Below are 144,179 nucleotides of genomic sequence, written 5' to 3' on the forward strand. Positions count from 1 at the left end.
AATTCCCTGTACAGGTAATATATTTTTTTATTAAAGTTTAGAATTACTTTGAGAATCAAGTATACTCTGGTTATCTAAATCAGTGGTTACAAGGTAGATCTTACTGCTTAGCTGAATGTATTCAAATATAGACCATCTTTCAGTGGTGGGTGTAGGGGTCATCTGCCAAAAATCAGTGCCAGCCCTGTCTGCCCATCTTCCAATTTCCTCACCTCCCTTGGAGTTGGGGGAATCAATTTAGTCCCTTTTAAGGAGACTTGATGAAGTCTACTTTTATAAACGTGATCTGCGGGCCAGCCATCACAGGATTGCTACCATCACATCTTCGGAGAGCCCATACTCTTCAGCTTAGGCCTTCCAAAACTCATGTCACGCCCAGGACTGCCATGTAGAGCACAGCAGTCCAGAGTACGAAAGAACATACAATGAACTGCAAACACTTATAACATTTACAGTAAATCAGGAACATATATTTTTTGTTGATCAAAAACCAACTCTCACTTTGATAGTTTGGCTTGCACTGTCCTGGTGAAAGTATTTTCTGCATAAAATCATCACTTGTATAAATGCAGTGAGCGGGTTGCTTTTGAGGCTGGCAGAGATGCGGTCTCCTTCAACCTAGTGGCATGCAGCCCACTGCATTATAGAGTCAGCAATAATTTAATGAAGAACGGAGCTATCCATCTTATGAATTGTGCTCTAATGCTAATGCGCTGAAACCAAAGGTTTTCCATGTTAAACTAGTTAGCGATTGGCCTGATGCAATTGATGACATGCTACTTTAGAAGCCTAGAGTCAAGCTCCATTGACCATGTGATATGATTTGTGTGCACTGTCATAGCCCTTTACTGTCCATTGGTTTCAGCTAGTTGCTTAACCTTCCAGTAAGAAATGGGGTAGATGCCATAGAAAATACACCAATTAGACCATACTATCTCTCAGTTAGGCTTATTAGAAGGTAGTGTTAAGCATTTGTTGTTCTCACAGAGCCAATAAATGAGACACACACTCAAGAATCAATCCAAGACTAATATGTAAAAATATTATAGATTTTTATATAATTTTTAACACCATTTAAACAGATCTAGAGTAAGTACTTTCAGAGATACGATTTTGCAAAATTTGATAAATATATCACAATTGCAATTACGCACCATAGAAAACAATGGGGAAAACGCAGTAAAATGCATAGAAATTCAGGCAATGCTTTCAAGAAATTCACCTACTTGATGTTGGTCGATGTCAGGACCAGGTCCAAAGTTCCAGCAGGAGAAGTTTGGGAGCGTCCTCGATCTGCTGGGAACAGACGTGCTAAAGTCTTGGAATCTGGTGCGTCAAGACGAAGTAGCCACTTGCAAAAGCACTCCACAGAGGGGCATACAGGTAAGTCCTGTGGGTCTCTTTAGAAGGAGGCGGTTGCAAGGGCCTGGGGACCACAGGAGCAGGGCTGGTTAGTTGGTGCTTGGGCTGCTAAGGCTTGGTGCGGAGTGAAAAGGTCAGCTGGGCGTCATACATCTTGAGTTACTCGCAGTGAGGATCAGGCAGCTTGGATAGGCATTCTCGGGACAGCTGGGCCATCCAGGAAATGGGTCTTGAGTATCTGGACGTCCCTTGATGGGTGCCCGCTTCTCGTGGTTAGGGAGCCCATCATGCCTCTTCTTTTTAGTGTTTTCTGTTGGGGGTCAGGTACCACTGGTATTGGTACACTGTGGCTCCAGTGCCACCAAACTTGGTGAGGAGGCAGATCTGACCCTCTGGAGCAGTCACACTTTTTCTCGCTTTGGTGCTGCGTCAAGGTCGTCAGAGAGCAGCATGTCAACAAACCAGACTTCACAGGATCGGTGCCTGTAGTGTGTAGGGGAGTGATACCTTCACTTCAAGGGAGTTTATTGGTGATTTTTCAAAGGCTGGAGGTGATCTGAGGTACTTGGAGTCCTTTCAGGTTTCAGGACAATGCAGCAGCATCAATTGTCAAGTCCTGGGACCAGCAGGTAGGGTTTGGCACCTTTTTCTCTTGTTATCCACTTGACCACATTGTATGATCCTGGGAAATTATTTATTTTCACAGTACCTTCTTTTTCTTTATAGTCACATGAAAGCACCTTGAAACAGCTCAGGTTGTGCACTGCACAAAAATAAAAGACAATATAGACGAGCAACATTATAAAACACCTTAGGCTACATATAGAGGGCAAAAGGCTACCGACTTTCCTTTTGGTTAACTATTAGCATCTTTGTCAGGGCAGTGGGGGAATTTATGTTTTTAGGTTCAGGATTAGAATCATTTCTAACAATTGTCACTCAATGAAATTATATAATGTAATATACTAAACTGAAATGTGTTGCACCAGTTGTATTATAAAGAAATACAATGTTTTGAATTTTGAAGGTTCATCATATATGTTCTTGACGCTCTGAATCAAGCAACAGCAGACCCCTCACCCCGTACCCTAAAGCGCTGATGGCAGCCCTTTTCGTGACCCCCCTGTAGGTGGCAGAAACTAACCAATTGCAAAAAAAATGGTTTTGATATGAGTGTAGTTTGACCGACGCCCTTTACACCATTGGTTTTGCATTGCAATTTGTAAAGGCCCCAAGCGGTGCAGGAAGGAAACGTGGGTAGCCCAGCTCCCAGCAATACAAGCATTTTCAATGCAATAGGTCTCGCATTTATGCAAGTGTGAGCTATTTGCATTGTAAATGATAATACCGCAAGCTGTTCCTTGATGTCCCTAGGGAGCAAGGCACCAGCACTGCTGGTTTAGGTGCAGCACAATAAGCTGCTCCTAGAGGTCCCTAGTGAGCATCATAAACTTTGAAGATATGGTAAGTCCACCCTGCCCATAATGCATTGCATGCAAGATAGTACCACAAGTACATTCAAATAGCTATGTCCATATATACCATTAGTAGCTTTGAACTATGCCAAAAGAATTATATGAATTCTGGATTAGGTTAGGTTGTACTCTATGTAGAGCTGATGAAGGGAAATTTAAAGAAGGTCTAATATAAATGTGAGAAGTGGTAGGTGCAGTACCGCAAGCTGCTCCTAGAGATCCCAAGTGAGCAAGACACCAGCCCTGCCAGAATCGCAAGCTGCTCCTAGAGGTCCCTAGTAGGCAAGGCACCAGCACTGCTAGTACTACAAGCTGCTCCTAGAGGTACCTAGTGAACATAATAAACATTTGGTCACAAATGGTATTCCCATATGCATAGCATGCAAGACAGTACTAAGAGTACATTCAAATAGCTATGTCCATATATACATTTAGTAGCTTTGAAATGTGAAAAAAGAATTATATTATTAATTCTGAATTAATTTGTACTCTATGTGGATCAGAAGAAGAGAAATTTATAGAAAGTCTAATATAAATGTGAGATGTGGAAGGTGCAGTACCGCAAGCTGCTCCTAGAGGTCCCTAGAGAGCAAGACACCAGCACTGCTAGTACCGCAAGCTGCTTTCAGAGGTTCTAAGTGAGCAAGGCACCAGCACTACTTGTCTAGTTGCAGTACCACAAGCTGCTCCTAGAGGTTTCTGGTGAGCAAAGCACTGCATGTCTAGATGCTGTACCACAAGCTGCTCCTAGAGGTCCCCAGTGAGCATCAAACTTTGGTCACATACGGAACTCCCATAATGCTTTGCATGTAAGACAGTACCGCAAGTACATTCAAATAGTTATGTACATATATACAATTAGTAGCTTTGAAATGTGACAAAACACTTATATTAACCCCTTGTGTGCCACGCCCTTTCCCCGCCCTGTGCCGGGCGTTGCATTAGCGGGCGGGGTTCATGACGAGCTGGACTCGTCATGGGCACAGCGCAACCGCGGCCCATGACGAGTCCAGCTCGTCATGGGCACAGAAGGGGTTAATTATGGATTAGGTTGTACTCTATGCGGAGCTGATGAAGGGAATTTTCTAGAAGGTCTAATATAAATGTGAGATGTAGTAGGTGCAGTATGGCAAGCTGCTCCTAGAGGATAACCAGAGACACCAAGACCCAGAGCCAGACGTAGGAGCCGAGGACTTAGGAGAAGGAGAGGAGAAAGCCCAAGCGAAGGCAAAGGAGAAAAAAACAAGAACAACAAGTCCCAGCCAGATGACAGCAGCAGCGATGAAAACGAGGGGTGGCAGAAAGTCATATTGCAGAGGCTGTGGAACAAGGGAAGGAAGGAAGAGAAGGAGAAGAAAAGGAGACAGATCAGGTCCAGAGGGAAGACAGGGACCGCACCACCACCTGCGGACATCAAAGCCGACCCGACAACAACAAGGGAGGAAACAGAGCCCAGCCCCCTCCCAAGACCTACAGGAAGGCCTAGGAAGGATGACTTCTACACCCGGGAGAAGAACATCAAAGATCATAACACAGGAACACAGAGGACAACTACTTCACAGTGGATTCCAGGACGGAGGAAAACGTAGAAGATGTCCCAGAGGACCTGCAGAAGCTGCACCAGATGGTCAGTGAAACCAAGGAGACTGGAGCAGAAAAGAAGGAGGAGGACAACATCGTGTGGATAGAAGACGCAGAAGCCACCGTGGAGATCTCCACAGAGAACTCAGTGGAGACAGCACCGGTGACAAAGGGTCTGCAGACGGTTCAGTACAAAGCGGTTTAACAGCCCTCCTCACAGAAAGGTTCAGGAACCAGACACTGACTGCATGAGCTGAGACAATGGCAATATCATTGTTCACCCTAAACATCAGAAGTGTAAAGGATCAGGTTAGGCGGGTCAGCATGTTACGCTTCCTGGCCGCTCACAACCGAGATATCTGTTTTCCTGCAGGAATGCGGGATTCCATATGCCAAGTCGTAAAGCCAGCTCGAACGGCAGTGGATGCACGGGCCATCTTTTTGGTCTGGAGGTAACAATTGCAAATCATCCAGAGTGGCCATTCTAATCAAGGGGAGGCATTTTACCGTGGACAAGGTCACCGACAGGTCAACAGCAGAGTGCAGGTCGTGGCCGGCTCATGGACCAGTGAGCCCGTTAGGCTCATCGATGTCTATGCCCCCTTAGAGAAGAATGAGCAACTTGAGATGTTCAGGGTTCTCAGGATGCAACTAGTGACCTCCAGAACCATTGTGATGGGTGGTGATTTCAACTGCATACTAGAGTTGGATGGACGCACTGGGTCAGGCTCTGCAGGGATGGATGTGACATTCAGGCTGTTGGTGGAGATGATTGGTGAGGCGTCCCTCCAGGATGTCATTGGGAGCATGGGGCCGAATGCTAGGAATTTTTCCTGGAGTAGGCCGGACGGATCTGTGCGTTCACGGATCGACTTCCTATTCACCTCCCCAACAGTGAAGCTTGGGCGAAGCTCCATGGTCGCCGTCCACTTCTCTGACCACAGAGCAGTCAGGTTTGAGGGGAAGCTTACAGGGAAGTTCCCTGTTGGCCCAGGATCGTGGAAGCTGAACTGCTCGTTGTTGGAAAACAAGGAGTTAGTGGCAAACCTCCGAACTGTGTTTGTAGAGTGGAAGGACATGAAGAACCTCTTTCACTCCACCAGCGAGTGGTGAGAATGGGTGAAGGACAGGTTCCGGAGGTTCTTCCAGGATGCAAGCAGAGCTGCTGTACGGGAAAGGAAGAGGTCGTTCAGGAAGCTGCAGAGCAAATTGCAGCAACTGAACTAATTTGAGCTTTAAACATCAGAAGTGTGAATTCCTGAGGAGGATAAGAAGCAGACCCTGGATACCAATGTTGATTTGGGCCTGCCTGTAAAAAGGGCCAACAACTAGCCAGCAGTTATAGTTGTTCCCAGAGCAGGGAGCAGTGTCTCATCAAGGAACGTGTCCCCAGAGCAGCTAGAGGACAAGAAACTGCAGAGGAAATTAAAACTGAAGTTTTCCAAGTTAGAGAAGGAGTAGACTCTGGAGGAAAAAAAGCCTGGCCATGGAGAAGAGGAGGATGGCCCATGAGCTCATCTTGAGAAAACTGTTCATAAGAACCCTACAAGTGGGGTCCAGCAACAGCAGTAATGGTGGCAGCATACATGTAGTGTCCTCACAGGAGCCTAGTTTTCATAGTCCCAAAAATGTGATGCCCAGTTAAAATGTTGGGGATGTTGTAGATAAATGTCTGGCAGTCTATAAAGTGGCTTGAAAAGTGCATAGGGTCCCCAGGAAGTAGTTCGGGGAGGGTGGTTTTTGGCAGTACACACCCACAGTGGGGAGGACACACTCCTTACACATGCCTTATATTAGAGGTGGGGAACCAGACCAACGTTGCTGCCATGAAGGCCATTTTAGTCAGAAAGTTTGGTGTGACACCTGAGGATTACAGGCAATGGTTCAGGCCCCATCACAAGTTCTCTAATTAAACAAAGGGTGGATTTCCTGGACTACTCTGGTAAGGCACTAAAGGGCTGGGTGAGGGGTATCAAAGTTAAGGATTTTGTAGGTTATAGAACTTGTTTTAGAAGGAGCACATTATTGAGAATTGTTTTCCAGAGCTGCACCAACACACCTGGTGGATAGCAAGCTGATTGACCTGAGGACGCTTCTTCAGGAGGTGGACATCTGGGTCAACACCAGAGTGTTTAAGAAGGTACCTGGGGGTGACTCCCAAAAGGGTGGTCAGGGCTTCTAATGGAAGAAAGATGTGGGAGTTCAAAAGAGTTCTCTAAAGGTCCCCAAAATGACCTACAGGTTAGAGGGTCTGGTTCTCATTCCCAATCTGCCCACCAGAAACAAAACTCCACTGACAATAGTCAGCAGTCTAAAATTCCCAATTGCTATCAGTGCTGTGAGTATAGAAACTAAAAAGAGGATCCCAAGTGTCCAAAAAAAGCCCATCCTTCCACTGGAGGTAAGAGCCCGGGGGAAGCTAGCATAGTCCTGGAGGGGGGGAGTTTGTCCCAGTTAACGAAGGGGAGTTTAGTGGGGTTAATTAACATAGCGTTCCTGGGTGACAGCGAGATGGTTCCTTAGATACATGTGCCATCAAATACTACAGAGTATAGGCAATAAATCACCATTAATGGGCAAGGTATTGAGGCTCTGGGGGACACAGGTGCCAGCATGACTACGTGAGGAGTCAGCTGGTGTCCCCAGAGCAGGTGATTCCCTATGCATTCCACCAAGTTATGGTGGCTAGCAACAGGGAGGGTCACTATTCCGTGGCCCTGGTTCCATTTGAGTTGGGGGGTTTACAGGTCTTCTAAAAGTTATTGTGAGCCGTACCATGCCTGTGGACTGTGTTCGGTAATGACCTTGAGCACACTATCTGAAAAGAAGTGAAGCTCAAGGCTCATGTGGAGATGTTGGTGTTACCTGAGTGGATCTTTGCTGCGACAAGGCCCATGGCTGCCTGGAAAAGGATTAAAAAGGGGCTGGATCCTGGAATAATGGTCCATCCACCTGCTGGAAAGGGGAAAGGCAGAGGTCTTGGGAAACCAGCCCCTGAATGTACCCCCGTGAGATGGATGGGGCACCTGCGTTGTCCACCCTGGAGTCCACTGAGAAGAACATTGATCCCCTTGGAGACCAGCATACACCTGCTGATGGGCATGTAGAGGAGGACCCACCAGGAGGAGTTCTGTAGGACACAGAGGGAGTGCCCAACCCTTGGGGCATGAGGCGCCAGGCCAAAGCCAAAGAAGCAGGTGATGTCTTTGGGAGCTATCACATTTACTGGTAGGACAACCTCCTTTACAGTGACCCTAAGATCCCGGTGCATGTGGCATGAAGATCCCTGGTGGTCCCCGAGTGCTACAGCTCCTTCCTACTGAAGCTGGCTCACGAAATACCTCCTGGCAGGACAATTGAGATAAGACAAAACCTTTGCTAGGCTTGCCCCACATTTCTATTGCCTAAGATCAGGACTTCTTCAGATTGCGTGGTAAAGGCGAGCGTTGTAAAAGCTAATGCGTTCTAAAAAATGCGTGGTGAAGGCATGCAGAGTATTTTCTTGCGTTGCTCCGTCATACAACCCTCTGATGAGGTGTCAAGGGGCCTGCATAGAGACAAAGGACATCTGGTCGGAGGAGATCTGCACCCTGAAGAGCAAAATGGAGGAAGGGTGCTGGGTTGCCAAACTAGTCATCAAAGAGGGAATAACAGTTAGGACAGGACTCAGGCTTACCCCCACTTTCTGCACCTTCAACCAAACAGGAGCCCCAGTAATTTAATTAGCTGAGGGGCTGGAAGGGGAGTGTTAGGTAAACTTAGTCACTCCACTAGTAGTACATATTTTATTTCAGCTATCAAGCCATAAAAACCTCACAAACATACAATTCAATATCAATAAATATCATACAAACTTCCTTTTCACAATGTATTAAAAACCAATAACAGGTTAAAATGGATGTTAATTAATTGATTACTTTTGCAAAGTCATCCTGTGCCCTGTGCACCCCCAACTTTTTGCTGAATAGAACCGGTGGTAACTGACTCTGACTAACCCTCAGCTTTGCCTAACCAGGCCTAGGGCCAGTGCTATGCTGAAAACACCTAGAATACAGTGAAAACACCTACATACACTAGGGTATACTATGGGTTGGGGTACCCATGTGATTGACATGACTTACCCTATAAACCCCTAGTACATAATAGGGCAGGGGGATTATCTACCTATCAGTCCCTAGTACATAGTAGGGCATGGCGGTTTAGAGGCCAGCTTCCTTTTCTGCACTTGCCTGTGTGCACTGCTGAAGCCTGAGGTCAGTTTAAAAGCAACCCTGGGTTCCATGACTGCCTTTAAAAAGTAAAGTGTGCCCAAAGTCAACTTTGGAGCACTTAAAAATGGATAACCTAAAATGCTTTGGTATATTAGGAACCCCCAGGGTCTCCCTAGGTGTCCCAGGGGGTGGGTGAACAGGTATTTATAAGGTGGACCATTATAAAATGAGTTTTATGTGCCCTGGGTTAATTGAAATTTCACATTTCACTCCCCACATTGTGATAAAGTGCTGACCAAATTCGACTTTGATGCTAGGAGCACTGTGGAGGGAGGATCTGCAATATTTCTACATATTCAGAGACCCTAAAGTTTCCCCTAGTTGTCCCATGGGGTGGGGGTCCTGTAGATATAAGCAAAATACTTATAAAATATGTTTTTGTAAGTCCTGGTGCTGGAAAAATGGCCCAAGTCATTTTTCCCATTGCAAATCCCATCCCTTTCCATGCACTTCCTTTCACTCTCCGCAGTATTCGCAACTTCTACTTGTTTAAGAAAAACCTGAAAACTTATCTGTTTGTATAATTCACCACGTTTTCTCCCCTCGTTGGCTCGTGCCGGGACACTCCTTGGAGTAGCTGTGCGTGTTATAAAATTATCTAACATAACATAAACAGAAGAAAGGGATAGCTTGGACACTCCCATAACTAGGGAAGAAGACTGCTCAGGCCCCAGGTGGGGCCAAGCAGTCAGCCAAAATGTATCAACACAGGACAGGAAAGATGCAGATCAATTACTGGAGGCATTTAGGAGGGAGCTGCTTCCGGCCTCTATGAGGTAGGTGCTCATTGTTGCCCAAACCTGACAAAGATGTTTCAGAGGTGATGTCCTATCGCCCCCTGTCAATGCTAAATCTCAATGTAAAAATCCTCAGTAAAATACTGACATCTCTTCTACTGAAGTTTATGCCACAGTTGGTCCACGAGGACCAATGTGGACTTATACTGTGCAGGGACACCTCTTGCAACTTGAGAAGGCTTTCATAGGCTATGCATGCCCCTTAATGGACGAGGACGAATATGCACTAGTGCTGGAGCGGGTTGTGCAAAATTTTGTATACCCACCCCATTTTGCATGTTGTTTTATTAATTAGATTAATTAATTAATTATAATCGAACTAATGGATTGGAGTGATGTGGAAAATATTTATCAACCTTACTAATGTATGAATTACACGTGGGATTTGCATCTGCATGGCTTAATTAATACGTGAACTAAATTTAGTACGCACACTAATGATAGACAATTAGAATATTGCATGATATATGTCGCTTTTGTGATGTATTTGTGATTCGTGCTTTATTTAGTAAGTATAAACCGCATCGAGTGTTGCCTACATATGGGTATTAGTGAGGGAATAACATTTAATTAGTCATTTTTATGTATTAATTATGTATTTGCTTAAGTTGACCATTTTGGCCTATCGAAAGATGGCTGCCTTTGGTGCCTAAACCCGACTGCCGACGCTGAACAAGGCTTGGGTGAAGTGTGCCTGCGCTGACAACAGATACACAGTGGCCTCGTCCTGACCCCAGATGAACATGTACCCTTCAAGGTTGCTCTGGGACGCAAGCCAGCTTTTCTGAATGAACAATAATGTGCTACTAAAAACCGGATAATTCAAGTACAATGACATCAGAGACTTTATTTTGATGAGAATCCTGTCAGACGATTTCCATGGACCAATCAGAACATTTGAAGACCCTTTTTCGATAAAAATTGTCAATGATTTTTACTATAAATTATGGTAGAACAGAGAGGTGGGAGCGGGTTCGTTTCTGGCCTTTCTCGATTTCCTGACGTTATGCTGACGGAGAGGACGGTGACACTGCAGGACAGCTTTTAGCCTGAATCTTTGACGGACTGAATTATTGCCCAAACTCCTGATGAACTGAACCTACTAAATTGATGGGCATAGATTTGCGAGACTGCCAGATTCGACATAGAGGACGACATTTAGACAGAATAGGTAAATATGAATGGCAACTTGATCAAATGAATGATTTAATTTACAAAATTAATATAAAATTGAATTTGAATATCTACGGAAATGAGTTGGGTTGTTTATTCATTGAAATGTGTTAATGAAAAGGTTAATTAGAGAATTAGAGGTTAAGCTAAACCTGCAACTAACTGATCCATCCCGATTTATGAAAGGAATACCAAAGGTGAAGTGATATTTCCTACTCATTTCCAGCGCTTGGAAGAATAATCGCCTCCCACACGGACTAATGGTGAGTGAATGTTGGTGTTATGGGCCCCACCAGCAAATGTATGGATAGTGTGTGTATGTGAGATCTTTGGTCCGTGACGGAAGGAGGGATTTTGCACTCCGCGCTGGAACAGGTTTTCTGGTAGCATGATGATGGTTGTTATTGTTTTGGTTTAGTGATTATTGCTTGTACATTGCTTATTGATTGATATTGATTTATGTACTAACACTCTATGTTGAGTTACGTTGAGTTATCCGTTGTTTGCACGGCTTCTGGGATGTAGGAAGTCGGAAGTTTGTAACGGTTCCGTCGTAGAGCAGAGGTAAGCGCTGCTCTCGGGAAAGACGGAATTGTTGTTGCCCTGTAGGCACACAGGGGAAACGTGTGACAATTGAAGTTGCATGGCGCATTGTCTGGGTTCGATTCGGTAGCATCTTCGTGTGTTGCCATTAGAGACATTTACAGTGTGAGAGAAGTGTGTATGATAGCGAAGGTTACCTGTGAAATTCTGGTCTCAGGTACCAGGGATCCAACTGGCATTCCGATAACGCTTATCACTGGAAAGGTAATAGGTACTCTCTGAGCTTGTTAGAAGGACAAAGGAGAGGTAAGCGCTGCTTTGTTAACGTATGACATCATTCTGTAGTAGGACAGACTGTTCGCTTTTCTTGGGAAAGACAGGATTCTGTGTGAATGTACTACATTTTTCTTGTGTGAACGAGTGTGAATGTAAAGGCATTTGGGTTGATTGCGAAGCTCTAGGTTTATTTCTCAGGAGCATTGGTTCTCCAACTATGTGTCTTAAAGAAACAATTAGCTAATGCTTGTTAGAAGAGTGAAGTAGAGGGATGTGCTACTTTATCAACGGAAGTAATGATTCCGTAGTAGGGCGGAGGTAAGCGCTGCTTCCGGGAAAGACGGAATTCTCGTGAGAAAAGTAATTTGCTGTTCTTTGGTTAGAGAAGCGGACAATGGAGATGTTTCTATGTTGTTACTAGCAGAAGTGTAGAAATTGAAACAAAAACTTACTGAGCAGATTTGTAAAGGAGGGGTAGACAGAAGCAGAAGCAGGAGCAGGAGCTGCCGCAGCGGCTGCTGACGTCAGAATGACCGCGCTGGGATTGGACAGTTGGTCAGAACAGTGAAACGCCCCGGATTGGTGCGTTAGTGTACGCCCCGCTAGGATTGGAGGAAAACAGGGTGACGTAGACGCTCCTTATTGGTGCGTTAGTGTGAGTCACGCTGGGATTTGAGGACTGTGACAGTGACGTAGACGCTCTGAATTGGTGCGTTAGTGTGAGTCCTGCTGTGATTGGATAGACTAGTGGTACAGTTGTAAAGAGGGACTAGCGATACACGAAAGACAAGAAAATGTATTACGATCCACCAGAAAAGGCAAAGAAAACATGGTTAGGGAGAATCAAGAAGTGGTTTAGGAAGGACAAACCAGTTAAGCCTAGGGAAGGACAGTTACTTCCTCCACCAAAGACCCCAGCATCCTTTATGATTGTGAAATATGGGTATCATACTTGTATTTGGTTGTAAAACTGGGTGAGATATACAAAGGATGACGGAGTATTAGCTTTTCCAGAGCATGGTTCATTTAATTTGGCTGTTTTGCGAAATTTGAGAGAAAAGATGATGAATTTAGAACCAAGACCTAGACCGACGCAGTTTGAGGCTTTGACTGGATTGGGAAGACGAAATGCATGAACGAGAGAGACAAAGAAGTGGTAGAGGATATAGGTACTGGTTTGGAAGACCATACGGACATGAAACACATAGTGATCGAATGAAAAGATGGCGAGATGCAAGTATGACTGAGGGTGTGTTCCCTGTAAGAACTGTAGAAGAGAATGAAGGACGAAAGTGTGTAGAAAAGAGGCACAATGTGGAGTCGAGAGGGTATGGAGCGAATGAGTCTGAGGATGATGTTCTTGATGATATGTTCTATAAAAATCCACCACCGTGTCGACCAGAAGCAGAAATATTAACTCCAAGTGCCCCAATGAGAGAAACGATGCGAATTATAAAATCGGAACCAGAATCCCTAAGTTTGAATAAAAATAGTGCTACTAGGGAGGTAGAAAAGAGATCGGATGGAAGAACAAATGGAGAAAATTCTGCAGAATTAGCGAAAACAACCCTGGAATTAACTGAGAAAATAAGAGAATTGACTAAGAATCTAGAAGCGGTAACTGTTCCAGTAACGATAGGTCCAGTAATGCCTATTTTTGACAAACAGAAGGACAGTGAACATTGAATGACAGTCCCTTATAGAAGTAATAAACCAGTAGAACAACCAAGAGTGAGTCAGAATTAGAATCCATGGAGACAGACTATGAGTGTAATGGAACCGAATTTTACAAATAATCCATTTATAGATCAGAATTGTGCAGAGAGACGTATGATAATGATAGAGACAGTGTCAGAAACCCGAAAAGATTTTGGACACGAAAGTATAGAAAAACCAGTAGGACCATCAACAGACGAGTTAAGTGAATGGTTAAGAAGTTTGCAGAGGAAAGACAAGGAATCCCAATCAATTGATGTGGCCAAGTTACGAATGGTATTGGAAGAATTAATCGTGGGGACTATCCCGACAGAAAAATTGAAAACCTATCAGGATGAAGAACTATTATTTTTGTGCAAAAGTGTGACCTGGGGAGCGAAAAACTTGCATGAAAGGTTAGAAGAAGTAGCAAATGAAATGGGTATTGATATTGAAAAGGTAAAAGCCTTACAGAAACCATATCGAGTAGAATTCACTGAAAAGGACATTGAGAATATGAACACCACAGGACGAATAGGTCAAATTAAGGACACAATCATTTTGCTAAGAAAATGGGGAGACGTGGATAAATGGAGAAGCAGGTGGTATAGAAAACGCGATGATGCCTCAGATAAGACATTTTTAGCCTTTCCTGTAAGAGAAAAGGTGAAGGTAGTGACAGAATGCCCTATGAGAGAGATTCCAGGAGGAGGATATGTGCATGTCCCATGGATGAGACAGGATATTTTGTCTTTTACGAATGATTTCCCTCGACTACGTGAAAAGCCAGTCGAGTGGTACAGGCAGGTAGACAGATTTGTGAAGTTGTCTAAAGTATGATGGATTGATTTGAATAGTCTGTTTGACATAATCGTACCAGCAGATCTATGGTCAGAGTGTAAATTAATGATAAATTGGCCAACCAAGGAATATCCTAGGGATCCTAAAACAGGAGCTCCGGACCCCGAGGTAATGAAAAAATATGAGCAGGTTATGGTATTTCTGAAAAATAAAGTGCCCCCTAAAGAGACAGACTGGGTAAAAATTGATCGAACACACCAGGAAAGTAAAGAGTCAGTACATGCATATTACGAGAGGCTAATACAAGCTTTTAAGCAGTTTAGCGGAGATTAGAATCTGAGTGAAAAGGATTTGAGCCATTTTGTATACAGATTTGTATATGGTTTACGTCCAGAAATTGGTGAGATGATTAAACAGCATACGGTAGATTGGCAAAATAAGAAAATAGATGAAGTATTGAGACATGCTAAATACTTCAGTGATGAAATTGAAGCAAAACAGCGGAAGTTAAAAAAGAAAGCAATGTGGGCACAGGTAAAGGTGGCGGAGAGACAGGAAGCACAGTTGGTGGAACAAGCAGGGGCAAAGCCTAAATTTAATAATGGAAAGTATAAAGGGAATATCGAAGAAGCTAAAAAGAAATTCCTGTGTCATAATTGCGGCAGGATAGGGCATTGGAAATCTGAGTGTAAGTTTCCCCCGAGTACTAACAATGAAAATCCATCATTGAACCCACAGGTGCAGCATGAGGTGAGTGGTCAACTGCAGCAACAGCAGCAAGTTGTTCCCCCACAGAATTAGGTACCAAAACCGCCTTTTCCACAGAGCAGAAACACAGAAGTATAGTAGTGAATCGGGATCCTACAATGAAGAACAGGTAAATAAGCTGCCACGCGCTACCGCTGTCTCGCAGTATTGGCTGCAACGCGATGAGAGTGACACAGAAGAGAGCTATTGACGGTGCCGAAGGGAGGAAGAAGAGTGCGTGCTTGGCACAACTCTAGAAGTAGACCAGACAGGACCTTTTGTAGATGGGAGGGTTAATGATGAAAATATTACTTTCCTAGTGGATACTGGTGCTACTCGATCAACTGTTAGATCAGCTGATGTTAAGAATCTTCCTCTCTCGGATGAAACGATCCAAGTAGTTGGTGTGTCCAACAGACAGATTAAAACATATCTTACTGACCCCGTGAGAGTTAGCATAGGGAAATTCTCAGAAATGCACCGCTTTGTGGTGTGTGACACCAGTCCTGTAAGTTTATTAGGTAGGGACCTGTTGTGCAAAATGAAGTGCACTATATTTTGTACTCCGGATGGAATAGCTTTTGAAACACCAGATGATGATGTATTGTACAAGATGACCATAGCTAACAGAGAAAATGAAGTTACTGAAATATATGCTGTATTCAACCCTGATGAATTACCTAAAGAATTGAGACAATCTGTAAAGGCAGAAGTTTGGGATTTCACTGGAGAAGATGTAGGACTAATGAGAAATGTAGATCTAGTCAAAATAACTGTAAAGGAAGGAGTAACATATCCAAATGTTCCGCAGTACAAACTGACACCTGAAATAATTGAAGGTGTAACTCCTGTAATAGAGAAAATGATCAGGCAAGGAATTTTGAGAGAAATAATGAGTAGTCCATGTAATTTGCCTATAATGGGACTGAAAAAGCCTAATGGGAAATTCAGGATAGTGCAAGATCTGAGAAAAGTGAACAAAATCGTGATATCATGTTGTCCTATTGTACCAAATCCATCAGTGATTTTATATCAGATTCCCCATGGTGCAGAATGGTATACAGTGATTGATTTGTGTCATGCTTTCTTTTCCATCCCATTGCATCACGACAGTCTGCAAATTTTTGCATTTTATTTTGGTGAGCGTATTTTGGCATGGTGCCGAATCCCACAGGGGTATACAGAAAGCCCCTCAATATTCAATCAGTTATTAAAGAAGTCTTTGGAGAAATGCCAAAAGGTTCTGTATTGGTCCAATATATTGACAACCTTTTAGTAGCGTCAAAAACACGTGAAGCTTGTGAGGTAGATACAATAGCCTTGCTGAATCATTTGGCAGATGGAGGACTTAAAGTGTCACCAACGAAACTACAGTTTTGCAAGAAGGAAGTGCAGTATTTGGGACATAACATTGAGAAAGGACTAAGGAAAATAACCATAGACAGAATCAGAATAATAAAAGGAATGAGAGCTCCCATGACTCAAAGAGAAGTGAGAATGTTTTTGGGAATGGTTGGATACTGTCGTCAGTGGATAGGCAACTTTTCCTTGATCGCAAAACCTTTGGTGCGATTAACGAGAAGTGATGTGAAAGATTCCCTTGAATTAAACAAGGAAGAATTGGCAGCATTTAGACAATTGAGAGATGGTTTGTGTGAAGCACCTGCCTTAGGTATGCCTGACTATGAGAAAGAATTCGAGTTGTATTGCAGGGAGAGAAATGGATGTGCACTTTCTGTGTTGACCAGAAGCATGGAAAAATGAGAAGACCAATTGCATATTTTTCGTCAATGCTAGATCCAGTAGCTGTAGGTTTACCTGGATGTTTGAAAGCGGTGGCTGCAACATGTCGAAGTTTGGAGCAGAGTGAAGAAATTGTGATGGGATATCCATTGAAAGTGTTTGTACCCCATGATGTAGCAATTCTGTTGACAAGGAGTCGTACTCGGTATATGACACATAGTCGGCTGACTAAGTATGAAAAGGTCATATTGGGTGCCACTAATGTGAGTCCTGCAAGATGTGTGAATGTGAATCCTGCAACTTTGTTGCCTGATGCTGAGATTGTGGAAGTAAGAGATGAAGTTGATCATGATTGTCTGGATGTACTTGATTTTTGTACAAAACCACGACCAGACATAACGATAGGTCCAGTAATGCCTATTTTTGACAAACAGAAGGACAGTGAACATTGAATGACAGTCCCTTATAGAAGTAATAAACCAGTAGAACAACCAAGAGTGAGTCAGAATGAGAATCCATGGAGACAGACTATGAGTGTAATGGAACCGAATTTTACAAATAATCCATTTATAGATCAGAATTGTGTAGAGAGACGTATGATAATGATAGAGACAGTGTCAGAAACCCGAAAATATTTTGGACACGAAAGTATAGAAAAACCAGTAGGACCATCAACAGACGAGTTAAGTGAATGGTTAAGAAGTTTGCAGAGGAAAGACAAGGAATCCCAATCAATTGATGTGGCCAAGTTACGAACGGTATTGGAAGAATTAATTGTGGGGACTATCCCGACAGAAAAATTGAAAACCTATCAGGATGAAGAACTATAATTTTTGTGCAAAAGGGTGACCTGGGGAGCGAAAAACTTGCATGAAAGGTTAGAAGAAGTAGCAAATGAAATGGGTATTGATATTGAAAAGGTAAAAGCCTTACAGAAACCATATCGAGTAGAATTCACTGAAAAGGACATTGAGAATATGAACACCACAGGACGAATAGGTCAAATTAAGGACACAATCATTTTGCTAAGAAAATGGGGAGACGTGGATAAATGGAGAAGCAGGTGGTATAGAAAACGCGATGATGCCTCAGATAAGACATTTTTAGCCTTTCCTGTAAGAGAAAAGGTGAAGGTAGTGTCAGAATGCCCTATGAGAGAGATTCCAGGAGGAGGATATGTGCATGTCCCATGGATGAGACAGGATATTTTGTCTTTTACGAATGATTTCCCTCGACTACGTGAAAAGCCAGTCGAGTGGTACAGGCAGGTAGACAGATTTGTGAAGTTGTCTAAAGTATGATGGATTGATTTGAATAGTCTGTTTGACATAATCGTACCAGCAGATCTATGGTCAGAGTGTAAATTGATGATAAATTGGCCAACCAAGGAATATCCTAGGGATCCTAAAACAGGAGCTCCGGACCCCGAGGTAATGAAAAAATATGAGCAGGTTATGGTATTTCTGAAAAATAAAGTGCCCCCTAAAGAGACAAACTGGGTAAAAATTGATCGAACACACCAGGAAAGTAAAGAGTCAGTACATGCATATTACGAGAGGCTAATACAAGCTTTTAAGCAGTTTAGCGGAGATTAGAATCTGAGTGAAAAGGATTTGAGCCATTTTGTATACAGATTTGTATATGGTTTACGTCCAGAAATTGGTGAGATGATTAAACAGCATACGGTAGATTGGCAAAATAAGAAAATAGATGAAGTATTGAGACATGCTAAATACTTCAGTGATGAAATTGAAGCAAAACAGCGGAAGTTAAAAAAGAAGGCAATGTGGGCACAGGTAAAGGTGGTGGAGAGACAGGAAGCACAGTTGGTGGAACAAGCAGGGGCAAAGCCTAAATTTAATAATGGAAAGTATGAAGGGAATATCGAAGAAGCTAAAAAGAAATTCCTGTGTCATAATTGCGGCAGGATAGGGCATTGGAAATCTGAGTGTACGTTTCCCCCGAGTACTAACAATGAAAATCCATCATTGAACCCACAGGTACAGCATGAGGTGAGTGGTCAACTGCAGCAACAGCAGCAAGTTGTTCAATAAAATAAGGAAATTGAGATATCGACTGACACGAGTGAATTCACCGAGAGCTGAACAGGTGAATGAAGTGATAAGTCAAGAGAAATCAAAAGAAGATGAATTAACTGGAGACAAAGAGAGTAGAAGAACAAGGAAACCTAACCAGAAGTATAAGCCACCAGAATGGACGTATGTGGCTCTGTCTGAAAAGGGAGAAGAGGCAGATAGTCAAGGAAATCCAGAGGAGGCTGTACTGAAAGAGGTTGAGGATGAAATAGAATCGTAAATCCTGAGAGTTCTCTTGTCCGACATTGGAGAAGAAGAAACGGAAGTTCAGGAAAATCCGTATTTGGATGACGAGAGGAGAGTGAAGAATGCTGAGATGCCAAACTAAATAAATTAAGAAAACTATTGATGAAGAAAACAAAATATTGAATCAAAAGATAGAGACTGGTAGAACCAAATAGGTGTTAGAACCTTAGGTTAGGAAAACTAGTTGTGAAGTAAAAGAGGCTAAGTCAAAAGACACGGTCCATTTTAACAAAGATGGCTAACATAGAAAGTAGTAAAGGTAGATGTACATTCATGAGAAGATGGTGTAAAATGTGTTGTTGTTGTACAAGATTATTAATGCTTTTATGGAGCATCCTTGCTTTTGATATTTCTTTTAAGGCCACTATAGATACATTAGAAGGAAATAGTGAGGACAAAACTAATATAGGGAAAATTCCAAAGGTAGTTCCAACTAGAATAGATAATAATTATTTGCATAAAGACAGGTCAATAACAGATTTTTCTAATAATGTGTTTTCAAAATTATTGTATGAGTATGTAAAGACAATGGATGTACGGGACTGCTACGTATGTATGCAGTTACCTGCATCTGTTTCTGAGGGAGGGACATATCATCACCTTCCGGCAACGTATGGAATAACATGTAGTGTAATAGCTAGTTTATTTTATGAGACAGGGAAATTAGAATAATATTTTTCAGATGTAGATAACATTTTTGCGCAAGTGCCTTCTTATAATAAATTAAACAAAGTAAAACCTGCCAAGGTATTAGGTGAATTCTTCTTAGAAACTAAGGAACTAACATTAGAGTATATTTTTAGAAACAATCTGACATACAGTTTGAAGAAGGAGGAGAAGACATTCCTAGACATGGTTGAGGAAAGAAGATTGAAAATGCAAAGTAAGGCAGCAGAAGGAAAAGTGGAGAAAACAGTTTGGGATATAGAGAAAGAAAAACATTTGAAAGGAGAATCTAGTCCAACTATAGCTTTAGATTGGCCTCAGAAAGGGAAATTTTGCATTCGAAGGAATCAAACTGTGTATGATAATTATTTTCTAGGTAATAGTGAGTGCCATGATACATATCAAATCATGGGAGGATGGGGATTCAAAGGTGGTAGAGATCCAGTCTTTCCTGGATTATATTTTATTTGTGGGAACAGGGCATATTATCGTTTGCCAGACCATTGGTATGGCACATGTTACGTAGGCCTGGTCTTTCCGAAAACAATTCATATGGATAGAGGGGAAGATGGTGTACATAGCTTAAGTAATCATTTAGCCAGGACCAAGAGAGAATCTTGGGCATAAATTGTAGGCAATATTTTTCTGGCATTGATACCGGCAGTGGGAATAACTCTGAATGCAAACAAAATTAGAAAATTATCAACAGTAGTGGATCGCTTGTCAACAAGCACCGCTGGAGGATTTTTATTGGTTAACACTGAAATGGTTGCCATGCGTGCTATGGTAATGCAAAATCGACTTGCCCTTGATATATTATTGGCAAAAGAGGGTGGAGTCTGTGGAATGCTGAAAGTTCAACATTGTTGTACTTACATTCCTGACGAATGCAAAGATCTGAAAACTTATATTAATATTACTGAAATGCATGATGAACTTGCACCACTGGAGGTTGAAGGTGTTTGGGAAAGAATTGGAAAGAAAATAGCTGCTATTAAGAATTTCTTAGTAAAGCTTGGTAGTACATTTGTAGGCAAAATATTGTTTCCATTAACATGTGTAATTTTCATATTATTAGTAATTAGATTAGGTTGTATGTGCTGTCAAAATAAGAAAAATAAGAAAAGAATAAAAAGAGAAAAATTAAAAAGAAAAGACAAGGATCAAGATAGAGATTTGGAAGAGATAACATTAGAGGAATGGAAGGAGAGTATGTATAAAACTGCAAAAATAGAAGAAATGGGTGAAACTGAATTATGTTTAAAAGCAAGAAAACATGTTAAAGATTCCGTAAGACAGAACAAAAATTTTGGGTGGTGTGGTGATAAAATCACCAAAGGGGGGATTGCTGGAGCGGGTTATGCAAAATTTTGTATACCCACCCCATTTTGCATGTTGTTTTATTAAGTAGATTAATTAATTAATTATAATCGAACTAATGGATTGGAGTGATGTGGAAAATATTTATCAACCTTACTAATGTATGAATTACACGTGGGATTTGCATCTGCATGGCTTAATTAATACGTGAACTAAATTTCGTACGCACACTAATGATAGACAATTAGAATATTGCATGATATGTGTCGCTTTTGTGATGTATTTGTGATTCGTGCTTTATTTAGTAAGTATAAACCGCATTGAGTGTTGCTTTTGGCTAGATAAATACAAACACATATGGGAATTAGTGAGGGAATAACATTTAATTAGTCATTTTTATGTATTAATTATGTTTTTGTGTTTCTTTGCTTAAGTTGACCATTTTGGCCTATTGAAAGATGGCTGCCTTTGGTGCCTAAACCCGACTGCCAACGCTGACAAGGCTTGGGTGAAGTGCACCTGCGCTGACAACAGATACACAGTGGCCTCGTCCTGACCCCAGATGAACATGTACGCTTCAAGGTTGCTTAGGGATGCAAGCCAGCTTTTCTGAATGAACAATAATGTGCTACTAAAAACCGGATAATTCAAGTACAATGACATCGACTTTATTTTGATGAGAATCCTGTCAGACGATTTCCATGGACCAATCAGAACATTTGAAGACCCTTTTTCAATACAAATTGTCAATGATTTTTACTATAAATTATGGTAGAACAGAGAGGTGGGAGCAGGTTCGTTTCTGGCCTTTCTCGATTTCCTGACGTTATGCTGACGGAGAGGACGGTGACACTGCAGGACAGCTGTTAGCCTGAATCTTTGATGGACTGAATTAATGCCCAAACTCCTGATGAACTGAACCTACTAAATTGATGGGCATAGATTTGAGAGACTGCCAGATTTGACATAGAGGACGACATTTAGCCAGAATAGGTAAATATGAATGGCAACTTGATCAAATCAATGATTTAATTTACAAAATTAATATAACATTGAATTTGAATATCTACGGAAATGAGTTGGGTTGTTTATTCATTGAAATGTGTTGAATGAAAAGGTTAATTAGAGAATTAGAGGTTAAGCTAAACCTGCAACTAACTGATCCATCCCGATTTATGAAAGGAATACTAAAGGTGAAGTTTAGGGCCTAATGGGCTACAGAAGGTGGTGTAGATTTGTCTCTCATTAGGGTAGAAGTGATATTTCCTACTCATTTCCAGCGCTTGGAAGAATAATCGCCTCCCACACGGACTAATGGTGAGTGAATGTTGGTGTTATGGGCCCCACCAGCGAATGTATGGATAGTGTGTATGTGAGATCTTTGGTCCGTGACGGAGGGAGGGATTTTGCACTCCGCGCTGGAGCACTAGCACTTCTTGATTTCGAACAAGCATTTGATTTGCTACTGTGTGAGTTCTTGTGGAGAGTTCTGCAGAAGGTACCAATAGGTGAGTGTTCTCTAAAATGAGTGGAATTGTTGGACAACCACCCGACGGCAAGAGTGAGAGTGAGAGGGATGGTATCAGGGTAATTATCCTTTCACCGAGAAACCAGACAGGGCTGCCCTCTATCGCCCTTGCAATTTGCACTAGCGATTGAGTCATTTGCTTACCCGCTCTGGAATATACTGCAGGGCTGGGGAATACAGTTTGGGGAAACACACATGGGGTCTCCCTCTACCCTGACAAGGCTTCACTCTATTTACACCAGCCTATATTCTCAGTCCCCTTTATGCTAGCTGTACTCGTTGTGTGTGTAGAGGTATCCAGGTTGCACATTCACTGCTCTAAATCCAAACTGTTACCGATGGGGGAATTGGCCGGCGTGTGGGAGGAGGACCTTCCTCAGTTAGATCTTCCCATGCAAATGAAAAGTGTCAGGTATTTTAGGATTAAGCTCACACATGGAGTAAAGTAGTTTGAAGCTGCAAATGTAGGTAAGGTGCTGGAAGGGCTGAAACCAACAGTAAAAATTTGGAAATCCCGTTTGCCTATCTTTAATGGGGAAACTGACATTAGTTAAAATGATAATATTGCCCTGATGCCTTTACATTTTTCAAGGGACCGTATTAGAGATTCCTGAAAAATACTTTGTGGAATTGGATAAGCTGATAGTTGAACTTCTGTGGTCTCAGGGAGAAAAAGAGTAAATCTGTCCACTCTTAAGAAACCTTGGAGGCAGGAAGGTCTGGAATTACCAAATGTGCAGCTGTATTATCATGCAACTGAACTGCCACCTGCGCTTCATAGGATGAACGGCCTTTGGAACTGGGAGTGAAGGTTGCTGAGGTGTACTTGTAATGGTATTCCTTTGCCGGAACTACTGATAATGGGTTCAAGGGTTCCGGCCTCTATGCCGTGTACGGTCAGACAGTTCTGCAGAATGTGGGACAGGATGGTCAGGATGCACGGGAAGTGAATATTTGTACACTACGTCCATTTTTGCTTATTGTGCAGTCAATTTTGATATACCAGTTGTGAGAGGGTGGTTGCAATACTCTCCAGGACGTGTATCCAAATAATTGCTTCATCTCTCTAACAGAGCCCATAGAATTGTTTCAATTAGGGACTGGTCAAGTCCTACAATTTGTAAAAATGACAGCAACAGCCCTTGGACTATGGCCATCCTTCCCAGTGCCACCCCCAGGAATCTCAAATATTGGTAACCCTGTAGAATATGGCAGGGGATCAGATGTTGATCTCACACTTCTATAGAGTGTTGAGAGAGGACTTACCTCTGGCAGAACCACCTTTATAAGCCAAGTGGCACGCTGTGTTAGAGGTGCCACTTTCGACCAAGGAATGGGAGGGGATCCATGAAGGGGTGAAGACCACCTCCTCTGATGCGAGGTTAAAGCTTATTCAGTATAATGTGGTGCATCAGGTCTACTTAACCCCTAGTACTTTGCATACAACTTACCCAGCACATCCCTCCTCCCGCTGTACCGTTGGATGTGGATTTCATACCCAAGTTCTGGGGATGCTCTAAATTCTATAATTATTGGGAGAAAATGTTGAAGGTCCGGAACGTAATCACTGGTTCGTCCATTCTTAGAGATATGGGGCAATGTCTGTTAGGATGGATTCCAGTAAAGAATAAAAGGAAACTGAGTAGAAAGTGCCTCTTGATAGGCCTTGTACAGGCCAAACGCAGGATTGCCATTAGATGGATGGCCCGGTAGAACCCATGATTGCAGAATGGATGAGAGATATGGCTGAATAAGCAAATGCTGAGAAATATCACATTTGAAAAACACACAGGGATAATATAATTGCAGACAACTTTCAGGCCTGAGAGGCAATGCTCACCTGATGCCCTACCCCTTGAGCTTGAGCGTATGTCAGAGTTAATACCTCCCTGACTCTGAAGCAGCACACATTTCTATAAATCTATCTAGCAATTCATCCTTAGTTGGATCCTGATTTACCGCCCCCCAGGACGGGTCACTAATTTATATCAAATTTAACTGAATTCACCTCCCATCTAGCCCTGCGTTACAACTAGCTGTTAATACTTAGAGACCTAAATCTGCACTCAGAATTGGTAATCTGTCAGGTTTCCTCTTCTCTGATTAGAGATCTTGGAACTACAGCTATATCAACTAGTTGCCGATCTCACCCATGAAAAAAGACACATGCGTGATCCTATTTTTTCTAATAACTCCTTCATTTAGACCACTGATACTATCAGATTACCCTGGACCTACCACTTTCTGGTCCCTTTTTTTCTCCCTCTAAATAGCTCTCCCTCGACTCCTCCTCTATACTATTAAGGAAATGGGCCAGAGTCACTCCTAATAATTTTACTACTGCACTGCTGGCCAGGGATCCAGATTTTGAAATGCAACATGATCTGAATCTCGCTACGTGCAGCTTTGAATCATGGCTAATCAGGGCTATTGATAATACCGCACCCCTATCTTCTAGATGCAACTTTAGATCCTCTCCTTCCACACCCTGGTATAATGAACAACTAGCAACGACAAGAAAACTCTGTAAGTGCCTTGAACATGAATGGAGGAAAGAATATAACACAACTAGTCACACCCATCTTAAGGAAGCCCTAAAACAATATTGCAAGCTCATCAGAGCAACACGTAAACAATATTATGCTCAGAAAATTGACTCAGCCAGTAATCCCACTAAAGAACTATTTTGTTTATTAAAAACACTTACATTCTCTGAACAAGTCTTTTCCAATGCCACGTCCTCTCCAGAATTTTTTTACAGCATAGATTATTTCTTTACCAACAAAGCTACTAAAATCTATGAAGGCTTTTTTGAGACAGTACAAAAAGCTAATAGCCCATTGATTAGAGAACAACCAGGTGGCCTGATCAAACTTGACATCCCCTCCAAGGAAGAATTGAACTCTCTCTTCTCATCCATCAAATTGGGTTCCCCCATTGACCCCGCTCCAGCTAAAATCCTACGTCTTGGAATGACTGCTATTCTTCCCCATTTATGTGAACTTATTACGAAATCAATTAGCCTATATCCAGTGCCTATGTCATGGAAACATGCTATGGTAATTCCTGTTTGGAAAAATCCCTTTCTGGATCCCTCTATTCAAGAAAATCTCAGACCCATCTCCCTTCTCCCTTTCCGAGTGAAAATACTCAAGAAACATGTTAACAATTGCTTAACTGACAATGGAATCGAAGGAGATATTACATCTCTCTCAATCTGGCTTCAGGGCACAGTACTGTACATAGTCAACCCTCCTCCTATCGGAGGAAGCCCTCAGACAGAACGCTGATAAAGACCAAACCTCTGCCCTCATAATACTTGACCTAAGCGCTGCCTTTGATACAGTATCCCGCAAGATCCTTATTCACAGGCTCCAGGAGTGTGGGATAAAGAGCTCAATTGGCTGACATACTTTCTCCAGGACAGTTCTTTTCAACTCACCTTAAAATCAATCGTTTTGAAAACTTTAGCTCAATCCTGAGCCCTACATTGTTTAATGTTTATATGATATCGCTTACAGATATCATTAAAAAATACAATGTTCAAGCGATGTCATATGCCGACGACACCCAACTTATAGTGAACCTATCTGAACCCAATTCTATCTCGGCCGGACGTAGGCAAATCCTGCCAATCAGATGTCGCTACGTGGATGACGACCAGCTGTCTAAAATTGAATGCTAACAAAACTGAACTTCTGTTAGGAGGCAAAACTCCTTCTATATATGGACGTCCACCTGGTGGCCAGCCGCCTTGGGTGAACCACCTGCAGCGAAACAAAAAGTGAAGAACTTAGGAGTTTGGTTCAACTCGAAAACTCTCTTTCGAAGACCGACTTAGTAAAACGGCTAGGAAGTGCTTTGGCACCATCAAGACCCATGGGAAAATCCTAGATCTTATCCTACTACATCCCGGAAAACCATTTGTCGCGGATTATGGAAATATACTGTCTCTCAGAGCCACTAAGGGAAGTATCAAGTCGCTGCAATGAGTTCAAAGCGCTGCTGCGCGGTTTATACTTAATTTTCCCTAAAATATCTTCAGCATCTGGCACTCTAAACCAGATAGATTGGCTCCCTGTTTCTAAACAAATGGGGTTTAAAGAAGTCTTGTGCTTTTTTTTTTAACAGAGTTTATATAGCGCAAACTTGACCCGGGTTCGGGTATCAGAGCGCTTTACATAGCACCATTTGCGTTACATGAGGACACATTCATATATGTATTTTTTTGTTAGGCACGGGGAGATTAAGTGATTTGCCAAGAAATACAGGATGTTCAGCGTCATTGCCGAGACTCGAACCCGGGTCCCAGAATCGAGGTCGACCACCCTAGCCGTTAGGCCAACTCCTCGCCCGTTGAATACTCAATAAACAAGGCCTTAGCTACTTGAAGCCTATGATTCAAGTATATATCCAAGGTCGAAATCTTAGATCTTCTGAGGCAAAGCTTGCTAGAGTGCCTGAGATCAGGAAAGCCAGAATGGGAACTAGAGCCTTCTCCTATCTGGCATCAAAAATATGGAACTCTCTCCCGTATGCTCTTAGAGAATCTTCCTTGGAAACAGACTTCAGAAGTAAACTTAAAATATGGCTGTTCCACAACTCTATCCAGGTGATCGCTTCTCATCTACATACTGGTCTAGCGCTGGGACACACCGTTGGGGTGTAATTAAGTGCTTTACAAATCGCATTATTATTAGTATTATTATTATTATCACATGATGCTAGCCTGATGTAGGGAATGAGAAGGGTTCCTTGTTACTTTATTTAATGAGGGGCACCTACCATCTTCAGGGGTCCTACACTATACCCGGTTCATTGCATAGTATTTAACACTGCATTAGGGCAATTGACTGAGCCTGAGGTGGTGGGGGGAGGGAGAAGTGCTTTTCAAATAATTTTACATGGATATTTTAAAATTGTTCATACAATATTCCGATATTGTTATGTTTATTGCACAAATGCCAATAAAAACTTACAAAGGTTAAGAAGGAAATAATAATCCTAAGAAAAAATTGAAGGAGAGCAAATGTCCCAAAAGTGATTAAATCTCATTACTATGTATTTCAGACGCCACCAACTCAACAAAAGAACTATTCAAAATTGTAAATTAATTTCAAAATTAGACAGGTCCCTCGACTGTGCCAGTCATGCGCAATAGTTATGCCAACTTGACCAACCTCCTTGATGACTTGCCAACCACAGACTAACTCAGCTAGTGGAAGTCCCTGCACATGCCTCTGGACAGATACTGGACCCAATATTTACTGCATGCAACACAATCACAGTAGAAAAGCCACTCTGATGACCTGGTCTGACCACACCCTCATCAACTTCAGCATTCCCATATCACACCACCGCAGAAGTACCATTATCAAATCTTCGCTAAAGGATTGAAGCAAGATCTCATAAGCATCCTGGTCTTCCAATCTCCTATACCACCAGCCTGGCCACAACAACAATGTCCTGTAATCTATCACCAACTTCAAAGCCTGGATCACCCCTGCACAAATACCCTGGCTCCTTTCAAAGCCAACAAAGCCGTGAAAACCGGACCACAGGCAAGCTATTCCACAGAAGGGCTCAGGCTCACCAAAAGCCACTGCATTCGACTTAAGCACAGATGAGGACACAGTCAGATAGACACAGACAAGAGCATCGACAAATCCGCACTCAGATGCTACCATCAGCAAATCAGTCATTCAATGCTCCATGCTCGCTGAAATCATCATGAAAAGTAGAACCAACGAGCCTAGGAAATCTTAGCCATAGTGAAAGACTTCACCTCTCTTGCACAAGCATAACCCCTGTCAGGACATCTGGACCCAGCTGTCCCTCTTCGCCAGCTACTATGAAACTTCTAGCCCCAACTGGACCCTTCCACCTATGCAACACTTGCATGCCTACTAACACCTGAAAGGTCACTATAACAACCTGCCCACATTCACCACTGAAGAAACACGCTGCAACCATGTAATCCATAAACTCAAGAGCACTGTTAAACCCCCAACCCTCACCAAGTCTTCATCATAGGGCTGGACCCTTTCAGACAGCCCTCATCTATCCTGAATGACTCAATCATCACAGCCACCAATGTAGATGCCTAGAAACATGCCAGAGTACTAACCCCATGTTAGACATATCAGCCTTAGGGTGGTCTTCCCTCAAACTGTTTGCCTTCATCCTGCTGTTTTTATGAATTCATTTTTGCTGGCCCTAAGTATCTGTGCACTTTACCACTGCTAACAAATGCGGAAGGGCTTGTGCTCACTCACCAAAGCGTGATTAAATTGGCTTACACCTGATTGGCATATTTAATGTGCTTATAAGTCTCTAATAAAGTGATGTTTCCTTATGATAGGCACTGAGGGCTTAGAAAACCGTGCACACTGGTGAATCGTGCAGATTTATTTTCTCCAAATCACAGTCCTGTATCAAATAGCGCTCAACTCTCCTAGGTCCCACCGCCACTATAAAGTGGTATATCATATACCCCGGGCTGTAAATTAAGGGCCAAATGTACAAAGCTTTCTTCATTCACAAATGGCCCGATTCACACAATTGAGCTGTTTTTACAAATAAAAATAGGCATTTTCAATGTAAAAAGGCCCAATTTGCTATTTGGTAACCTATTACCGAATCACAAATTGGGTTTGCGATACGGTATTAGGAGGGGCGTGTTTAGGGCGTTCCTTCCTAATTCCGAATCGCAGTGGTATGTGGGAATGTTTTGCGACCGAAATGCGGTTGCAAAACATTCTCATTTTAACACCTACTTCAAGTAGGTGGTAACTCAGTAGCAAATGGGAAGGGCCAAGGGAACTTCTTGTAAAAACATTTTTAAGAGTATCCATTGGCCCTACGGACAACTCCCTACTCTTAAAAATGAAAAGAAAACTTTTCATTTTTCTTTTTGAAATGCATTCAGTTTTCCTTCAAGGAAAACGGGCTACTATGTTGAAAATAAATTGTTTTATTGAAAAGCAATCACAGACATGGTGGTCTGCTGTCCCCAGCAGACCACCATCCCTGGAATTTCTGGAATTTCCAATGGGTCGCAAACCAAGACCTACCTCATGAATATTAATGTGGTAGGTCTATTTGCGACCCACTGAGAATCACAAAATGCATTAAACACACATTTGTGTATTCCTGTTTGTGATTACCAAATAGTGAATTATAAAAATGCATTATTTGTTAATCACAAACACTTACCTTCGTACATCTGGCCCTAAATGATTCTAGTGGAGGGCAGGCCTTATTGGGACACCCACTCAATAGTCCCTTTAAAAATGTATCCCATGTCTGCCATTGCAATTTGAATGCTGATTTTTACTGCCAAATTCGACTTGGTGAAATAACCCCTTACCAAGCAATAAACTCTCATCTTCTTACGTATAAGTCACCTCTGAGGTAGGCCCATGGCTGCCCATAGGGCATGATGCGTTGTAATTAAAAGGTTGACCATGTACTTTTAGGTTTTACATGTCCTGGTAGTGAAAAACGTACAATTCTGTTTTTCTCTACGGTGAGGCCTAACTCTCCCATAGGAAAACACTGTACGGTATTACATTTAATAAGTGCTAATTTTTTTTATTGTGAACAGATAGGAAAGCCATATTTGGTATCCGACAAATTTGTAATTTAGAACCCTCTTTAATGGTAAAGTCAGATTTTAAGTTGCAATTTTGAAAATGCCACTTTTAGAAAGCTGGCATTTTTCTGCCCTAACAATTTGGTGCCTGTAACCTGTCCCGGGGTCTCAAGACTGGGTCTAGTTGTCAGCTGGCCTTTGTATATTACTCCTAGATAGCTACACAATAGAGGAATTAGGCGTGCCTGAATGAATCATTACTGAGACAATGAGGGGGCAGAGCTGGGTACAGCCCCACCTACAAATCAATAGGTTGTGTCCTGCCTTCACACAAAGAACTACACACTACATCATTGTGCCTGAAGTCAGACTGGAGCCAGGGTAGGGATGCAGGAAATTCCAAGCACTTTTAAAGGAAGCTCTAGAAATTTCTTCTATTTCAAGAAAGGCACCAGGTATAAAAATAGGCCCTTCAGACCCACTCTTCAGTTCACTTTCTGGACCTGCGGAAGGACTCTCAGAGGACAGCCTGATGCTGTGGCCTGCTGCTTTAGAAGACTGCTTTGCAGCACCTGTAAGGATTGCTTTGCTGCCTGAAGCCTGCCTTGAACCATCAGAGGTTAGCCCTGCTGCTTCAGCCCAATTCCGCTTCTTGCACCCAGGCCTACCAGAGTGACACCACAGGCTAGTTGGCTGGCCTTCATATCAGAGCCTCAGTTTCCAAAACGGCTCCAACCATCATGAAGTCACCCCTGGACCCAGCCTGAGTGAGTCCTGAACTTCCAAGTGGTGCCTTCCAGTCAATGACCCTTGGAAGCAGTGCTAAAGCTGCACAGATAGCCAAAATGCTAAACTTGTGACAGAAAATGTGTGGCTAACAAGTGCTCTGAAAACCGAGAGGAGACCAGACGATTATGGCTCATCAATCAGCCTAAGATGCCCAAGATGACATTGTTCTGCATTCTCTCCATCAATTGTTCTTTTTGCATTTGTCACCCCGAATGGGATGGGTATGCCCAGACGTGGGTCCTGTGCTCTGCATGCAGTAGGAATCAAGCTATCCTGGCTGATGGGGGGTGAATCCCCGAAACAGGTCCTAGGATGCTTGATTCCAGTCCAGGGAGGACCTGGCCTGGCAGTGTGGGCTGGACTGTTCCCATTGGGTGCAGGGTCAAGACTGATTTGCATATGGCTGGGTTCAAACTGGAATGTCATGGTGAGCAAAAAAATGGATGGATTTAGGCCCAGATCTCTTTACTGGGGTGAATATATGACATTGTTCTGCATTCTGGACATCAGTTGGTCTTTTTGCATTTGTCACCCAAGTGGGACTGGTACGCCCAGACGTGGGTCCCGTGCTCTGCATGCAGCTGGAATAAAGCTATCCTGGCTGATGAGGGGTGAAACCCCGAAACTGGTCCTAGGATGCTTGTTTCCAGTCCAGGGAGGACCTGGCCTGGCAGTTCAAACTGAAATGGCATGGTGAGCAAAAAATCGACGGGTTTAGGCCCAGATCTCTGTACTTGGGTAAGTGTATGACAGTGTTCTGCATTCTGCCCATCAATTATTCTTTTTGCATTTTTCACAGCTGCAAATCGTGTTCAGCTGTCCTTAAAAGATTTTCGACTTAAAAAAAGAGACTAAGGGCCTTATTACAATTGCAGTTGGACGAGCGTCTGACTGCCATTGCTGCTGAATGATAACTGCCCAACTAGTAGTTTGCAGTTTCACCTGAAATATGCTGATGTGACTGCTTGCAGGCAGTCAAAAACAGGCCCTTTTCTATTGCGACTTTTGCTGCGGCCTGGAAAAGGGCCACAGCACAAGCCGCAATAGAAAAGGGCATATTTGCAAACATTCATGCACCGTGTGCCTGGCCCACAGTGCATGGATATTTGGGGGGGCACCACAAGCGTCCCCCAAGGCCCATAGGACCGGGGCCCCCAAAGTCCTGCCTGGCTGCATGGTCATTTCAGCTGGGACTGCCTCGAATGGGCAGTCAAAAAGGGATATCTGTATACCTAAGGCGGTGCCTGCGCAGGCACTGCCCCATTGTAGGCATTAGGAATCTCACCGCTGTCCCGGTAGGCTCCTTGAGCCTGTCAGAGGCTGCAGTCTATCCACCTCCCCAACTCGCACCAACAGCCGTAATCGTAATCCAGCAGTTGGACTGATGGCATCGATGTTGGTTGGGCCGCCCCCCAACCTTGTCAGTGGCGGACCCACCGACATCGGAATGAGGCCCTAAGTCTGAATGTAACAACCTTCACTGCGACTTTGTCCAAAGCCTCCTCTTCTGACACCACCTGCATCCATCACAGACCTTAGTTTATAACTTGAAAATCTTTGGCTAAAAAGGGCTATGAGAACTAAGAGGAGACTGGGACCCACCTGCTTGTTGATCTGCCTTAGGTGCATAACAAGCCAGGCTGACTTTGCAGCAGCTCCTGCTATGTTCTTCTCCACAGCAGTAAATCCTGTTCAGCGGTACTTCGCAGAAGAGGTATCCCACCTTGTGGAGCCCTCGTTGGCTAAGGCTTGCAGCTCCACTCCGCTGGAGATTTTTTACTTCTGAAAAAAAGACGTGGAAAACAAGTTTGTCCAGCTACTCCCCGATGACAACGCCTCCTCTTCGGACACTGCATGCATCCCTGCCCCACTGAACTTTACCTTCTCAGTCATTTTTCCATGAAATTTCTTCTAAGTCTGAAGGTGAAGACCGGCCAGTCCCGATCCACTTCTTGTATCCAACTGGTGCTCCATCACGATCGCCTATATTTTTCAACTTTGACCCGGTCTCGCGTGACTAGATGTCCGTGGTTGGCGCTTGATCTTGTAGGTGCTTGTTTTTACCTTAAATTTTATAAATTCAAAACTCTAGTTCTACTGATTGGATTTTCATTGTTTTGATGTCATATAATTTATTAAAATGTACTCAATACTAAATTGGTGTGAGATTGTTCTTGTGTTGTGTTTTCACATTTTACTGTTTGTTTTCTCCATAAATACATTAAAGATTGCTTCTAAGTTGAGCCTGACTGTTTTTGTGCCACACTACCAGACTGTTAGGCACAGGTTAATTTAGTGACCTTTGTGGTTCACCCTGGCAAGGATTATGGCTGTTGCTTGAGCAGGGTTGACATCCCACACAGCCAGCAATTCAATTCCTAACACCCCTCCTCGGGAAACTGTCAGGAGACCCGAAGATGCCAGCCAATTACTGGCCTATCTCCCTGCTACCCTACTGGGAAAAAGTAACAGAAAAGATGATCAACAAACACCTAGCCAGCCACCACATTGGCAACCTTCTCCTCACCACAACTCAATCTGGATTCCAGTCCAACCACTGTACACAGACCATCCTCACAAGCACCAAGGATGACATCCAAATGGCAAAAGGTGACACCCTTGCCCCTCATCCTAATGGATCTTTTTGCAGCCTTCAACACTGTCCCATGTCCCATCCTTATACAAAGACTGCACAAAGCTGGCATCCAGGTTCCTGCACTTTACGGGATCCTTTCCTTCCAGACATGCCACACACAGTCAGTCAGCCTGACCCCCTTTACTTTGGACCCCCTCAACCTCATCTGCAGAGTTCCTCAAGGTTACTACTACTCTACTGATGAAGGGCTGAACCCAGAAACATGTGTCTCGAAAAAACAGCACAACCTGCACCAACTTTGGTGAAAAACTACAGCAACTTTGAAGTAAGTGTACAGCATTTACCAGAATGCAGTGGGGTGAACTATGCTGGAATGAGAGGCAGTGTGCTCCCTCCCCCCTTGTATTCTGGATGACCTGCATGAGATATCTTAAGAACCCCAAATTTCTTCCTCCTGACCTCCCTGTCAACTGTTCTTCTCCAAAGTGCTCCTAGAGGAAAAACTGATGTGGTAGTTTTCTATAATACACACTTAAAATATGCTTATATCAGATATGTTTTACAAAACAAAATACTGTACTGTGTAACAGGAGGGAAAAATATTTTTTTCAAAAATATTTTTGATTGAGGATGTAACTCTTATGAACCTTCTGTATAACAGGCACGTGTTTCACAGCTTATGACATATACAGTGTTCATATACATTATTGACAAAAAATCTTTACGAGTTAATGGGAATACCAGTGTTATAGCATGTTGTTTTATGACATGTTTGTTAGACTGAGATAGATAAGTCAATTTGACCCTGTTAGATCTGGGGGTCTCTAGTTGGCAGAGGTAGGTGCCACTGTCCAAATAGGGACCCTTACTTCTAGTCAGGGTAAGGGGGATACACTCTTTAGATAACCCCTGCTCACCCCCTTGGTAGCTTGGCACGAGCAGACAGGCTTATCAAAGGCAATGTATAAAGTATTTGTACCAACACTCACAGTAACACAGTGAAAACACCACAAATGGACTCCACACCAGTTTAGGAAAATAAAAGTATTTAATCTAAATAAACAAGACCAAAACGACAAAAATCCAACATACACAGTTCTAGAGTTTGCGTCAAAATAACCCACAGTTGCGTCATGTTTAGCCCAAAGTACCTGTAGATGCGACAAAAGTTCCAAATGGAAGCTGCAGCGTTAAAAAACAAGCGATGCGTCACTCCTGAGACCCTGGGGAGGCGATGCGACAGCCCCGCTGCACACAGCGGGCATGTTGCGCCTAATCTGGTCTGCATGGGGAGGGATGCGATACCTTGTATGGATTCCGGTGGCAGGTTCGGTAGGAAGCTTCTCGCACAAGCACGATGTGACGATCTTCGGGGTGGCGACGATCTCAGGTGCGTTGGCGATGCGCGGCACAGCGTCGATCTTCTCATCTCGCGGCCCCTCGATGCGATGGCTCTGCGACGATGTTCGCAGCGATGTGATGCGGTCCGCAAGCAAGCGGTGCGACGATCTCACCCAGCGACGACGCTCTGCGACGATACTCGCAGCGACAGGAATCTTCCCGCACCGGGGCGATGCGCTCCGCAAGCGAACGATGTGTCGAATCTTGCAGCAGCAACAGGCGCTAAGACGATCTTCGCGGCTGCGGGAATTTTCGCGCACTGTCGACGATGCGCTCCGTAAGCGAGCGATGCATGAAAATTGCAGATCTTCTTCTTTTCTTCTTGTCCAGCTCCCCAAACAGCAGGCACAACTTCCAGAGGCCCCACAATTGGATCAAGCACTCTAGGCAGGGCAGACCTCACTCAGCAGAGTTCAGGGGGGAAGCTGGGGGTGAAGTCCTTTTGTTCCTGGGACTTCTTAACAAGAGGCCAGCTCTCCTCAGGACCTTGGAGATCTCTTCAAGCAAGTGGACAGAGAAACAGCAAAGTCCTTCCCCTCTCCTTGGCAGCAAAGCAACTGCAGGCCAGCCCACCAACACACTTCAGAACAGTCCATCTTCTTCAGTCTTCCAGCTTTCTCCTTGGCAGAGGTTCCTTCTTGATTCCAGGATGATCTAATTTCTTGGGATCAGGGTCCCAATAATTATACCCCAAAATCCTTTGTCCTCTGAGGGCAGAGGGGCCTTTGCCCAGTCCAATCCAGTTCTGGAGCACTCTGTTTACATGACTCCTTCTTTCCTTTCACAGTGCAGGGCAGAAACATCAGACACCCCACATGAGGTGGAGCCAGCATTGTGGAGGAAAAGCACAGCCCTGGAGCACTTTGTTGACATGATTCCTTCTCTCCTTTCACAGTGCAGGGCAGAGACATCAGACGCACCACAGGGGGTGGAGCCAGCACTGTGGGGGGCAGGCACTGTCCTATTCAGGTCCCAGGTGCAACTCCTCCCTCTCATCTAGATGCAGATCTCGCTATTCAGCCCTGTGCTGACTCACCCTGTCTCCGGGAATTCCCCAGCCCCCTGGAATTCCCCAGCCCCTGTCACTCAAAAATCCAGACAAGGAATACACAGCCGAGCAAAGGCAGGTTTGGATGGTTAGGCAAGAAAATACCTACTTTCTAAAAGTGGTATTTTCAAACACAGAATGTTCAAAAGGTGTATTTTATCATTCTGAGTTCAGGCATACTAAACCCGAATTTCTACCATGATCCCTGAGTCAGTTTAGAATTATAAGATGTAATAATAAAACGAAAATGGATGTAATTCACTATTAGGACATGCCACACACATCAGGGCTTGTCCTACCTTATACTTACAATGCACCCTGCCCTTGGGCCTACCATAGGGGTGAATGATATTGAAGCAAAGGGAAGGTTTAGGGACTGGTAAGTGGGTGCACTTACCCAGTCGACATGGCAGTGCGAGACTGCACACAGGCTCTGCAATGGCAGGCCTTAGACACATTTTACAAGGCTGCTTCTGTGGGTGGCACAACTGGTGCTGCAAGCCCACCAGCAGCATTTGGATTTACAAGCCCTGGTCACTCCTGGTGCACTGTACTAGGGTCTGGCAGGTAAACCAAACCAGCCAATCATGGAATCACTAATCCATACATCAATTTATAAGTGGGAGAGCATATGCACTTTAGCACTGTTCAGCAGTGGTAAAGTGCCCAGAGTCATAAAATAGCCAACAACAGGTCAGAAAAAATATAAGAGGAAGGCAAAAAGTTCAGGGATGACCCTGCAAAAAGGGCCATTTCCAACAGACCCCCACAACACCATATTTGCCTAATTGTTTACAACGGAGGTTAAAAAAGTATTTTTTAATTGTTTTAATTTGTTTATTTTGTTTAAGATTTTTTTTATATTTTTATAAAACATTTGTTGTAATGTATAACTAAATATAAAAATACCCTGTTTATTAATTGGTAATTTTCTACTATTTGAATTTTAACAAAATTTGTTTTCAAGTTAACAATTTAATGCTTATATATTTTTTTGTTCTACAGATATTTTTATATTTAGTAACTTAATAAAAATTGTACTTTTTATTTTATATTGCAATAATATTATTTACAAAGAACGATGTGGTTAGGAAGGCCTCCTAACGGCATTTGCTCTGTCTGAATCGGATCGGGAATGTGTCTTTCTGACCGAAATCAGAAAGGTTTCCAACCGACTGATTACAATGCGAGTTAGTTGTTAGGAATGTCCCAATCCGAACCCAACGGCATTTGGAATGTCCGAGCCGTACAGAGCAGAATCGTATGTCTCTACGGGCCGCGTTTCCGAACGACTGATTACGATGCTGGATTCAGACAGCCTTTCCGAATCGTGCCGTCCGACTCAAATCGTCAGTTGATACAGACTTTGGGGGCCAGTAGCGGGCCCTCAGGCACCTGGAGCCTTCCCAATCCAGCCTGTGGGGGTAAACATGGGCCTCCCCTTACCAACCATGCACAGTGTGGCAGGCACCAGGGGCTGCCCACAACAGGGTACCCGATTTTCCCAAGCCACCCCTTTCTTCAATGGGAGCCTATGCATTTGGTCGAAACATAGGCTCCAATTGAAGTCAATGCGAAGTCGACCCTTTCGTATCTGGAAGCATTCAGATACATCGTAATTGGTCGGTCTCCCAATCCTAGTCGGTCGGAAACCATACCCAAACCAAATTGGTGGGAATGCTTTCCTAACGGCATCATAGACAGGCCCAAAGGGGCACATGCATCAAGAAATGCTTTTGCGAGTCTTTAATTGCGATTTTTAAGGAATCCCAATTAGGGACTCTCAAAAGCCTTTGCATGAGAAATCGCTACTAAAATAGCGATTTCTGAACATTCCTTAATTGCGACTCGCAAGTTGCGAGTCTGAATAAAGGAATGGCTTCCCATTTATTCCTATGGGCCTGTGTCAATAGGAAATTGCATGCGCAAATTGCGAGTACCAATTTGTACTCGCAAATTGCGCATGCAATTTCAAGGGTGCAAAGGTGTCAAAAGGACACCCTGTTGCACTCAATAGCGGTCCCAAATAGCGCAATTGCTATTTCAAACTACTTCTAGCATTGTATTTAAGGAAACGCAAATTGCGATTCCTTAAATGCAATCGCAATTTAGGAACTCACAAAAAATTGTGAATTCTTAAATTGCGCTTCCCAAACACTTTCATGCATCGCAAAAGGCCATTTTGCAATCGCAAATGGACGATTTTTGTGAATCGCACCATTTGCGATCACAAAAACCTTTGATACATGTACCTGTAAGTATATATTCTTCCCATTATAATGTCAATATTTTGAACATTTTGTAAGTCAACATGAATGTACTTTATATTACATATATGTAAAGTCTAATTTTCTTTGGTCAATGTTCAGACCAGAGTTTATTTGCACCATAATATTTTTGTGGTCAATATTTTGCCATACAGCTATTTAAGCTCATTGATTTGAATGTCCATTTCCGTTGTGACATTATTAGAATTTATAGAGTGGCAGAGAAAGTCCAGATGGACAACACAATCAACTTTTTGGTAGGCTTACTCCCATGCCTTTTGAGGATTTGGTTTACAAAGCCCCTGGAATTCCAGAGAGCACACAAACTTCACTATGGCCTTCTGCTTCAAAAAAACCTCATTTAAATGATCACTTGTGTCCTGCTCCAACGGGTGAGGGTGACACTGCAAACAGCCAGGAAGAAGAACAGCCCCTTTCTATTTTAATGTCAAACCATTTCTGTCTCTGCAGACTTTTCAATTGAGGCAAACCTTAAGAGGAAAAGGTTATTGGCACTCAGACCATGACTTAAGAAGTGGGAAATAAAATGGGGCCTCTTAGAAGCTGCAACAACGTTTGTTACTTTAGACTGTAAGGACTCGAGTATATAGCCCCATCTGACTGAAAGAACTTCCTCGACTCTCTGGATTCAAACACCATGGATACATCACATTCTAACTGCCAGGATTTTACTGACAATTCCTTTAAATACTACGACCTGCATCACACTGGCTCTTCAGACTGCCCAGTCCATGGCAGACTCGGCAGGAGGCATTCAGACAAGGACGGTTTGAAGAGTTTCATAAAAACAGAGATAAATCCAAATCCCCTCTTTTACGGATATACACCTGATTCTGATGACATCTCAAATTACATTGATGACATCACTGATGCTATCTCAAGTGACATTATCTACAATACCACTTGTCACATTGCTCCAAAAATCCTCACATCATTTAAAAACAAAGAAAGTTGCCAATACAGGGCATATAGTTATATATAGCATAGAACTGCTTTGTACATCTTTGGGTGCATAGTGTGCATAGAATGGTAAAAGTGGGTGCACTGGAGACAGGCGTCATTGTGCATGTTGAAAATTTGGGGTGAAAGTAGTGCTCCATGTTAAACAGGGTAAAGGCTGAATGCAATGACGTGGGTTGAAGAGGTCTGTTTCAAAGTATGTTGTTGCATGAAGCCAAAACCAGTTGCAAAAAATGTGTCAGAAAAGCTAAATTCTTCTGTTGACATTAGAATATTATCCAGTGGATGTCTCTGCACATGCCTATATTAAATAGTAGTAAAGCAGTGCCATAGACAAATTATATGTAACAAAGAAATGTATGAGCTGTGGATGTTTAATTACAGAACTTCACTGATGATTTTGAAGCACCACAGATTGTTGAATAATGTAGAATATGGGGGTGGGCCTCTTAGAGGTGATTTAATAAACACTGGGTTTGTAAACATGGCTTTAAGGTTGTATGCCATTTTGCTCATGTTTGTAGTATATTTAACCAACATATGAAGAGTTTCCATAGGGCCTGACCGAAGATGTTTTATCAGATGCAAACGCATACCAGTTAACTCCTTGACTTAAAATTGTGGGTCAAGAGAAGTCTTTACTAGGGTGATCAGGTTAAGGTGAATAGAGTACAAACTCTTTGAGTTTGTTAAAGGTTTAAAAAGGCAGTGACTCCAATTAAAGTCTATACAGGTGTCTTGTTTGTTAGATGGGTGGATGATGTGGGTAACTTGACAGGTATTCTGTGTGTCCAGCATGTTATCAAAGATTATGCCCATTATCATCTGACTGGTGATAGAAAATTGGCCATAGGTGTATTATGTGTGATTACTTCAAGTCCACAAAACCTTAAGGATGCTGTCATAATGAATAGATGATATCATCAGTAATCTCATCTCATCAATGACGTAATTTACCAGGTCATCTAATAAGTGATCTAATAAGTGAGCTCACAAGCAGTGCATATGAGGGACATAAGTTATAGTTAGGTTGGTAAGGTATAACTGGGGGATTCCAGTTTTTTTGTGTTGTTAAACATTAGTTTTTATCTTATTTCAATACATGGCTACATGTCTACAAAACAACAAAAGAAATTTAGTGAAAGAAAACAAAGTTTAGAAACGTTTTTTTCACTAAATTTATTTTTAGTGTAAACTAAGATCTTATTACCATACCAAAGCATAACATCACTTCGACCTTTTGACCTTTTTCTTTTTCAGTGTATTTCTAGGTTTTTTGCTCATATTCAAACTTGAGCATAGACCAAACCCTCTTGGGTGACCTACAGCGAAGTCCCCCTCTTTGCACCACCTTCAGCCATACGTAGTGGGGGAAGGGTTGGCTGCAGGGCCTGGCTTCCATCCACAGTCCTGCATGGAACCCACCCCAAGCACCCCCTCTGGTGTGGCAACCACTAGCCATGCACAGAGGGGATTAGCTGCCATGCCTGGCCAAGGGCCAGTCAACCCTCTCCACACCAGCTGTGCATGAACTCGGAAAGCTCAACACGCAAGCTTCCACTCCATGGTACCGCAGTACAGTGCAAAGCTTGCTTTCAAAGGACTATGATGTGAAAACTTGTACAGTGGCTCTCTCTGGATTACCATAGTACCTCATAGGAGGACCATGCTGGATTCTGTGGGAGTACAGCAGTATCTGCAGCCCTAATTTTGTTTTTGTATTTTAACCTTCTGTAACAGTGTGCCCCCAAGGGTGTCATAATGCCCCTCTCTTTCTCAAAAATATTGGTAAATAGTAAATTAAACTCATGTATTGTTTTTGTAATGTGCAGCTGTAATATGTCAAAAATATATTATATATATGTTATAGGTGTTTAACTATAATTAGGTCACTATGAGTTCAATCAATGTAGTGAGACAGATTCACAATATCTTGTTCTTGTGAGTATGCCACTGTTGTTTTATTCTGAAATTTTGGAAGGTGTTTTAGAATGGAAACCTTTAAACTTTAAGTGCACATTCCCCCGCAGGGGGCATTATTGACAGCTTAAAGAAGATGTTTTATGTAACCTGTTGGAACATGGCCCTTTTTAGCTAAAGTTCCTTAAACTTTTTGCCTTCCTCCTAGACCTTTTTCTGATATTGTGTTGCCGACTTAGATGCTTTGGGCACTTTGCCACTGCTGATCAGTGTCAAAGTGCAAGTGCTCCCTGTATAAAGTGTTATGGTAATTGGTTGTCCATAATTGGTATGTTTGTCTTACTAGTAAAGTCCCTAGTAAAGTGCACTATGTGTGCAAGGGCTGGTAATGCAAATGCTACTAGTGGGCCTCCATCACTAGTTGTGCCACCCACACAAGTAGCCCTTAAAAGAGATCTCAGGCCTGCCACTGCAGTGCCTGCTTGCAGTTAGTTAACTGCCTTGTTGTCCTGACAAGTGCACCGACTTGCCAGGCCTTACCCTTCCCTTTTTATGTAAATCAGACACCCCTATAGTAGGTCCAACGTACCCCGCTCGGCAGGGTGTAGTGTATGTGAAAGGTAGGACATGTACTGAGGTGTTTATCATGTCCTGAAAGTGAAATACTGCCAACTTCATTTTTCACTGTTGCAAGGCCATCTTGACCATAGTTCAGAATGGGGAATGCTGTGTCACATGTTTTCAGCATATCGTCCCATAGGCATAAGATGGAGAGAGGGAGTTTAGTGTGCCTAAACTCAGAATTTAATAACACATCTTTTTGTGAAGATGGTTTTTAAATTGTGTGTTTAGAAACCACACTTTTAGAAGTGGCTGGTTTCTTGCCCTAATCATCCTGTGTGCCTCTGCCTAGTTGAGTATTGACTGTCTGGGTTTGGATGTGGCAGGGTCTGGGGAGGTGTCCTGACACCAGGGAGGAGTGGGTGACACAGCAACAGGGTGGCCTGCATTTGGTGTGGTGGGAGGAGTAGCCCCTTTGATGCGAAGAGGGCTGTGCTGCTGCCACAAAAGAATGGCTCCACCTCCTGCAGAGTGTCTGAGGCCCAGACCCTCACTATCAAAGAAAGAAGGTGTGCACTGGCAGGAAGACACCCTGCTTGAAAGGACTTTGCTGTGTGCTGTGTCCTGAAGTAACTTGACTCCAAGGGCCCGAGAGGACCTGGCTCCCTGTTGTTGAAACTCAGGAACATCAAAGTTTCCAAGTGTGTCTCAGCGACGCTGTGTGCGAGTGCTTTTTGCAGCCTGAGACCTTCGTGAGATTTGCCCCGTGACCATGTGCCCCAGAGCTGTCTTGCTTTCTGCTTCGATCGACAGCATGACCAGAAGTGCTGTGATCGTTATCGCCATCGGCCCGGACCATTCGTCCCAAGGAGGAGCCGTGAGAAATCACCGACGCCGGCGCGAGCCTGCCTTTGCCAAGTAGAGGCCTGTGAACCTTCACCATTGTGGGTCCTAGGTCCTTTGCCCAAGATCAACGGAGTCGCGCCCGGAGCCAATCAGCTGTGAGGTTGTCGCCTGGTAGCCTGACTCTCACTGCGAGGAGCAGCCGCCGCCAACCCGAAGCCGCACAGTGTGACACCCAAGCCATGAGGAGAGGAGAGAGAGACTGCATCGCCCCCAGGTAACGCTCAGCGAGCGTGCTTGTGTCACCGCCTGGGGCGGAGTGCATGCTATGAGAGACCGCTCTCGGCCTTTCCCAACTTTGCAGTGCGAGCCTTCGCTCAAGTCAGTATCACGGCCCGTACTCGCCGAGGAGTGGCAGTACCGGGGTCGGATTGAGGAGCTGCACTTTGTTTTCTTCATAACCGCATTGGGGGCATAGTTTGGCAGTCGCTGACCCCGAGTCTGCCAAGAGTGGCATAGAGACCTTCACTAGCACCGCGATCGGTGCCGACTCACTTTTGCGATCAGCATTATGAACTGCTTTATACTTGCTTTTACGATCCGCAATAGTACTTGCATTACGAACTGCATTATTACTTGCTTTTACGCACCGCATTAGAACTTGCATTATGGACTGCATTATTACTTGCTTTACCCACCGCATTATTACTTGCATTAAGGACTGTCTTATTTCTACATTACGAATTGCATTATGAACTGCATAGCATTGCATCAAGACAGTATTAGATTATCGTGAACTGCTCATTAATACCGCCAGAACCTACAAGTGATTGTTGGCCTAATAACCGGCCCAGTGAAATATTATGAAGACACATATGCTGGATATTTTTATCGTTTGGTCTCATCGTATTTCTTCTTTATAAAGATACCACTATTTTCCTAAATCAGTGTGGTGTGGTGTGTCCCCACTGTGTTACTGAGAGTGTGGTTGCAAATACTTTACAATTGCCTTGGAGATAAGCCTGGCTGCTCGTGCCAAGCTACCGGAGGGTGAGAAGGGGTTATCTAAGAGTATGTCCCTCCTTAGCCTGACTAGAAGCAAGGGTCCCTATTTGGACTAAGGTACCTACCTCAGCCAACTAGAGACCCCCAGTTCTAACATTATCCAACTAAATGGTACGTATTTTACCAATGTTGTAAGGGCGACAGTACCAAAGTATAGGTGGAGCCAGAAGAAAGGCAGGGAGTACCAAGGGAGATAAGACAAAAGCAATTCACATTCCAGCCTGTCCAAAAAGTGTACTTAGTATAAAGTCCAAATACACTAAGTAGAAGGAGTTTCTCTGAATAAAAGGACATTCATTCCAAAGACAGAATGAGAAAAGACAAAAAAAGGTTTGTGGTATTTGGGGTAGGCTGTGTTCGGGGTACTACTCCAGCAGTTAGGTGGGATGAGCTCTGAGCTTATTCTCTGAAGACTGAAAATAGAACAAAATCACTGGAGGTAGGTACTTTAACATATGTGTTGCATTGAACGCCTCTCCGCGCTGTTCATGTTGTGGACCCCAAGACCTACATAGATCATAAAATGGATGTGCCATTGACCCGTGGTTAAAGTACCAAAGATGAAACCCCAGCTATTATTATTCAATTAACAAGAGGGAGACAAAATGCGTGGTGGAAGGTGAATACCACAATGTGACCCATGGAGAGAACGGCGGAGTGAATGATCGTCGTAAACTACCCTCAATCATCTAATGGCAGTGAGCTGGAGGTGCCCCTTTCAGGAGAGACTTTTACAAATTAGTCTTAAAACCCGAAAGGCAAATTTAACATTTAATCGAAACACGTGGTTGTCATGGCTTTTGCTGCGCTCAGTAACTCTAGAAGTAAGGGGCAGATTTACAAGCCCCTTGCACCACTTTTGCGTCACTTTTCCCATGTTATAAGTGACGCAAAAGTGGCACAAGGGGCTTGTAAATCTGCCCCTAAGTCTCTAGAGATAAGCAGATTAACACCCAAAATACAGAGGGGGTTATTTACAAGCCCCTTGCGCCACCGGTACGTCACTTTTTCCCATTTTAAAAGTGATGCGCTGGCGACACAAGGGGCTTGTGATTAAGCCCCAGAGTTTAGGTGATATGGTGAACTTTGAAGGGTTGCCCACTCTTGCATACCGAGGGGCAGATTTATAACAGACTTGTGGCACTTTTACGCCACCGTTGCGTCACTTTTGTGACGCAGCGGCGGCGTAAACCCTGCGCCATGTTGCGCCCCATTTACAATGTGACGCATCTAGGGAGATGCATCACATTGTAAAGCTTGCGCCACATGTGGGCGTACCTGCACAGGGGGGGGCGTTTCGGCGCAGGAACGCCTCCGAAAAGTGGCTGAGTGAAATCTACAAGATTTCACTCAGTCACTTTTCCGGCCATGCTGCGTCAAAACCCTGCGCCTGCTTGAAGCAGGCGTAAGGATTGACGCAGCATTGTAACAATAGGGCACCCCCGAGCCTTGCTGGATCTGCGTCACGCTTGCGACGCAACTCCAGCAATGCGCCAACCTTCCACCATCAGATGCGTCACGCATCTGTTTATCCTTACGCCACGATGCGCTGCATTGTAAATGCGGCGCATCTATTGTGGCGCAAGGGTAAACTTTTGTGACGCATCTTTCCTGGCGCATCCCTGCTGATTTGCAGGGATGCGCCAGGAAACATAAATCTGCCCCCTATTTGGAAAATGTTACTGGTGTTTTCAGGGTTTTCGCCTACTAAAGTGTCCTTCGTGTTGGAAAACCAATTTCCCCGAAGACAAGTACAAATGCATAAAGGAAAAAGTATCCCAACGCTCCGTGGCTCATTGAAAGCTAACAGTTCAGCTGCATAAAATATGTGACAAAGAAATTTAAATGTAAAACATAAGTAACTCTGCAATTCGTTATCAGCGTTGTTTAATAAGCAATGCAGCAAGCAAATAACAGAGCAGAGGATATTCTCTAAGTTAAGAACTTTGTCACACAACGATTAATTGTTTTCCACTTATTAATCGTGAGATATTGGTCACCCAATCATTATATCCTTTAATTCCATTTACGTTCTTACAGTTAAATAAGCTAAAAATGGTATCACTCCAGAGCACTATTACTTATTGGAGTAGAAGAATTGGAGGTATCAAAACATCGAATTATCACACTGTTTTCCAGTGCACTCATGAAATGGCCCTTCTGCGACACTGCGGGGCACTTGCTGCCAATCCTGAAGTTAGTCAGGGGTTAGTAAGACCTACTTCCAAGGAACACAAGTGCCAAAGGTAAAATGTGTTCCCAAAAAGAGAGGTATTTGCTAATAGCGACAGAGTACAGACTTCAAACCATCCCATAGGCCACTGCCAGATTCGTCCTCGACCTCCTGCGCCGAGCGCACACCACGCCACTCCTCAGAAAGCTCCACTGCCTCCCCATCCAAAAAGCTGCCAGTCCAAACTTCTCACCTACGCATTCAAGCCACTACACAATACAGGACCCACATACCTGAATCATGGCTTCACTTCCACCAACCCACAAGACAACTTCACTCACCATCACTGTAATTCACACATACACTCCGCATCCACAGATCATTCTCCTACCAAGGCACTAGATCTTCAAATGACCTCCCCCAACACATCAGGGTCACCTCTTCACTTCTTGAATTCCACAAGAACCTGAAGTCCTGGCTTTTCAATTCTTCAAGTCTTTTTGTGGGACCATTGGGACTGCCCGTACCCCGGCCCAGCCTCACCACATGCCTACTTTCATATACTCAGTGCATGGATACCCCCTCTGGTGACAAGATGCGCTCTACAAATAAACCTTACATTACATTACAAGGATATTTATCTGGTTGGATTATTTCATAAGATCTGCCACACAAATATTACTGCAAAGTATACAACTATGGTAGGCCACAATGGAGGTATATATAAGTCTTATTATATTTGTAATTAGAGTAATCACATTGTACTGTTCTGTCTGCTCCTGTTGCCTTGTGCTGTGTACTGTTCTGCCCCCTGTTTCGCCGTAGTCTTGCCCTGATTGTACTCTTCTGTTCCTGTTGCCCTAGCGCTTCTGTCCCCGCTGTTGCCCACCCCGCTCCCTGCCGCTGCTCCCCCGTGGCCCCCGCCCCCACTCCTGCTGGTTTCCCTCGACCCTCCCATTCGCCACCCCGCTCCCACCTCCCAGCTGCTCCTCCCTCGCTCCGCCCCCCCTACACTCTCCACTTATGGCAGAGTCCACGCGTGCGCGCAGCGTTCACGCGCAGCATGCGTGCCAAAGGCAAGCCCGTCTATGCCCGTCCACGCCTGGACCGCGCCCAGCGCCAGACACCCTGGCCCCCGCAGATGCCATCCCACCTGCCGGACGTACGACGCAGCCACCCTCAGCGCACTCAACCCCGGCCGCCTCCCCGGATGCCACAGAGGCACCCCAGGAGGCACCCATGGACCCTTCTCCTGCCAACCCTGCAAGTTCTCCTGCATCCGGACCTGCAACGCACCCGCACCCGCCAAGCCGAGCACCAACAGCAACCACCTGAAGTGCATCCTGCTCAACACCCGCTCCGTCCACAGACACGCCGTGGAACTATGGAACCTGCTCGACACCACCTCGCCGGACGTCGCCTTCCTCACGGAGACCTGGATGAACGCCTCCTCAGCACCCGACGTCGCCATAGCCATCCCGGACGGATACAAGATCACCCGGAGGGACCGCGTCAACCAGACTGGAGGAGGCATCGCCATCGTCCACAAGAACACCATCCGCATCACGACCAACTCCGACGACAGCCTCACAGCCGCCGAACATCTTCACTTCCAGTTACACACCGACCCCAAGACCACACTCAGAGGCACCCTCGTCTACAGACCCCCAGGACCCCGCACACAATTCAGCGAAGACATCGCAGACTTCATCAGCCCACACGCCCTCCCCTCCGCTGACTACATCCTCCTAGGGGACCTCAACTTCCACCTAGGAGAACAACAACACCACCACCCTGCTGGGCAACCTCGACAACATCGGACTCAAGCAACTGGTGAACACCCCCACCCACTACGCCGGACACACGTTTGACCCAATCTTCTCCTCCAGCAAGCACATCTCCTTCAGCCACTCCACCGGACTCCACTGGACAGACCACAGCTGCGTCCACTTCAGCTTCAGAAATACCACGACTCGCTACCTCCCGCAACAGGTTCCCCGCAGGAACTGGAACAATATCACCACCGACCAACTCACCACATCACTGAACCAGAACCCTCCCGCCAGATCAACGGACCCCAACCAAGCAGCCCACAACTTCGCACAGTGGATCACCAACTGCGCCGACGACCTTGCACCCCTGAAAACCCAGCCCAGCAGGCCCGGAAGCAAGAAAGCCCCATGGTTCAACGACGACCTCAAGAACTCCAAGAAGAACTGCTGCACCCTCGAGAAAGCCTGGCGAAAGAACCCGACCACAGACAACTTGACCGCCCTCAAGCACGCCACCCGCAAACACCACCAGCTGATCCACACCACCAAGAAGTCAACATTCAAGGAGCGACTAGACAACAACGCACACAACAGCAAGGAGCTCTTCAGCATCGTCAAAGAACTCTCCAACCTCAGCGCCGGAAACAACGACATCACTCCCTCACAAGACCTCTGCGACTCACTCGCCGCGTTCTTCCACAATAAGATCGCAGACATACACAACAGCTTCGGCGAACAGTCCACGCACCCAACCACAGAACCAACGCCCACCACCACCACCCTCCGCGCTTGGACCCCAGTCAACACCGAAGACACCACCCACACGATGAACACCATCCACTCCGGATCACCAACCGACCCATGCCCCCACCACGTCTTCAACAAGGCCGACTCCGTCATCGCACCCCAACTCCGGGACATCATCAACTGCTCCTTCAACACAGCCACCTTCCCGGAGAGCTGGAAGCATGCCGAACTCAGCGCCCTCCTGAAGAAACCATCAGCAGACCCCACCAACCTCAAGAACTACCGCCCCATCTCGCTCCTCCCGTTTCCTGCCAAAGTCATCGAGAAGACAGACAGCTTGCCGCCTTCCTCGAGACGAACGGATCCCTCGACCACTCACAGTCCGGCTTCCGAGCCAACCACAGCACCGAGACCGCCCTCATCGCAGCCACTGACGACATCCAAACCCTGCTCGACAACGGGGAAACAGCGGCCCTCATCCTCCTGGACCTCTCCGCAGCATTCGATAGTGTCTGCCACTGAACCCTAGTACAACGCCTCAGCAACGTCGGAATCCAAGAGAAGGCACTGGAGTGGATCATCTCATTCCTCGCCGGAAGAACCAAGAGTGTCCGCCTCCCCCCGTTCAGATCCGAGGCCACCAAAGTCATCTGCAGCGTACCACAAGGATCATCACTCAGCCCCACCCTCTTCAACGTATACATGAGCCCCCTCGCAGCCATCGCACGCCAACACAGCCTCAACATCATCTCCTACGCCGACGACACCCAGCTGATCCTCTCCCTCACCAACAACCCCGCCACCGCCAGAACCAACCTACACGAAGGGATGAAAGAAGTAGCCGAGTGGATGAAGAACAGCCGCTTGAAACTGAACTCAGACAAGACGGAAGTCCTCATCCTTGGATCATCACCATCTGCCTGGGACGACTCCTGGTGGCCCCCGGCCCTAGGCAGCGCACCCAAACCTACGGACTACGCACGCAACCTGGGTTTCGCCCTGGACTCCTCCCTATCGATGACCAGACAAGTCAACGCCGTCTCGTTATCGTGTTTCAACATCCTACGCATGCTCCGAAAGATCTTCCGATGGATCCCCACCGAAACCAGTAAGACGGTCACCCAGGCACTTGTCACCAGCCGACTGGATTACGGGAACACCCTCTACACCGGAACCACAGCCAAACTGCAGCAAAGAATCCAACGCATCCAGAACGCCTCCTCACGACTCATCCTGGACCTCCCCCGTCACAGCCACATCTCCGGACACCTGAAAGACCTGCACTGGCTCCCCGTCAGCAAAAGAATCACGTTCCGCCTCCTCACCCACGCACACAAAGCCCTCCACGACCTAGGCCCCAGATACCTCAACAACCGCCTGACCTTCTACACACCCACCCGCCAACTACGATCGACCAGCCTCGCCCTCGCCGCCGTTCCGCGCATTCGAAGAGCCACCATGGGAGGAAGATCCTTCTCCTACCTGACAGCCAAGACCTGGAATTTCCTCCCCATCCACCTCCGTCTTACCCAAGACCACCTCTCCTTCAGGAAGCAACTTAAGACCTGGCTGTTCGAGCAGTAGCGCCTTGAGACCCTCCGGGTCTTGATTGATTGATTGATTGATTGATTGATTGTAAATATTTATTTTCCTTGTGCTACTCGAATCTTGATGGCTTTCTATATCCTTGCTGTGCTGTTAGTCATCATTTATCGAGCTCATAGTATCATGAACATTAACTATTAAAAGCAATATAATATTTCAGCATACTACCAGAAGTTCGTTTCCTTGACCATAAATACTCCAGTTATATATTTAGGAACTGCTGTCTAATTTGCACTTCAGCGCCCTCACTGGCACTTAGTTAAACAGGATGTGTGCATTGAAGGATTTGCTGCCTCATGTAAACGGGCTTGCACTGTTGATGCAGACGGTTAATAGAAGGAAAGCTACAGAGAGGCATGATGTAGAGCTGGGAAAGAGAATTAATGACTCATAGGACTTCAAGATACACCGTCTATTTGAGCGTTTCTATCTCTCTATTTATGTCACAATCTGTCCTTGTCGGAACACTCTGTGTAGCGACACTGAAACCATGCAATAACAATTAGTGGCATCAGAACAAGTTAGATTTAATTTTAACTCAGTAATGATGTGTTCATGATGTTGGAAAGAATGAATTACTTTGATGCAAATTATATTTCTTGTAATTTTAGACCTTCAGTAGTTATAACAGACTGAAATAAATTGGATATGTGAACCACATACTTGGGAGAAATAATCATTCCAATAATTCTGCCAAGGTTTTGCTGATATTTGGAGCCATTACTTGTTAATGTTGTTTTTAATAGAACAACCCTTGTGTTGTGTTGTCCCTGCATCACACAAGGTAAAGCGTCGACAACGCAACACTAAATTCAGATTTGAGAAGCAACTCAAGACAGCCTTGTGTGGCCCTGCATGGCTTGTTAAATTTAGAGAACCGCAAGTTGCTACCTTGCATTGTTCTGCTCCGGGAAATCGTTTCCTGGGTGTAGCGTGGGTGCCAACACACATCAACCCATAGATTTTGGCACAGTCCCAGATTTAATATAAGTGGTAGACATGGGAATGCATCTAAATGTTGCGCCTTCCCAAGCGAGGCGTAATAAGGAGAAATATCTTTATTTCTTCACGTTTCTTCCTCTTTCTGTGGGGAGGAAAAAGCCTCAGCGGTTTTTTTTTGTGCAGGAAGTTGCCTCTTCCTGCACAAAAACAATCCTGCCTGCAATGCACCATGAGGCAGGAAGGAAACGAGAGGACAGGAATGTGGCATGTAATGTTAAATATGGTGTTTTCCTTCCCCCCTTTCATGCAGAGCAGCAAGGTAGCGTGCTGCATTGCATGAAATATTGATGAATCTGCCCCACTTTCCCAAAGTGTATGAGGCAAACAAGCTGAGCATGGGGAAAGAGGAGGCCCTAAGGTGTAGTTCATTTTTATTTTCTTTGGAAAAAAATAATCAGATATTAGTTCCTCTTCTACCTCCTTTGCCACTGTACTTAAATTACAGATTTACCCTCGTTCTCGAGGTAGGCAATACCCTGCTCCAACTTTGTACGCAGTTCAAAAGGTGCTATCTCTAATTTTATTGTGATTGTCTCACTTCTTTTGTATACCTAGACGGGATGAAGTCTGTTACAACCTTTGCATCCTTGTTAGCAAACGTTGATGCTGTTTTAAGATGCTGGCGCTTTACACCTAACCGATCCCAAGGTAGAGTATGCCTTCAAAAAGTTCCTTTACCGCTATTAATTTCTTCACATGAATGGGCTCATCCGCAGTTTATGCAGTGCAGACATGGCTGAATGATTTTCAACCTTTGTTTGAGACCATGAAGTAGAAAATGACCTTGATTTCTGGGCATCCTCTGCTTTCAATGGAATAGGCAGACTGCAACAGCTTCAAAGGTAGGCATATTAACAAGGTATTATAGTTGGATGCACATATGGAATTGAGAAGCAGTTGGTTTTTCTTGCAACAAGATGCACTGTATATTTATAGTGCAATTGCATCTCTTTGTCTCAAAATAACCTGAAAAAGTCATTAAGAAGAAATTAAAAAGTGCCCAAAACGTTTTTATGTTTCTATGATACAAGCTGTTTCATTCAGAACTGAAAAAACGTAGTTGGAAAAAATACTATGAGATTTATATCCTCGATTATCAGAACCAAGATCATTTCTCGCCATAAACCAGAGCGATACGTTCTGGTTTTATTGTCAGTGCTTTCAGAAAGTCCAGATTATTTTGTAGAATCCAAGATCATAAGAAGCAAGGTGCCTGCCAACATACATATACATCTTTTCCCAATCCAGGGGCGAACACTGATAAAGGGAAATAATGCAAAGTGCCATTCTCCAGTTACACCAATCTTTGGGAATTTAAAACATTCTTTTCACAGCCTATACAGAATCCAAAGTAATGCTTTAGACAAGCATCACTTTAGGACGTGATTATTTGACACCCTCTATGTTCCAATGGATCCATACAGTTAATTATACCTGTGGCCTTACGCTTTAGTTTCCATGGTTCTTCATGATTGTATAGGCTGCAATCACCAGCTACTTCAATGAAGCACATATGAGTTTCTCAATACTGATATGACTGGCTTGTGTTCACTCTTCCTTAACGGGAGAATCAGATCCAGCTTTAGCTCAACATCCTAAGTTTCTGGGTTAATGACGTATTCTCCCTGTGCCCAAAAAAATAAGTGTGTACTAGTGTTTGGGTCTGTTGTAAAGTGCTTTAAGACCATTGGGTTAGGTTTTTACAATGAAAAACTATGAAAAAGAATTCATAAAGGTACACAAGTCCTCAGTTGCATCATTAATTGTGATTATTGCACCTCTAGCCAATGAAGAAGGTCTCTTCAGGCTCCATCATGAACACCCCAGTTATGATTCTCACTAACATAGCTCTTGGTGCCAATAGCAAAACCTTATCTTGTCTTCCACACTCTCCAGTACCCCCATTGTGCAGTTTACCTTCTCTCAGATGTTCTGGTATTGGTGTTTTCTAAATCCCTCAAAACCAGGATTATGTTGCACTATTTCCTCTGAGCCCAGCGCTTCTGAGACTTTGCTGACCATCTTAGGTGTAGCCGAGTACTTTAGCTGCCCTGAATGAGCAAGTTGCATTTTATTTCAAAAGGAACTGAAGCAAGAGCGGCAACGATGCCAGGACTCAGCTGTTCTCTGTAGTGTGAATATTATGAGAAACATCTGGGCCACCATTTGTTTTCCTATGCTAGCAACTGTAAAGGGAAGAAGCAAAGAGCCTTATTTAGAAACCAGTGGATGGCCCACTGGTGTGCCTGGAGAGATGTGGTCATGACCTCTGCCATTCTGACAGAGGACCATCTGCCTTATTTTGAGATTATCGCCTGCATTGTGGAGATCTCTGTGCACTAAAGGAAGCATCCACCACAGCAGCTCCATCTACAGCACAGTGGGCACCACATTTAAAGCTCTTGCCCAGCATGCGTTTTTGTTTTCTCATTTAAAAAAATGCCCAATGTGCAGGGAGTTTTGTGATGTGTGATGTGATGTGATGGGGTTTTTATAAAGCGCAGGTTGCACTCCAAGGAGCATCTTTGCGCTGTAAAAGAGATTTAAGAATCCTAGTAGATCTGGAAGGAAGGGGGAGGTATCTAGACTAGGTGTTTACATTGATGTTCAGAGAGAGTGAAAAACCAAGTTTTGAGGGCCTTTCTGAAAATTGCTTCTGTAGGGATTTGACGGAGATGAGAGGGAAGAATGTTCCAGGCCTTGGAGCCTAGTACCGCCAGGGAGTTTTCTCCATGTGTTTAAGCATCTTTCCGCATTTTCCCTGTCAGTGTCTGTTATGTCTCTCATGGTGGACATAGACAGGGAAGTGGCAGAGCTGAGGTAGATTGTGCGAGTTCAAGATTAGATGGCCACCACATGGAGGACAATGCAGAAAAGGTACCACCAACAACTAACATTTCCATTTTTTCAGAGTTTAGACTGAGCCAGTTTGATTTATTCATCTGAACTCCAAGCGTCAGGAAAGGCTTGTCCATGCTGAATTGCCACTGAGTCTCAATAGGCTCTGGATGTTATCAGCATAGGAAATGAGTGTGCATCCAAATGAGTAAATAATATTGGCAAGGGCAGAGACAACGATAGTGAACTTAGTGGGGCTTAGTGAAAAACACCAAATCAAAGTGATGTGTGATCTCTGACCAAAATTGGGAAAGGAGAGCACCCTGGGAGAGTAGCATGATAAAAGCCAACAGCCAAGTAAAGCAGAAGCATTGATGCTACATTCAGAGAGGTGAGAAAATAATATGAAAGTTGACACTGTATTTGAAGTCACAAACAAATCCCAAAACATCTGGCAATTTGGCCTTGAACTGATATCATCCTAAGATCATCAGCTACTGAGAGGACAACAGATTTAATGCTATATACAGGTCTTCAACATGACTTAGAGGGTTTAGTCAAAAGGCAAGAGAGTGATGGGGTGGAAACTGCTCACAATAGTTTTTTTACTCGAAGTCCCATATCGGATTTATTTCAAGCATTGGGTTGTGGCAGGAGTAATGGATGAGTTTAAAATGTTGGTCTGTGTGGGATCAATAAACTCAGAATGTGTTGCCCTGAGATATTGACGGAGAGCTGGGCCTTACAATGAAATTTCTTATTCAAGTTGTTGAACATTTTTCCCCATTGGTTGTATGGATCTTTGTAAGCTGACGTAAAGCACTGAAATGGGGGAAACATCAACAATATATTTCTAACTTGTGAGGCTAATGTGACTTCACAATTAGGACCAGGAATCACTTATTATTGCTAATGGACTTCATTTAGAATTTTCAATCAAACCATTATGTACGTAAACCAGAAATTAATTCAGTAAATGCAGCAATACATTAGGTAAGCCAAATTATCTCAGTAAGTTGAGGTTTTATAATGTGACATATTGAATTACGATAATCATAATTGCATTAACACACAATAAAGCAAACAGGTGTTCCATGAAGAAGTTCCCTTCTCTCCTCTAAATATCAATTTTATATAGAGTCATGTATACGGGGGTCTCTAAATCAGAGGCATAGAAGAAGAAGAAGTCAGCATGATCAGACTTCAGTAGAATTCTAAAGAAAAAGAGAAACATGTGTTTAGCATAAAACTTCACACTATATATAGCGAGTAGAGAGGTCTGTATTTCTCAAAGTCTAAAGGGAATCTCTCCTAACCCTGACAGTGAGAACACCAATTCTAAAATAACAGGAGATTCAGAACATATGTATCTCTTTCACACCACCAGGGACCACTCAGGGCATTTGGAACATTACTCCAGGTACACATCGCATCAGCATGAAACTTTAGGTTCTCAGCCTTGAACATCTTGCCATTCTGGTACACAATGAGCAGAAAACCTCTTTCGACCATCGTTTCTCCACTTTTATTACCACGTTTTCCTTCACTTCTCTCTATCAGTGGTCTAATACAGACAATAAGCCTTTGTCTAGCTATTGAGAATCATGATAATAAACCTGCAAAAAGAGAAAACATGTTGGCAAAGCAAAATACATTTCAACTGAGGCCTGTAGTCAGGCTTACGTTGGTTAAGCATTTACTGTGCATTTCAAATTCATGGCAATATATGAATGTGCAACTTTAGAACTAAATGTAAAACGTGAGTAAAAATAGTATATGTTTACATATGCAAACATAATTTTCAAAACAAAACAATAATATTCAATAAACAATAATATAACTAGAAGATTCAGAAGTAAGTTGGGACAAATGAGCAATGTGCTAACTTGAATCTGATAATAGGCAAATACACTGTCGTAAAGCGTGTGCCTTAATGACTGGTGGTTTTTATGGACTTAGGTGCTGCTTTTGACTGTGTTAATTGAACCAAATTATGGCACATGCTGCTGCTCCAGGGTTGGATGCCTCTCTTGTAAATTTCCTTGCATATTTGCATAGAGACATGAGAGCCAGGGTTAGAATAAGTGACAATGGAAATGTGTCCAACGATATTGAGATTGGCAGGGGTGTCTGACAAGGATATGTGCTTGCCCTGCTCTTGTTCATTTTATACATTAATGATCTGTACAATCTCTAGCAAAGATAACTAGAGATGTTCCTTCTGTTCAAGGGATTCTCTTATCCACACTTTTATACTTGGACTACGCTGTGCTAATGGCTCAAACTCCCAAAGCATTGCACCTCCTAGTATATGCATTCACTGATTTTATGGCTAATCGAGACCTTCATACCAAGTTTCAGTTGCAGCTTAAGCTTCTGGGAGAGGTACTGCCATATTATCAAGGGGACACTCAACCACCATGTGGTAGCATGGATCCAGTTGGGGGAGACCACCATCATTAACAGCCAAGTTTGTGACAAGTATTACTTGATGAGGACCACTCCATTGAGGTTCTAGACACATTTTCCGAAAGTGTTTCTTCACCAAGATCCAGTCATTGCCACAAGGGTCATGGCATTGCTCCAGATGCGGTGGGGTGGTAGCAACTCCAACCTGGTGAGACTCAAAATGCACCCCATCAGCTATTCCCTTGCTGTAATCAAGAATCATGTTATCTGTAATGTTCACAAGGGCATTTACAGGTACCTCTTGTAGTCTCATTGCTCGACCCATGATGCTTTCATGGGGAGACAGTCCTGTCCTCCGATCAGGAATGCTGCAAAGACTCAATAAAACAAGGTGCAAAGCATTAGGCTATTCCAGTGACGTGAAAGCACACACTTTGACCAATCTGGATTTTGACTTTCTATTTACCTGCTCAACATTGCCTGAACCCACAGGCCAATAACTGTAGTTTCAGGACCTCACTATTGAAATGAGTCCCTCAGCCTGACTTCAGTGATGTCTGGAAACTGAACCTGGGTATGAGCTCCCTTAACAACAACTTAGCTACGGTGAGTCTATCATTTACTCTGGTCAGTTAAGCTTCGACCCAGTGCCAGAAGATACACAAAATCACCAGGACATATCTCCGCCTGTTGCACATAGGCATCTCAACAAAGTCCAGCTGCATCCTTTTTGAATCGCCCTCCTGATCTTCCTATATGGCTCAGGGATGGTATGGTCCTTTTTCCTACATTCATTTGTTGACACACAACACATCTGTGGCGGATGTATGACGTTACAACGCATGCTTTTACACCGCATGCCGTTACAACGCATTTTTTACACCGCAAGATCTGTTACAACGCAAGCCTTTACAACGCATGCTTTTACAACGACGTACACTAGATGGAGTGCTGACATTAGAAATGTATAATTTACTATTCTAACTCCAGTCCACGTTGCAGTAGGGAAGGTGTTTGGATAGTAAAACTACACTATTTCTAATGTTAGCACGCCATCTAGTGCATTTCGTTGTAATGGCATGCGTTGTAATGGCATGCGTTGTAACAGATTTCGCGTTGTTACAGTTTCGTTGTAATGGTAGTGCGGTGTAAAAGTTGCGTTGTAAACGTTGTATACCATCTGTGGCACAATCCTTCAGCCATCAATCTAAATAGTGGGTTAAACTATGTCTGTCGGAAGAATCTAGCCATTGCATACCTCCCAACATGTGTGGGACCATGGAAATGTCTAGCCATTGAAGACAACAATTATCTGGCAATAAAGGTCTTCCATCTGCTAAAACACAAACGTCATCAGCTCATTTGACACATCCTGCTCTGATCCAACCCTGCTGTTCTGCCTTCAGCACTTCCTCCAGCAACCTTTTCACTTCCTCCCAAGTGTCAGCTGTTGTCAACGGAAGGTTATAAAGGGTCTCATCTTCAGATTCATTGACATATTCACCATTAAATGTCTAGGCTCCATGAGCACAATATTGTGCAACCTCATGCGAATATGGTCCGAACATTCTACAACAGCAAAATTGCAATGCCTCTAACAATCTCATGACATGTGCACCATTCCTGAATAGAGACCCTGACAACATCATGAATCCACTTTGCGACCGAAGTCATGAACACCAAAGCTAGACTGACTAGCAGTGAAAATTGTCACTTTCAGCTGTTCAGAAACACAGCAAGCTCTAGTAAGAGTGATCAATTCAGCCACTTTTGAAAAACCACCTCTTGAAGCCAGGGGCCTTCGACTACCCCTCTGAGCATACAGACTGCATAGGCAGTTCTTAAGATTCCTCCATTATTTCTCAGGCAGGACCCATCAATAAACAGTATGAGATCAGACTCAATCAGTGGCTTAACTTACTTATACATCTGGCCTTAGCTTGGTGCACAGTACAGTGACATTGAGACAGTCATTCATTACTTCATCATCATCTTGACAGAATGAGGTACAAAAACAGTAAGAGGATGACCCATGACAATAGTTTCATACCTTTCTATGGTGACACCTACTGCAGCTACAGCTTTAAGGCATCCGGGCAGTCCTTCGGCTACAGGATCAACGGTAGCAGAAAACACAGGCCTTTGTGCATTTCCATGCATTTGTGTAAGCACTGAGAGAGCACATACTTCCCTCTCACTGCAGAAAAGTGCAAAGGCTTTGTTATAATTTGTAATTTCCAGTGCCGGGGCACAACAGAAACTTTCTCTCAGCTCTAGGAAGGCAATCAAACAATCATCATCCAATAGAACCGGATCCGACACAACCTTGTTTGTCAGCCTCTTAAAGGCTTGGCCACTAGGGAAAATTTGAGGATTGTTAAAAAAAAGGCCCATTCTGCAGGGTTACCCCCAAACCTTTTGCCTTCCTCCTCCCCTTTTTTCTGAATTTGTTTGTGTTGGTTATGCACTTTACCTCTGCTAAACAGTGCTAAAGTGCTTGTGCTCTCTCCCTAAAACATGGTAACATTGGCTCATCCAAAATTGGCATATTTATTGTACTTATAAATCCCTAGTAAAGTGCACTACATGTGCCCAGGGCATGTGAATTAAATGCTACTGGTGGTCCTGCAGCACTGATTGTGCCAACAACTTAAGTAGCCCTTTAAACACGTCTCAGGCCTGCCTGCTGTGTGTGCAGTTTACACTGACATGTCGTCTTGGCATTTAAAACCCTCTGCCAAGCCTTAAACACCCCCTTTACTACATATAAGTCATCCCTAAGGTAGGCCTTAGGTAGCCCATAGAGAAGGGTGCTGTGTAATTAAACGTCAGGACATGTACGCTTTGTTAATTTTACATGTCCTGGTAGGGACAGACTCCCAAAACGTTTTCACTACTAAGAGGCCCACCACTCCCATAGGTTAACATTTGAGGTTCCTGTTACACCTAAAAAGCTGCAGTTCCCAACTGGAAGGAGGTAGAGTTGTCATGTTTAGTACCTATGGACTTGTAATAATACTGGCGAAGTTAAATTTATTATTACAATTTTAAAAATACAACATTTAGAAAGATGGCATTTTTCTGCTCTTAGCCCTGAGTGCCTGCACTCTGTCCCCAAAACACATGTGGGGCAGGTGAGAGCTGGGCTTTGTAAATTCCCTCCCAACAGCCCACACACAAAGGCAGCTGAGGTAGGACTTGATGGACCATCCACATCCTGATGGTCCGTCCTGGGCAGGACAGGAAGGATGAGCTGGACAAAGCCTCACACTTACACCTGAATAGGCTGTGTCCTGTCTCCACAAAAAAGGCTGCTTAACCTCCTGTAATGAGTCTGGATCCAGGTCAGGAAGGGAGGACCTCTGCATACTTTAAAGGCCTTCTTTGAAGCCTCCCCCACTTCAAACGATCCACTAGACATGTGACCCTACCACTTCAGTACATTTCTGGATCTGTGAATACTGTGCCAGAAAGAAGGACTGCTGTGCTGCTTAATGACTGCCATTCTGCTTTACTGCTGCTCTGCAAGAACTGCTATCTTGCTGTGCTGACTTGCGGCCTGCTGCCCTCCTTGCCTGGGGAAGAAGAACTGGAACTATAACCCCATCTTGAACCCAGGACACCAGAGTGACTCAAAGGGCTATTCTAATGGCCTCCTGATCTGAGCCTCAGGGTCATAACAGGCTGCCCACAGCTCTTTCAATTAGCTCCTGACCCCCAAGAGGCGCCTCTCATGTCCTGGGCCCTTGGAAGTGATCTTTCTGCTCTGTAAGTCAAGCTTTTATGCTGTTTGCAAACACGAATGGGCCAGTTCACTCTGGAACCTCGTGGCTTGCACAAAGATACAGCATGAGCAGCCTCAAGTTAATCTCTTTGCACAGCAAGTATGACCGCGAGGCTCCATCCCGTCCGTCCGTGATGCCCTGCGACTCTTTGTGCTTTGCAGACCACTGCCACCGACACTCTCCCTGCAAACTTCTTCTCCACTAACGAGACTCTTGGCACAATTCTTGAGAAGGTAAAACTTTAGCGAGACTTACCTATGACTGTATCTGACCTGCACTTTATTGCAGTTTGCTTGAACTTCTGAATTCGATCCGGTCTAGCATCACCAAATATCGCCGGTTGGCGCTTTAATATTCTAAGCACTACATTTCAGTTTAGTCTTTAAAAAGTCATATATCCAGTTCTACTAATTTAGGTTTGTCATTTTGGTCTTGTTTTGTTCATTAAATTAAGCTCTAATCTTCTAACCAGGTATGTACCTTTTGTGTGGTGTTTTCACTGTTTTACTGTTTGAAGTGTTGCACAAATACTTTACACATTGCTTCTTACGTAAAGCCTGACTGCTCTGTGCCAAGCTACCAGGAGGTGAGCACTGGTTAATTTAGAAGTATATTTGTGGCTTACCCTGACTAGGTTTGTGGTTTGTGCTTGACTGGATGCATACTTCTGCAGCCAGGAACCCAATTTCTAACATGTATCTACTGTTGACAGTAGACCACCATTCCCCAAAACACCCTGATTTCTCTCTGGGTGATTGGCGGATTCATTTTCAGAATCACCGACATTCTGTCTTGCCACACTTTCCTATCTCTCTTCTCAATACGATGTCCAAGATACAGAACTTCTCTCTAACAATACTGCAGCTTACTCAAATAAACTTTGCGTCCATTCTCTGTCAAGTGGTTCAACACTGAAATCATGTCTTGTTAACAAGATTCCTGAATATCTGATGCAACTAGTAAGCCATCTATGTCTTGCAGTAGGACAGAGCTGCAGGGTATCACTAGGGACTCACAGTTATTTTTAAGGATTTGATTAAAGATCAAAGGACTTTCTGTAGAACCCTGTGGGACTCAGCACTATGCAAAAACACAGTTCTGGAACCAGAATGTGAAAAGGTACTGACTGTTCTCATGCAAGGGAATACAGAAAAATCAGTCACAGTAAACCACTCAGCTTCACCTGGAATCTAAAATAGAATCACAGCTGGGTTCAGTACCACAGGACTACAGGGAACAACAATGTTAATAATCTTTCTCAAAGACTGGACTATGTGGTATTTACCGCTAGAGTTTTGTAAGCCCATGATGGTTGAGTTACATGGACTCCCTATTATCTCTTTCAAAATGCCTTGTTGTATCATTGACTCAATCACTGTCTCAGGAGTCAAATTGTACCGTGGCATTCTTGGATATTTAGCATTGGCTTTGACTTTTATACGGACAGGCTCGACTCCTTTTACGAGACGTATTATTTCCTGAGAAGTTCCAGACTTCACGCTTCACTGTCTCTCTAAGATCCAGTGACAAATCATCAGTTGTCATCAAAGGGTATAATTCAGTGTTTGGCCCTTGACTGGAACTCAACATCTTTTGGCATGCAATAGATGGTGCAATTTAACTTGCACAGCAAGTCTCCTCCTAAAAGATTTACGGGACTAGAATCAAACACCATGAACTGGTGGTTCCCTTCAAAGGACCCTATTTGAACAGGCAGTTCTTGTGTTAATGAGTTTATTGACAACACCTACAACTTGTATTCTTTTTCCCGAGAGGGGTTAGTTTGGAACATCCACTGTTGAATGGGTAGCACCAGGATCAATCAGAAATAATACTGGGTGGACATTCACTTCACCTTCTACAAATGGACCACTCTGGTCTACCTCTAAGACTTTGCCAAGCACACAATCTTTCTCCCCTTACAATTTGACAACTCTGAATTGAAACCCTCAAGTGTGTCAAATACAGGATATTTCTGAAACTAATTTTGCTTTTCGAAAGTATTCTGATTAAAATTCCAGACATGAGTAGAATTACATCTATGACCATTTAAAAATTGCTGTGGAATTGATGCTTGAGGAACTTGCATCACTGGAACTTGTTGTACATTAGGATTTTGCATTCTCTGTCACTGCACATGTTCTGCCTACACAGGGTTGTTAACATGTGTCTGTACAAACCCTGAATTTTGCACCTGATTCTCATTTATTACTCTGTTGGGATTAAGACAACATTCCCTCTTCCAATGCCCTATCTTGTTGCAAAAATGAGAAGGATTCAAACTCTTTAATATAGCCACACCAATTCCAGTACTTGGGTCAATCGGGACACCACGTCCTCTATCCTGTTGCAAAGAACCAACGTTCTCTAGATATAGTTGACTTTGACTTCCTCTCTGTGCTGCTTTAATCTGGACCAGCATCAACTTCTCCTTCAACAGCTTCTGTTTCATTTCCAATTAATCACTGGAATATTTTGCGTACCTCAAGATCTCATCAATTTACTTATTCTGACTATAAATTAAATGCTGTTAAATCATCCATCCTGCTAACTTCAGGTGTCAATCCTGTCACAATCCAAGACACAAAACTTCCCATGTCTTTGGATTTGAGATTCTCCATTCCACTGTGCTGTTTAAACACTTGTAAAGATAATGCACAGTCTTTTTAGGTTCCTGAGTTGTTCTATCAATCTTAACACAATCAGTGTCTTTTACCAGTATCTTCCATTTCAAAAAGGTAATCACCTGTTGATATTTTTTCATCACCAAAGGCGATGGAGCATGAGATATCGGATTTCTCTGAGGCTCCTTCTTTGGCCACTGTACAGCTACTTTACATTCTGCCCACAAATCCCTTGGCACCACAATTTCGAAAAGGTGTTCAAACCTATCCACAATACCTGTGAAATCTTCACAAATCAATCAAACTGGGTATATCACTCCACTGGCTTACCTCTCAAATTGGGGAAATCATTTGTGAATGCTGCAAGATCACTCCCACTCCAAAGTACATGAACATAACCTCCACCAGGCACTACTATCAATGGGAAATTTGAAGCACCTTCTCCATCCATCAAATACAGAGGCCATTCTCCCTGCACTTTCTTTGGGTCTTTCTTCTTAACCTATCTGCCTTTCCACTTGTCTAATTCACTCCATTTCCAGTTGCTTCCAATAAATTCCCTAATTTGCATTTCTATTCCTGAAGTTGTCATACTTGTTTTTTCATTTTCTTCAAAACATACTCTGTAACTTTTCTGCAAGGATTTCATCCTAATTAAATCTACATTATACACTCGAGATAATTCAGACAGTTTATCCTGAATGTATAGTAACATCATTGCACGTATATATAAATTCATTCTCTTGATAAGTTTCTAATCTAGAAAGATCAAGATTTTCTGAAATCATCTCCTTCAATTCTAATTTAAATTTGATCACATGGACTGCATTCTCCCTTCTTGGGGACTGGTGTGCTCTACTCGATCCCGAACCCTCAGCTTTGCGTGGGGACGTATTGAAAAACCGAATCAAATCATCCAATTCCTGTAAATAAATACCATTTATGGCTCCAGAGGTATTAAATGTAACTCCTTCCCGGGGACTACTCCTTGTGATACTTTGAGGTGAATTTTCAAATGGACATGTGAGAATTTTGTGACCTCTGAGAGGGTTCCTCTACCGAGGTAAGTCCTGTTTGATTCATCACTGATGATACAAGAGCAACATATGGTGAAGTCCCCATATTCTGAACCAAAGGAATCCGTACCATGCTTCCTATGTCCAGGAGCAACAGGAACAGTAGTTGACGTATTACTCCAGTAGGAACCATCAAAGCATGTGTCATGTTTCCTGACAACTCACGATTATATAATGAAACTGCGGGACCAACGGGGTAACCGGAACAGTTACTGCAACACTGATTGCGCCATCCACTTAAGTAGCCCTTTAACCAAGCCTCAGGCCTGCAACTGCAGAGCCATGTTGGCCTGGCAAAATAAAACTTTTGCCCGGCCCTAACCTTTCCTTTTCATACATATAAGATAGGCCCTGGACAACCCAAAGGGCAGGGTGCTGTGCATTCAAAAGACAGGATATTTACTTTTAACTTTTAGGGACAAAACTCTCAAAGTCATTCTTCAGTACATCAAAGCCTACTGTACTGTAGGATAACACTGGAATTACCTCATTACATTTTATAAGAGTAATTTCCAATTGGGAAGAGTTAAGACTCCCAAGTCCGTTGTCTCTGGAATCCTAATTTAAACTCCTAACTTATGGTGAAGTCAGATTTGAAATTACAATTCTAAAAATTCCACTTTTAGAAAGTTGGCATTTTGTTACTGTAGCCATTTAGTGTCTGCTGCCTGCCTCTGATCACATGTCTGGGGTGGGTGACAGTTGGGCTGTATTCCCATAGACAGCCAAACACAATGGGAGCTTAGATGTGACTTTAAGGGCCATTCTGGTAGGCTGGGAGGGAGGAGCTGTACTCAACCTTACTTACACCTGAATAGGCTGTGTCCTGTCCCCACACAAGGGCTGCATACCCCTCTGTAGGCAGTCTGGAGCCAGCGCCAAAAGGGAAGACCCCTGTGTACTTCAAAGGCATGTCTTTGAAGTCTCCCTCACTTCAAAGAAACCACTGGGCATGAGTACCTGACCTCTGACACCCCCACTTCAGTACACCTCTAGACCTGTGGATACTATGACAGGAAGAAGGACTGCTGTGCTGCTGCAAGGAATGCCACTGCACTGGACTGCCACTCTGAAGGGGCTACTGCCTTGCTGTGCTGACCTGCAGCTTGCTGCCCTCTTGCATGGAGTGGAAGAACTGGACCTGGAACACATCATGAACCCAGTATTCCTGGGAGACTCATTGGGCTAGTCTGCTGGCCTCCTGATCGGAGCCTCAGTGACATAACAGGCTCCCCATCTTCAATGAGTTCCTGACCCCCAAGAGGAACCTCACAGGTTCCTGACCCTTGGTGTGGTTCTCGAACTCTTAAAACCAAGCGTTTAGGCTCTTAATGGATGCCAAGGGGTCCGTTCGCTCCGGAACTGCGCTGCTCACACAAAGAATCAATGCTAGCTACCAAAGGTTCATCTCTTTCCAAAGCAAGCGTGGATCAGCACCACAAGACTCCAGCCGGCCCATCTGTGATGCCCAGCCTGCTGTTCAAGCCATGTCAACCATCGCCATTGACTCTCTCCTTAGTCCCGGTGAATTTCTCCCCTGCAAACAGGAACTTTGGCACAAAATATGAGAAGGTCTGGCCCGGTGCATCACAATCAGAAATCCCCATTTGGCGTTTATGCTTCCAAGCACTATTTTACAGTTTATTTTTAAAAAATTCATATCTCCGGTTCTTCTTTTTGTATTTTCGTCATGCTGGTCTTGTTTTATTCATAAAAATTAAGCCCTATTTTTCTAACCTGGTGTGAAATCTTTTTGTGTGGTGTTGTCATTATTTTACTAATTGAAGTGTTGCACGAATACTTTACACATGGCTTCTAACATTAAGCCTGACTGCTCTGTGCCAAGGAATATAGCATGTTACAATGCATGCTAACAAATCTCGTACTATTACATCGGGGTCGTTACAATGACTGTGTTGTTAGTACGCAATACCTTTACATCGCAAGTCACTACAACGACTTGTTGTAGGGGGCGTGCTGGACTTAGGAATAGTATTATTTACTATTCCTACTCCAGTTTGCGCAACAGAAGGGAAGGTGTTGGATTTTATATCCAATACCTTTGCACCCCGTACAGCAAGTCATTGTAATGACTTGCGATGTAAAGGTATTGCGTACTAACAACGCGGTTGTTGTAACGACTGCGTTGTAATAGCATCTCGTTGTTTTAACAGCGTTATAAAAGCAGTTTCCCGTGCCAAGCTACCAGAGGGTGAGCACAGGTTAATTTAGGGTGTGTTTGTGCCATGCCCTTACTAGGATTGTGGTAACTGCTTGACCAGAGCTTATACCCCAGTCAACCATGAACCCAATTTCTAACACATCTAAAAAGTCATCACTTGAATCACTGTCACTATCTTCGCCTGTTTCCTCTACACTCTCTACTTTATCCTCCTTTTTCTTATTATCTTTCTCCTTCTGGGGTTTCTTACTTGCCAATGCAGAGTATATCTTAGCTCCGTCAATCCTGTCAGCTCTCCATTTTTGTTGTTTCGCATTCCACCTAGCTTCGGCACACACACATACTGCCTTTCTGACTCTACACTTATATTTCTCTTTCTCCTTGGCATGAGCCATATGCTCCAAAGCCATAAGTGCCTTGTGATGTGCGTGTCTAGGATGTGGCTTCATCTCATACAATACCCTTTTTAGGTTTAGGCTCAAATTAAATGTACCAAAGCGTAGAAACCTCAAAGCACCTTCTTTCTCATTGATCTTATGCCATTGATTCAGTCAAATGTACGTGTGGAGACCCACACTTATGGCCATGTCATAACCTGCCATGCCTTCTGCCGGTGCTTATTCTCCTCCTCTGAAGGGACTCTCACATCTCTGCTAATCAGATCTCGTATAGCTTTGAAAAGTTATTTTCCAACAATAAGATCAAGAACCACAAGTAGAATTTTCATTTCAAACCAGCAAATAGTTTCTTTATCCACAGTTCTTGTGCAGTGCAGCACAAGTGGCAAATGGCCAATCTCAGTGCTGCACACTATGAGGTAGTTGTCACTCCTTGCAGCAGCTGACCCTCATTTACAATTTTCAGAAATGCTGTCTTACTCAGCACTAAACATGCCTAAAACAGAACTGCAAAGCGTTTTCAACAAATAACTTGTCTGCTCCCCTAAAGAAATTACAGTACTCAATCACACAAGAAATTGGTCCAGAGCGACACTTTCCGATCTGTTCAGATACACACTTGTGTGACACCTCGACCAGCTGGAATCACCTGGATCAGTGCAGCTACTCCCTTTACCAACAGGATCCACTATGTTAGCCACACCTTACTCTCACACAAAGGTATATGTTCCTGACTCTGTTGTACACCTGATTGTACCTCACGATTAGCACCACAAAACCTAGTAGACAAATTACAATACAGTGCATTCACACTTAAATCGACCCCAATAACTTCAACTGCTCAGCATTAAGCCCATTCACATATGCACCACAATTAAAACATCATATCATAATACCACACAATCTCAACAAAATACAACAAGCTTGGCATTGACAATTACAATGCTCAACCCTATTAATACTCACTCCTTTGCTGTTACAACTCTTTTCTGGACCATTGGAACTCCACACATCCTCTGTATTGAAACAGGGACTTTAAGGACTAGGGTTGGGTTTAGACAAATCTAGAACCAGATAAACTAACTCCCTTTGCTTCAGTAGCTAACCATCCGACAAGCTACCATGTGATGGGGCACTGGGCCTTACAAAGTAATCTCTTAGTCAAGTCGTCGGAAAAATATCCCCATTGGTTACCTGGACCTTTGTTAGCTGACGTGAAGCACTGACAGGGAGGAAACATCAACAATTCATTTCTGACTTGTGACTCCACAATAAGGACCAGGAATCGCTGAGTATAGTTAATGGATTTTATTTTGGATTTCCAATCAATCCAGTATATATGCGAACCAAGAACAAGTTCAGTAAATGCAACAACACAATATGTAAGCTGAAATATCTCAGTAAGTTAAAGTGCAAAAATTGTGAAATATTGAATTGCAATAATAGGACCTATCAGGTCACTACTTGAGTGCATTTGCAACATCTCACCAGGTTCACATTGCATCAAACTGAAACTTCCTAGTACATGATGAACAGAAAGCCTCTTTTGGCCATTGTTTCTCAACTTTCACTGCCAAGTTTCCCTTCAGGCCTCTCTATCAGCAGTCCAATACAGAAAATAATCCTCTCTTTAGCTAGGGAGAATCATTATAATAAACCTGCAAAAAGAAAAATCATGTTGGCAAAGCAAATGCATTTCAACTGAGGCCTGTAATCATGCTAACTTTAGTTGAGCATTCAATGTGTATTTCAAATACAGGGTAATACATGCAAGTGTAACTTTAAGAATAAATGTAAAACATGAGTAAAAAGAGTACTTGTTTACATATGCATATATAACTTTAAAAATAAATGCAATGTAACTTAAAGTGTAAGTGTATAACGTGAATAAGAAATACATGCTTTCGGGGGGAGCGCACGGCGCGGCGATTCAAGATGGCCGCCGGGTGAGGAGCTCCGTTACAACGAAGCCGATTCGAGCGTGAAGGAAGCTCGTTATCGCAACGGAGCTTTGTTTCCAGGATGGATTCGGATGTGGGAAATTGCAGAGACTGATTTGGCAAGTTTTTTGACCGAAATGTGGTCTTTTTGACAGTTTATTTGCGCATTTTCTGCTCCCCTCAGATGGCGGCCGCCATTTTGTTTTTCATGCAGTGTTTTTTTTCTTCCTTTTTCCTGCCACTGAGTCCTTTGGCCAGCTCCCTGTTGTACTTCGGCGGCACTACAGTGGAGGCTGTGTTTGTTCACATTATGCCATCTTTCTACACCAGTTATTGTTAGCGGTTGGTCTCTTTTAATGCCTTTGTGGTTTCCTAAGACTGAATCTTCCAGCAACTAATGTAGGGGGAGTCAGGTGCGCATACCTCAAGCGACGTCCCCAGCTTACTGCAATATTACGACACACCCCCATATTACTGGGTCAATTTTGGCTGCTGGTGTTGCTGGTTCCTTTTTTTTTTCCGCCACTCTCTTCGCTCTTCTCTTCAGTTGTGTTTCCAGCATCCCAGTATCCTTCGCTGTGCTGCATCTTGGAACTGTCATCCTCGGCTCCTTTTTTTTTTTTGTGCGCTACACTTCCTCTTACTACTGACTCATCAACATCACTGCTGTCCTGCCTGCATTCCTCCATTTGTTATTCCGTGTCATAACTAGCTGTGACACCATCAATATGGAGGTCGCACATTCAACTAAATCTCATGGAGGTTCCTCTGGGGGAAGGAAGGACTCAAATAGTTCTTCTGTCAAGCGTACCAAAAAAGACCCGCCTTCCCCAAATAAGTCTCCGCTGCCTCTTACTCTTGAGGACATCATGGAAGAGTTGCGCCTTATCCGTCCTTTTATGACAGACACTGTTGCTACACTTCAGAGGTTAGATGATAAATGGTCTAGTTTGGATACGAGACTTTCTGATGTGGAGCAGAGGATCAGTGACGCACAGGATGTTGTTGCTAAAGTTGACACTCTCACCAAAGAGGTTGGCCAGCTCAAGAAGGTTGCGGAGGATTTGGAAAATCGCAATAGGCGCAACAACCTGCGCATTTATGGTATTCCGGAAGGTTCGGAGGGGTCGGATATGATCCAATTCTTGAAGTCTCAAGTTCTTCAAATTGTTGGCCTCCCGAAATCTTCAGACTTTAACATACAACGTGCTCACCGTCTGGGGCCTAGGAATACATCTTCTGCGTCCAAACCTCGAGGAATTATAGCATATTTCCTCCTCTACTCGGATCTTATGTTGATTCTCCAGGCTGCTAAGCAACATAAGCAAATGATTTGGTCTGGGCACAAGGTCTTTTTTACTCAGGACGTTTCCAAACCTACGGCTTCCCGTCGAAAGGAATTTTTGGACCTCAGACCTGCATTGAGATCTATGAATGCATGCTACGGTTTAATTCACCCTTGTTTTTTCAAAGTGACCTATAAGGAGAGAACTTTTAGTTTTGAAGATCCTGCTGATTTGCGGAAGTTTATTCATACTCACAAGGGGGAACTCATGGAATTGAGCAAACCCTAGTTGTAATTCTTTTTTTAAGTATATGACTACTGTGTCATGTTCTGAATTTATTCTGGTATATGTCGTATAGTTCTTGTGCTTCTTTTGCTCACTCCTTGATTTTCCTTTTGTTTTGCAGGATTTCCCCATGTGGTGTTATTGTCAAGGTCACCCTTTGTTCTATCCTGCTGTATACAGTGTTTATCCCTTTCTGTTGCTGTTTCTTTCCCTAGATGTTTGGTAAGTTCCTTCACTTGTCCTATTTGATTGACATAAGTTCTAGTTTTGTAATTTATAGTCTTTCGTTTTTCATTTTTCTATCTTTGTGGTAGTCTGTTCTCTTAGGTGTCTCCTCTTAGTGCGGCTGTCTTGTTCTTCGTCGCCCCCCTCATACAGTAATGTTTTTTGTTCAACTGTTTTCTGTGGCTAAAGTCTATTGGCTTTTCGCCACCCTCCTCTGGATGCCTTCTGGGGGTTTCTGCACGCCTGTACCCTCCTCTCTATTTTTCCCTTTTTCCTCTTCGCTTCTTCCCCCTTTCTGCTGCTTGTCATTCCTTTCCTCACTCCTTTTTATCCCTATCATCTCTATTTTTTTGGCAACATCTTCACTATCTGATTCGTTCCACATTTTTTTTTTTTTCTACTTCCGATTATGGTACTTCTTTGTTTTTTTTATATCTTTATCACCTTATCTGTGGTGGTCACCTGCTTTAATCTCTCTGTTTTTTGTTATCTATTCAGTGTCACATTCTTTCAACTTCTATTTTCAGTTTGCTTTTCATTCTCTACTCTGTCTTAAATTCCATACTCCTTTCTGCTTATCTTTACTTTATCTCCAGAAATGAACGGTCTTCGTGTTATTTCCTGGAATGTTAAAGGTGTTCCCAACCCTGTCAAAAAACAACGTGTCTTATCTCATTTAGCAAGGTTGAAATGTCATGTTGCACTGTTACAAAAAACCCACCTTAACTCTCAAGATTTGTCTTCACTGCGTAGACAATGGGTTGGGGAGGCGTTCTGTTCTCCAGCAGTAAATAGTAAAAACGGTGTTCTTATTTTGTTTCATAAGTCATTATCTGTTCAGTTGCAAAAGGAGCTCCATGACGCTTGTGGTAGGTGGCTATTTTTAGATGTTACTGTTAATAATACACAATTTTCCTTCTGTAATGTTTATGGTCCTAACGGTTTAGATGTATCCTTTTGGAGGGACTTTTCTAAGCTTCTTTCCTCTCATGCAAGTGATAATTTGATTGTGGGTGGTGACTGTAACCAACTCATGGACCCCTTTTTAGATTGTAAATCACACACCAGATATGTCCCCAATAAGATGCAAAAGTCCTTTTTTAAGGCTATCTCCTCTAGAGGTCTTATAGACTCATCGAGACTTTCTCATCCCGACACTTTAGAATTTTCCTTTTTTTCTCCAGTGCATTCTTCACATTCCCGTATAGATTATATTTTTCTCACACAGCATTCACTCCAATTTATGACCAACTCAGAAATAGGCTCTATTCTTATATCTGACCATGCTCCTGTCATTACTGACATGGACTTTCCCTCACCTACTCCCATCTCCAGGCGTTGGCGCTTCAATAATTCGCTCCTCCTAGATCCACAGTTTGTTGAGCAATTTACATCCTTTGCAAAGGATTTTTTTATAAATAATCTCCATTCTACTTCTCAATTTCACTCTATTTGGGATGCCTTCAAGGCTGCTGCTAGAGGTTTTATTATTGCTTTTGTTTCACGGAAAAGGAAAACAGCTTTATCAAAGTCGGCCCAAATTCTTAAGCAAATCAAAGACCTAGAGCATCTTTACTTTACCAATAATTCCTCAGAATCACTCTCTTCCCTCATCAAAGCAAAAATGCAATACAACAAACACTCTTGGGACTCTGCGTGTAATAATCTTCTCAATTTTCATTCCAAAATGTATGGGGGACGCAATAAGGCTGGCAAGTCTCTCGCTACTTACCTTAAAATTAAAAAACAAAAGTCTAAAATAATAACTATTACTGACTCACATGGGAATCCTCAGTATACTGACGATAAAATTCTCGATTGTTTTGTTCAATAATATTCCTCTCTTTATACGCCCGAATCTGTTCCCTCGCCCACTCAAATTGACTCCTTCTTTCAGTCTCTCCCTAGGTCCTCGGATAGTTTTGTGGATCTCTCCTCCCTGGACGTTCCTCTCTCAGAAAAAGAACTACTTAATGCTATTACTCTTCTTCCCAAAGATAAAACTCCGGGCCCAGATGGTTTTACGGTTCGTTTCTATCTCCACTTTAAGGATATCCTGTTATCACATTTATTTTCTTTGATTAACTCCTTTGTTGCTCAAGGAGAGTCCCAGGGTTCTTTCACACAGGCTATGTTATGCTTAATCCCTAAAAAAGATAAAGACCCCTCCCTTTGCAAAAATTATCGACCTATATCTTTAATTAACACTGACTGTAAAATTTATGCTAAAGTTTTGGCCTCTCGTATTAATAAAATTATTCCTGACCTCACCAACATTTATCAATCCGGGTTTGTTAAAGGTAGATCCATTACTGACAATTCGAGAACTTTCCTTAACATTATTCACTTGGCCTCAAAGATGGATTCCCCAATCGCTGCCATTACATTAGATGCTGAGAAAGCGTTCGACAGAGTCTGTTGGGATTTTATGTTTGGTGCGTTGAGATGGCATGGCTTTAGTCCTCCCATCATTCACTATGTTCAATTGTTATATTCTGCTCCCTCTACTTCTATCTGGGTTAATGGATCTCAATCCCCTTATTTTTCTCTGCATAGAGGCACCAGACAAGGTTGTCCTCTCTCTCCTCTTCTTTTTATTCTTGCGTTAGAATCCTTTTTGGAAAAAATTCGACGTTCATCATCGTATACTGGTTTCATATTTCAGAACATTGATATTAAGTTTACGGCCTATGCAGATGATATTTTGCTTTATATTTCTAACCCGTCCACTTCTTTACCTTCACTCTTTTCCTTGTTACAAGAACATTCTTTGGTTTCTGGATATAAACTCAATATAGATAAATCTGAGGTTCTACCACTTAACAAATTCTGCCTTCCTCATATGTTCCAGGGTTCTGGCTTTGAATGGAATTCTGGTAATATTAAATGTTTAGGAATCCTTAATGCAAACACCATTATAGAAACTGTTAAGCTTAATCAGAAGGATATAGTTAAAAAGCTCTCTTCCCTTATAGAAAGCTGGTCCCCCCTTTTCTTATCCTGGTGGGGGAGGATAGCCACTATTAAAATGATACTTCTTCCTATTGTCAATTTTTACCTTTCAATGCTTCCAATCTCCCTTCCACTTTATTTTTTTAAAACAATCAACTGTATTTTTACAGCATTTTTATGGAATAAACTCAAGGCGAGGATTTCTCTCTCCCGTCTCTAACAACCCAAAGATTTGGGTGGAGTTAACTTCCCCAACCTCACTCGATTTCACTCGGCCTTTACTTTGAAACAAATCTGGCCTTTTCTATCTGATTTGTCTGACCCTCCTCTAACAGCCTGGAGCGCTATAGAACTTGCGCAGCTTTCACCCTTCTCATTTGTTACGGTTACCCGGTTAACTCATCCTCCGCAACGTTTTCTCACTCCTACCTTCAAGCACTCTAAAGCACTTGCTCTTTCTGTCTTTCGCTCTTCCCTCTCGCAGTCGGAGTTTCATTCCTCAATCCCAATTTGGTATAGCAAATCCGTAAAGATTAATCACAGAGCACTTTTTTGGAAAGAGTGGATTGATAAAGGCATTATTACTTACGATTCCTTACTTAGCAATAATACCCTGCGCGACTTCTCTGACATTCGTGCCTCCTTTCATCTTTCCAATGCACACTCCTCTCAGTATCCCTTGCTTAAAAACTCTTTAGATCTCTTTATCTCTCACAGTGCTTCCCTCTCTACTACTGACTCAACCACTTTCCCTTTGCCAGATTTCTCTATTCCTCTTAAAGCTGCTGCTATCTACAAATTACTTTCCCGTTCTCCTGTTGAAAGAACCAAGTCTAAACTTGAACTTTCCTGGGAAACGGATCTAGCCCAAGAGTTTCCCCTTCAGGTTTGGAATTCCTTGTGGTCGAAGTTGCACACTGCTTCACGTTCTGCTAGCACCACACAGACTTTGTACTTTTTTTACAATAAACTTTTTTTTACCCCTTCTGATTTATATAGTTTCAAATTAATTGACTCTAAAAAATGTTGGTCTTGCCCTTATGCCAATAGTGACTTTTTTCATATGTTTTTTCACTGCCCGTTGGTTAAATCCCTTTGGTCCCGTATTTGGTCTAAATTAAACGAAATATTAGCTACTGACCACACTTTTGAGATTGTTCATATCTTCCTGGGTGGTGTGGCTCCTATATGGAATGTCCCTAGTAATGTACGTAAATTTATAGATTTGTATATAGCCATTTCTCTACAGATAATTACGACCAACTGGAAAGATACTTCAAAGATCTCATACAATGCATGGTGGAACCTATTATGCCACCACCATCGGCTGGATCGTGCTTTTGCCACCACTGTACCTCTTTTGATCAAAAAAGATTTGTTATGGTTGCCGTTAACTAACTTTCTCTCCCAAATTGCCCTTTGAATAGCTTGTTTTAATTTCTCTTTTTGTTCATGTTCAACATACAGCTTCATCTATTTTATATATGCATTTATTAGCTTACGGTAATTACATGATGTTTACCCTGTACAATGTTTGCCTTTCCCCCTTCCTTCCCCTTCTTTCTGTTCTCTTCTCTCCTCTACCCTCCCTGCCCACTAATCAAAACCTTTTAAAAAATGCTTTTCCCCTAAGTATATTCCCTATTTCTCTACTGGCATTTGTTAATATTGTGTGATTTCAATTTTATTCTATTGTTCTGTTACATTGCCTTTGATTCTCTCTGTAATGATGTTTTACCTGGCTTATGATATCTAATAAAGCTTTCTAAACTTAAAAAAAGAAATACATGCTTTCATGTTAAACTAAACATTAGTGCACACATGTATAGTTCTATTTTCTCTACAGTGAATACATTTCAATATCGTGTTTATATGCTTCACAAGTTAATAAAATTAAGGCACATAGTGAATATAATGTCAAATGCACGTATATAATTTATATTTTTATGATGTGCGAGGGTGGAGTCTAAATTGCACTGCTCCAATATGTTTCTTAAATTCCTCGAGAGCAGTACCCTTCAGAAGTCCACCTTCTTGTATCTCCAACTTTACTTTTACCAGAACATAGGATCAAGGTGGGAAGATGCGGAAAGGGTATTAGAGAGGGGATTGCGAGGCAGGAGATCTGTAACAAGAGAATTGCTGTGTAAAAGGTTTGTGTTAACTAATGACCGTACGTTATGTTAACAATGAGTAAAGAACATCACCACTATCAGAAATTCACCAAACGTACAATGCTGCGGTTTAACTTGACTGACTGCTCATGACGTCTTCCTGCATCATCACACTCATCTTTTCTTTATACCGTGCATCAGGCTTTGGCTAAACCACGCATCAGGCTTTGGCTAAACCATGCATCAGGCTTTGGTTAAACCACGCATCAGCTCTAAAGAAAAAGGGAAAGCCTTCTACTATGGAGAACTTCTCTCTTATTGACATTGTGCCCGATTCACAAAGGTAAAGTGGGACGAATGTCTGACTTTACAACTTTCAGCATTCACAAAGGGCATTTACGAGTAGTAAATGTCCTTTGTGAATACCAAAAGTCGTAAAATTCGACTTTCGGTTTTCACAAAGGGCACCGTTAGACTTTTGTCTCACTTACATTTGTGAATCGGGCCCGCTGTGTTAACTTTCAGTTTGCTGCAACACCTTTATTACCCACTGTGTAAACAGAAAGGACACAATAGCGCATTGACATTATTCGCTCTTTCTGTACCCTAAGTCCAAGTTGTTTTACTCTCTTCTTCCTGTGTCTATATAAACACGTTATTATGACATTCTCTCTTCTCTCTCTCATAGACTATTAATGGGGGGCCCAAATACTGCTGCCGGAGAACAATTCCCAACCCCCAACCCCACATTAGCGCACACTAACCCCGCACTAAACAAACAAAAGACAGGCCGTACCTGCTGGTTGAACGGAGGCTTTGCAACTGAAGAATGCTGTATGCGGCATCACAAACTCATTCTAAAAGGAATGCTCTCCATGACTCATAGTAACACCAAAACCTCCCTGGAACCTGACATGCTGTAAAAGAATAATCAATACACCAAAACTTTCCTGTGAGGATCCTACATCCAACCACTCGCCCCAAAGCACCAGAATATCAAGTGTTGCGGTTATGGCGTGATCCCGATTTTTAAAGAATTGCAGAATTCCCAAATCTAGTCTGGCAAAACTAGATGGGAATGCCAACCCATATGCCTGGGCATAGGTGCCAGGCTATAAGGGCTTGTTGGGCATGGGACCCACCAATATTTTATATGTCCCAGGGAATCGCCAGGACTTTTACAATTTTAATACTGACTGAATATGTGTGTGGCTCATACTTTGCAAGGCTCCTTCTTTCTGAAAAAACAAGGTGTGAAAAAGTAATGAGCATTTCTAAAGGGTACTGAGGTGTGGTGTCAAAGACATATAAGGCTGCAACTCAAAGCCATTTCTCGGTTCTCATACCTTCAACACCCAAGCATTACAACATTTACTTTACTTGTTGAAAAATCACTCTTTTTAAACAAATCGAACAAGTGTAACCCTTATTTAAAAATGCCATTTTGCCTCATTTATAAGGCCAACTCCTCAATATTGGGAAATATGCATGTGATTTACCAAACTAAAATAATTTAAATTCTCCATTTGGGAACATTTATAATTTATTTTTTAAAGTGGTGAAATAGTCAGGAGTCCAGTGCGAGGCACCAATAAAAAACATTAACATAACCTCTTCAAATCCTGATTCATAAATAAAAAATGGTAAATGCATACTTGCACATTTAATACACATTGCTAAGATTTTAACTCAGCCATAATTGTAAGGGAGGGCATTATAAAATCGCGACAGCCCTTTAGATTATGAAATAAACATTGATGCACACTGCATACACTCATTTTTCCCTTTCCTTTTTTATTAGGACTTAGTCCGTGTGTTTGGGATTCAAGGCATGGCAAGTTTGAGTGTCCAGCACACAGAGGATGGCGAAACACAAGCTAATAAATAAGGGGCATGTTATCAAGGACGGCGTTAAAATTATCGCCGCTTTAGCGGCAGAACACTGCTGCTAAAGCAGCGTTAATGGGCTTGATAATATGCCGCAGAGAATTCCAATTGACACCAGAACATGGGCTTCTATGGGAATTCTCAAGGGCGTATTATCAAGCCCATTTTAATGCCGTTTCTTAATAATATGCCCCTAAGTTGTTTATTTTCTGGTCTTGGGTTAGGGTAAGTTCTTTCATTCCATAGTCTTTTCTATTGACCATCATGCTAGTGAGTGAGTGAAGACATCCTGCAGGGCATGCTCATCATGCCGATATCCTATGGAAATGCTCTTCTGAAGTGGGACCCAACAGTAATTTGGAGAACCTGGCTCCTATGCTCCTGGGAAGTATATGGGAAGACCTGATGCTTTGGTACTTAGATAGAAATTCCAATTTCTTGCACTTCTCACAGGAAAACAACTACCAATAAGATGTGCTATAGCACCTCCATCAGTTGCAACTACCATGCTCTTGATCACACATGCACAGAGAAGCAAGGTGTTTATCTGCAGGGCAAGTTTTGATTTTGAGGTGGAAGTAGGACCTGAGTTAAGATGAGGTGGGAAGAATTGAATGCATTAGTGATCAACTGCATAATTAATGTTCATAAAATGTCAAAGAGGGACTTACGAAGTACAGTAGTTGGTGCAGTGCAGAAACCTTTGCATGGCAGCATAAATAGCTCGTGGATCATTTTAAATACTTCATAAGGGAAGTTAGAGGTGTTTTGAGTCATATTGAAACAATATGATGAGTGGGCACAGAGATTTTTTCTTGCATGATTTCAGTGCTGCATTCGAGCAAAGCGTACCCTCAGGAAGGAAATTAGGACGCTATGTTCTCTCAAATGATTTATAGTAATGTTTCACCTGAGTGACCTCAGTCAAAGAACAAGGGTGGAGGCGGGTGTTCTGATTAACGGTTAAGGATATTTGGAATCAGGGAGCCCAGAGGATTAGATATGCAATTGTTGATGTTCTCAACCGAAGCAAAAGTGGATGAACCAGCATGGTATATGCTCTTCGAGTATGTGGATGGACTGGGATCGATGACGAGAGGCTGAGTGTGGGGAAAATTATCAGCAACGAATGTGCAGAAAATATAGGGGGATCATCAAAGAAAGCTTACATGGGATATGGAAGTAGTCTGCCTATCGTAAGGAACTTTAGACCTAATTACAATGTCAGTCAAACCGCTACTGACAGGCCGTTTGGTAGTCGTCCGACTGACCGACAGCCATTCGGTCCGACCGACGGATTACAATACAAGTGGTCAGACCCTCAATGGTCGCGTAGAAGACCCTCACTTCTGACAGGATCAGTGATCCTTGTCGGGATGGCAGTTGGAATCACAATCCTGAATGAAGGTGGTGTGGAGGCTGGCACCACCGTCGGGATTACGCTATACCTTTCTGACAGCCTTTTCATGTTGGAAAGATTGTCATGAAAAGGTTGTCGGAAATTGATTTTGCACCCTTCCATTGTGGGCCACTAAAAAGTGGCCCAGGGTGCACAAGTAGTGTCTCCACGCATCATATGGTGCATGGCACATGGTGCATGGAGGTGCAGGAAGTGCTCCTTTACACAGCAGCTTGTACTGTGGCCCTTTTTCTGAGCAACAGCACAAGACACTGTGTGAAGGAACACTTTGCGGATGCCAGCCCAGCGGTCGCATTGTAATTTGGTGATCTGACCTCTGACTGCTTGTCGGGCGGTCTCATAACCGCTGCGATAGTGGTTGGCAGTCTGATGGTCCAACATCGTAATAAGGCCCTTTGGTGGAAAGTGTAGTCTCTTCCTAAGGGTCCATGGGTGGTCTAGAATGTGAAATGAAGTGTGGTTAGGAAAGATGACTTAAATAATTAATTGTTCTAGTCCTGGCACAAGACAAGGTGCAGTGCCCCCTTGGTGGTCTCCAACCTTAGCTGATCCTGTCATGCTGGCTATTCTGCACTGCGAGAAGAGGTTCCATTTCCCTTTCCAACATGCAATTCAACAACGTGCTGCTCAACATCGTGCTCCCAACAACATGCTGCTCAACGACATGCTGCTCAAGTCAAAGTGGGCAGAGGAGTGGGGAAAGGGATCTCATGTCACTTCAGTAATGATTTGTGCAAATCCATTTATGGCCTTTCCCTTTAGATTGATGCTGACACTAATCTTCATTGTGTCTGGGGTAAAAACAGTCTCTACAAAACCGTTGTTTCAATGCTACAGGAAGTTTCATAATAGGGCTGGGATGCCTCATGGTCAAATAGCCACCTTCAGAGCAGTAGCTCTTTTGCCACATTACCAGATAGTCATTGATCACCAATCTACTGTGCTTTTATATGCCTTTGTGGGAGATTATGAGGCAATGGCCTGGGTGTTCCAGGAGCTGAGGAAAGCTAAGCAATGTTAAAAAAAATGAGCCCTGGTCACTGCTTTTCAAATAGCTGTGGCTATGCTAGAGTGGTGGTGTTCCAAATAAGCTTTAATGTTCTCCAGTTGGAGGCAGTTTACAGTCATATTTCCTTTAATTCTAGCCTTTGAGTAATTCCTAATAGGGAAATAGGTCCTTAAACTGGCAGACGGATTACAAAGACCTATGTAAACTGGGGTGAGGCATGGGTTGTCATGGCCTGGAATAATAGCACAGTCACTCAAAAAGTATAGAATCTAACCTTTTCCTTTCAGCTGGAATGCTTCCAGAAAAGGAAAATGTGAATGCAGGCTGACTTAGCCAGGAATTTCTGTTTCAGTCTGTTATGATTTCGATGTCTTTACTTTCCAGTGCACTAGTCTGAGTGCAGGGTGAAAGTGCCTCAATGCATGCTGATTGTACCAACAATTCAAATGCTCACATAAGTCGATGAGAGGCATCAGTATTTTGAAAGTCTGTTGAAAATACCTAAGTAGTACCTGTAAATCACAACTCTTGATCCTAACATGGTAGATCACAGACGTATGTACAGAGGCTTTTGTGTAGCCTGAAGATCATGCATTTGTGTTTCAATCCCACTCAGACAACATAGTGGTTTAATCACCCACTGCCAAGGCCGATTGTTATATAAACCTACGTGTCATTGGTTGAAATCCACATGGGGTCAAGCAGCCACTTATCATTCCAAGATTGATACTTATAAGCATCATCAATTCAGTTTGTGAAGTGGCTATATTGGGTCACACAGCTCCAACAGACAATTAGGTTGTGGATGTATAATGGCTTACAATCTCTGAAATGTAATACATTACCGAAGTATGTATCATGTCCAGCTAACCTGCCTGTTTTCTGCCTGAGTTTTATGTATAGACTGTAAAATGTGTCCAAATTTACCTCAGGCAACTCATTGCTTTTGTTCTGCTTATCTTCCTTTCAATATCAACTTTAGCTAAAGAAAAGCAAAACCAGTGCAGCCTCCTATACACCTCACTATCTCACTAGAGCCACTTGCACAATCCATTTCTCTGAAAGGAAAATGGCTATGCCATGTACCATGAAGTCGAATAACTGAAATTACCACAAACAACATACTACATCACAACAGTTAACACAGGCTAGGTGGAGGTCACTATAATCCACACCAATGTAACTCAATAAAATGGGTCAGCGCCATTGTTGAACTTCTCTTATGTATTACCTCCTTGTGTTACAATCCTCAAATTAGCTGTCTTTTACTTTGATGTTGTACAACATGTATTAAACACAGACGAAGCCACATACAGCTGGAGTTGTCATGCTGCCATAAAGGCGAACAATAGATACTCACCCAAAAGGTGTAGGCGAACTGCAGATTTGAATAACTGCGCAAAGGCCAAACTTGTTCAGTGCCTAACAAGGGATCTCATAGCACTTCAACTCCTTGTCAGGGGTAGTAAGCACTAAATAAATACAATTACAGTAAGTAAAAAGAGGACTTGGATCCTCCTCTTAGGAGAGGGAAAAAAACTAGCATTGCAAATTTAAGGTTCACTAACACTTACAGAGGCAGCTTCCAAATGTGACAGGCTAGGGGTATTAATTACTCCCCAAGTCACAATTTTTAGGGTAGAGTCCATGCTGACTCTTTCCTCTATCAACTTTTACGTACCTTGCACAGAGTGCTTATTGGCTTCTTTCCTGCACTATGCACAGATCCTAGGATGGAGTCTAGCTCTTGCACTCATTACTTCCTCACCTGCGGTTTGTTACTCTCATCATCATCTTTCACCATCTTCACCAAACAGTGAGAAATGGAGACAGATTTTTTGACGTCACAGGTCACGGCCGCTGCCCACACGACAGTCGTTCTCCGTGATGACCATCAAATGCAGAAAGCAGTAGAACGCACAAGCCGTCTTGGAACTGGCTGACTCTAAGGTACCAACGTCGCCTTTCTAGCAACATCAAATGATCCTTCTATGCAACCATACACCTCAAGCATTTATTAAGTGCACTACAAAAGTTACCCCAATCCATTATGACCACCATTATACTTCACTTGCCCATAAAAACAAAAGAAGGAGAGCCTTACAAACAGCATTATGATAAATTAAGGGAATACGTGATTTCAAGAGTCTGTGAATAAATGTATAGCCACACATTTGAAGAAACCAAACAAAAGCATGTTTGGATATTTCATGTTATTGCTACATTATTTATTATTGTGTTTTATACGTTCAGCAGTTATAGCATTTCCATCAAACACAATTTACCAGCAAATTGAATCGATACATAGCCTCATAATCGTTTTGCAGAGCAATTGTTGTAGTAAATGTAAACAAGCACTGTGCAAAACCTTTAAAATATAGTTCCAAAAAAGCAGATGGAAACAGTACTTTGGGTACGGGAAACTGATAAGAGAAGCAAATAAGGAACAACATGAGGAACAACAGGAAACAGTATGCTGCAGCCAATCGAAATGGAGAAAAAGTAAGTAGCAAGCACAGGAACCAATGAAAAGCTAGTAAAGCAAGGAGGCGGGATGTAAGCCTTTTATAAGATTTATATGAAATACAATAGATTTCACAAGCACAGCCCAAGCGATGTGCTTGCGAACTCTAAAATGGGCTAACATAGGATCTTTTTTCAGCGTTTTTGAAATGCACAGTGAGCACAACTACTGAGCTAAATTAGTACTTGTTCACATACTCATAAATGCCTTTCTGATTTAGCCCTGAAATGTCCAGCTCCCTAATAATAAAAGTGCAAAACAGGCTCCTTGCTTTGTATTTGTACTGCTTGTATATGAATATTTCCTTCATATTTCTATTTTAGATGTTTTGCCGCCAACTGCCAAAGTAATTTAGAAGTAGGTGAAGTAGTAAAACAAAGCTACTACTTCAGGCACTCATAAATGTAGTTGTGAACCACCTCCCCCCATTATGGACATTCATTCCTGGGAAATTATCCCTGTGGAAGAAATAAATGAACACCTGCCAAAGCACTTTTAGATCTGGCTTGAAGTAGAAAGATGTTCTAAATAGAGTGAAGCATTCTTGTGCTGGATGTCAGAAACCTGTGTCAGAACAGTGCATCACATTTCAGTCTGATCTCACTGTAGTTTATTCCTTCCTTATGATATCTGTGTGGGACCTGTAGATCCTTTTTAGGACCAAAAAGCAAGGAGTTACACTAATAAAATTGTGATTCTATAAAGGGCTGATCAATGATATATTTTTCTGGTGAAAAAGGTGGATTCTCCTGAGTCATTTAAAATAATATTTTGAGAATGATATAATTTTGCCTATTTGAGTATAGACATTGCCAGGTCAAAAAAGTCAATCTTAACCTTGCTCCTGAGTATCTTCGACCATTTAAGCTATCCTTATATTTTGACAATGAGGCTTTATTTTCCTAAGCAATGGTACAGTTATATGCCTTTTTCTAGCAAACATACTGGTGCTTTAAAACGCATCCATTTAATGTAAAATGTGAAACCACAGTCCAACAATGCCAAGGACTGTTGGAAAGCTGGGACCTGGGGCTGCGTTATGGAGCTGTATTCTTAGTTGGGATAGGACAGCACCCAATCACAGCTGGCACAATGATGCCAGATTTTTTGGATGAAGGAACACTGGGCCCAATTTTGCCAGCTGGAATATATATATGGTAAAATCACAGAAGGATTGATTCAAGCTTCAGGAAATCTACTCTCCCACTCCTATGACGTGTCAGATTTTATCAGGGCATGCTATTTTTAGGGCCTACTGTCCCAGACCTAGTCAGGAACGGGGGTCCACTCATTCAGAAAGTGAATGAGCAACAAAAATGAGCAACAAAAATGCCTTTAAAGGCATCTCCAACTAGTAGCTTGTGAGCTACCAGTAGCTCTCTAGGTACCTGCGAGTAGCTCTCCTGGGTGCAGCCCAGCCTATTACTATAGAGGCTTTTGCTTGGTTGAATTATTATATGTATACCAAAATTACAAAAGCATGTATTCAGGAAGAAAATGTGTGTATTTTTATAACTCTTAAGCTGTTTGGATTTTTTTTTTGAATTTTCAAAATGTATTTAAAGATGCTATTTGAGTTGGAGAGATTTATTACTCATATTATTACATTGGTGCCAGGGGATTGCAGCTATGGCTTTTATGCATTACCCATATAGAGGCATTTCAAATCGATAATATTTTTCACTTTTCTGATGGCAACCCTGCACCGAGTTTATCACCGCTGAAAATCATAGAAGGGATGGTCACCATTACATCACTACTATTAGTAGCTCGAGATTATTTTCATTGAACAAGAGTAGATCTTATTGCAGAAAAGGTTGGAGACCTCTGCTTTGAACCATGTTTTTATCTTGTCACATTTGTTGATTGTTCAAAGACAGAGGTCCTATCTCAGCTTATGTCTCCTTACAAATTGCTGCTTATTTTATCCTGGAAAGTGGTGTTTACTTTTCGTTCTCTAACTGCAAAGTCAGAGGATTTTTTAGTGAAATGTCTGACAATCATGCTGGGCACAAAACCTTTAAATAGCTTGTAAATTAACTATAAAGATATTTCAAAATATATTCATGTTGGAAAGCACTTTTTTGTAATTCTTGAAGTGAGATTGAAACAAAGCTTTAAATAGGATCAAAACAAATCAGAATATTTTACTTGGTGATGAGCAAATGATACACATTTGTTGAAACCTGATTTCCACACATTATTGTTTATACGCTATATAGTTTTATTTGTAAAACTGCATGTCAGTGGAAAAGATTGTGGCCATTTCAATGGAAAATGTTGGTCTGTAAATGACAGTAAGCTACCACATCATGCTTTAGTAATATATTTATTAAAAGTAAGAGTTTTTAAATATGAACAGAAAACACTCCTGGCCTGCCCTGATGACAATGTTATTAGTAAATTAAGATGCATGTTAGGGGTCCTGTGTACTTGAATAGGTGGGCTATATTTTTGTTATACGTAGAGCAAAAGTTTAGCCTACTAAATCAAACTAAAGAGTTTTATGTAGTGCAGAGATGCCTAACTCACATATTTGAAGGTACACTTGTATGTGATAATGAAGAAAAAGGGGACTTGGTGAAATACAATATTTGCATAGGATCACTCATTTTGAGGTGAGTTTATGGGTCAAGTGTATTACAGTTAGGTGAAGTACAGGTCAATAAACTTGCAGGCCTGATAAAATGTTTCTGAGTGGCTGCTAGTACTGTCAGTTTCCTACCTTGCCATGCCTGTGGCATGGGGGCCCATAGATATCTCTCACTTGCCTGGCTCCACCCAGCTGCAACAGTTTTACAACCTGCTGCTTACAGTTGGTGATAAATGGCAGTATTATTCTATACAGAATTGTGAATTCCATTGCCCTGTTCTTGGCGATTGTCTCATAGTTCTTGTTTACAGACAGTACTGGTGTTTAAGGGTGAGAAAATTGCACATCATCATTACTGTCAGAAACTGGGTTTTTAGTTGAAAAGGAGGAGTGTCATTCCCAAGTAATTGGTACCTAATTGTCTTATTACTGAGAACGAGCTACCCCATTGTAGCACTTGAGTCTCTATGGATAGCGAAACAGAGCATTCCACGGCCTACTCAGGGGAGATGGTGTGGGCTTACAATCTCAATTCACTGGCAAGCAAGAAAAACACTCAATGAATTATTTTTAAAAAGAAAAGCACTTTTTATTAAACTTACATTATTAAATACTATACATTATATTACAAATATGTATAACAGATAGAGGGAAATACATTTGGTAACACCCTCATATCTCATCACACCCCTAATGAGTCCTAAACTCCATGATCACAATGCAACATCCAAATATAAGGTGGTGCATCTTAAATAGGGCATGCCTACTGGCATTGCCAGGGACTTACCACAAATAATGAAAATGCACAGGTTATACTGTGTCAATGTAACACACTATAAGGGGTGTCAGTATATATAAGGCAGGCCTACTGGCTTTGTTAGGGTCCAACCTCCTGAACAGAATCTGCCATATGTTATGTTTGAAGCTCTTCACGCCATTAAAATCAGTAAGCACAATTTTAATAAGTAATGACATTCATTATAGTGGTAAACATTCATTGTTAACATCAATTTTGTTAATAAAGCGTTTTATCTTTAAAAACAAAATGCTTGTCAGAGTTTTTGTTCACAATGTACAAGCCATAAAATGCAGACATAGGACCAACTACAAGGGCTCCCTGCATGCCAGAGCCGAAGAGCTGAAGCTCTGACTCTGAAAATGCTTAAAGGTAATGGAAAACTCTCCCAGGGCCAGAGACATAATTCTTTGGCAGAGGTAAGGTTACTTTTCACAAAACATTCCTAGGGGGTCTACTGCACCTCCTGTATCCCCCACAATACATTTAGCACATGTTAGTGGTGCCCATGCCCATTCTGGGTCACCACGGAATCCACCTAATATGCAAATTGTTCCCTCGCAGGGCATTATTGGGTGCTCCAGGCCAGCGTTTATGCATAAGCAATGAGCAGCTTTGATGCTTTGTTTATCTTGGCTGCCTTGCGCGACACGTCTGTTTCTCCATTTTTCTTGTTGGGAGTGCCCGGTCCCACTTTTGGCACTCCAATGCTTTATTTCATGGTAGAGTTGAAGGGGAGGCCCAAGGCTAATGCAGCTCTAGCCATTTCCCTTGGCACCTTCAAGGATAGGCATGGAAGCCGTTAGCATTTTCCTTTGCTCATGCCATTGATTGGAAGCCACCAGGGCTATTTTCTGTTCCCACCCGCAGATGGAGGCAATTCAGCTTCACTCTCCTGCCCCACAAGTTGGAGGCCATATGTCAGAGCACCCCAACATTCCCAGACATGGGCATGAGGTGTAGGCAAAGTGGCCTGCACCTTACTTTTTGTATCCTAGTGGGTGAAGTGGGGTCCCCTGGTCCACTAATTATTGCAGCTGGCCCTAGCAGATGGGATGCTAGGGCCAGAATTTGTCTCGAGAAGGGGGGACATGCACACTCCGTTCCCTAGGGAATGATAAAATCACAATGTGCCGACCCCTGAGGGCTTGACTCTTCCTGGAAAAATTCAGTGATTGGGCACAGTGCCATATGCTTGGGTGCTCATTTTTCATCTCCTGAAGAGACAGATCTGGGCCTGTTGGGCCAATTTTCTTCATCTTTTGATCTTTTTACTCATGGTACCTAGCCCTGTACTCATATCCTACAGCTGGGAGAATATTGTGCAACCCCACCCACCACGGCCAACAAAATACCCTCTTAAGGCTCCAGAGCCTCCTGACTTATTGAAGGGCACTCGGGTGGCAGTGGAGTCCAGGTATTTTCCCTAACTGGTCCTTATAGAGCATAAGGGGGCCAGGTCCAGGGTCTTCTCAACTGTCTCTCCTTTGTCCAGAATTTTTAGGGGGTGGAAAGTGTTGGGGGCCCGGCACCCCTGGCCAAATCTAGGATGCCATATCATCACTCCACCCCTGTCCCAACCCTCCAGCACAGCATACTGAGACAATCCAACATGGCAACTTCATGTTTTCAAGAGGTCCTCCGAAGACCCTTGCTCTTTTCTCAACAAAACTTCAAAGGCGAGTCCCTACTGTGGTGGCTCCTGAGGTCTGGTCCTCCCCTTTAATTTAGTAGGCCTGGGCTGTCCATGCCATGGTGCAGTGTGACAAGCATCTAATTATCAGATACAGATTTCCTCCACACTCTTTCCTTTTACAGGAAGAGTCAATCCTTGATTACTGCATTTGTGTGGGGAGGTCTTTGCTCCATCTGCTGGGGAGCAGAGAAATTTCAGTGGACCAGGCATGTAATCTGTTAGAATCCGGGTTCTCTGGTTGGCACAGGTAGGTACTTGTGACAAGCAGGGAACCTTTCCTCTAGTCAGGGTAAGCGGTTACACTACTAAAACAAGCCCTTGCTCACCCTCTAGGTAGCTTGGCGCGAGCAGACAAGGCTTATCTCAGAGCGTTATAGGTTAAGCATTTGTGAACACATACAGTAACCAAGTGACAACACTACAAATGGACACCACAAAGGTAGTTATATTAAAAATAAGGATTCTTTATATAGGATTATCACAAGACCATTAATCGATTAAAAATACACAATACGGTTGCTTAGTTGGTAGAAGATTGCTTAGTTTCTCTTAAGTTCTTAACTGCGACACTTTAAGTCAATGTACCTTAGATGCGACACGCAGGGCAACGAAAGTGTTGCAGTGATGCAGATGCGTTGAAGTTCTTGGTGCAAAAGAAATAAAGACGGGATCTTCCAGATGCGTTACGCTTCTCCGATGTTGCGGGAAGGCGTCAACCTTGACGAGATGTGACAACAGCGGCCTGGCAGTGGCACTCTTCTCCGACGTTGCGAGACGCTCCCGCTCGATGCGATGGTGCAGCGGCGACACCCCTTCTGCGAGATGCGACGACAGCGGCTCCGACGGCGGTACGCTTCTCTGTGGATCCAAGGCACTTTTCTGGTTGCGGTGCAATGCGACAACTACGATGGCTGCGATGGCGACACCCTTCCTCCTCGATGCGAGACTCTTCTCTCGATGCGGTGCAATGCGACAGCTACGATGGCTGCGATGGCGACACGCTTCTTCGGCGTTGCGAGACACTTCCGGAATGATGCGAGACGCTTCCGCTCGATGCGATGCTGCAGCGGCGACACTCTCTGCGAGATGCGACGGCAACAGCTCCGACGGCGGCACGCTTCTCTTCCTTGCGTCGCGCTTCCAGCTCCTTGCGACACGCAGTCCCTCAGAAGGCCCAACAACAGCAGCAGGCACTTCCAAAAGACTCTGGGGAGCTGGGGGTGAAGTCCACTGGTCCTGGGACTTCGTTCAGGGGGCAAGCTCAGTTCAAGCCCTTGGAGATCTTTTCAAAGCACAAGTTGAAGTAAAGTCTTTAGCAGTCTTTCCCCTCTCCTTCAGCAGCAAGGCAACCACTGCAGGCCAATCCCCCAGGTCAGGGACTGTTACTCCTCCTACAGCTTTCCCAGTTCCTTCTCCTCTGGCAGAGGTTCTTCTTGTTTCAGCAGGATCTAATTTCTTGGGAGCAGGGTCCCAATACTTATACCCCTAATTCCTTTGTTCCTCTGGGGTTGAGGGGTCTTTGCCCAGTCCAAACCAGTTCTTGAGCACTCTGTTGACATGACTCTGCCTTTCTATTCAGGGTGCAGGGCAGAGACATCAGCCGCTCCGCAGGAGGTGGAGCCAGCATTGTGGGAGCAGAGCACAACCCTATTCAGAGCCCAGGTGTACTCCTCCCACCCATCTGACTGCCAATCTTCCTATTCACCACCAGGCTACCTAGCCCTGCCCCTCTGGGTTTCCCCAGCCCTGTCACTCACACAACCAGACAGGCAGATACACATCATAGCAGAGGCGGGCTGAAATGGTCAAGCAAGCAAATACCAACTTTCTAAAAGTGGTATTTGCAACCACAGAATATTAAAATAAACTTTACTAAAAGATGTATTTTATTATTCTGAGTTCAGGCATACTAAACTCGAATTTCTACCATGTTCCCTGGGTCTGTTAGGATCATAGAATGTAACAATTCTAGCAGCCCATTCTGGCCTATGGAGAACAGGTAGCCTTACAATAGTGAAAAACGAAAATGGCTGTAATTCACTATTAGGACATGCCACACACATCAGGGCTTGTCCTACCTTATGCTTACAATGCACCCTGCCCTTGGGCCTACCATAGGGGTGTCTGATATGAAGTTAAGGGAAGGTTTAGGGACTTGCAAGTGTGTGCACTTGCCCAGTCAGCATGACAGTACCAGACTGCACGCAGGCTCTGCAATGGCAGACCTTAGATACATTTTACCAGGCCGCTTCTGTGGGTGGCACAACCAGTGCTGCAAGCCCACCAGCAGCATTTGTATTTACAAGCCCTGGCACTCCTGGTGCACTTTACTAGGGGCTGATAGTAAACCAAATAAGCCAAACATGGACACCAATGAACATCAACATTTTACCATAGGAAGAGCATATGCACTTTAGCACTGATCAGCAGTGGTAAAGTGCCCAGAGTCATAGAATAGCCAACAGCAGGTCAGAAAAAGTACAGGTGGAAGGCGAAAAGTCTAGGGACCATCCGGCCAAAAGGGTCAGGTCCAACATAATCTGATTATAAACTGAGCCGGAGAAATGTGATAAGTCATGAAGTCCCATGAGATGTGGATGCAGTGTGATTGAGACTGCAAATGTAAACTCAGCGTGCATGTATTTCCCCAGTTTGATACCTTGCTGGATCCTGTATTCCTAATTGGAGCGGACATGTACTTTTCGAAAGATATGCATAGTACAGTGAAAACTCTACAGATTTTAGAGTTAGTACTACAAATGCACATTCCTATCTATGAATGCTCACTCATATTATAAGGCCTACCCTCTGGTCAGCACCTATCCTTGCACAATCCTTTCTGTGACAGGCTATCTGTGCACAGATACCGGCCTGCTCGTGCCAGAAGTCTCACATGTGCAACCTGCACACATGTTCAACTGTAACCAGCCTAGGGTCTCTTACCCTAGCTGTGAAGCAGTAGCTTTATCTTAGCTTAAGAGTTGAACACTGGCAATTAACATGCTCAAGTCCAATTACGATGAAATTACCATTAGTAAGACGCAAGTAGTGAGACTCAGCCACAGTAAAGTTCCAAAAAATTTAAAAATCCTGGTGGAGTAAATGGGTGGACCCCATTTGCTGCTCCTCCTCAAAAAATGTTCATAATAATCAATCTACGGATTAGAGCAGGTCTCACAAGAAAGCAATGGAGGTCCTTTATCCATTTAACATCTCACAGTGGCTAAATACAAAAAAGTCATCTGTATATCATAGTCAAAGTGTCCTACATTTATGCAAGTATCACACATTTCAAAGACTGCTACAAAGGTCACAAGCAAACATGGGTACATCTTATTGCCTAAAGTGTCTTTGGCCTATATGTACATAGAATAGGAATAGTGATTCCAAATAGCAATTTCATCCAAATGGCTATTTGGAAATCGATATTCCTTATGAATGAAACTTTTTGTTTCATACTTGCGATTACTAGTGGGTCACAAATCAACCTACCTCATGAATTTTAGTGAGGTAGGTCGCAGTTTATAACCCATTAGTAATTGCGGCCATCACAGGTATGGTGGCCTGCTGAGGCTCAGCAGACCACCATGTCTGTGATTGCTTTATAATGAAGCTTTTTTATTTTGTTGAAATGCAACCTGTTTTCCCTAAAGGAAAACTGGATGCGTTTCAACAATAAAAAATTAAACATTTTGTTTTCATTTTTTAGGAGCAGGCAGTGGTCCCTGCGACCAGTGCCTACTCTTAAAAAACATTTCCCCAACATTTACAAAGGGGAAGGCATCCCATGAGGACCCCTTAAAATTTTGCAAATGCATTCCCACCAACTTTGAGTTGTTGATAAAATGCGAAAGTTTTGCTACCGTATTTCAGTCAAAAAACATTTATACATGCCAATGCGAATCCGCACTCCCTAAACATGCCCCTTCCAAATACCAAATTGCAAAATCCAAATTGCAATTTGGTAACAAGTTACTAAATCACAATTTGGGCTGTGCACATTTCAAAAAGATGATTTGGCACGTTTGTGACCAGAAAAATTCTTTGTACATATGGCCTTCAGTTGGGTAGACGTGCCCGGTGAAGCCATAAAAAGCAGGGGCCATCCTTCATTGAGAACAATGCAGTTGTATTCAAATTGGTGAAGGAGTCTGCCCCTCACTCACTATGTTCCCTCGGACAGAGGCCAATTAGCATTGTCCCATTCAAAATCACAAATGGACGAGGCCTGGGACTGTCTAAAAAGACAAGGAAAAATGGAAGGCTGCAAAAGGAAACTTGTTTGGGAATGATGTTCTTATTAATTTAGCAAAGACAAGGTCAAAAGAGAAGTATAGAAATAATTATGATAGGTACTCCTTCTCATATCCCCAGGACATGCTACTTTGAGTTCTGGAATTCGCAAAAATTTTAGAGAAGATCTGAAATCATCCTGTGACACCCAGTGTAATCAATTTAATGCCGAGTCAGTAGGAAACTCAGAGAGTGGAAGCTGGAGATTTCCATACTGAATTTGATGCTTTAAATTAGGACTCGAACTGTGAAAAGATATATTTATCTGAGACTAAAACCTCAAATGCAAGAAAATACACTTTTAAGAAACCCAAATTTCGAATGGCCTAGAGGCTAATTGGTGCAGACGATATGTATATGGTTGGAAGTGAAAAGGTGTTAGGTTCATAGGATTAGTTTCAGGTATATGAAGTTCTCCTACTTCCTTCCATGCTGAGGTCTTCACCCCGGTAGTGGGGGGGAGGTCCCACAGCCATAACATTAGGAGTAGTAAGCTTACAGTATTATTTTACATTTGTTCAGGCTCCACTCCCTCAATTCTTTTTTTTTTTCCTTTTTTATATTGAGCAGAATAAAACAACATACATTAAAGTCAGCATCCCATAACATCGATATATATTATAATATAATTAATACATCATTTTAAATTATAGAGGAGTAATCATCTTCATCCTTCTCTTGTACTTAAAGTGCAGATGCAGTTAAACTCAGAACCCTGAAAGAATACCATTGAGCAGCATAATTTAAACAATTAGACAAAATGCCAGTGCTAGTACAAATATATGCTCCAAAAAGGAAGCTAAACTAAAGTGCAAGCCTTTTCTAGTACTAAAAAATGCAAAAAAATAGAGTTAAGGTCAAAAAAATCTCATTTGACAGTGTAATTTATACGATCACGTAAAGTGCAAATGCAAGTGCAGATGTATACTCCCATTCTCGTAGAAAAGGAAATGAAAATACCATTGATGACCTGGGAGTATGATTCATAAAACAAAATCAGAAGTGATCCTTACCCCTGGACCTTCTTATTGATCATAATCCAAATAATTATTCAACACCAAATTTTCCCTGAAGATGTCCTTCCATTTGATCAAAAAGTTTCCAGATTAACTCAAATTTCTTAATCGCTCCCACCCTTTTGGCATATGCTTCTTCAAAAGTTCTCACACGTTTCATTTTATTATACCATTCAATAAGAGTTGGGGTCTTGATTGTTTTCCAATTCTGCAAGATCAATGAACGTGCCACCAAGAAGGAAATTGACATAAACATTTCACCCCCTTTTGTTAACACCTGATTTGATCTTTGTTTTAATAAACCAAATAATGCTGCCTCCGGTTCTGGTTGAACAATTGTTCCGATAGTACGGCTAAGCCCAGCACATAATTCCAGCCAAAACTGCCTCAAACTAGGACATGTACATGCAATATGTAGCCAACCGCCCTTTTGCTGACACCGAAAACAGGTATTTTCCACATCCGGATAGATTTTACGGAGGGCCTGTGGTGTATAATAGGTAGGCCTGGGCTAAAATTTCGTTCCGTTCGCGTAAATTGCGATAATTTGACATTTTCGCGTTCCGCGGAAAGCGCAAAAAAATGTCAAAATTTCCGCATTCCGCAGCTTGGCGATAATTTGTTTCTTGCTCGCACTGTAAAATAATACATTCTCGCGCGCACGCGATCGCCTTACCTGAATCCCTGCGTTCGCCGACAAGTTTTCTTGATCCGGTCGCGTTCTCCAAGAGATGTTGTATTGTTTTAAGCCATTTGCGCTGTCTCGCGACAGTTCGCACCCGCAGTGACGTCATGCGTCGCGCGATCACTTCGTTCTCCTCGCGATCATGCACAGCGAGACAACTGAAAACAAGATGGCCGCGCCCGCGAGCAACTACATGGGTAGGTTGGCGAGCCACAACCATGCAGAAAATCTCGCGAACATGCGGGAAAAAAACTTCTGCCTCTTCACAATATTTCTGCGTGTTTGCGATAATTTTTAACATTTTCGCGATAATTTGCGAAAGTGGATTTTGCAAATTCCGCCCACCCCTAATAATAGGCCGACCATCGAAACAGAAAAGCCATCCTTTTAAAGTTAAACACACAAGATGATGGACGGAATGTTGCACAATGGCAAAACATTCACCCCCAGTCACCGGAATCAAGCATCCTAGGACCGGTTTCTGGCTATCAGCCGTCATCAGCCAGGATAGCTTAACTCCAGTGGCGTAGTGAGCAAGGGACCCACGTCTGGGCATACCCTTCCCACATAGGGCGAACAGCAAAACACACAAGATGATGGACGGAATGTTGCACAATGGCAAAACATTCACCCCCAGTCACAGATCTGGGTTTAATCCATCGTTATTTTGCTCACCACGCCACCCCAGTTCAGACATGGCCATATGCAAATCAGTCTTGACCCTGAGCCTCATGGGAACAGTCCAGCCCGAACTGCCAAGCCATGCCTTCCTTGGACCGGAATCAAGCATCCTAGGACCGGTTTCTGGCTATCAGCCGTCATCAGCCAGAAACCGGTCCTAGGATGCTTGATTCCGGTCCAAGGAAGGCATGGCTTGGCAGTTCGGGCTGGACTGTTCCCTTGAGGCACAGGGTCAAGACTGATTTGCATATGGCCATGTCTAAACTGGGGTGGTGTAGTGGGCAAAAGAACAATGGATTTAACCCAGATCTCTTGACTGGGGGAGAATGTCTGCATTGTCAGCATTCCGTCCATCATTTGTTTGTTGTAACGCTTTTCGCCCTAAGTGGGATGGGTATTCCCAGACGTGGGACCCGTGCTCACTACGCCACTGGAGTCAAGCTATCCTGGCTGATGACGGCTGAGAGCCAGAAACCGGTCCTAGGATGCTTGATTCCGGTCCAGGGAAGACATGGCTTGGCAGTTCGGGCTGGACTGTTCCCATGAGGCACAGGGTCAAGACTGATTTGCATATGGCCATGTCTAAACTGGGGTGGTGTAGTGGGCAAAAGAACGATGGATTTAACCCAGATCTCTTGACTGGGGGAGAATGTCTGCATTGTCAGCATTCCGTCCATCATTTGTTTGTTGTAACGCTTTTCGCCCTAAGTGGGATGGGTATTCCCAGACGTGGGACCCGTGCTCACTACGCCACTGGAGTCAAGCTATCCTGGCTGATGACGGCTGAGAGCCAGAAACCGGTCCTAGGATGCTTGATTCCGGTCCAGGGAAGACATGGCTTGGCAGTTCGGGCTGGACTGTTCCCATGAGGCACAGGGTCAAGACTGATTTGCATATGGCCATGTCTAAACTGGGGTGGTGTAGTGGGCAAAAGAACGATGGATTTAACCCAGATCTCTTGACTGGGGGAGAATGTCTGCATTGTCAGCATTCCGTCCATCATTTGTTTGTTGTAACGCTTTTCGCCCTAAGTGGGATGGGTATTCCCAGACGTGGGACCCGTGCTCACTACGCCACTGGAGTCAAGCTATCCTGGCTGATGACGGCTGAGAGCCAGAAACCGGTCCTAGGATGCTTGATTCCGGTCCAGGGAAGACATGGCTTGGCAGTTCGGGCTGGACTGTTCCCATGAGGCACAGGGTCAAGACTGATTTGCATATGGCCATGTCTAAACTGGGGTGGTGTAGTGGGCAAAAGAACGATGGATTTAACCCAGATCTCTTGACTGGGGGAGAATGTCTGCATTGTCAGCATTCCGTCCATCATTTGTTTGTTGTAACGCTTTTCGCCCTAAGTGGGATGGGTATTCCCAGACGTGGGACCCGTGCTCACTACGCCACTGGAGTCAAGCTATCCTGGCTGATGACGGCTGAGAGACAGAAACCGGTCCTAGGATGCTTGATTCCGGTCCAGGGAAGACATGGCTTGGCAGTTCGGGCTGGACTGTTCCCATGAGGCACAGGGTCAAGACTGATTTGCATATGGCCATGTCTAAACTGGGGTGGTGTAGTGGGCAAAAGAACGATGGATTTAACCCAGATCTCTTGACTGGGGGAGAATGTCTGCATTGTCAGCATTCCGTCCATCATTTGTTTGTTGTAACGCTTTTCGCCCTAAGTGGGATGGGTATTCCCAGACGTGGGACCCGTGCTCACTACGCCACTGGAGTCAAGCTATCCTGGCTGATGACGGCTGAGAGCCAGAAACCGGTCCTAGGATGCTTGATTCCGGTCCAGGGAAGACATGGCTTGGCAGTTCGGGCTGGACTGTTCCCATGAGGCACAGGGTCAAGACTGATTTGCATATGGCCATGTCTAAACTGGGGTGGTGTAGTGGGCAAAAGAACGATGGATTTAACCCAGATCTCTTGACTGGGGGAGAATGTCTGCATTGTCAGCATTCCGTCCATCATTTGTTTGTTGTAATCCTTTTAAAGTTGGCAGCCCTAAGTAGCCTGTTGCCATTCTGCGAAATCGCTTGCAATTCTCTAATTGAGAGATTGCAGGCCAATTCATTTTTTGTTTTTTCTAAGAAATTAGTAACAATCAAAGGCTCCTCTTGATTTTGAAAAACTCTATACCAATTTCCTATGCCTCTATTACCTAAGGGTGCATATTTATTTATTCAGGATCTGACCTGAAGGAAACCAAAAAAAAAGGAGCCTATTCTGCGTGCCACATCTGGGCTGCACCTCCTCCAAGGTCATGCATCTGCCTCCTAACAGAAAATGACCTAATTCTTTAAAACCTTTTAACTCCCAAAGTTTAATATGACTACTATGAATAAAAAGGCCCAAACTTCTAGCCTCTGACAACCCCAAATATTCAAATCCCGTCGATTTTACTTTTTGCAAAAAAAACAACCGAAGTCTAGAAGAGAATTCTTGTATCGTCTTATATCTTACTTTTTTAGGCAATGTTGCTGTTTTTAAAAACACCGGAAGCTGAGTCCCTGCTGCATCAGCCATTTCCTCATTAAAAAAACCATCCAAAGACCCCCTATTATTAAGCAGACCAACTAGAATATCCATAAATGCTGCCTCATAATAAGTTCGAATATGGGGAAGTGCCAACACCCCCAACTTGTATCGAACTGCAAAATTGATAGTTTTACTCTTGAAGCTTTTTTATTCCAAATAAACTGCGAAAAAGTTTATCCAATTCTCCAAAATATGCTGCACTAACTTTAATCGGGACATTGGAAAAAAGAAAAATTAATAAGGGTAGTACTGACACCTTGATCAGGGCAACCCGTCCTATCAAGGAAAGAGGGAGGAAGCCCCATTTACCCAATAAATCTTTGATCTTACTCAATGTAGCTTCATAGTTTAGCTTATAAAAATCTGCATATCGGTTTGCTACATAGATTCCTAAATAACGGATCGGTTCAGGGGAGCATGCTTGTTGTTTCAAAATATCCGGAAGAAAATTACAACAAACGTTAAGTGCCAATACTTCAGTTTATTTGTGGTTAATTTTGTATCCTCCAATTGCTTCAAACTGAGCAAACTCCTTCAAGATTTGATCAACATTATGCTTTTCCGGTTTAAGGTAGAGTATCATATCATCAGCAAATAATTTAATTTTGGACATCCCCCCTATAGGAGTTTTTATATCTAAGTTCTCCCTAAACTTTACTGCTAAAGGCTCTCTAAAGAAAGTAAACAAAACAGGCGATAGGGGACACCCCTGTCGGGTGCCACGTTTTATATCTATTAGACCTATAGATTTAGAATTTATCCTAATCTGGGCCTGGGCTCCTTGATAAATATTCCGAAGCATGGTAATTATTCGATCTGGAAAACCAAATTTTTCAAGACCATAAAATAGTGCTCCCCAATTCACAAGGTCAAATGCCTTTTCGCCGTCAACCATCATTATTATTGCAGGAGTTCGATGAGTATTAAAATAGTCAATTGCTTGAATAAGAAAACTTGTATTTGAAGACATTGATCTGCCTGCTATAAAGCCCGATTGATCCTTGTGAATTGCATACTGAGCCATAGATGTAAATTGATTTGCCCACATTTTCATCAACATTTTATAATCTACATTTAGGAGACTAATTGGCCTATAAGAGCCAACTTCCCTAGGATTTTTACCCTTTTTAACGAAGCTGACTATTGATGATTCCTTAAAGGCTGTTGGAATTTCCCCTCCTGCACTAACAAAGTGAAAAAGCTCAAGCATAAAAGGAAGTAATTCTGCCGAGAAAACTTTATAAAATTCGGTCGGCAAACCATCATTCCCGCAAGCCTTACCTCCAGGCATCGAAGTTAAAGCCCTGGAAATTTCTTCTACCGAAAAGTCGCCCACTAAGGCTTCTTTTTGACCTGTTGAAAGTTGAGGGAGAGCTAGATCTTCAAAATAAAACTGTATAGCATGATTAGCTACCTGGTAGTCAGTTGAGTAAAGGTCTTTATAATGATCTATAAAGATTTTAGAAATATCATCTTGTCCCAAAACTAGATTCTGGGTTCCAGGAATTAGCACTTCAATAATTATTGCCGCTTATTGTTTAACCCCAGTTGACCATGCCAGTAATTTTCCTACCATCTGGCTTTCTTCATAAGTTTTTTGCTGATATGCTTTAGTACTGGATATCTCTTCCATGATAAAAAATTCCCTTAATTCCCGTTTGGCCCTGTTAAGTTCCTCTCCGGTTACCTGACCCCTGATAGAGCAGCCTCTCCTTTTATTTGTCAAAGCCATCTCCACTGCTTTCTAGAGTTCTTCAATTCACCCTTTACGCTCTCTAACTTGCGCAGCCATAAAAGCTATCATTTGTCCTCTAATTGCTGCTTTAAATGCCCCCCAAACTGAAAAAAGACTCGCTGTTCCTCTGTTAATTTTAAAAAAATCCCCAATCCATTCCTTTATATCCCGTACCCACTGTTGGTTGGTTAAGAGAAGTCGATCTATCTGCCACCTGGATTTCTCTCTAGCCCCCAATCCAAAATCAATTTCTATTTTTATTAAAGAATGGTCTGAGAAAGAATTAGCCATGATCTCCCTATGTGAGCAGCTCAGAGAGCGTGATACTAGAAAGAAATCAATACGGGAAGCTGACCTAAATTGGCTGGAGTAATAAGTAAACTGTTTTGCTGCACCATGAGCCCTTCTCCAAGGATCCACCAATTGATGATCCTGTTTAAAAAGATCTATCAACTTCTTAGTCCGAGGTTTCATCTGCCTTTTAGTTTTGTTAGATGTATCTAATTGCAGATCCTGAATAAAATTGAAATCTCCTCCTAAAATGATAGGGCCTAGCGCCGTTCTTGCTCTATCATTATTACTTTTGAGCGCCACAGAGTCATCCACAACGGGTGCATAATAATTGACCAAATTCACCAAATGACCCTCCATCTTTACCTGCATCCAGATCCATCTACCATAAGGATCTCTATCAACTTGAACAATTTCACAATTTAAACCTTGTCCAAGATAAATAGCCACCCCTCGAATTGCTGCCTGAGCTGAAGCAAAATAGGCACTAGCAAAATATCTTGGAATAAACAGTTTGTGTTGATTCGTTTTGAGATGGGTCTCTTGCAAAAATAAAATTTGGGGAGAGAAGGCTGCCAACCATCTTATCAAACACCATACTTTTTCTTATTCGAAATACCATTTACATTAATGGATATAATACGAGCATTAGTACCCATTTTTCAGCTTATTATTCAAAATTACACCAGTAAACATACCCATTTTCAAATTATATTGTTTAACAAAATTCTGGTTATTGCTTCTCCCTTTCTCTTTTAGCTTACTTTCTATATATAAACTATTCTGCTCATTCATTTTTTTTACACCACCAACCTTTCCCTGTGTCACAACCCAAACCCAACCCTCCCCAAGAACCCCATGGCCCTTAGCAGTAGGGGAATTGCCCGCCCTACCCACTGCTGGCCCCACTTGGGAGCCCTGCATAACCGGTGCCCTGGTATTGCACCCTAAAGTGATTTGCAGAACATCCAGAAAAAACATTGAAAAATGGTAAGGACAGCTCATACCAATATGAAAAGCTGTTGATTCCTATTACTTGTCCTTCATCATTCGCTGCAGCATCTCCCGAGCTTCATCCAGATTTGAGAACAAGTGAAATTTCCCATGGACCAGGACTCTCAGTTTCGACTGCTGGGCGATAGCTGCTTGTGCCCCCTGTGCCTTGAATAGATAAAGGAGTTTAACAAACTCCTTTCGGTGTCGTGCCGCTGAAGCACTCATATCTGAAAAAATACGGCAAAGGGGGACCTCAGATGAAGAAAATTGCTTTTTTTGAATAGCCCTGGTCAATATTTGCTCTTTTATACAATAATCTGAAAAATTTACTAACATAGTTCTAGGAAGTTTGGAGTTAGGGAAGGGCTGAGCTGGAACTCTATGAGCACGGTGATCGTAAGGTCCCCAGTGAACTCAGGAAGAGCTGTATTTTTTTATGAAGGCCTGCACCCATTGAACTGGTTGGGATCCCTCACATCCCTCCGGAACACCAACCAGGCGAAGATTAGTCCGACGAGCATGATTTTCCAATTCTTCCAGTTTCAATTCCAAAGTGTTCTTTAATTTTTTATCCTCTGAGACCTGTTGATGAATTGAGGTCATCTGATCTTCTAGCTGGGAAATTCAAGACTCGGCTTCCTGTAGTCAAATCGGCATAGCCCCTACCACCTCTTCAATTTTAGATAATCGTGCATGCAATGCTGCAATTTCAGTTGCCTGGGTAACTTTCATTTCTCTGATCTCCTCAAGAATTAAATTGAGCATGCTTTTTATATCGCACTGGAAACTGAATCAAGATTCTGTTGTTGACCCTTTTGCTGATCCAGTCCCAGGTCCTGACGCGGGTCCTGTTGGTTCCAAAACTACTTGATTAGGACGTTTATCCATCTCCATTGGTAAAACGGGAGGGGAGGAATGCCCCATTGGGAGGAAGAGCAGAGGAGGTACACAAGTGAGGGTTAGCAAAGGTGAGGGAGGCTGGGATTGATCAACTTGGGGAGTCCTCACGCTCTGAGTGTTCAGCTTGGAAGACTGTTGCGGCAGTGAAGGTAGAGACTGTATTAAAGGTTGAGAAGGTTTAATTTTCTGAAAAATCAAATACTCCTTGTTCTTGCCTGCCGATAAACTGGAAGGGTTTATAAATGGGTCTATACACGGGTACTCTTGATTTTCCATTAAAAGACTTTTGTCCTGATTCATATGGCTCTCGCTAGCGCAAACTGTACCAACAGTGCTGCTTTCTGTAACTGTTGTAATTGAGCTCTTCGAAATCTGAGAAACATTGTCCCTGCGACCCACCTTGCTCACCTTCAGCTTCACCTTGATCTGTAAGTTCCTCCCCAGAGCTTGAACAATCAGCTATGGGGGTAGACCCTCTTCGATTTCGCTCAGCTTTTGATTTATTTTCAATTGTGTATTGCGAGTTCTTGATTTCAAAGGTGGGTTAGAACCTAGCTGAGACGGGGTAGCAGGATTTCTATTATGTCTCCCCATGGTTTTAAGTTTTTTTCCTTCTTTTCTGGAGTTCTGGAGTTGAAAGAGAAAAAAGAAAAAAAAACAGCAGCCTCCACTCCTCTCCACTCCCTTCCACTCCCTTTCAATCAATTCTTGTGTCTGGCACTGTCAGGCACTGACTTTTTTTTTTTCTTCTCTCCTCCCCCTTATACACAGTCAATTTTGATAATTTGCCTGTAATTGCCTGTAATTCACCAAATTACCTGCTTCTTCAGTCCTCCAATGGAACCCAGCAATACAGCGATAGCCCACAATAGGGCCATCAGCAGCTGGACCGGTAAATGAAGAAGCAGCACCAGCTACTCGAGTTGCTCCGTCCTCTGCAGGCATCAGATGAAGCCTCAGATAAAGCCTCGACAGCCTTGACAGACGAGCCCCAGACAGGCAGCAGACAGCAGGCTCCAGCTCCCAGCACTCCAAAGCTCCGAGCTTTAAACACTAAAGGAAAATGCCGGCCAAAATCGGCAAAAGCAAAAAAAAGCCGAGACCACAAACCGCCATCAGTGCTACAGAGCCACGTTTCCAGGTACGGGGCGAGGCAGCAAACACCGAGGCTACGTGGAGGCGGGATCTCGCATAGCCTCTCTGCCCACTCCCTCAATTCAGGTCGTGGAAAGATATAAATCTACACTTTTGAGTAACTTTACACTCAGATTTTATGAATAGCCCAAAGTAGTAAAGGTACTCAAAAGCGTAAGAGCAAATATACTACGAGTAAATGTACATTTGTGAATAGCCCCTACATCTTTCACACTACCACTCTTGCCCACTCTACCCGCCCATTGATTTTAGTCTGTCTCTCTGAAACCTATAGATTCACCAGTCTTGGAAGTCTCAGGGCCATTTCACAAAGGCATGTAAAAGTATGTAAAAACATGCTCCTGTAGTACTTCTTTTCACACTCATTAATGCTATTGTGACTAGGCTGCAATGTATTTAATAAGGGCAAAGAGCCAGAGAACTAGTCATTTCTGTCCCATCTCTCCAGCTGGTCTAGCATGTGGTGTCATCTACTGTCACAGGCTGCTCTCACCATGGCTGATTAAAGTGGCAGGCGTGATCCAGGTCTGTTCCTGCACTTTAAATTCGAAAGTTCGCAGCAAGTGCTGCGGTGCCAGTGAAGGCGCAGGTATGGAGAAAATGCTCCTGTCTGAATGTACCCACTCTTCCCCGCCCAACCCACCCCTTGCCACAGGCTTATAGTTTTAGGGTGTATAACAAACTCATCGGAATCAGATAAAACACAAACAATACAGTGGAGCCGCAGCAATGTGTCTAGTTTAGAATGAAAGCAAGCTGGCATGATGGAGACAGTCCTGCATCTCGGCTCTACACGCCATAATTATAGCTTCTTGTATTTGTATGAAATGATGCTTAATCATAATTATTGAGATCCTTTGAAAGTGTTCATGAAAGTGTGTGATTCCAAACACGAATTGAGGAAAAGTACACAAACAATTACTAATCCTCCCCTAAATTAGAATGCTTGATTCCAATTCATGTAAATACTAACATTAATAGCATTGCAGATATCATCACGGTCAGCGTATGAATGACTATAGATTACTTGAATAAAAGAATACTTTCGATTCATAGCCGCCCTCTTCCTTTAGACATACCATCATTTCCACTGAGCCTTCAGACAAGAGAAGCTCTAGGGGTGATGGGAAATAAAGAAACCTTCTCTTGCTCAGCTTCGCTATCGTTCTGCAGATATTGACACAACTCCATCCTGTTCCAGTGCATATTTTGTTCCTTAAAATGCCTATTTCGGCTCCCGCATTATAATAGTCTTTCAACTTCACAGTTGCAAACTATTTTATACTCATTAATGCCCAGATTTAGAGCTTTCTATGCTGGGAAACAGTTTGATTGGGTATTTAGTATGCAATAAGTATTTTCAAAGCCAATATATTTGACAATCCTAAAAGTGGCAGTGCTTCTTGAATGGTAGCTGTTGGGTTAGGTAAGTCCGTGCATGTGACAATATTTCAATGGATGGGTGAATAAGTAAGTGACTGGGAAGAGCTTGCAGGATGCCTCAGTGATCTGAACGTCTCCTGCTGAAAATGCAGTGATCTGCAAGTCATAGGTTCACATCTAGAAAGGACGGATTTAACATAAAATTCACCCTAGGAGGATAAATCGACTAATAGTGACACTTGCTGTACACAGGACATACAAATCAAATAAAATAACACAGTGGGTGTGTGTACACGGCATGTTCATTCCAAGGGCTTCGATTGCGAGTCCACTGGATAACAGGTGCTATTGTTTGCACCCTTTATATACAGGCACCAATGGGTTCAATCTGTAACTGGTGCAATAAACAGCACCTATTGCACGCTTTCCATGTTGGAATGGGTATTTTCTAGGGGTGGGTGGAATTTGCGTAATCTCGTTACGCAAATCTCCGCGAAACGGTAAAAAATCTCCGCGAACACGCAGAAATTCCGCGAACACGCGGAATTGCTTGTTCGCGATGCTTTTTTCCTGTACACAATTGCTGTTTGCGTGCTCAGGGAGAAATATCTCGCGAACACGCATTTTGAGAACGCGAACAAGCAAAAAATGTCACGAAGTCGCGGAAAGCAGTATTTTGGGCAATTTTGCGTTCTTCGCGAAACGCGAAATTCCGCAAATTCCGCGAGTGGAACGGAATTTACCGCCCAGACCTAGTATTTTCCCGCCTTTTCACTTGGTAAGTATTGGCAGGTGTGACCTGCAGATATTTAACTGGGAAAACGTCCAAGATCTAGGAAAACTCAGACTGATTCGTAATTGCGACACCTGTGCAAAGACGAGTTTGCCAGGGTGTGACAATTTAACAAGGCACTCAGAATCGAGACCCTATGTGTCATATCATTAAATAACATAGAAATCATAACACAACTGTACGGTATTCCCTTTTTGACCTTAGGATAATTAAAGGTTGGGTGGACCAACAAGATTGTAAATTGTGACCAGTGCTTTCTGTGAGCCGGTGGTTGTCAGCGGGGGCCATCGACAATCATTGTTGGGGACTGGTACTTATTTGTATGCATTAGTCTTTTACTGAGAGCAAAAGATGGTAAAACATGCACACAGTAGAGAGACGGAGAAAAAGTAAGAATAAAAACTATCATAAATGAAAAAAATCAGGAACCTGCAAGAGCGAGATAAAGAGGCAGGGCATGTCTAGTAGTGAACTAAAGAGTCATAACGTGGATTTAAGACTAAGCAGTCTTCATATTAGGCATGCCGGCTTTCCTTTGCACTGGTGGCAGGCTTCTGAGCAGAACTTTGAGCATGATGGAGCATGATGGTGTTCTGAAAATTGTAGGGGTCTATCATAATCACTGGTAGTCCGCACCTGTATATATTCCTATGTTGTATTAACATTTGATCAATAGAAGTGTTCAGTAATAACACGTGAAAGTACAGATGGTAGGGAAAGTGTCATGTTATGTAGAAGAGACAATATACTTTTCATGTTCTAATATTGTATTCCATAGTGTTTGACGCCATTTGCCTAACTAAAAACGCTGATATGTGATAATTTTTATGCTTAAGATGTGCACTATATTAAAGTTGCACACCGATTTGATAAAGTTTAACGTATAGGACTACATAAGCTATTGTGCATTGATGTGCTTTGTGATGCAATGATGTTGAAGGGCCTAAATGAAATGTTCACTTATGTGTGTATTTGAAAGGCCTGTATGTGTAACTCTTATGTTGGCCGATTTCTGTAGGCCTGAAATGTATTTTCCCTGGGGGCTCTATTGCGAGGGTTTTGGAGAAACTTCATGTGCACGTTGGATTTGTTCTGTAATCACATTTCTGTTGCAGGTGGAGAAAGTTGTCTTTGTTAGTTGGAATAATGTCTTTTGTTTAGGAGAGTTAGGCTCGGGAGGATGCGATACATTTTGCTAGAGAAATCTGATAATTGGGAGCCATTGTACTTTCTCCTTGAGGTAGGCTTGGGAATCAAGGTCATCGAGCCAGGATCTGGAAGCACCGATACCGCATGGAAAATCACCTATGAGAAATGTCCACTGAGATGAGGGGCTTTCTGGGTGTGTTTTGTATTAGGGATAGTGCCCTGGGAAGGAGACAGGAGAGAAGGGGTAAGGAGATCGAAGGAGAAAGAAGGAGCATCTTAGAATGAGCTCTGTAGCATTGGCTACTTGATTCATACAACGTGAGTGTGCTTCTTAGAAGTCTTCACGTGCTGACACCTTTCTCCTGATCTTGCCTGGGAAATGCTAAGCAGGGATGTCAAGATAGTGGTAGTGTAGGGATAGATTATTGCTTTTTATATATATCCACGTCAGATGAAGACCGAACTTAATGTGGGGGCAATCATTCCCTGCGTTCCTTTTCTGGAGATTGTTATTCTGTTTATGATCCATCGAATTTAGTTGGCCCGTACGTTTGGATTTGTAATGGTTCATATGTATTTCTACAACCTCGTAACGAGGTGCTTGTATATTCAGCTGTTTTTGGCCTTGTAATAAACCCACTAAATTGGAATCTGGAGTCTGTTGTTCTTCAGAGTCATAGTCCCTGTAAATTGTGATTTTGTTTAATGATTGGTTTCTCCTCTCTACACTTCTCAGCAGGCAATAAAGGTCCATTGACCCGGAGTTCCATAGTAAATTTTGTAGAGGAACTTGACCGTTTTTCAGGCACCAGTACTTTTATTTTTACAAATTTCACTGCCTGTGGGCGGAGCCAAGCACCATGGCAAGATGGCTCCTGCCGGCGCACGTCTTACGGGCCTCCTCCCAATGCCATCCAGGGGAGTCACCACCATGAGAGGGTTGTCTGTGCCCTGCAAGGCCGCACCCGCCTTCCAGGCCCGGACCACTGGCCGATGGGACCTTTGAACAGCCCCCCTGAGCCCGGTGAGACCTAGGTCAAAGCCGTCCAGCACAACAATGTTGCTACATCAGATGCTTGGGGGCTTCCAACGCTGCTACCTCTCTACACGGGGGCCACTGCTAGCTGGAACAATTGCTCGGACTCTATCTGCTAAGGGCAACGTCGAGTCCCCAGCTGTACCGGGCCCTCACCCTCATCATGCAAGCTGCGCAGCCTAAAGGCTGTGCTAAAGGAGGACCGCATTCCTTTGATGATTGGCTGGAGCTTCCCTGACAATGTTGTCGGCACAGACTGCGGTGCCCAGAACCCTCACAGGATGCCACCATACAACACCACCTTGGTGTCGTAGGGACCATGACGTTTACCCACCTTTTGGCCAAATGGGGGGGAGGACTTCAGCACTTGCAGCCTCTCTCCTTTTGAGACTCATCTACTTGAGGCAAGGGGGCCCAGTCTTTGAATCCTGGTCCCAGGGGAAGCCCTACTCTTACTTCCAGCATCCAGGCCTGGTCCACTGGGGCCACCCATCTCCATCCCCCTTTTTGGCCCAGGGAATGGAGTGAGATACAAACTATCTAATTTTTACTTGTAAAGGCTGGATCGCTCACCTCAGTGAGTCTCAGTGGCCATCCCTGTCCCAGAGACATGCTTCAAGTACCAATGCACAGTGGTTCAGATGAACCAGCCAATACTTTGACTGGTGGGTGGCTGCAATAATGCTCCAGGCCTGGCCGTTTGTCGGCCGACCCTTTCTCTAAGCTGCTTCTGGAGGATTCAGCCTGGCGGCCTAGCTTTGAACTACTGACATCGCCACACTTATGCCCCACATGCTCGCATCCAGGGTCCAATCCCGGGTCTCTCTCCTTGAGAAGGGCTGCTACTGGTCCACACTGGATCACCCTGGCTGCCCTATCATCATATTGAACTCAACAAGATAGCTCCTCGTCACAGAGATGGTGATGAGTAAACAGTCAAAGACTGGGAAAGACATGGATCCCTCCTCCGATTCTGCCCTGGATGTCATACTGAGAGAGCAAGGAACGATTAAAACTACGCTCTTTGAAGTAGCAGACAATACCTTAAAGACCTCCTGCACAGACTATCCATCAGGACATTGCCTCTTTCAATGCCAGATTGACCGTGACTGAATCTCGTCTGGATTTTCTTTTTATAATGTGGGAGGCGCACACCGTATTCTACTTTATCACTGTTTTCCTATGTTTGATCACATTTTTGTGTGCTACGCAGGGATCGGGAACTACCTGTCCCCCTACAATGTAGTCACAAAAAGTGTTTCAAGTCAAAGATTACCTGAACAACCTGCGTGCACTGCTAGGTGTATATAACATTTAACATATTACCATGTCACCCAAATGAAATTAATCCAATTTATGCAAAATATTATTCTCAAAACAGGATGTATTGTTCATGTATTCATGTTTATATTACATAAATCGATTTCACAAAAACAAATTAGTGCTTACAGATCAATTTTTAAATAAAAATCACATGACAAGATTTATGAAATTGTATTAGTTCTGCTTCATCTGTGAGTTCCACATTGATGTTATCGTTACCCTTGCCCTATGTATTGCAGGACCCATGGTCCCTTCATCAGGGGCCTCTGTGTTGAAAACAAGCAAAAATAATTCGGATAATTTTTTAACTTACTGTGTCCCCAAGTGGGAACAAACCCTTTTGGGCCAGATTGATGACAAAATGTAGGAGCAGTGTCACCTACAGAAGAAATTGTGGAAATGGAAGCCTGCTCTCGCTGGGACAATGTTTAGATTTACGGGGTTTCGTAAAAACTAGAAAGAGATAACATCATGGAATTCCTAGCTAGATTTGTTCCACTCTGATGGGCTTGTTCTCTGATTCTCCCTTGGAGTCAGAGGGCCCATAGGATCCATCAGTGTTGCTCACTGCTCAAGGATGGTCCGAGGCAGATAATCGCCTGCATCTTGCGGCACCAGCAGGCCCGCCAGGGGATCCAGGTGGCTAAAAAGCACGGCTCTTTCAACATGATGGGCGCACATTATTCCTGTCTGAAGGCTTTACCCCGGAAACTCAGACCCTCTGCAGGCGCTTCCTCCAACTAGAACCTCGTCATCGGCAACTTGGCATTCACTATGGCCTCCTAGACGCCACAGTCATGAAGATCACTCAAGGTAATAAGACAATGGGATTCCCCGATCCTAGTCAGTTGGTAGGGTATCTGGAGGTATTTGTACCAACTGATGTGGACCTGGTCCTCCTCAGGTGCCTTTCCCCCCCTTCAACATGAGGGTCCCTCGAAGTCCTCCTCTACAGAACATAAATGTCTGGAGGATGTTACGAAACAGTTTTTGGGTGGCCCAAAGCCACGCTGTCTTCACAAGAACTCGCATCCCATGGCCAATCCTGCTCCCTCTTCAAAACTGCTGCCCCTGCTGATGGGATCTCCTGCTCCTGAGTTCCCATGGGTCAGGTCAGTTGACTATGCATCCCACCACACCCCCACCAAGTATACCATGTTAGTTGCAGAGCCCCACGATTGCCTCTTGGTTACCTGCTGATTGTTGCCTCCCCTCTCTTCAGCATCTCCCTACCTTATGCTTCGCAAGACAGCAGACCCCCTTCCTTCCCCCCTCTTACTCTATACTTCACACTTTAGGAAGGCCCCAACCACTGCAATTCAGCATTTTGGCCATTCTCTCTGGCCCGTTCAAAGTAGGTTCACTATTTCCCAAAGGCGGGTCACTGAGTGCCTATCCATTGTGCCCCCTTCCATTCCTAATCTCCTCCCATTTTCCCTCCCACTACCCGCAGGCCCTCAGCCTCTCACCTTAAGTCCTTTTGTTGGCTTCCTCTGTTGGGTATATGTCCTCACCTCACTTTCAAAGAACGTGAATGGCCTCACCCATTATACTAGCACTGGAAGATCTTTAGGTACACCCGCTCCCTTAAGCCAGGCATTGCTCTTCTTAAAGAGACTCATATTTCTGATGCAGAGAGTCTGAAACTCCACTGAGATTGGGAGGGCCAGGAGTACCACGTATGGAAGGTCCTGCCAGGGGTCAGAGAGGCCCCCTCTGCGAAGCTCTATCACCATGTTTCTGACTAAACACCTGCTGGGCAAGACCGTTCAGACTTGGTGCGACCCTCAAGGCCACTTTTTCCTTATTAGGGGTTCTTTATATGATCAGGTCCTCCTTATCAGCTCTGTGTACGCCCGATCCATTTCAAGAAAGCTACCTATGCCGCCTTGACTATGATTCTCTGGCAACATAAGTTCATTTGGGGGTGCAACTGGAATATGATCCCAGGCCTCTTTCAGGACAAATCCAATCAGCCTTAACACCACAACATCAGAGGGCGGTCTCCTGCACAAACTGGTGTCAGATTTTTCCTTGACTGACCCGTAGAGACCATCAAACTGGACTACACCTACACCCAGTCCAGAATAGATTTCTTTCTCCTCAGTGTGGCTCTGGTTAGCTACTTGACCAACTCAATATTATTCCCCGGCCGGGGTTTCTGACCAAGATATAATCTGCCTCTGTCTTGAATTGAATGACATTTACCCCCCCACCCCCAAACTGGCACCTTAACCTCTCGTAATACAAGTCCCCCATAGACAATGAGCAATTGTGTTCATTACTACAATCTTTTCTTGATGTAAATGAGGGGACCAAAGATTCACCAATTACCTTATGGGTGGGAGAAAGGCAACGGTGATAGGTGACCTAATGCGTGACACCTTCCAGTACAAACATGAGGCCTCGAGCAAACAGCTGCAATTGGAATCCCCCTTGCCTCCCTCATGGCCCAATACTCCCGGTCCCCCTCACGAGATATGCTACTGACCCTGCTGTAAGCCAAATACTACCACAATGGCCTTTACACCTCTTGTGGCGAAATGTTACTGTTCCACGTTAAGCATGCCATTATGAGCGTGGAGAGAAGGTAGGACATCTCTTGGCACTGTAGTTGCAGTGACAGGGCATCACATGCTCCATACTGGCAGTTCGACAGGCGGATGGCCAACTCCTTACTAACTCACTGGATGTATTGGAATCTGTTAGATCTCATTTTGCAACCCACTACCCCCTCAACACTGTTTGCGCCCCGACAAAGTGGAGGACTTTCTGTCCCACAGCGCTATCCCCACTGCAAGGCCGACCAGAGCCTGGCTTTGGAGGCAGATATCACCTCAGAAGAAATACTGGAGACAATTGATGACTTGCCCTATGGCAAGGCCCAGGGACTTGATGGCTATCCATCTGAATATTATAAGATCAACAAAAATGTGCAGGCTCCCTGCCCTGCAAGGTATACACGGAAGTGACACCGCCTCTCTGTGTTCTTGTGGAAGCTAAAAGGGCATCCATTACTCTTGCCCCCTCCGCTAACATGCTGAAGCTTTGGATGACACCCACCTATATGACTCCTGAGGACTGGTTACGTGAGTTGTTCCAGGTGCCCACCTACGCGCGGATGATTGTTCGGCTCACTGACCATTATGATAATCTTCTGGACATGTGGGGGCCCTTTTTGCATGATCGCCGTTGGCACACTTCTCCCCCTTGATCTGCCCCTCTCCACCTGGGTCTGCCTTGATTTGTTTCTTGTTTGTCACCATGCTCACATATCACTTACACCCCCACATCAGCCTCGTCCTGTTTCTCTGCCCCCTACATTTGCCTCTTCTTTAGCTTCGCTGTCATTCTCCTTCTTACCTTCTACACTTCCCAGGCTGCATCGGGAGTGTCAACCCTGATTGCAACCTGCACCAGGATAAGGCTTCCTGTCTCCTTCTCTCTTGCGTGGGTCCGTCAGATTTGCCCCACCAAGGCCTGCCGTTGCCCCCACTCATCTCCCTTAGGCAAGCGCTCCTCCTCTCACAGATACCCCAAAGTACAGTGAACATGACCCCTCCTTCTCTCACATGCCCCCTCCCCTTCTCCATCCCCGCTCCCTCCACCCACTCATTCCTGGATGTGGGTGTCACTTTCCTTCTCCCCCCTCAACTGCCAGAGCTCCCCTGAATCCTATACAGCAATAGAAGTAGCACTAAAGCCCAGAGAGGTACATAGATCCAAAGCAATATGCACCTCTGTTACTGTATACATGAAGGAGTATCATTGCTACACAGGTGACTGCCTAATTCAGGTTGATGACAGCTTTATTTTCTCATGGTGTTCCTGTTATATTGTGGTCTTGGGTAGCCTATCTTACCATGTACAGTAGAGAATGTCACGTAGGTCATTGGTCTATGTAATGGGGTTCTGTTGGTGAGGTCATCATGTGGGGTAGCAGTTGGAATGCCATTGATGAGAGGTGCCTGGCTTGTGAGGCACAGGTTATTCACCTGCATTAATAGTGGAGAAGAAGACTTACCAGTGCTGTGTGGTAATTAAAACACATTCTTTGGTGACGAGCATGGGATCCTGCCAGCCAGCAGGGTAACATGAAGGTGAAGTTGGCAGAATATAGCCCGTGCCGCTCCGATGGATAAGGAGCAAGTTCTCAGCTACATTAATGTGTTCACCACAGAAGTAAGTGCACGCTAGAGAGGATTCAAGGTCTGGGAAAGTGAACCATTTCACTACTATCCTCCCAGATAAGAACATTATTATTATTTTTTCCCCCAAGAGGGACTCTTCCAGCACTGCTGTTGCAGTTCCACGTTTTGAGCACACTTCAGCCTGTTGAGCAACGGGGTTTCACGTCACGCCATATCGAGGAAGAGCATGGCTGTCAGCCCGAAGCCTAGAAAATCAGCGGTGACTGCTGTCGGATCTCTTGTTGGCGCATGGCCAAGATTGGCAGCAGGACCGGCTTTAGCACTGGTGGTGCCCGGTACAACAATCATTTTTGACGCCCCCGCACCACATGAACACCTCCTCTGGTTCTCTCACTACCACCAGGAAAAAGTGCTCCTCATCTCTCTAATCATAAGCTATTTCGAAACACAGCACCACCCCGAGGTTGGCGCCCCCTCCACAGGTCAGCACCCGGTGCAGCCGCACCAGTCGCACTGCCCTAAAGCCGGCCCTGATTGGCAGCTAAACGCGTTGGGTGGTTGTAATTTTCACGTCAGAGTGATCACCAGTTAACCATCAATTTACAGGAGTGCTCTGTCTGCAAATTAAGATAACATTTTAACGGCAGCAGAAAGTAGCCCGATTTATGTGCAACAAGTTCCAGGAGTGCACAATTTATAAGCGAGGTGTAGAAGGAGATAGTAATGAAAGCACCAGTTCACCAGGGGAAGATGAATGGAGAGTAATGCCTGGGTTGGTGTCTCAATGGAAAGCTTTGCTGCTGTTCATGGTTGTGGATGCTAAGGAAGAAGATGGATGGATTGATGAATAAATCAATGGAATAAGCAGATGGCAGATGCTTCTGTTGAGGATAATGTAGATTGACTAGTTGAATGCGAGAAGCAGTGTACATCGATCTGGTGCCATAAGACCAGATGACAGGAATTGAGCGGTTTGCGGTTGAACTCAGACTGAAGTCCAAATGCATCCCATAGTCTGTGGTTCTTTTTTTGTTTTGTTTTTTGAGATAAAGGGGTGCAGGTGGGGGAAACCCGGCACGAATTTTAAAAACATGACGGTTTCACTGAAGCACTGGGTCTCTTTTGCAGCACCAGCAGACACAGAAGTAGCACATGCCCTCAAGCTCTAGTGTAATTGGACCTTTCAATAGTTGGCATACAATGTGCAATTCACCACACCATCGCCCTTCTCACGCCCCCCCTTGCCGTATGGGTTACAACCCAGTAAAACCAGTCAGACAGTAGTTGGTCTTCACAGCTGGTCTTTATTAATTTCAATATGATACCGCCAATTTCCATATTGGCTCACTCACTGTTAATCTCTTGACCAACTTTATTATTGCTTATTTAATACACCACAGCACGCCAAGAGGATATCAGGGTTATATACTTTACATCTCTACATTTGTATTTACATTTGACTCTCCACAGGCCCTTTGCCGCGTGTTGTGCCAGCAGGCCACAACCAAGATACCCTGTTTTCTTTTGTGCTGACCGCCCACCGGCCAACAGAGCCGCAGGTAGTTTCATCACTGCTGATAACTAGTGCCGGCTTCCTGGGTAGGGCCAGATAGTCCAGGGCCACCAGCAGGTCAGCCCCCTCTCCCGCCAGCCCGGAGCCCACAATAGACTGCGCGCCCTGTTCTGGGGCCAAGCAGCCGCCGTCAACCGGAGTCCCTGTCATTTCTCTTGTCCAGGACCCCGCCTACACCAGAACTCTGAGCTTAGGGATGGGTGGGTGGGTAACCTCACGACTCCGCGATGTCGCCGTCCATGCGGCGAGGGGACAAAAGAGGGGGTTCTACCTTCCCCCTGATCTTATAAACCCTGCACCAGTTTCAGTTTCCATGGTCCGCGTGACACGATTCCGGGGGTCCCTGCAGCCCACCAACTCTTCCGGGTAGCTTGGCCGGGAAGAGTTCCCGTCCGGTTCTGCCCCTTGTTGCCACTAAAGGCACCACGCCCCCTAGGTGGTGTGGTGCCCATCATAGTTGGCATACAATGTGCAATTCACCACACCATCGCCCTTCTCACGCCCCCCCTTGCCGTACGGGTTACAACCCAGTAAAACCAGTCAGACAGTAGTTGGTCTTCACAGCGTAGTCTATATTAATTTCAACATGATACCGCCAATTTCCATATTGGCTCACTCACTGTTAATCTCTTGACCAACTTTATTATTGCTTATTTAATACACCACAGCACGCCAAGAGGATATCAGGGTTATATACTTTACATCTCTACATTTGTATTTACATTTGACTCTCCACAGGCCCTTTGCCGCGTGTTGTGCCAGCAGGCCACAACCAAGCTACCCTGCTCTCTTTTGTGCTGACCGCCCACCGGCCAACAGAGCCGCAGGTAGTTTCATCACTGCTGATAACTAGTGCCGGCTTCCTGGGTAGTGCCAGAGAGTCCAGGGCCACCAGCAGGTCAGCCCCCTCTCCCACCAGCCCTGAGCCCACAATAGACTGCGCGCCCTGTTCTGGGGCCAAGCAGCCGCCGTCAACCGGAGTCCCTGTCATTTCTCTTGTCCAGGACCCTGCCACAGAGTGATGCGCTCCCTGGCAAATTCGCCCTCCCCCCCTTGTTCCTTCTACTTCCACCGCGAGGGCTCCCAAAATGTTGTGTGCAAACAGCTCCAGCCCTGCATGGGACAGGTGCACTCCGTCCGGTGCGTACAGTCCGGGACTTGTCACCTGTATTAGCTTGTGCTTAATGGTACTGATGCTAGACATCTTTAGGATTTCCGCCACCCACTGATTCAACCTCTTTACTGATTTATTGACTGCCTTAACCGGCGCCCCCTTTGCCCATACTTGGCGTGGGATCACTTCCGACCAAAATATTTTTGTGTCTGGTAGCATGTTCCTAACCACTGAAAGGGCAGAGAACAGCGCTTCCTTAACTCCCCTCCTGCCCGCTGGGATCATATCTTTGCCACCTGAATGAATCACCAACACATCTGGGACTGGCATGCCCCTGGTCAAGGCACCCCGCAAGTCGTTCGGGACACATCTACTAGCCGCTGTCCTCCCACCCCCACCCAATGGTGGTCGACCCCCTTCGCATTCTGCCCTCTGTCTCTGCGTGTTTCGTTGAAGAAGAGCCCTGCTCTGCGTATAAATGAGTGGCCACACCAGCATACTTGGGTTCTCTGACTCGGGACACCTGGATCAAATTGTAAAGGAGACAGAATCAGCAGCTGCAGGGGGGGCAGGACAGTCTGGGGATTCATGCAAGGTGAGGGCGTACATAGCGTTCGAAAAATGATGACTTCCATCGCCCCACCCTCTTAATAGTGTCACCGGGAAGACCCAAAGCTGCGGCCGTTGTGGCTGCCCCGATGCGGAATGAATGGGATGTGAAATGTGTCGTCTCCACCCCCAGAGATTCCAATGCTCGCTTGCATATCCTGGTAAATTGAAATCTAGTCAGGGGAATGCCATCAGCATGCAATACACCCTCTGGTCCCCTCCACTTGGTCTAATCTGGAAGAAACTGTGGGCCAAGGTTACCGGACAAAAGGTGGCCCCCGTCACTGACCCCAAATGGACCCTCGTCCCCTTGCTCAACGGGTCCGTCTTGGACCTCCGAACTCTGACCTGCATAGCATTACCGGTTAGGATCACGTCCTCCAGGCGTAAGCCCCCCTCCCTATCTGACTTTGAAGCGGGTAGTAATTCCGAAACTCTAAAGGCCCCAAAGAAGGCTAATGAGTATGCTAATCTCAGAAATTGTGTTTCAAACAGTGAGAAGCAGATGCGAGGCAACACTTCCAGGATGTTTGCCAGTCTGCTAGCATCAATCGGCCTTCTATTGTCTTTTACCCCCGGCGCCAGGCGTTCCCACCCTTTTATCGCCCTTTTGACTCTTGGGTCTTTTGTGGGGTCAGCCACCCCCCCCAGACCCGCCTAAAAAGCTATTGCTGATAGCTGCCTCCTCACCATGGGCAGGGATTTACCGCTCTCTTTCTGCCGTACCATAAATACCAGGACACTATGCGGTGACCACCTCTCCAACGCCCCTGACCCCCTAACGATAGACAAGTATGCCTTCCATGACTTCTCATGCAAAAACAACAATTGATGGACAGAATGCAGAACAATGTCATACATTCACCCCAGTACAGAGATCTGGGCCTAAATCCATCGTTTTTTTGCTCACCATGCCGTTCCAGTTTGAACCCAGCCATATGCAAATCAGTCTTGAGCCTGTGCCTCATGGGAACAGTCCAGCCCGAACTGCCAAGCCAGGTTCTCCCTGGACTGGAAACAAGCATCCTAGGACCGGTTTCTGGCATTTCAGCCGTCTTCAGCCAGGCTTGCTTGATTTCCAGTGGCATGGAGAGCAAGGGACCCACGTCTGGGCATACCCTTTCCACTCGGGGTGACAAATGCAAAAACAACAATTGATGGACAGAATGCAGAACAATGTCATACATTCACCCCAGTACAGAGATCTGGGCCTAAATCCATCGTTTTTTTGCTCACCATGCCGTTCCAGTTTGAACCCAGCCATATGCAAATCAGTCTTGAGCCTGTGCCTCATGGGAACAGTCCAGCCCGAACTGCCAAGCCAGGTTCTCCCTGGACTGGAAACAAGCATCCTAGGACCGGTTTCTGGCATTTCAGCCGTCTTCAGCCAGGCTTGCTTGATTTCCAGTGGCATGGAGAGCAAGGGACCCACGTCTGGGCATACCCTTTCCACTCGGGGTGACAAATGAAAAAACAACAATTGATGGACAGAATGCAGAACAATGTCATACATTCACCCCAGTACAGAGATCTGGGCCTAAATCCATCGTTTTTTTGCTCACCATGCCGTTCCAGTTTGAACCCAGCCATATGCAAATCAGTCTTGAGCCTGTGCCTCATGGGAACAGTCCAGCCCGAACTGCCAAGCCAGGTTCTCCCTGGACTGGAAACAAGCATCCTAGGACCGGTTTCTGGCATTTCAGCCGTCTTCAGCCAGGCTTGCTTGATTTCCAGTGGCATGGAGAGCAAGGGACCCACGTCTGGGCATACCCTTTCCACTCGGGGTGACAAATGCAAAAACAACAATTGATGGACAGAATGCAGAACAATGTCATACATTCACCCCAGTACAGAGATCTGGGCCTAAATCCATCGTTTTTTTGCTCACCATGCCGTTCCAGTTTGAACCCAGCCATATGCAAATCAGTCTTGAGCCTGTGCCTCATGGGAACAGTCCAGCCCGAACTGCCAAGCCAGGTTCTCCCTGGACTGGAAACAAGCATCCTAGGACCGGTTTCTGGCATTTCAGCCGTCTTCAGCCAGGCTTGCTTGATTTCCAGTGGCATGGAGAGCAAGGGACCCACGTCTGGGCATACCCTTTCCACTCGGGGTGACAAATGCAAAAACAACAATTGATGGACAGAATGCAGAACAATGTCATACATTCACCCCAGTACAGAGATCTGGGCCTAAATCCATCGTTTTTTTGCTCACCATGCCGTTCCAGTTTGAACCCAGCCATATGCAAATCAGTCTTGAGCCTGTGCCTCATGGGAACAGTCCAGCCCGAACTGCCAAGCCAGGTTCTCCCTGGACTGGAAACAAGCATCCTAGGACCGGTTCCTGGCATTTCAGCCGTCTTCAGCCAGGCTTGCTTGATTTCCAGTGGCATGGAGAGCAAGGGACCCACGTCTGGGCATACCCTTTCCACTCGGGGTGACAAATGCAAAAACAACAATTGATGGACAGAATGCAGAACAATGTCATACATTCACCCCAGTACAGAGATCTGGGCCTAAATCCATCGTTTTTTTGCTCACCATGCCGTTCCAGTTTGAACCCAGCCATATGCAAATCAGTCTTGAGCCTGTGCCTCATGGGAACAGTCCAGCCCGAACTGCCAAGCCAGGTTCTCCCTGGACTGGAAACAAGCATCCTAGGACCGGTTTCTGGCATTTCAGCCGTCTTCAGCCAGGCTTGCTTGATTTCCAGTGGCATGGAGAGCAAGGGACCCACGTCTGGGCATACCCTTTCCACTCGGGGTGACAAATGCAAAAACAACAATTGATGGACAGAATGCAGAACAATGTCATACATTCACCCCAGTACAGAGATCTGGGCCTAAATCCATCGTTTTTTTGCTCACCATGCCGTTCCAGTTTGAACCCAGCCATATGCAAATCAGTCTTGAGCCTGTGCCTCATGGGAACAGTCCAGCCCGAACTGCCAAGCCAGGTTCTCCCTGGACTGGAAACAAGCATCCTAGGACCGGTTTCTGGCATTTCAGCCGTCTTCAGCCAGGCTTGCTTGATTTCCAGTGGCATGGAGAGCAAGGGACCCACGTCTGGGCATACCCTTTCCACTCGGGGTGACAAATGCAAAAACAACAATTGATGGACAGAATGCAGAACAATGTCATACATTCACCCCAGTACAGAGATCTGGGCCTAAATCCATCGTTTTTTTGCTCACCATGCCGTTCCAGTTTGAACCCAGCCATATGCAAATCAGTCTTGAGCCTGTGCCTCATGGGAACAGTCCAGCCCGAACTGCCAAGCCACTGGAGTCAAGCTATCCTGGCTGATGACGGCTGATAGCCAGAAACCGGTCCTAGGATGCTTGATTCTGGTCCAGGGAAGACATGGCTTGGCAGTTCGGGCTGGACTGTTCCCATGAGGCACAGGGTCAAGACTGATTTGCATATGGCCATGTCTGAACTGGGGTGGCGTAGTGGGCAAAAGAACGATGGAATTAACCCAGATCTCTTGACTGGGGGAGAATGTCTGCATTGTCAGCATTCCGTCCATCATTTGTTTGTTGTAACGCTTTTCGCCCTAAGTGGGATGGGTATTCCCAGACGTGGGACCCGTGCTCACTACGCCACTGGAGTCAAGCTATCCTGGCTGATGACGGCTGATAGCCAGAAACCGGTCCTAGGATGCTTGATTCTGGTCCAGGGAAGACATGGCTTGGCAGTTCGGGCTGGACTGTTCCCATGAGGCACAGGGTCAAGACTGATTTGCATATGGCCATGTCTGAACTGGGGTGGCGTAGTGGGCAAAAGAACGATGGATTTAACCCAGATCTAGTGACTGGGGGAGAATGTCTGCATTGTCAGCATTCCGTCCATCATTTGTTTGTTGTAACGCTTTTCGCCCTAAGTGGGATGGGTATTCCCAGACGTGGGACCCGTGCTCACTACGCCACTGGAGTCAAGCTATCCTGGCTGATGACGGCTGATAGCCAGAAACCGGTCCTAGGATGCTTGATTCTGGTCCAGGGAAGACATGGCTTGGCAGTTCGGGCTGGACTGTTCCCATGAGGCACAGGGTCAAGACTGATTTGCATATGGCCATGTCTGAACTGGGGTGGTGTAGTGGGCAAAAGAACGATGGATTTAACCCAGATCTCTTGACTGGGGGAGAATGTCTGCATTGTCAGCATTCCGTCCATCATTTGTTTGTTGTAACGCTTTTCGCCCTAAGTGGGATGGGTATTCCCAGACGTGGGACCCGTGCTCACTACGCCACTGGAGTCAAGCTGTCCTGGCTGATGACGGCTGATAGCCAGAAACCGGTCCTAGGATGCTTGATTCTGGTCCAGGGAAGACATGGCTTGGCAGTTCGGGCTGGACTGTTCCCATGAGGCACAGGGTCAAGACTGATTTGCATATGGCCATGTCTGAACTGGGGTGGCGTAGTGGGCAAAAGAACGATGGAATTAACCCAGATCTCTTGACTGGGGGAGAATGTCTGCATTGTCAGCATTCCGTCCATCATTTGTTTGTTGTAACGCTTTTCGCCCTAAGTGGGATGGGTATTCCCAGACGTGGGACCCGTGCTCACTACGCCACTGGAGTCAAGCTATCCTGGCTGATGACGGCTGATAGCCAGAAACCGGTCCTAGGATGCTTGATTCTGGTCCAGGGAAGACATGGCTTGGCAGTTCGGGCTGGACTGTTCCCATGAGGCACAGGGTCAAGACTGATTTGCATATGGCCATGTCTGAACTGGGGTGGCGTAGTGGGCAAAAGAACGATGGATTTAACCCAGATCTCTTGACTGGGGGAGAATGTCTGCATTGTCAGCATTCCGTCCATCATTTGTTTGTTGTAACGCTTTTCGCCCTAAGTGGGATGGGTATTCCCAGACGTGGGACCCGTGCTCACTACGCCACTGGAGTCAAGCTATCCTGGCTGATGACGGCTGATAGCCAGAAACCGGTCCTAGGATGCTTGATTCTGGTCCAGGGAAGACATGGCTTGGCAGTTCGGGCTGGACTGTTCCCATGAGGCACAGGGTCAAGACTGATTTGCATATGGCCATGTCTGAACTGGGGTGGCGTAGTGGGCAAAAGAACGATGGATTTAACCCAGATCTCTTGACTGGGGGAGAATGTCTGCATTGTCAGCATTCCGTCCATCATTTGTTTGTTGTAACGCTTTCCATGACTTCTCATACATACTCTTAGTCTTGGGGGCCAAAGACGTTGTTATCAACTCGGGAGCTGTGGGGCACCAAGCTTCCATAACCCCTCCGGAAAGTTTGTCATCTGTTTGTCGGCTTGCGGCCATCGGGCACGGAACTCTGTTAACTTAAAACGGGACAGGGCGTCAGCAACTGTGTTATCCACCCCCGGCACGTGTTTTGCTGTAAAGTATACATTGCGCTGCAAACACCCTAGCACTAATTCTTTCAGCAGGCGCAGTACCCAGGGGCAAGTAGCTCTCTGATTATTAATAGCCATTACCGCTGACATGCTGTAGGACCAAAATATTACATGCCTGTTTTCCAGCATGTCACCCCACAAATGCAAAGCCACAATGATTGGGAAAAGCTCAAGAAAGGTGATGTTGCGGGTGAGCCCTGACACTGTCCACTCCCCCGGCCAATGCTGCATGCACCACCTGGTGCCTAATATTGCTCCGAATCCTACACTGCCTGCAGCATCCGTGAACAATTCTAACTCAGCATTTGCCTGACTGGGTTGTTGCCAAATTACCGCTCCATTGAAGCCTACCAAGAATTCCTTCCATATCCCCAAATCGGTTCTGACTTCAGCAGAAAGCCTGGTGTGGTGGTGTTTTGCCCTCAGGCCGGACATTGCCCGTGCTATGCTTCTAGAAAAGACGCGGCCCATAGGTATCACCCTGAGTGCAAAATTAAGCTGCCCTACCAGGATTTGCAATTGATGAAGTGTCACCTTGTTTGCTGTCAAATATGCCTCTATTGCTGCCCCAAAGGATGCTACTTTCTCCTGGGGGGGTCTGCACACTCCCTCCTCCGTGTCAATTTCTATCCCTAGAAACGTTAACCGTGTCCCTGGTCCTTCTGTTTTTCCCTCTGCCAAGGGAACCCCCAGTGCTTTTACCAGGTGCTGGAAGCCCAGCAGGGCCTTCCTGCAAGCCGACGAGCCCGGTGGTCCAAGAAATAGAAAATCATCCAAGTAATGCACCACCTCCGCTGATGGTAGGAGTTCCTGCACTGCCCATTCGAGAAACCTGCAGAACATTTCGAACACTGCACATGCAATAGAGCAACCCATTGGCATGCAAAGGTCAATGTAAAACTCTCCAGCGAAGGTGAAACCCAGAAACTTGGTGTCCTCTGGGTGAACTGGCAAGAGGCAAAAGGCCGACTCAATGTCTGATTTTGCCAACAGCGCTCCCAGCCCTTGTAGTTTCTGTATTGCCACATCAAATGTAGTGTAACACACTGTGCATAGGTCCGGGTCCAGTTTATCATTTACCGAAAACCCTGGTGGACTTGACAAATTGTGGATCAGTCGGAATTTACCCTCCTCCTTCTTAGGTACTAAACCCAGGGGTGAACATACTAAGTTGTGTCTAGGCAGTTGATGGAAGGGGCCAGCCACCCTCCCCAAGGACACTTCTTTCTTGATCTTTTGTCTAGCCACCTCTGGGTTCCGAAGGACTGAGCGTTGATTGCGTGATGGAGTGCCTGATGGGGTAGCGCTGAATGGGATGCGAAAGCCAAATGTAAAACCCTGGTGTAGAAACTGCGCCTCTTTTATCTTGTCGTACTTACTAAGGAGGTGCGTCAGTACATGGAGTTGTATGGGAGTTGGTAGGGTCTTAGGATGCTTGTGTACTTCGTCCCCTAGTCTGGGGTTGATTCTGTGTATGCTGCTCTTGTGGCCTTCCCCCCTTTTTATAGCACTTACTCTGTCCCAACTTCCCGCAGAAGGAACACAAATGCTTAAACTTGCATGCTGTGCCCCGGTTGCACTCATTCTTGTTGAACTGCCAACAAGCCTGTTTTTTGTCCCCCATCCCTCTGAAAGGGCTGACTCGTCTTGTTAAATGACCCGATTGAATAAAATACCGAATGCCAAATGTTTATCTCCCGCTGATCCCACGCTACCGCCGGATGGACTGCTTTCATTTGCCGAAACTTGTTGTCGTACTGAAGCCAACCCGTTCCTGGGAATTCCGAAGCGGCCCCATGAATCATGGAAATGTAGCTGATTAACTGGGCTGCCATTTGGGGGTACCTTTCGACCATGATAGCTGCATAGATAGCGAACCCCGTGACCCAATTCTTAATGGTCCAGTCCACCCACACTCTCTTCTGTTTCAGCTCCCCTTCCTTCCCTGTCCTGCTTTTGCCCGGAACTACCCCAGCATTAATTAGGTCAAAAACGTCTACAAACTCCCCTCTGAATATTTTTTCTCTGGTCTCCACTGGAACATGCCAAGTGAACCCCGCAAATGGGGCCACCGCAGGAGTTGCCGACCCATACATTAGCAGACTATGTGTGAGGAGGGGCTGCCCTGCCAGTACTGCCCCCACCACGAGGGGGGGTGCTGCCATGGGAACCACTGGCCCTGGTATCCCGTTATTAATGGCTGGTCCCTGGGACGTTGCCGCCACCACTACTGGAGATTGTGCCACGCCTCCCGATTGGACCCACACCTGTGCTATCCCACTGCCCTGGTGTGCTACCACCGGGAAAGCGGCTTGTGGCGTTGCGGCCTCTGCTCCCCCCTGCTGTACTGTTGCGCTGGGTGGTGTTACCCCTGCCCTCATACCTTGCCCCGCTACCCCTGTGAGCTCCACATTGGTTAACGCAGAATTTACTGCCTCCTGTATGGTTGCCCCGTTTAATTGCGCCGTGGGAGCCACGCTTGTAGGCTGTATAATGTCCGTGGCCAAGACCGTTTGACCCTTCACCCCTGCCTCACCTGGGGTTCCAGTCAGAGAGTCCATAACTTTGTTGCGTTTGTCTGGCTGTGCATCCTTGAAGCGCTACGGTGTCCGCCTTGCCCGCTTGGCACACGTGCCGTCCTGTTGCCCGCTCGTCTCACCCTTTTCGGACAATGTGCGTAGCGCCCAGTTGTTCCCCCTTTTTTTTGCAACCTCCCATAGCTCTGCCAGTGAGTGGAAATCATCCTTGGTGGCCGGGGCGCCTTTACCCTTCTGAGACCGTTTTGGAGGCATTCTGCACTTAAAGAAACAAAATACAGTTAGTTGTTGCCCCTTTTCTCCTGCCGCCTGTGAACCAAGGCCCCTGTGAGACCCCCTTCCACGTTGTCCCCGTACACCAGCGCCACCAAATCGCACCCCCATGCGTGCTTGATGTGAAGCTGCGCCAACGCTCTATCCTTTGTGCCAGCATGCTGCGCCATACCACCGTACCCCCTCAGCCGGCAATGTAATACTCACCACCCTACCCCATGCCGTTAGGCCCACTCTGACTCGTGCTCCCGTGCTGAGATAGCCTAAAACAAGGGGGGGGGTCTTCCTAACATCCCCATCGAGCATTCATCCTTGATTGCCAGTTAAACGGTGCATTCGCCCTTCTATCCTCTTGGGCTTAAAAATGCGCTATACCACAAATAATTATTCCCCATTCCTCATTTACCCGGCAAGTCCCTTATAAAATGTGGCTTAAACGATTCCAGGGCGGTCTCCCATCCGAGTGCTAACTGGGCCGACCCTGCTTTACTTCTGTGATCGGGGCCTCCATGTGTGCTGGAGACGCGACCGATTCACGGCAATGTCCACCGTTACCTCCCATTAAAAGCCGCAAGCAAGCCATTAATCTTCCCCTTATTCCCCGCTTATCAAAACAAATGCACGCCAATTTCAACACGTACGGGTCAGGGCCTCCACTGCTGGAGACGCGACCGATGCTCGGCAATGCCTGCCGTCTAATATCGCCGAAAACCGCAAGCAAGCATTATTTCCCCGCGTTCCTTCTCCAATTTATACTATTGAACGGCTCAGTAAGGTGCGCGCTCGACGTCGCTAACGAGCCTCCTTAAGCACTTACGCGCTGAGAAACATTAATTAAATTTTTTTAACATTTTTTTTTAATAATGCGCCTCTCCCACATAAACATGGCGCAAATCCGATTCCAGACGTTACCCTATCTACTTCGAAGGGAGGCCAGGAGAACAACCCAATGCTCCCCGGTATGCCTTAAATATTACTCGCTACTCGTATCCAAATTTAAATTTTCCTTTAATTTAACCCGATCGAATGATTTAACCCGATCCAATGACTACGCTAATGAGGCCCCCTCACCTTTAGACAGCTCCGGCACCGCTTACTCGGTAACCTCACGACTCCGCGATGTCGCCGTCCACGCGGCGAGGGGACAAAAGAGGGGGTTCTACCTTCCCCCTGATCTTATAAACCCAGCGCCAGTTTCAGTTTCCATGGTCCGCGTGACGCGCTTCTGGGGGTCCCCGCAGCCCACAAACTCTTCCGGGTAGCTTGGCCCGGAAGAGTTCCCGTCCGGTTCTGCCCCTTGTTGCCACAAAAGGCACCACACCCCCTAGGTGGGGTGGTGCCCATCATTCATCCAAAAAATTGAAATCTATTATTCCAAGCGCGCTGATTTGAAGTCTAAAGTGTTACATTTGGAATGAAACTGGCAGTATGGATGGATAGAGGCAGCCGCTGTGGCTGTTGCCAACCTCTCAAGTTTAATATTCTGGTAAAGGAGGACATTACCACAGTTCCATACAGTTGCAGGTAGCAGCATTTGTGGAGAAACTTGGTTTGTCAAATGTTGGATGCGGTAATAACGTGAAAGACTATAATAGCCTGTCCTCTTGGCGGACCTGTTACTGACCTTGTGAGGAGTAAGTTAACTCACTGGATTACTTCCACAGTCTTACTTATAGGTACTGACCTAAGTAGAGCACTCCTTTGGTCACACCACCTTGGTAACATTTCTAAGGGTGTATTCCTTTATGCAGAAATTTGAGTTTTGCCCCTATGTCCTGATGTGAGAGCTAGAAGGCTCCCAACACAGAAGGTTACAAATGCCGCATACTTCGTACATAATCTCACCTTAAAACACCTGCTGGGCACCAAAGGGACACCCATGCGTAAGAGAAGCAGGCTGCAGGAGAGGCAAACTGGCCCTGCGTTGACACTCGTGACTCCTCCTCTCTCGAGCCCATGCCAATCGAGGCAAATGGAAAAGTTAAAAAAGAATGATGGCAGGCCTGCCCCTCGCTAGATGATTGGTCCATTCTCTCTTGCGGCAGGCCATCAACAGAAGCAGGGCCATCACAAGTAGAGCGTTTGCGCTATGAGTGATTGACGGCTCTGATTATAACAGCTTCTCTGTGGGTGCCACAGGAGCCACTAATTTTACGCACACAACTGCAAATGTCGCCCAACTTTCCACATCCTGCCAGGGTAGTTTTTACCTGCACAAATGAGAAAAATTATGCCCATGTGTGCAGGAAACAGCCCAATCTGGCAACAGTGTGAGCAGTTTTAAGAGTTGTTTTTTGGTGGGAACACCCTGCTCTCTATGGTTTAGCTACAAGTGGCTTCCTCTCACACTGCCATGTAGTGGTTTCTTGGTGGTTGTTCATTTCCCTGCATTGTTAAAAATGTCAAGGGTCTGTCTCAATATGAATATAAGTCAATAACAGTGCCTCCTCCTTTCCTATGCAACAAGGTGATCCGCCTATTGGATGGGAGGAGGGGAGAGACATTTTTGATAATTATATTTTGGCATTGGGTACACTAATTTCTCACCTATTTAGAAGAAAATAATTTTAATGGGATGTTAAGGCACTGAAGGACAGCGTATACTCAACTACTTGCCAGAGTGAGGAGAGTGGTAATGCAATAGAGGATGTTTACAAAGAATCTAAACTGTGGTTATAAAATCGCTTTGCAAAGACAATTAGGGGTATATTCACAAGAACGTGTGATAACTACCGCAAGAGTAGCTTAACGCAACTCTCAACATCGCAGCCCATTGCGGGAAAGTTACGCCGTGCCAACCAAGTATTGACAACGTGGCGGTAGCATGTGATAGTCACCAGATAACGCGTCAAATGGCTGCGCAAAATTCAACGCCACGCTGCCAAAAATGCAAAACGTGAACTCAAACAATCATGCGATGAGGCCAATCGTGGTACAAAAAGTAACGAAAACCAGCCACAAGCTTGCAAATCCCACGCGTCTGGTGGGAAAATGCACCATAAAAACCACAGAAACAACACACCAGAAACAAGCCAAAGCACGTAGCAACATGGATGCACCCTGACCGAGCGCATAGGCCAACGCGAACCCCACAACTCCCACAAACTACCAGCAAGAAACAACGGGGATGGGGATGACCGAGGAGAAGAGGGAGAGGAAGACGGGAAGCAGTCCGCAGCAAAACCAGATCAGCGTCACGGAGGTGACAGAACACTACCAGCAACTGACCCACAAGTAGACCTCCTGGAATGCAGTCGGAGTGCTGAGGAGGCCAAGAGGCACTGGCATGATGTGACAACCTAAACCAGGCACAAACCCGCTGCCAACAGGAAGGCTGCAATGGCGACAAGAGGTGGCAGTCCTGCATTGCAGGAGGAGCTGGAGGAAACCGAGGCCACAGTCATCAGTGTGGAGATGGTGCAAGGAGTAGGGAGTACAGACACAGCTCGAGAGGACCTGACACAACATCAACAGGGAGTGTAACGAACAGGGACTGGGGGGACGGGAGGAGGTGGACACAATGGCACACATGCACAACAAAGTGTAGCACACTGCACACCCACAATTACCCAGGATCATGAACCTGATCCCCTTGGCACACTGCAGCACACACACATAGCAAGAACAGCACACCCACATTGATGACAACGTGGTACAATGCGCAAAGCCGACACTGCAGAACAGAGGACACAACTGGCTCCGCACATGCACAGAAACATGCCTACTACATCTGACAGAGCAGGAAACTCTGAAATGGAAATGTACGCGTACGACCTCACATCTGTCATGTAGTCCAAATGAACACTGTCCCGCAGCAGTATTCAGCACCTCCCAAACAGTCACAAAGTACATTTTCAATGTCATACAGTCTGCATGTCAACCAGAACAATGCGCCAACATACATCTCAACATCATGTCAACATGCATCTCTACTTCACATTGCAGAGGTGCATACAACACCTCCAGCAGAGCATAGAAGACAACACATCTGTTATGCAAGAGAGGACCACCACACCTTCGACACCGACGCCCTACAACAGCCCACGGACATTCCACGCAACCCACCACCAGGAACAGGGCAGCCAAGCTACTTAGAGGACAACACAGAGCCTGCAACAGACCACACAGCAGGAAGCACCCGCAAGCACAGCTGGCTCACAACACTGCACCCACCCACACATGGCACCCCAATGCCATGTGTCAGCATGCCCAAAGGAGGTGGTCGAACAGATGTGGGTGGGGTCCAAACCCATGGAAGGCGAACTAGATCACAGACATTGGTGTCAATTACCCTTCAGGGACCACCTACACCACACAGGAGACCCACACTGCCATAGAGACACATGCAGATGCATATTCACAGTACACAACCACGCCCAGGGGCACACAAATAGCAGTCACACACCCAAGTTGGCTCTGCATGCGATGGCCCTGGCCACTCCCCTTACGAATTGAGTGGGTGACGACAAAGCTACATGTCCAAGCTCAAACCCGCTGCCTGCAGTGACATGTCTGCATCTGCTGTACACAGCACAATGTAATGTCCTATGGCCCAGGGCCCTCATGCATACAACATGACCACAGGGACACCCACAGATATTATGTTGAACTGGCTACGGGCACGTGCGCCTTGTCCCTTTATTAGCAGGGCTACATGTACATTGACGCCTGTGCTGGATGTGTGTGGGGTGAGTGCAAGCCAGCCCACACGGAGTGCATGGTGCTGGCAACCACTTGAACAGTGGACACCAGTGCAACGGAAACTGACAACACCTACATAACAGAGTCAACTGCTGAGCAATATGGAGGGAGCCGGAGAAAGTCCAGAGGACACACAACATGCAAACAGAAGTGTCTGTGTGTTGCAGTGCACTGAGGTTGGGGCACTACAGCTGAGCGCGCCCATGTGAAGAAAAAGTCTCGGATTGTGTCCCCTTGAGATATTCCTGATGCAGATGTAGTGGGGTGTGTTAGACCTGCATCATCTTCCTCATCAACGTCCCAGGTCTCCCACACTGCTTGAGGTGACATTTCTGCGCAACCTCTCCACAACACAAAACATAATCCATAACGGACGATGGCTTGCGGTGCACTGAGTCAGTGGCACCTGGAGTGCCGAGCAGGGTATCAGTCTGATGAGCATCTCCGTAAGTCTGTCAAGACCACTGTTTCGACTCTGGCAGATGGCGGTTGGAGATGGTCCTGGTGGTTGTGGTGTGTGCCTCCTGCGGTGATGAAACGTCCAGGCCGGTCAGGATTCGATTTGATGTGTGAGCCCTGGTGAATCGCAGTTGAGGCCAGAGGCAGCAGACAGCGCAGGGCCACAGACACATGGCGTTGATGACCCTAAGGCCATCGCCTTAGAGGCCATCCAATATCTCAGAAGAAGGGGTCCCGGACATGACCAGCACAGAGTTAGTGGCCCCAGATGCACCGCGGCTAGCACAGGCACCCAGCCACGGGACGGTGATTTGTGGTGCAGTCAGATGGGCCATACAACCTGAGCGGGTCCTCATCAATGTCCGAGGTGTATGTTGCGAAGGGTAGCGGGGGACAGTGGAAGGTGTCCTCCAGGACATGAGGCAGAGGGTGGAAGCAGTCCGCAAGCAGCAAATGGAGGGGTGGAATGCCACAGCCTCGTTTTAGCCACAAAGTCAGTATCACCGCCATGATGGCGAAGACAACCCCACGTCCATGGACTCAGTTGCCACCAAAGTCCAACCAGAAAGTGTCCATGGGTCTTGGGGAATAGACATAGTGGCGCCGTGGCTGAAAGGGGATGCAGTCTGCGATGAGGCCTGTAAAATGACATCAAGTCTGCCATAAATAAACCAAGGATGAATTCGAAGGTGTGTGTGACCTATTCGACTGCAGTATAGGCCAGGGCAGCGGTCAGCAAGGGCCCACAGCCACTTGTTGTTGGGATGCTATGCAAATGGTTGCTGCCACCTGACCAAAGGGAGTACTCTGAAGTAGAATCTTCCTCTTTGTGCATACACAGACAATGTATGATCAAGACTCAGTTCCAAATGTGTGACCTACTTGTCCGTAGTGTGGGCCGAAGGCAGTAGTCAGCAGGGGACCACACCCAACTGTCGTCGGCTCGCGATGCACAGAGTTATTGACACCAGAGCAGTTGCCGGTAGTGTTCGATCACCTCCGTAATGATGATCCTATTCCCTCCAGACTGCAACGCGTCATCATCTTATGCCTCTCCTTGCATGTGAGGATTTGTATTCTGCCTTTGACTAATCGATGTTCAGTTCCAATTCTGTGGCCTACTCCTGCGCAGCATAGGCCGAGGGCATTAGTCTGTGTAGGCCCACAGACACGTGTGGTTGTAGTGCTATGCACAGACTTGGTGGCACCACATCGAAGGGAGTATAGTGACATGAACTCAGCCTTAAATAATGTTCACTGCCATGGTGTAATCAAGACTCAGTTCCAAATGTGTGACCTACTTGACCGTGGTGTAGGCCGGAGGCGGCAGTAGAATACGTCAAAGACAAAGGATTAAAGCGGGCCTGTGTTGTGAAGGCCGTGATGGTCTAAGGAGGCTGACAAGGTCGCAGGCCTCACGCTTGGAGCTTGCGCAGGCACGTGGTGGGCACTTCTTGACACACGCCGGTTTCGGAAGGTGATCAGTGTGGACTGGCTGTGCAGGGGAGGGCCTGACGGGTTCGGGGTCCAGCGGGCCGGGGTATGGCAGGTGCACAGGATCGCAGGCAACTACACTCACGAGGACGGCATCAGCCTCGTGGCGTAGTGAGAGGCGCCACCCTGGCAGAGACATTGGGCTTTCCGGAATAGGACCACCCCAGGGCAGCGTGCTTTTTATTCACACCCCTACGCTGGCCTGGTGTACGCCAGGCCATCCCACTCCGCTCACGCTTAAAGGGGGGACATAACAGGCAGCATTTCCGCAATCTCCCCCACTGGCTGGGGTAACATGGTTGCGTCCACTGTCCACTACACTCCATACACCAGCGGTGTATGTCGCCATGGATATGGTCTGTCCAGCACATCTCCGCCACTCTTGGCATTGTGTCCTTTCCCAATTATGGTTCTCCTGCATCCTTCACACATGCCTGGTTGCCACCTCTCCCCACATTCGGCTAGTGTGTGGCTGAGGTGCCATGCCATTGATGGCTCATGCTCATGGCTTGCCCAAGTTACCATTGTGAGTTGTTCTGTCGTGTCTGGTGGGTGAGCATGTTGTTTTGCATGTTGGTTGTTATTTTGTGACGTGTGCATTGCCAGAGTTGGGAGTTTCATGGTTCTGGAGTTGAAGTGAGTGGTATGTTCATTTGGAACTTGCCAAGGGGCTGTGCATTTCCATTGGTGCCATCCTGGGAACTCTGGCTGCTGATGCACTGTCGGAGGATGAAGGAATCAAGCACACTGGTTGTTGCCTGCACATTGATGTGAGACGTGTGGTTTCTGTTGCAGTGATTGTGTGCTGTGTCACCGGGGGCACAGGTAGGACATGTGTGCTGTGGATTGCCCCCAACACGTGCGTGGATCCAGCTATGGCGTATGGTCCTTGCTTGGTCTCCAGTGGATCCTGCGCATTGTGTTGGACGTATAGGGACTGGGGTACCAGTCTGATGGTGATGTCCAGGACAGGTGTGAGTGACTTGGATGTGGCTGGCTGTGTGACTCCTCTGACTCTGGCGGGTGTTGGTTGGGGGTACCAGGTGCCATCAGGTACAGCACAGCCAGCAACTTTGTGTGGAGTGGGATGGTGGTTGTCCGCTGTGTTGGTGCCGTCGGCCTGTTGGGCGTTGTTGGTCAGGATGCGTAGGATACTTGTCCTTTTGAGCCTGTTGTGGGCAATGACATTGTCAGTTGTTGGGTCTGTGAGGCTGGTGCGTTTCATGGGGTCCGCTGTCTTTTTCTGCGCTGCCTCTGTGGTGGCCCGGGGTGGTGTTCCGGGTGGGGGTAGGGGGTCCTTGGGTGCTGGCAGTGGATGTTGTGGCCTTCTTGGTTGTCCGGTTCGCATGAACAGTAGCTCCATGGCATATGTTGCCCTTCCGATGTGCCTGTGGGCTGGGCTCCCTTTTGTGGCGCAGGCTGTGGTCTGACTTTGCACCAGGTCAGAGCAGGTGTGATTTTCCTGCTGCTAACGCGCCTTATCGCCTGTTTTGTGCTCTTATCGCAGTTCTGGCTAGTTGTTGTGAATGTTGTGGAGTGGTGTCACGGCTTTTGGCAAGGGAACGCCTACTCTGCATCTCATTAGCGATAGTTGCAGGGGTCATCTGTGGCGATGTTTTTTGCGGCTGCCATCGCGGGTATATTGGTGCTGTTCACACCAGTGTGTGATTGGGGCGATACGTTTATTGCAACTTTGGCTGCGATAAAGTGCTGTTAACTCACGATAGCTCGTTGTGAATATGCCCCTTAGTGTTGTAACGAGACGTCACTAGTTTTACGCACAACCACAAAAAACATTTGAATTTATTGATGACTTAGTGGCTAGGTTGAAGGAACTAGCCATGAAGTGCAAGTTTGACTTGATGACAGAAGAGACTATGATTAATCAATTGATTGCTAGGTGTTCTAGTAAAAGAATTCAAGAGAGACTTTGGGCTGCAAGTGAGAGGACCTATTGTACTATTGGCGGACTGTAATGAGGTGAAATCTATTCTGAGAAAATGATTAAGGATCTAAACATTGAACCAGTGGAGGCAACACAATGGTTGTCTCCGATCAGTGTCACAAAGAAACCTGATTGCTCTCTTCACTTCTGTGTGGATGTGCACAGTCCAAACCCAGCTGCTATTATGGACTAATTTCCTTTACCAAATCTTAATGAATTTATTTTCCAGTTATCCAGTTGTAAGGTTTTTCTAAATTGGATCTCAGAAGTGCATACCACCAGGTAAAATTGCATCAGGATTCAAAACACGTGACAGTGTTTTTTACCACTGAAGGTGTTTACCAATTCAAAAGGTCACCATTTGGTTTCTCTTCAGTGGCCAGTGTTTTACAATGACTAATGTTGAATTTATTGACAGGTATCAATAACGTGGTATTCTTCCAAGACAATATATCAGTTTTTTTAAAAAGTGTAGAAGATCACAACAAGACATTACGGGAAGTTTTGGATCTGATCGCTGGAGCAGGCATGACTCTACATAAAGACAAATGCATATTTCTGGTCAAAGAAGTTGAGTGCTTTGGCCATCTGTTTACTGATGAAGGTATAAAGAAGGTATAAAGCCCAAGATGAATCTAGTTAGTGCCATAGTAAATGAACACATTTCAACCTACAAAAGTTAAGATACTTCATGGGACTTTTTGAGTACTATACAAAATTTGTAAGAGACTTTGCATATAAATCAGGTCCACTGAGAGAATAATTACAGACAGAAAAAAAAATTGGTTGCGGAGAGTCACAAAAAAAAGCTTTTGAGCAATTAAAAATGAGCATTTTGCATGCTGAAATTTGGGCGCCTTTCCAATTTGGTTTAAAGACAATCATTACTGTTGATGCAAGTGCTGTTGGAATAGGAGCTGTATTTTCACAAATGCATGGAAGAATGCAAAAAACGGTAGCCTATGTTTCTCGTTCATTGTCTGATGCAGAAAATAACTATTCTGTCATTGATCAAGAAGGTGTTAGCAGGTGCTTTTGCCCCTAACTAGTTCTGTGACTTAATTTGGGGTGGAGGGCTTACTTTAGGACCATATCATGTGTGGCTATTGCAGGTTTTAGGGCCAATGGTACAACCATTGTCCAGTCTGATTAGCTAGGTTTTCTTTAAAAATTCAAGACCCAAAGAGAGGTATCTCTGGTTCGAAACTGATTGATCATGCGAGGGGAGACATTTTGGCCACCATCAATAGTTAGGGAGAAACTTAGCTCATGAAGGCCATTTCAGGCAAACACTCACCCTTAACAGGCTTAACGAAAGGGCCTGATGACTTAAAATGGATGGGCAAATCAAGAAGTTGGTTAAAAAGTGTGAAGTATGTAAGAATTCAGAAAAAAGACTAAGGGCCTGATTACGAATTTGGTGGTCTAGGAGAGGGCCGCCATGCCATCGCACCACTCCCAGAACTCCAAAGTCACCCGCCTGCCAGATTATGAGTTTCCTCATTGTCTAGCGGGCAGGTGGAGCTGCAGTCTTATTGCGGTGCCGATTGAAACAACGCCTCAATGGGAGTGCCTAAGGCCGTTCCACCACGGCATGGACTGTGCAGTTTATGCTGTGCAGGAAAGGGGGTGGATTCAAACTGGGGGGGCACAACATGTTCCTCCCTGTCTGCATCCCTGTGTACAGAGGCTACAGGGGGCCCTAAAGAGCCCCCTTTGTTTCCCCACTGCCAGCCTTTTCATGGCAGGCTCACTGTCATGAAAAGGCTGTGGGTGGTTAAACTCGTAATAATGTTTAGCGGTGCCACAGCGGCACTGCCAAGCATATTGTTTTCCATGACTGCCAGGGATCATGGAAAACCTGGTGGTTGCAGTGGTCCCCTGGTGATCCAACCGCCGTACTCGTAACATGTCGGTTGGACTGCTGCTGCAGTGGTCCCAGAATGACCGCGGATGTTTGGTGGCAGTCAGGGACTGCTGCACTTGCCGTCCAATAACCGTATTATGACTACGGTGGTTGGACTGTTTTGTGCCGGCGGCAGCTGCCAGGAATCCGCAATCCCTGGTGGTCTTTCGCAGTCTGGGGAAGCCATATGCTGGTGGTGCTGCTGCTTAAATTCAATATGCTGGCTGTGCTTGTGCACACTGTGTCACTGGAACCAAGCTATACCCGACTGATGAGCCCATAACAAGGGCAAAACTAGCCCTAGGTTGCTTGTGTTCCAATTCAGGGAGGACTTGCCTGGCCCCAAGTAATGACCTGTGGCTGAGATTAATGGAAGCATTCCATCCATCAGGTTAGCAGGAAAATCAGAGGAACCTGAATCCTTGTCCAAGCAGCAACACACCTTGGTCAGAATGATTTAGCAAGTGTGCCCTGTTCCTCTGGAGGTCCCAGTTTTTTCAAAATGTTAACAGGAGTAACCTTTGACAAAGCCATGGGTCCCTAGATCTGAGGAATAGCATTTGGGGGCCACGAGAAGTGTCCAGGTCAGGTTTAGTCAAAAGGAGTCAGCTGGAATGTTCAGAAAAGGGCTTTTAGAAACTTGTTTTGTCTCTATAACTTAAGAGGAGGCCATTCAATTGAACCTTGAAGTCCACATCTTTGTCCTGGGTGCAACTGGGAACAAGTCCAGCCTTTCAGGTCTCTTTCTAGGTCTCAACAGCAGGTGCAGCTCTTCTTCTGTCTTCCACAGGTCCAGTAGTGTTCTGAAAATAGTGCTTAAGGGTGCCAAATTTATTTCTGCCACTATCCTGTGGGTGGAAGCGACTCCTGTCCCCTTGGCAGAGCCCCAGTACACAGAATAAAAAGAAACTGCAGCATCAATACATGGGTGATCATGTAAAAATATTTATTTGGAGGATTTTATAAATTGTGTAGCTGTGTGCTTTACTGGAAAGGGGTATACATTGAAGAGAAGATACATATCTTTGTCTTAACCTGACATACATCACTAACAACCATCAACTAAAAGCAACCTAGAAAACTGCTTGCTTGAAGACATCTGTGAGGTTTTGAGATCTGTTGTGATATCAATTTCTGGAAAGCACCTTCAATGTTAATATGGGTCATTGTGCTGATCATTGCCTAATAAAAAAGTGGACTGCAGAATCAAGAACATGTGGCATAATTTTTTGTAGTGTCACCAAGGGTAAAGGTTGGATGACATCACTTGCTGTGATGTCATTGAGGCCAGAGGTCATGTGAGTTCCCTTCTTGTGATGTCATTGGGAGTCATGTATCCTGTAATGTCACTTTTGTGACCACTGGCATTTTGAAATGACAACCATGTGCATAAAGATGTCTTCAAACTACTCCGTTCTGCAAGGTTGCAAGTTCAGTTTGATTAACATAAAATAGATTGTTAGAACAATAGCTATTAGCTAGAGGAAGTGGCCTTCAGGATGGTTAAATTTTAGTTGAGTAATGAATTGCTATTTTAGGTTGACTATTGAACATTCTTGTCATTAAAATGGATATAATGCATGTAGATCATATTTCCTGTGTCAATACAAGGTAAGTATAAACTAGGCAAACAGGATAGCTGATGGTATGTGCACTAAGTTAATTGAAAATGATAAATTGTGGTTGTGAGGAAAGCGGTTTATTAAATGGTGAGGTTGTGAGACCTCACTGTGTAATAATCGTACTACTTGTACTGTGTCCAATCAGGTTTGTTTCAAAACCTTAGCTCAAATCTAAGTAGCTTTGGCTCTGAGCAATCAGGCTATAACAAAGGAACAAGTGCAAACCAAGTACCAAAACAGTCAAATAAGAAAAAAACAGACATAGTAAAAAATGGTTCACTAACAAAATATCAAAACACCAAATATCGTGGGACATAAATATTGTGTAAAAAATATCAAGCACAAAAATATTATTATGCTATACTTGTTATTTTAATACCAAAAATATCATTATACACTAATATCGTACACGAAAATATAGTTTTTTAATATAAACATAGTTAAACACAGCAGACAATAAAAATATTAACATTAAACAGTAACATAATGTAAATTAAATATATTTAAATAATTTAAAACGATATATAAATGTTTTTATTTTGAAAAGACATATATATGTGTATGTTTATTTAAACATATATAATTTAAAACAATTATTAAAGAAATTATAATGTATGTTACAATTTACTTTTTTGTAAACTTTAAACAAATAACAAATAAATATATATATATATGTATATAAATATATATATATGCACATATACTCCAAAAATTACAAACTGTAACAAATAAACTGCAAAAAATTCTAAATAACATACCAATTTAATTACATATAAATAAGTAAACAAAATTACAAATTAGATTTGACTAATAATTTATTACATATTAGAAACATTGATACAAATACATAATATAATATTAAATACGCTGAGACTTCATAATAATATAAATGTAAACAATATAAACAAACTAGAACATTGGAGGACTAATACATATCCTATTCCCACTTTATTCTCTGCAACAGTAGGGAAATTGTTGGACTCAGGAGGGGTCAAATTTACTAATCCCACTCCAGTCTGTGCAGCAGTAGGGAAGGTGTTGGATTGTGGAGGGGTGACATTTACTATTCCCAATCCAGTCAGTGCAACAGTAGGGAAAAGGTTGGATTCAGGAGGGGTAACAATTTACTATTCCTACTCCAGTCAGTGCAACAGTAGAGAAAGAGTTGGATAGCAGAAGGGTAAAATGTACTATTTCCACTCCAGTCTGTGCAACAGTAGAGAGAGTAATTCACTTAAAACAAATAAAATATTCTAACAGCTACATTAAATAATAAAAAATATAAATATTTAAATCTATATTTAGATAAAAACATACATTTGTATTACTATGTCTATTAATTAAAATACCACATTATATTTTCACAATTATACAACCAACAAATATAATGTTATTTACAAAATAAAATGAGTTGCACAATTAGCACATACCATAATAAATAAAATGTTTTTTAACAAAATATAACTATTTATTATTGCTTTAATACCTTTCTACCCTATACCTCTGCAAAGTAAACAACACACACCTAAAATATATCTTAAAATAATTACAAATTTACATAATTAATTACCAGTTAAACAATTGATAGTAAATAACTAATATTAACATAATTCTATTTAATTAACTTTCCAACCTTTATCCCTACAAAACCCCTCAACATGCATCTAATATGTATGTAAAAACAAATCTTAATTACATATTTTACATAATCAATTGAACAATTAATGAAACTTTAATAATAAATTAATTCTATTTATTTAACTTTCCAACCTTTACCCCTATAAACACAAAATTTGCACCTCATATATAACTAAAAAAGTCTTAATTGCACAATTTTCAGAATTAATCATCAATTACATAATTAATAATAATTAACATCAATTAATAATCATTTAAACCTTCACACCCTTTGCTACAACTACAAAATCCAACAAAAATATTAATAAAGAAGTACATTAAGTACACAATTTGCATAATTAATTATCAACTAAACAGTTATTAATAATTACAAGTTAATTATTAATTAAGTATAATTTAATTACTTCTGGCAATTCTACCCCTACAGATCCCACAACTTGCACCTAAAACAACATAATTAAAAAGAAATAATTACAAAATTAACACTATTGATTTTCAATGGAAGAATTATTATCAATTAATTATTAGTTATAATTAATTTAATTCCCACCATGTACCCATATAAACCGCACAACCAGCTACAGCATTAAAAATACAAATAAACTATTACATTAAATTTAAAAACAACTAAAGATTAACAAACTATACTAAAAATCAGCAACAATAATTATACAACCAATTTATAACATATACAAATAAAATATATACAAAAATAATGTTAAAATGATATTATTAACAGCAATATTTTTGTAAACGATATTAACAACATAAATATTTTTTACTTTGATATTACCAACAGAGATATTTTTAACATCGATATTACTTACCCTAAAATCAATATTCTTGTCAACGATATTTTTGCACATGATATTTGTTCAGCACGATATTTGAAACGCAGTATTTCTGCTCCCCGATAGTTTTCTTCGATATTATTTCTACAACCAGTAAAAGTTTGACACTAATTTATAAAAATATGATATATTATCTTCAAATTTACACCTCAATGACAAAAATCCATCAGCGTATTCCAGAGATATAAATAAGTAAGCAAATAGTAAATTAATACTTTTCATTTGAAACACAAGCAAGCATTGGCAACTACTACACCTAGTGGTTCATTTTGGAAACTTTTGAAAATTTTTATAGAGTTATGAAGTACTGTTCTGGTCCACTGTGGGCAACTAAGTCCGCAGAGAGCAGGTCAATGAGGCTTGATAGAAAACACTTACCTTAATCTCAAACCAGTCCCCAGTCCACTTCCAGGCTCTATGGGTGAAACGAGTGATACCCTTTAGCTGGTGATAACGTCCATCTTGGGCAACCAAACTACACTCTGATGACTCTCCCAGGTCCAGCAGACCCGGGTGCAAATATTGAGGGGTTGTGGTCTCCCTGGCTGCAAGTAGGCAGTCAGTGGGGGTCATGCATTCTTGGCTACCAAGTCACCAAAGTAGGCTCCTTCAACTTTTGGGGCCCTGCAGCTGTAACACAAAATCATCCAACTGACATAACTTTTCCGCTAGCAGGCCACCACAGGCACAGTCCACTCCTTACTAACCCAAGGAGCAGGAGGTTCAGTCCAGTCTTTTTCCAACCTCTCTTTGATGTGTTCAAAAAGCTGCAGGGTGGTCCTTATTCGGTCCACTCTTTAGTAGAGATGTAATCTGGGGAATGGGTACCGGGCATGCCACTTTCATGCCTAGTTAGTACCCTTAGGGTATGTGACAATTACTATTCAATGGGCTGCCAGGTCACCACCTGTCTATTGATGAATTGTGAAGTGTCGCATCTAGCTTCCCAGAATGCACTATGTTATGTGGCACACCTTAGCCCACTTTAGAGATGGGGCTGCCTAGGGGGTACAGGGCCACATAAAAATAGGTTTGACATTGGCTTCCCCCTCTCTGTCCTTGAAGCCAACCTGTCTGCGAGAACAAAGGAGAAGACCCTTTCATGTGTGCCCACCATTTGCTCTTCAAATGTGGCTTCCCCTTTGAAACTCACCTTTTCGGCTCACACCCTGTTTGGACTTCTTGTCAGTGAGTAGTCACACTTCTCCTAACTACAGGCCATTTTGTTTCTTCATGATAGTTGTTTACACCTCCTCCCAGGAGGGCAGAAGGTTGTCTCCTTGGCAGCAATGTGAATGCTCACTGGAAATTCTCAGGCAACAAAGCAGCTACTTACTAAAGCTGTCACTCGTGCAAAAGTTACATTAATTTTAACTTGACTTTAATGCAATGATTCTTTTGATACCTTGTAGTATCATATTTATCAGTCCCATTCAGAAGTTAGCACTAGTGAGTTGTCAGTGTTTAACGCTACACTCACCAATGGTGCTACAAGTGTTTTCATAGAAAAAATAGCAATGCATGGTTTTTACTGGCAGGACATGTACAGTTAAAAACTATAGGCCTAATTATGAACCTGGCAGTCATAACAAGCTGTAGTGTCAGCGGTCAGGAGACTGCCATCAAGCCTGCAGCACCCTGACTGTAGTATTTTGACATGACCGCTGCAGTGGCAGACTTGCAGCAGCGGTGCCATGGTGGGGGAATGCTGGGCATTAATGGAAAAAGCCTGTAGCATGTTCCGCAGCAGTGGCAGCACCTCCATCACGTTGGTGGACTGTGTGCCATGCACCATGTCATGCATTGTACACAGTAAAACACATGACAGTGCAACGGAAGGTGGGCACCCAGGTGTCCCCGCCTTGAAAAGGTTATTGGAAAGGGATATTGTAATCATGATGGCAGTGCCTGCCCTGGCACTGCCGCCATTCCCTTTCACCATCCCAACTGCCGCACCATCGAGATCCAAGATCCTTGTGGTGGTGGAAGTTGTGTACTGGGATGGTGTCGGTTTGACTGTCTGAATTCAAATATGGCAGACGACCGACGGCCTGTCGGCAGTCAGACCACCACCGATAGACTTATCATAATCAGACCCTATATGACTAACTTTTTAATACAGTGCACCCTCCCTTAGGGGAGACTTAAAATTTTTAGAAGCAAGGATTTGGGTTTTTCTATTATTTTAAATGGTAAAGTCAAGTTAGTAGTTCAAACCTTCTCTGTCAGCCAGCAATGGCAGGCTAGGGCTCATACTTTGTTTTGCCACATTCATGGTGGTACAGTATATGTTGCCGCCCTCAAGAGATACTTTGACTTACAGGCCCTGGGTACCCTTGGTACCATATGCTAGGGAATTATAAGTAAGTTACCGAATTGTGGGTGAACAAATTAAAAATCTACCTTTTACGAGTTAGAGTGCTGAGGACTATTTAGCAGATGTCAGCACACCTTCAGCGTCGAATAACCAGCAGTATCAGTCCAAACATTTGCGGGCGATCGAGCGTAAAGAGGCATTTCCCACCAGCGATTTCACAAATTCACTTTAATAATGTGTCCCTGCATTGCATCCAGTATAGATGGGTAATTTAAAAAAAATGAAGACACATTTGCCCAAAACCGCATAATCTTCCTTTCTAGACTTAACAACAGAATCTTTCAAAACATTATGTACCAAATACTGTATAAAGAAGGTTCACATGCAACATTCTTTGTGCTGCAGCAAAGTCGACTGAAACAGTTTTGCTATTACTTTGTTGTAGTTTGGGAAGTGTTGACAATTTCTTCTTAAACAGACTAAGGTGATTCGGATTTAAAGTGCGAGCTGAGGCAGGGACAGCATGTTCTGCTGCACAGAAAATGGTACGTCAGTGAGGGAGTATTCTCACCTCAAAGATATCAGCAGATAATTCAGCAAAATTTAAGTAAGGTAGTCTCTCACGAAAAAAGGCACCACAAAAGCAGGTCTCCAGTAAAAGAATCAGGGAAGGAATCTGCCCTCTACTCTAGGAACATGCTCAAATGTAAACATACAATATTCTATGTTGTAACATTATTTTCTTTCTTCTTCTTCATCATCCTCCAATAGGAAATCAGAAAACTCCTTGGAATAAGTAAACTCCCTATTTTCTCACAGGGTACAATATGCTTCTAGACATCAAATCTTGAAAAGTTACATTTTGCGGTCCAGACCATTATTCCCATGAATCATTCTTGCTGTCACCTCCTCTCCTCTCAAACGAACTCCCTATCAGTTGTCTAATGCATTACAAATACCTATTCACAAGCTAGCAGAAGGCTTCTGGAAAGAATATTGGTAAGGAAAAAAACATTGTGCACAAAAAACTATTCAATGTGGAAATCAAGACTTTCAGTGTTAATCCATTTCAGTTAGCATGGCATCAACAGTTAGGCTAATTTAAATCAGCGCTTTTATTCATTTGCAGGCATATAACAGTTAAGTATGATTATTTAGTATGAATTTTGCATTTAACATATGTTTTATTTAAGCATAAGCTTTGCACATTATTAATAAAAGCATTTTGTCAACGAACAAAATTCTCGCCAATATCAGGATTGTTTGATACAAATATCTTTTTGGATAGAATAAAAACACTCTTAAAAGTAAGCCCATGTTTTTATCTCAGCATGCCCTGTGATTTAGTAAAGTGTGAAATGTAAGACTAGCATTTGATTTGCTGTCTACAGCTTTAGCTGCCACTGTGAAAGAGGGCTAATACATTCAGATTCAGAATCTAAAAGAATTACTTTTTAAAGGTAAACAAAGAAAGAACGGTCATTTGTAAGTAATGAAACATTTTTTGTCTATATGTCACAATGAACGGATTACTATTTTTAAAGATTGGTATAGAATGAAAGGCAGTAGAAAGTAAATTCACTGGAAAAATGAGGATTTGTGGTTAATAAAACCCTTGGTTGGCCAACTCCTATGTCAATCAACATGTTACAAGTACCAATATTTCTATTAGTACCTTTTCAATTAATGGGAAGAAATGGAGGGGTTTCGGAGCCACCACAGGAGGAATCAGGTCATTTCTTTGGTTGTGAAGAATAATAGATAATCTGAATGTTTTTGCTTTGGGTGGACCTGTTTTTTTTGTCTCAACTTGCCTTTTTCATTATCCCATATTTCTTGAGTTTGTTTTATAGAAAGTGAATGATGGCAGTTTGGTGTGCTTTTAAAGTGTAGGTTTCACGTAGAGAAGACTGTGGTTATAATATTTTATGTTATGTAGTTTATGTTATGTGTATTTTTATAGCCCACAAGTCACCCTCGAGGGTATTCTGGTGCTGATGCAGGAGCTGTACGGGCCGATCCATGACGGGGGTTAAGCAAGGAGCCAGGTCTTCAGTTTCTTGTAGTGCTCAAAAATTGAGGAGGTCGTTCTGATGTGCAGGAGCTAGTCACTCCAGGATTTCAGTGCAAGGTAGCAGAAGGCATGTCCACTGTATCCGGTTCTACATTTGAGGGGGTGTCTGCTATTAGGAGTCCGGTTGAGTGGAAGTGTCTGGTGGGTTTGTGGAAGATTATGTGGTTATTAAGGTAGATAGGGCCAATGTTGTGTACATCTGTGTATGTGCGTGTTAGGAGCTTGAAGAGTGCTCGTTGGTGAACTGGGAGCCAGCAGAGTTCTTTGAGGTGTGGGGTTATGTAGGTGTGGACATCGTGCTACCATCAGGACAAGGTGCTGTGTTGGAGGCGGTGGGCGTGATCGGAGGGGCACCGCGGAGACGTCATTACAGTTCTGTTGCAGATCGCTTCAATTTAACAGATACTTCTTGCCCATTGAAAAGAGAGGAGGGGGGCCCATTGCAAGCTGGGAAGTACTGTTATATCCCCTTGGGGCAGCCCCAGGGGAGATATGGTTAAGAGAGCGTGTCGCTTTCCACGATACTGCTGTTAACAGCTGGCCCACGAGCAGGGGACTGCGAGCTCCAGCATCATAATGCATGGAATTCCTCTCATGTTTCGTGCTTCCTGTTGAACGGAAGGGAAAGTTAGGGACTCCACCACCTGGTGAATTCTACCAAAACAGTCTGCTGTGAGTCTAATGTATCCTAACCACTGTCCCAGGCAGGCTAAATTGTACACCATACCATCTAAAGCCTACATACCTTCGAACCTGCCCACCTCTTCCACACAAGATACTGCCCAGTGGTGGATTGCTGGATGGGGCTAGATACCCAGTGTGAACACCTACCTGAACTCCATCGCAGACTGCATATTTGGGGTGACTCCCCATCTTAGCCCGCATCCTGGACTCTGACGGATCATGCAGGCCTGGGGGACAACCTTAATAGGTGCTTCTCTTTGCTGGCTCCACACAGATTAAAATTTCAGCCTTCCACAACACTCTCACAATGGGAAAAAAACGGATAAGTCCAGAGCAATGGCTAGCAGACCGACCACACCCACAGACCGACTGAAGACCGCTCCTCAAGGGGATACGTCACTAGAGGATTCCCTAATGGATCATTCCCACCGATTTGACAAACTACTCTTGGTAGTCCTAGATATTAAATCTACCCTGGGACCCAAACTGGTCTGTCTGTTTGTAGAGGTGGGCCGCCTTCATGAGGACCATAAAATGCTAAAAGACCGGGTTGAAGAATCAGCACTGGTTACTCTTTGATGCACAGTACTCGAAACCAACAAGTGCATTAGGGCCCTGCAGAAGGAGGTCAAATATCTGTGTGGCCATGTAGAGGATCAGGAAAGGAGGTCATGCAGAAATAACATTCGAATAGTGGGCCTCCCTGAATGGGCAGAAGGTCAGAGTACCCTTCAGTTCCCCGCCACACTCCGGGTGCGGCACAAAGGCTTCTCCATTTTCTGCATGTCCCCAGAAGACACCTGGGCCTAGATGGAAAAAAAGGAGCTTGTGCCTTTGTGTGGATCCACATCTGGGTCCCCCTCCACATGGCAACCGTGAAGACATCAGCGGGCTCACCCCGGGCATCGCCTGCAGGGTTCCACCAAGGAACAAACAGCGAAGGAACAAGCTCAGACATTGAAAGACATGGAAAGACATGCCATACCCCATTCTCCTTCGGCCTTGTGATTGGAGAAATTACAGGACGATATGCCTTCGCTGACAGACTCGCAACTTACAGTGGTGCTGGAAGGTGGCCCTCTGTCAATCTGCAAACATCCGAAGAACTGATGTGAAGACCTCCAAATAGGTTAAAGGGGACTTTGCATGAACGCTGATGGTTACATGGGGATTAGAGAAGCACTGACACGATTATCCTTTGTCTGAATATCAGATGGCAGGGATTGCACTACAACTTGCGGGCACTACAGTGTCACCAAGCTTGCTTTCCCCCTATCCGCATTGTACCACTGACACATTTACAGTTTACCTTAGATTGGCTCAAATTTCATATAAGTGCGATGGCCAGCTGCCTGTTGGTGGACTGGCCTGGGAGTTGGGGATCGTAGTTGTTATTTTTTGTCTATACATTCACAACTTAACAGAGCACTTGGAGATTACATTCAGGGGGGCAACTTGCATGTTTTGCTGGGGATAGAGGGTGGAGAAACTGCGGTGGTCACAGCACAGCTGCAAAGGGGACTGACTATGCCCACACTGATATGACGATGACTACTGAACCCAGGGAATCAACCACACTACTGCTGACCTGGAAAGTCTGTGGATTAGCAAGTTACCCCAGAAGCTTTTGAGTATATCAATACCTCCAGAGACACAAGATCACTATTGCACTTCTGCAAGAGACCCACCGGACCACACAGACACTACATGCATTGCACAGGCGATGGAGCGGACACTGGTAGAAACTACATACTCAGGATATGCCAGGGGCACCCTGGGACTCCATTAGAAATCGTACATATGTGCATGGACCCTGAGGGCCACTATGCAATACTAGAGGGACTACTAGATGGCCAGCCAATACCATTGATTTGCCTGTATGCACCCAACACTGGCCAATCCTCATTTTACAATTAATCATTGACCCTGGTGTGCCTCCATAATTCATTGGCACCAATCTATTGGGGGGGTGATTTTAACTCTACCCCAATTTAGACATAGGCCGCTCACATCCCCCATTACCAGGCACTCACACCATCATATTTAAGCAACATCTGCAGGCTTGGTGTGGATTACAACCTGCTGATAGGGAGTACTCTTATTACTCGGGGATGCACAACGTCCACACCAGAATCGATTTATTAT

This window comes from Triturus cristatus, chromosome 6, assembly GCF_964204655.1.
Source record: "Triturus cristatus chromosome 6, aTriCri1.1, whole genome shotgun sequence".
In the NCBI taxonomy this organism is placed as follows: domain Eukaryota; kingdom Metazoa; phylum Chordata; class Amphibia; order Caudata; family Salamandridae; genus Triturus; species Triturus cristatus.